This window comes from Bos grunniens, chromosome X (genome assembly GCF_055505025.1).
Source record: "Bos grunniens cultivar Pamir isolate PY7600 chromosome X, Bosgru_T2T1.0, whole genome shotgun sequence".
In the NCBI taxonomy this organism is placed as follows: domain Eukaryota; kingdom Metazoa; phylum Chordata; class Mammalia; order Artiodactyla; family Bovidae; genus Bos; species Bos grunniens.
The window spans coordinates 7,054,488-7,182,797 of record NC_141194.1 but is presented as its reverse complement, the minus strand read 5'-3'; the positions used below and the strand labels follow the sequence as shown (position 1 = coordinate 7,182,797).

The 128,310-nt window shown below is 46.6% G+C and overlaps 4 protein-coding genes, 1 long non-coding RNA gene and 2 pseudogenes across 6 annotated transcripts; 5 read left to right on the top strand and 2 right to left on the bottom strand.

The window, feature by feature from the left end:
• The first annotated feature begins 39,767 nt into the window (after nt 1–39,767).
• Nucleotides 39,768–44,020, top strand: LOC147339736 (testis-specific Y-encoded protein 1-like). Its single transcript, XM_086388850.1, is given in 6 exon segments — nt 39,768–39,861; nt 39,864–40,201; nt 43,354–43,422; nt 43,626–43,746; nt 43,843–43,884; nt 43,887–44,020. Coding segments are annotated over 6 exon segments (798 nt in total).
• Nucleotides 40,849–77,150, bottom strand: LOC147339735 (uncharacterized). Its single transcript, XM_086387931.1, has 4 exons — nt 76,663–77,150; nt 53,748–53,862; nt 48,119–49,165; nt 40,849–47,839 (listed from the first exon to the last, which is right to left on the bottom strand). Exons 1-3 carry the CDS (start codon nt 76,670–76,672, stop codon nt 48,922–48,924), a joined length of 369 nt encoding a protein of 122 aa, XP_086244057.1. The 5' UTR covers nt 76,673–77,150; the 3' UTR covers nt 40,849–47,839; nt 48,119–48,921.
• LOC147339734 (PI-PLC X domain-containing protein 1-like) lies at nt 68,275–83,246 on the top strand (annotated as a pseudogene). The gene is made up of 7 exons (XR_015159022.1): nt 68,275–68,393; nt 70,801–70,937; nt 73,481–73,611; nt 74,679–74,833; nt 75,267; nt 75,480–75,667; nt 76,563–83,246. The product of XR_015159022.1 is annotated as a PI-PLC X domain-containing protein 1-like (transcript).
• An 8,017-nt stretch (nt 83,247–91,263) lies between these two features.
• LOC147339730 (uncharacterized) lies at nt 91,264–127,011 on the bottom strand. The gene is made up of 4 exons (XR_015159023.1): nt 126,714–127,011; nt 98,461–98,640; nt 97,091–97,271; nt 91,264–91,624 (listed from the first exon to the last, which is right to left on the bottom strand). It is a non-coding gene; the product is annotated as an uncharacterized LOC147339730 (long non-coding RNA).
• On the top strand, nt 99,923–107,506 carry LOC147339733 (histone-lysine N-methyltransferase PRDM7-like). Its single transcript, XM_086388840.1, has 9 exons — nt 99,923–100,258; nt 100,663–100,786; nt 101,080–101,187; nt 102,166–102,215; nt 103,995–104,151; nt 104,980–105,081; nt 105,298–105,569; nt 106,043–106,110; nt 107,227–107,506. Exons 1-9 carry the CDS (start codon nt 100,184–100,186, stop codon nt 107,504–107,506), a joined length of 1,236 nt encoding a protein of 411 aa, XP_086244966.1. The 5' UTR covers nt 99,923–100,183.
• On the top strand, nt 109,180–110,746 carry LOC147339732 (uncharacterized). Its single transcript, XM_086387930.1, has one exon. The coding sequence runs from the start codon at nt 109,420–109,422 to the stop codon at nt 110,314–110,316; it is 897 nt and encodes a 298-aa protein (XP_086244056.1). The 5' UTR covers nt 109,180–109,419; the 3' UTR covers nt 110,317–110,746.
• On the top strand, nt 118,388–126,848 carry LOC147339731 (PI-PLC X domain-containing protein 1-like; annotated as a pseudogene).
• Nucleotides 127,012–128,310: the final 1,299 nt, after the last annotated feature.

Genomic DNA, 128,310 nt, shown 5'->3' with positions numbered 1-128,310 from the left:
GTCTTATATAAGGATTGCTACTCCAGCTTTCTTTTGCTTCCCATTTGCATGGAATATATTTTTCCTCTCACTTTCAGTCTATATGTGTCTTTAGGTGTGAAGTGGGTTTCTTGTAGACAACCTATGTATGGGTCTTGTTTTTGTATTCATTCAGCATGTCTGTGTCTTTTGGTTGGGGCATTTAATCCATTTATATTTAAGGTAATTATTGATATATATGTTCCTAGTATCATTTTCGTAATTGACTGGGGTTGATTTTGTAGATCTTTTTTCTTCTTTTGTATTTCTTGACTATATAAGTCTAACATTTGTTGTAATGCTGCTTTGGTGGTACTGAATTGTCTTAACTTTTGCTTGTCTGAACAGATTTTGATTTCTCCATCAATTTTGAATGAGATCCTTGCTGGGTACAGTAATCTCGGTTGTAGATTTTTCCCTTTCGGGACTTTGAATATATTCTGCCATTCCTTACTGGCCTTCAGAGTTTCTGCTGAAAGAACAACTCTTACGGGTATAGGCTTTAACTTGTATGTTACTTGTTGCTTCTCCCTTGCTGCTTTCAATATTATTTCTTTGTGTTTAGTCTTTGTTAGTTTGGTTAGTATGTGTCTTGCTGGGTTTCTCCTTTGGATTATCCTGTATGGGGCTCTTTGTGCCTATTGGACTTGATCGACTATTTCCTTTTCCATGTTGGGGAAATTATCAACTATAATGTCTTCAAAATATTTCTCATACCCTTTCTTTTTCTCTCTTCTTCTGGGACCCCTAATATTCGAATATTGGTGCATTTAATATTGTCCCAGAGGTCTCTGAGACTATCCATTATTCTTTTCATTGTTTTTACTTTATTTTGCCCTTACATGGTTTTATCCACCATTTTATCTTCCAGCTCACTGATTCGTTCTTCTGCTTCAGATATTCTATTGGTTCATATTAAAGTATTTTAAATTGGAGTAATTGTGTTGTTTGTCTCTGTATGTTCATTCTTTAATTTGTCTAGGTCTTTGTTCATTGATTCTTGCATTTTCCCCATTCTGTTTTCAAGGTTTTTGATTGACTTTATTATCATTATTCTGAATTCTTTTGCAGACAGATTGCCTATTTCCTCTTCATTTATTTGGACTTCTGTATTTCTAGCTTGTTCCTTCATTTGTGTAGTATTTCTCTGCCTTTTCACTCTTAAAAATTTATTAGGTTCAAGGTCTCCTTCTCCCAGGCTTCAAGGTTGAATTCTTTCTTCCTTTTGGTTTCTGCCCTCCTAAGAAAGTGAAGAGGAACTAAAAAGCCTCTTGATGAAAGTGAAAGAGGAGAGTGAAAAAGTTGGCTTAAAGCTCAACATTCAGAAAATGAAGATCATGGCATCTGGTCCCATCACTTCATGGGAAATAGATGGGGAAACAGTGGAAGCAGTGTCAGAATTTATTTTGGGGGGCTCCAAAATCACTGCAGATGGTGATTGCAGCCATGAAATTAAAAGACGCTTACTCCTTGGAAGAAAAGTTATGACCAACCTAGATGGCATATTCAAAAGCAGAGATATTACTTTGCCAACAAAGGTCCGGCTAGTCAAGGCTATGGTTTTTCCAGTAGTCATGTATGGATGGTGAGAGTTGGACTGTGAAGAAAGCTGAGCACCAAAGAATTGATGGTTTTGAACTGTGGTGTTGGAGAAGACTCTTGAGAGTCCCTTGGACTGCAAGGAGATCCAACCAGTTCATTCTAAAGGAGATCAGTCCTGGGTGTTCTTTGGAAGGAATGATGCTAAAGCTGAAACTCCAGCACTTTGGCCACCTCCTGTGAAGAGTTGACTCATTGGAAAAGACTCTGATGCTGGGAGGGATGGGGGGCAGGAGGAGAAGGGGACGACAGAGGATGAGATGGCTGGATGGCATCACCGACTCGATGGACATGAGTTTGAGTGAACTCCGGGAGTTGGTGATGGACAGGGAGGCCTGGTGTGCTGCAGTTCATGGGGTCACAAAGAATAGGACATGCCTGAGCGACTGAAGAGAACTGAACTGAACTGAAGGTTGGTCCAGGGGTTTGTGTATCGTTCCTACAGGGTGAGATTTGTGCTGAGTTTTGTTTCTTTGTTTGTTTTTCCTCTGATTGGCAAGGGTGAGTGAGATGATAATCCTGTCAGTTGATGATTGGGTTTTATTTTTGTTGTTTGTTTTTTTTTTTTGGATAAGGTATCCTGCACAGGGTGCTACTGTTGGTTGGGTGATGCAGGATCTTGTATTGAAGTGGTTACCTTTGTGTGAGTTCTCACTATTTGAGAGTCACTAGGGTCAGTTCTCTGGTAGTCTAAGATCTTTGAGTTCCAAGTGGAGCAAGAGCAAGTGTATTCAGTGCAGTCTCACAGCCTGAAGCAGGGGATTCAGACTGGAAACTAGAAAACTGAGGAGAGCTACATGGACACTGAGAAAAGGAGATAGGATGGAAAATATTTCTGGTAAGTGGCCCAGAAATAAATCATCTTCAAGGTGCATTAAGAGCACCTGTAGGAGGAAAGTGAAAGGAGTCTCATTTCCACAGCCTAATTATCATGGACGGATTTTAGGCAAGATATTAAAACTCCATAATTGTGAAACATGAGAGAGAACAGAATGAAATCCCAAATAATGTGGCTGTGAGGCAAGGTTGAAGGAGACACACTCTCCCTGCCATGTGGCCCATCTGAGTTAACTTAGAGTCTAGATGAGGATGGCAGGTGAGTTTGGAAGGCTATGTAGGGATATTAAAAATGCTCATTTCTCCCACCAAAACATCTGAGTTGCTCCCCATCCTCTGCTAGAGGTGTCAGGATGGGGTTTTGTGATGTCAAGGCTCACCCAGGGCCACCATTGACAGGAGAAGTGACTTGCTGACCTCATAAAGCATAAGGGTGTGGCCCCTGGGGAGGGGTATATATGGGGTGCTCAGGAGCTCTGGAGCAGACCACTGGAAGTCTTCAAAATGACTAAGGTACTGGGAAGTCACAAGGCTCTAGAGCTGTTAGGGAACAGATGATTCCAGATGCCCAGGAGGAAAATAGGAAGACCTCTTATCAACTGAGGTCCAAAAGAAGTGTCAAGGTGAGCTAAACCCACCCAAGCTCCTCTTGCATGTTGACACCACCCCATAAGACCCGCCTCCCCTGTCTTTGCCTGGCCCATACCTCTTCTCACCCAAACCTCTTCTCCTCAAGCCTTCAATTCCATCCATCACCACCCTCTTCCCCAAACCAGTGCTGTTCTTTGCTCCTTCTCTTATTTTCTCCAGTCGGCCAGGGTAATCGTGAGGATGAATAAGCAAATTCAACCAAAGCTGACTAAAAAAGCTTCTTAGAAAACTCCCACCTCAGAGAAACTTTAAAAAATCAGAGGCTCAAAGCTCTGTAGCCAGGGTTCCAAGGTGACTGAAGAGCTGAATTAGAATGAACTGGAGGAGGTCGCAGAGACTGTGGAGACCCCTGCCATTCCAGCTGGACCAGTGGGCAGCCAGTCACTTCAGAGCATGGCTAGAGAGCTCAGAAATCTTCAGGTGTCTCGCTGCTAAGAAATGACCAACAGTACAGATGTTGAATCTTATACCAACAGCACACATTAATAATGAAAATTCACTTCAGTTCATTCACTCAGTCTTGTCTGACTCTTTGCGACCCCATGAACCACAGCACGCCAGGCCTCCCTGTCCATCACCAACTCCTGGAGTCCACCCAAGCCCATGTCCACTGAGTTGGTGATGCCATCCAACCATCTCATCCTCTTTCATCCCCTTTTCCTCGGGCCCTCAATCTTTCCCAGCATCAGGGTCTTTTCCAATGAGTCAGCTCTTTGCATCAGGTGGCCAAAGTATTGGAGTTTCAGCTTCAATATCAATCCTTCCAATGAACACCCAAGACTGATCTCCTTTAGGATGGACTGGTTGGATCTCCATGCAGTCCAAGGGACTCTCAAGAGTCTTCTCCAACACCACAGTTCAAAACCATCAATTCTTCTGCACTCAGCTTTCTTTATAGTCCAACTCTCACATCCGTACATGACCACTGGAAAAACCATAGCCTTGACTAGACAGGCCGTTGTTGGCAAAGTAATGTCTCTGCTTTTTAATATGCTGTTTCGCTTGGTCATAACTTTCCTTCCCAGGAGCAAGTGTCTTAATTTCATGGCTGCAATCACCATCTGCAATGATTTTGGAGCCCCCCCAAAATAAAGTCATCCACTGGCTCTACTGTTCCCCCATCTCTTTGCCATGAAGTGATGGGACCGGATGCCATGATCTTAGTTTTTTGAATATTGAGCTTTAAACCAACTTTTTCACTCTTCTCTTTCACTTTCATCAGGAGGCTCTTTAGTTCCTCTTCACTATCTGCCATAAGGGTGGTGTCATCTGCATATCTGAGGTTATTGATATTTCTCCCAGCAATCTTTATTCCATCTTGTGTTTCCTCCAGCCCAGCGTTTCTCATGATGTACTCTGCATATAAGTTAAATAAGCAGAGTGACAATATACAGCCTTGGTGTACTCCTTTTCCTATTTGGAACCAGTCTGTTGTTCCATGTCCAGTTCTAACGATTGCTTCCTGACCTTCACACAGATTTCTCAAGAGGCAGATCAGGTGGTCTGTTATTCCCATCTCTTTCAGAATTTTCCACAGTTTATTGTGATCCACACAGTCAAAGGCTTTGGCATAGTCAATAAAGCAGAAATAGATGTTTTTCTGGAACTCTTTTGCTTTTTTGATGATCCAGCAGATGTTTTATTGAATTGTTTGGAATTATGTGTCTCTGAGCTCTCTGATAGATAGTGGGGGGCGGAGAGGGCAGGGAATGGATAAGTGTGTGAAGAGGGAACCAGATGTGTCCTGGGGAGTTGATGAGACCAGAAGGTTCAGGTAGCCAGAAAGTAGGGGGAAGATCTGGGTCCAGACTGAGCCCCAAAGATACACTTCCCATGGGAGATGAGGAAGAGGACTTGGTGTTTCTGTGTGTGACTGCAGAGGTGGGAACTTAGCTGGGGAGCCATGTCATGTGTGGGATGGCAGTGCCATTTGCTAAAAAGGCATACAAAGTAGTTGCCCCTAGGGCACCTACCTCAAAGTAGTGTTTATTACCCCTCAAAATAGGATGTCAGCAACTAACAGCATCAAAAACTCAATCTTCCTTTCTAAAAGGTAGTCTGTAGGAGTGAAATAATGGTGGTTTTCAGTATGGAGATTTCTCAAAAAGCTGAAAGTGGAACAACACATGACCTAGCAGTTTCATTACTGGATATATATTAAAACATATATATATACACACACACAATGTATATATACACATAAATGTGTATAACGTAATCACTTTGCTGTAAGGTAGAAATTAACACATTGTTAACCAACTGTACTTCACTTAAAAAGTATCATGACTGGGAAAAAAGATTGGTATATTTCATTGTATGTAAAGTTTATATCCAAAGAAAATTGCTGTAAACAAACACAGCTCACTACTTACTGGCAGGCTTGCTGAAATACTTAAGGAGATATATATGTACGTCTACAATTTACCTCAAAATGCACCAAGGAAAAAGATCAATTGATGATTGAATAGAGGGATGGACAAATGGATAGATAGGTGGCAAAGGAAGTATTGTAAAATGGTTTCAAAACCAGACCGCTATATATATACTGTCTACAAGAGACCCACCTCAAACTAAGGGGCACATACAGACTGAAAGTGAAGGGTTGGAAAAAGGTATTTCATGCAAATAGAGACAAGAAGAAAGCAGGAGTATTAATACTCATATGAGATAAAATAGACTTTGAAATAAAGGCTGTGAAAAGAGACAAAGAAGGACACTATATAATGATCAAAGGATCAATCCAAGAAGAAGATATAATATTTATAAATATATATGCACCCAACATAGGAGCACCTCAATACATAAGGCAAATGCTAACAAGTATGAAAGGGGAAATTAACAATAACACAATAATAGTGGGAGACTTTAATACCTCACTGACACCTAGGGATAGATCAACCAAACAGAAAATTAGCCAGGAAACACACACTTTAAATGATACAATGGATCAGGTAGATCTAATTGATATTCATAGGACATTTCACCCCAAAACAATGAATTTCACCTTTTTCTCAAGCGCACACGGAACTTTCTCCAGGATAGATAACATCCTGGGCCATAAATCTACCTTGAAAAGTGAAAGTGAAAGTGAAGTCGCTCAGTCGTGTCCGACTCTGTGACCCCATGGACTGTAGCCTACTATGCTCCTCTGTCCGTGGGATTCTCCAGGAAAGAATACTGGAGTGGGTTGCCATTTCCTTCTCCAGGAGATCTACCTTGGTAAATTCAAAAAATCGAAAACATTTCAAGCATCTTTTTTGATCACAGTGCGGTAAGATTTGATGTCAACTACAGGCAAAAAACTATTAAAAATGAAAACACATGGATGCTAAACAATACGCTTTGGAATAACCAACAAATCACAGAAGAAATCGAAAAAGAAATTAAAATATGCATAGAAACAAATGAAAATGAAAACACGACAACCCAAAACCTATGGGATTCAGTAAAAGCAGTGCTTAAGAAGGTTCATAGCAATACAAGCTTACCTCAAGAAAAAAGAGAAACATCAAATAAATGACCTAACTTTACACCTAAAGCAACTAGAAAAAGAAGAAATGGAGAACCCCTGGGTTAGTAGAAGGAAAGAATTCATAAAAATCAGGGCAGAAATATAAATGAAAAAGAAACAAAGAAGACTACAGCAAAAATCAACAAAACTAAAAGCTGGTTCTTTGAGAAGTTAAGTAAAATAGACAAACCATTAGCCAGACTCATCAAGAAAAAAAAAGTAGAAGAATCAAATCAACAAAATTAGAAACGAAAATGGAGAAATCACAACAGACAACACAGAAATACAAAGGATCATAGAGACTGCTATGAGCAGCTATATGACAACAAAATGGACAACTTGGAGGAAATGGACGAATTCTTAGAAAAGTATAAATTTCTAAAACTGAACCAGGAAGAAATTGAAAATCTTAACAGACCCATCACAAGCACGGTCATCGAAATTGTAATCAAAAATCTTCGAACAAACAAAAGCCCAGGACCTGATGGCTTCACAGGTGAATTCTATGAAAAATTTAGAGAAGAGCTAACACCTATCCTACTCAAACTCTTTTGGAAAATTGCAGAGGAAGATAAATTCCCAGAATCAATCTATGAGGCCACCATCACCCTAATACCAAAACCAGATAAAGATGTCACAAAAAGAGAAAAATACAGGTCAATATCACTGATAAACATAGATGAAACATCCTTAACAAAGTTATAGCAAACAGAATCCAAAAACATATTAAAAAGATCAGACATCATGATCAAGTGGGCTCTATCCCAGGGATGCAAGGATTCTTCAATATTTGCAAATCAATCAATGTGATACACCACATTAACAAACTGAAAGATAAAAACCATATGATTACCTCCATAGATGCAGAGAAAACCTTTGACAAAATTCAACATCCATTTATGATAAAAACCCTCCAGAAAGTAGGCATAGAAGGAATACACCTCAGCATAATAAATGCCATATATGATAAACCCACAGCAAACTTTATCCTCAATGGTGAAAAATTGAAAGCATTTCCCTTAAAGTCAGGAACAAGACAAGGGTGCCCACTCTCACCACTACTATTCAACATAGGTTTGGAAGTTTTAGCCACATCAATCAGAGAAGAAAAAGAAATTAAAGTGAATCCAGATTGGAAAAGAAGAAGTAAAATTCTCACTGTTTGCAGATAACATGAACCTCTACATTGAAAACCCTAAAGACACCACCAGAAAATTACTAGAGCTAATCAATGAATATAGTAAATTTTTAGGATATAAAGTTAAAATACAGAAATCCCTTGCATTCCTATACACTAATAATGAGAAACAGAGAAATCAAGGAAACAATCGCTTTCACCATTGCAATAAAAAGAATAAAATACTTAGGAATAAATCTACCTAAAGAAACAAAAGACCTATATATAGAAAACTTTAAAACACTGATGAAAGAAATCAAAGATAACACAACTAGATGGAGAAATATCCTATGTTCATGGATCAGAAGAATCAATATAGTGAGAATGAGTATACTACCCAAAGCAATCTATAGATTCAATGCAATCCCTATCAAGCTACGAATGGTATTTTTCACGGAACTAGAACAAATAATTTCACAATCTGTATGGAAATAGAAAAACCTTGAATAGCCAAAGCAATCTTGAGAAAAAAAAAAAAGGAACTGGAGGAATAAACCTGCCTGGCTTCAGACAACACTACAAAGCTACAGTGATGAAGACAGTATGGTACTGGCACAGAGACAGAAATATCAGTCAGTGGAACAAAATAGAAAGCCCAGAGATAAATCCACGCACCTATGGACACCTTATCTTTGACAAGGGAGGAAAGAATATACAATGGAGAAAAGACAATCTATTTAACAAGTGGTGCTGGGGAAACTGGTCAACCACTTGTAAAAGAAAGAAACTAGAATACTTTCTAACACCATACACAAAAAGAAACTCAAAATTGATTAAAGATCCAAATGGAAAACTACAAACCATAAAATTCCTAGAGGAAGGCATAGGCAAAACACTCTCTGACATAAATCACAGCAGGATCCTCTATGACCCACCTCTCAGAGTAATGGAAATAAAAGCCAAAATAAACAAACAGGACCTAATTAAAATTAAAAGCTTTTGCACAATGAAGGAAACTATAAGCAAGGTGAAAAGACAGCCTTCAGAATGGGAGAAAATAATAGCAAACGAAGCAACTGACAAAGAATTAATCTCAAAAATATACAAGCAGCTCAACACCAGAAAAATAAACGACCCAATCAAAAAATGGGCCAAAGAACTAAGCAGATATCTCTCCAAAGAAGACATACGATGGCTAACAAACACATGAAAAGATGCTCAACATCACTCATTATCAGAGAAATGCGAATAAAAAGCAGGATGAGGTACCATCTCACTTTGGTCATAATGGCTGCTATCCAAAAGTCTACAAACAATAAATGCTGGAGAGGCTGCAGAGAAAAGGGAACCCTCTGACACTGTTGGTGGGAATGCAAACTAGTATAGCCACTATGGATAACAGTGTGGAAATTCTTTAAAAAACTGGAAATAGAATTGCCATATGAGCCAGCAATCCCACTGCTGGGCATACACACCGAGGAAACCAGAATTGAAAAAGACATGTGTACCCCAATGTTCATCACAGCACTGTTTACAATAGCTAGGGCATGGAAGCAACCTAGATGTCTATCAGCAGATGAATGGATAAGAAAGCTGTGGTACATATAGACAATGGAATATTACTCATTTGAATCAGTTCTAATGAGGTGGATGAAACTGGAGCCTGTTATACAGAGTGGAATAAGTCAGAAAGAAAAACACCAATAGAGTATATTAACACATTTATATGAAATTTAGAAAGATGGTAACAATGATCCTATATGCAGGACAGCAAAAGAGACACAGAGATAAAGAATAAACTTTTGGACTCTGTGGGAGAAGGCCAGGGTGGGATGATTTGAGAGACTAGGATTCAAACGTGTATGTTACCATATGTGAAATAGACCACCAGTCCAACTTCGATGCATGAAATAGGGCACTCAAAGCCAGTACACTGGGAAAACCGTGACGGATGGCATGGGGAGGGCGGTGGGATGGGGGTTCAGGATGGGGAACACATGTACACCCATGGCTGTTTCAAGTCAATGTATTCATCAGTCAGTCAGTTCACTTGCTCAGTCATGTCCGACTCTTTGTGACCCCATGAATCGAAGCACGCCAGGCCTCCCTCTCCATTACCAACTCCTGGAGTTCACTCAGACTTACGTCCATCAAGTCAGTGATGCCATTCAGCCATCTCATCCTCTGTCGTCCCCTTCTCCTCCTGCCCCCAATCCCTCCCAGCATCAGAGTCTTTTCCAATGAGTCAACTCTTCGCAGGAGGTGGCCAAAGTGCTGGAGTTTCAGCTTTAGCATCATTCCTTCCAAAGAACACCCAGGACTGATCTCCTTTAGAACGGACTGGTTGGATCTCCTTGCAGTCCAAGGGAATCTCAAGAGTCTTCTCCAACACCACAGTTCAAAACCATCAATTCTTTGGTGCTCAGCTTTCTTCACAGTCCAACTCTCACCATCCATACATGACTACTGTTAAAACCATAACCTTGACTAGACGGACCTTTGTTGGCAAAGTAATGTTTCTGCTTTTTAATATGCTGTCTAGGTTGGTTGTAACTTTCCTTCCAAGGAGTAAACGTCTTTTAATTTCATGGCTGCAGTCACCATCTGCAGTGATTTTGGAGCCCAAAAAATAAAGTCTGAAACTGTTTCCACTGTTTCCCCATCTATTTCCCATGAAGTGATGGGACCAGATGCCATGATCTTCATTTTCTGAATGTTGAGCTTTAAGCCAACTTTTTCACTCTCCACTTTCACTTTCATCAAGAGGCTCTTTAGTTCCTCTTCATTTTCTGCCATAAGGGTGGTGTCATCTGCATATCTGAGGTTATTGATATTCCTCCCGGCAATCTTGATTCCAGCTTGTGCTTCTTCCAGCCCAGCGTTTCTCATGATGTACTCTGCATATAAGTTAAATAAGCAGGGTGACAATACACAGCCTTAACATACGCCTTTTCCTATTTGGAACCAGTCTCTTGTTCCATGTCCAGTTCTAACTGTTGCTTCCTGACCTGCATACAGGTTTCTCAAGAGGCAGGTCAGGTGGTCTGGTATTCCCATCTCTTTCAGAATTTTCTACAGTTTATTGTGATCCACAGAGTCAAAGGCTTTGGCATAGTCAATAAAGCAGAAATACCCAGTTTTTGTATTGTATGCATAAACCACCACAATATTGTAAAGCAATTAGCCTCCAATTAAAATAAATTAATTTAAAAGAAAAAGACCCATATATGTGCTGTCTACAAGAAACCCACTTCAGACCTAAAGACACATATAGACTGGAAGTGAGAGGATGGAAAAATACATTCCAATGCAAATGGGAAGCAAAAGAACGATGGAGTAGCAATCCTCATATCAGACAAAATAGATCTTAAACTAAAGAAGATTACAAGAGGTAAGGAAGGACACTACATAATGATCAAAGGATCAATCCAAGACGAAGACATAACAATTGTAAATACCTATGCATCCCACTTAGGAGCACCTCAATACATAAGCCAAACACCAAGAGACATAAAAAGAGAAATCGACAATAACATAATCATAGTAGAAGACTTTAACACCCCACCCACACCAATGGACAGATCATTAAAACAGAAAATTAATGAGGAAGCACAATTCTTAAATGATACATGAGATGAGATGGATCTCATTGATATCTTCAGGACACGCCATCCAAATGCAGAAGAATACACCTTCTTCTCAAGTGCACATGGAACATTCTCCAGGATAAACCACATCTTGGATCACAAATGAAACCTCAGTAAAATTAAGAAAACTGAAATCATATCAAGCATCTTCTCTGATCACAACACTATAAGACTAGATATCAATTACAAGAAAAAAAAACTGTAAGAAACACAAACACATGGAAATTAAAGAACATGTGTTTAAATAACCAACAGGTTACTGAAGAAATCAAAAATTTTCTAGCAACAAATGACAATGAAAATACAACAAATCAAAACCTATGGGATGCAGCAAAAGCAGTTCTAAGAGGGAAGTTTATAGCAATACAATCCTAACTCAAGAAACAAGAAAAGCATTGAACAGACAATGTCAATTTACACCTAAAACAACTTAAAAAAAAAAAAAGAACCAAAAACAAAACAAAACAAAACAAAACCCTCCAAACATTACTAGAAGGAAAGAAATCATAAAGATCCAAGCAAAAATAAATGAAAAAGAAATGAAAGAAACAATAGTAAAGATGAATAAAACTAAAAGCTGGTTCCTTCAGAAGATAAAATTGATAAACCTTTAGCCAGACTCATCAAGAAACAAAGAGAAGAATCAAATCAACAAACTTAGAAATGAAAAAGGAGAGGTTACCACAGCCAATGCAGAAATACAAAGGATTATAAGAGGCTATTATGAACAACTCTATGTCAATAAAATGGATAACCTGGAAGAAATAGACAGAAAAGTTCAATCTTCCAAGACTGAACCAGGAAGAAATAGAAATTTTGAACAACCCAATTACAAGCTGTAAATCGAAGCTGTGAACAAAAATTTCACAAAAGACAAAAGCCCAGGAGCAGATGGCTTCACAGGTGAATTCTATCAAACATTTAGAGATAAGCAAATGTGTATCCTCTAAAACACTTTCAAAATATTGTAGAGGAAGCAACACTTCCAAACTCATTCAATGAGGCTACTGTCATCCTGATACCAAAACCAGACAATGACAAGACCAAAAAAGAAAACTACAGGCCAATATCACTAAAGAAAATAGATGCAAATAATCTTCAACAACATTTTAGCAAACAGAATTCAACAACACATCAAAGAGCTCATACACCATGATCACGTTGGGTTTATTCCAGGGGTGCAAGGATTCTTCAGTATATGCAAAGCAATCAATGTGACAGACCATATGAACCAACTGAAAGATAAAAATCATATGATAACCTAAATAGATGCAGAAAAAGTCATTAAATTTAAAAATGTAAAATTATTAAATTAAAAATAAAATTTAAAAAGAAATGAGCTAAAAAATGGAAAAAAAAATTGAAATGACCCAAATGTCCATCAACTGGTGATCAAATAAATAAAACATGCAATGCAATATTATTCAGCCATCAAATGAAGAGAGTTCTTATACATGCTATAACACACTGTAGCTCTGAAATGACTACATTAATGAAAAGAAACCAGGAACAAAAGGCTGCCTATTGCATTATTCCATTCATGTGAATAAATAAGTCCCATATTAGGTAATTCTCTGAAGACAGAAATTAGAGGAATGGATGCCAGATGAAGAGGGAAATGGAAAATGTCTGCCAACTGGACAATATTTTCCATTGGAGTGGTGAAAATACTCTAGAATGAGGCAGTGGCTATGGTTATGCAACCTATGGATAAATTACAAATCAATGAATTATACAGTTTAACTGGTAAATTCATGGTACATGAACAACATGTCAATAAATAAACAGTTTTCCTAAAAATACTACTGAACTTAACTTCTGTGTCCAGGAATATTATCCTTCAAAAATAAAGGAGAAGTAGATATTCTCAAATAAACAAAAAAATTAAGGAATTTATTCTCAGCACATACCTAGTCTGTAAGAAATACCAAAAGAAGTTATTTACACAGGATGATATTGAAGAGAAACTATGAGTTAATAAAGAGTGTCATGTTGAAGTTTGACAGAAAACAACAAAATTCTGGAAAGCAATTATCCTTCAATGAGAAAATAAATAAAAAAATAAATGAAGGCAAAGTGAAATGAAGGGTTTTTCTTATTATTAATTGGTAAAAGACAAATGCTTGTTTGGGTTTCTCCATCTTTACTTTTCACTGATTATGAATCTTCATAACTAACGTGGATTTCATGTATACAAGATATATTTTGGCTCAGCGGTAAAGAATCTGCCTGCAATGCAGGAGCCGTAGCGGACGCGAATTCCATCTCTGGATCAGAAAGATCCCCTGCAGGAGAGCATGGCAACCCACTCCAGCATTCTTGCCTGGAGAATCGCCATGGACAGAGGAGACTGATGTGCTTACAGTCCATGAGGTGGCAAAGAGTTGGACACGAATGAGCAACTAAACAACAACAGACACACCTTCTTACTAGAAACTCTGAAGATACTAGAAATAGATGAGAAAACTCTCAGCCTAAACAAAACGAAACAAAATGCCTAGACATTAGATCTGAATTATAAAAAACCTAGACACTGGAGCTGAAGTATAAAAGATTTTAGGCAATAAAATGTCTCCCAACAGTAGTGTTAACAGTGTGTTCCACACAAGAAAGAGGAATAATTTTTAATACACACTCAATAGAACAACTTTCTAGTTACATTCATAAATTAAAGGAAATAAAAATGTCAAGAAAACATACATAGTATAAAATCTATTCTTCATTTTATATGTAATTAAGGCTGTAAAACTGTAAGGAAATTATTAAGGAAAAACATCTGCAAAAGATAGTTTTAGCAGCCCCAATGAACGTAATTTTATTTTGTTTTCTCCATAGTCTCAAAATAACTGACAAGTAAGAATGAATTTCACTTTAAAACAGTTTTCAAATTCAGCAGGATATTTTATGTTCAAATATAAGAAGATTTTGTAATTTTCAAGCTAAAAAAGTGTATACCTTGCAGTGAATACTTTGTTTCACTGATTTAGACATAAATAAAAGCACATTGTGTGTCTTTACATTGACAATTTTTGTGGTACAACTGTGTATTTAGAATCAACTGTTTGAATGTGGGATGTGTATTAGGACGTTCCCTCAGGGACTGCAGGCTGTGCAGGAAGTGATCTCAAGGCCTTGCAAACCATTAAGGATGCTCTGTGGAACGGAGCAGTGGTAAGCATGTCAAGGCTGTATATTGTCACCCTGCTTATTTAACTTCTATGCAGAGTACATCATGAGAAATGCTGGGCTGGAGGAAGCACAAGCTGGAATCAAGATTGCTGGGAGAAATATCAATAACCTCAGATATGCAGTTGACACCGCCCTTATGGCAGAAAGTGAAGAAGAACTAAAGAGCCTCCTGATGAAAGTGAAAGAGGAGAGTGAAAAAGTTGGCTTAAAGCTCAACATTCAGAAAACTAAGATCATGGCATCCGGTCCCATCACTTTATGGCAAATAGACGGGGAAACAGTGAAAACAGTGGCTGACTTTATTTTTGGGGGCTCCAAAATCAATGCAGCTGGTGTTTGCAGACATGAAATTAAAAGATGCTTACTCCTTGGAAGGAAAGTTATGACCAACCTAGACAGCATATTAAAAACCAGAGACATTACTTTGTCAACAAAGGTCCATCTAGTCAAGGCAATGTTTTTTCCAGTGGTCATGTGTGGATGTGAGAGTTGGACTGTAAAGAAAGCTGAGCACGGAAGAATTGATGGTTTTGAACTGTGGTGTAGGAGAAGACTCTTGAGAGTCCCTTGGACTGCAAGGAGATCCAACCAGTCCATACTAAAGATCAGTCCTGGGTGTTCATTGGTAGGACTGATGTTGAAGCTGAAACTCCAATATTCTGGCCAGCTGATGCAAAGAGCTGACTCATTGGAAAAGACCCTAATTCTGGGAAAGGTTGAGGGCAGGAGCATAAGGGGACGACAGAGGATGAGATGGTTGGATGGCTTCACCGACTCAATGGACATGGGTTTTGGTGGACTCCAGGAGTTGGTGATGGCCTGGCGTGTTGTGGTTCATGGGGTCACAGAGTCGGACACGACTAAGCAATTGAACTGAACTGAAGCATGGCACCCTGTGTTGGCGACAACTGTTTAACAGGGTCTTCTCTTAATTAACTCCCTCACAGAAGACAATTAATTTTTAAAGAGAAGTACTGAAACAGTAGCCAAATGAAATTAGTGTGTGTATTTATATACATATTTTAAAAGTTTGTACCTTGTGAATAATAAAAAAACTATTAAAAGCTAACATAAATGACAACAAACTTTTCAACTCAAGCCAACTAAATTTGGTTTTGCAGTGAAAAATATTTAATTACTGACATTATTTTAGAATACTGGAGTATGGAGATGGTAATCAAAACAGAACCAGCTTTCACTTGGTTTTATTCTTGTAATAAAACTCTTCATGGACAATGCCCCCCAGTATCGCCTGCACTGGATGTGGGACACTCCACTTGCCTCGCCTTTGGAAGGCCACTGCTCCATTTTAAATTCCTTAGCTAAAACGGGCCTAAAAAATTTTGGTTTTGTGACCTCCAAAAAACACCATTATTTTCCTTCCTTTCCTGCCTCCTATCTCTCGCTCTCTCTCTCTTATTTTCTTTCTTATTATACAATTGTTAAATTTTGCTTTCCTTTCATACTTATTACAGAGTACTGGCTCTATTCCCCATGTTGTACAATACATCCTTGAGCTCATCTTACACCTAACATGGTGTGCCTCCCACTCCCCCACCTCTGTATTGCCCCTCCATCTTCCCCTCCCCACTGGTAACCAGTAGCTTGTTCTCTATATATGTGAGCTTCCATTTCTGTAATATTCTCTACTTTGTGGTATTTTTAGATTCTATAAGTGATATCATACAGTATTTGTCTATCTCTGTCTGAGTTATTTTACTTAATAGTATACCTTGCATGTTGCTGCAAATGTCAATATTCCTTTATATTTATGGGGAAATTTCTTTCTATGCCTTTTAAGCAAATGGTACTGCCACCCCACACATGACACGGCTCCCAAGCTAAGTTTCCATCTCTGCACGCACGCAGAGGAACACCAAGTCCTCTTCCTCTTCTCCAAAAGGAAGTATATCTAAGAAGCTGAGTCTGGAACGAGTTCTACTCCCCCTACTTTCTGGCAAACTGGACCTTCTGGTCCCATCTCCAACCCCACAGGACCCATCTCCCTCCCTCTTCACAAATTTATCCCTGCCCTACCCTCTCTGCCCCCAACTCTCAGAGAACTCAGAGACAAACATAATTTCACATCAGGTTGATTTTATTTTCATTCTTAATGTATGCAGTTGGTATAATAGTCAATGTCTGTACTGTTGGCTAGTACTCAGCAGCAAGCCCCCCGAAGATTTCTGAGGTCTCTAGCCATGCCTTGAAGTCACTGGCTGCCAACCGGTTCCGCTGGAATGACAGGGGTATCCACAGTCTGGGACCTCCACTGGTCCGTTCTGATTCAGCTCTTCATTTACCTTGGAACACTGGCTACAGAGCTTTGAGCCTCTGATTTTTCTAAGGTTCCTTGTGGTGGGCGGTTTCTGAGAAGTTTTCTTGGTCATCTTTGCCTGAAGGTGATTATTCACTCTCACACTTACCCTGGCCACCTGGAGAAAACAAGAGAGGGGTAGAGAATGGCATTGGTTTGGGGAAGAGGGTGAAGGTGGACGGGAACGACAGCTTCAGGAGAAGGGGTGTGGGCAGAGAAGGGTTATGTGCCAGGCAAGGACAGGGGAGGGGGTCTTATGGGGGTGGGGTCAATGGGCAAGAGGAGTTTGGGTGGGCTCAGCTCACCTTGACATGTTTTTTAGACCTCAATTGAGAGGAGGTCTCCATCCTTTTGTCCTGGGTAACAGGAGGGAGGTGTTTCCTAACTACTCTGGAGCCTTGTGGCTTCCCAGTCACCTTAGTCATTTTGAGGCCTCCCAGTGGTCTGCTCCAGAGCCTCTTAGCACCCCTGTATATACCCCTCCCCAGGGAGACACACCCTCATGCTTTATGAGGTCAGCAAGTCTCTTCCCCAGCCAATGGTGGCCCTGGGTGAGCCTTGACATCACAAAGCCCCGTCCTGACACCTCTAGCTGAGGATGGGAACAATTCAGATGTTTTGGTGGGAGAAATGAGGCTTTTTTTTTTTTTTTTTTTTTTTGCTGTTTTTATTTATTTATTTATTTTTTAAATTTTATTTTTAAACTTTACATAATTGTATTAGTTTTGCCAAATATCAAAATGAATCCATCACAGGTATACATGTGCTCCCCATCCTGTACTAGGCATTTTTAATTCCCCTAAAGAAGGCTGCAAACCCATCTGCCATCCTCATCTCTCTAAGTCAACTCTGATGGCTCACAAGACAGGGAGAGTGTGTCTCCTCCAAACCTTGTCTATTTGTATCTATTTATGACTGTAAAAGTGTAAAGGAATTAAAACAAAAAATCTACAGAAGATACAGCTTAAGCAGCCCTAGTCACTGTAAGTTTATTATTTGTTCCATACTCTCAAAATAACTGACAATTAAGAATGAATTTCAAATAAAACATATTTTTTGAAATACAGCAAGATATCTTATGTTCAAATATAAGACGATTTTGTTCTTTTCAAGCTAAAAAAGTGTATACCTTGCAGTGAATACTTTGTTTCACTGATTTAGATGTAAATAAAAGCACATTGTGTGTCTTTACTTTGACAATCTTTTTGGTATCACTGTGTATTTAGAATCAACTGTTCGAATGTGGGGTGTGTATTAGTACATTCCCTCAGGGACTGCAGGCTGTGCAGGAAGGGATCTCAAGGCCTTGCAAACCATTAAGGATGCTCTGTAGAATGGAGCAGTGGTAACCGTGGCAGCCTGTGTTCGTGACAATTGTTGAACAGGGTCTTCTCTTAATGAACTCCCTCATAGAAGACAATGAATTTTTAAAGATAAGTATTAAAATTGTGGCCGTATGAAATTATATGTATGTATGAAGTGAAGTGAAATGAAGTGAAGGTGCTCAGTTGTTTCTGACTCTTTGCGACCCCATGGACAGTACCCTATCAGGCTTCACTGTCCACGGGATTTTCCAGGCAACTGGAAAATACTAGAGTGGATTGCCATTTCCTTCTGCAGGGGATCTTCCCAACCCGGTGATTGAACCCAGGTCTCCCGCATTGTAGACAGACTCTTTACCATCTGAGCCACCAGGAGAGTATATATATATATATATATGTGTGTGTGTGTGTGTGTGTGTGTGTGTGTGTATGCACACACATAAGTATGTGCGTCTGTATATATATACACACATATGTGTGTGTTTGTATATATGTACACTGAAACCTTGTACCTTGTGAATAATATATAAAATATTAAAACCTAACATATATGACAACAAACTTTTCAAATTTAAACCAATAAAATTTGGGTTTGCAGAGGAAAAGTATTTAATTACTGACATTATTTTAGAATACTGGAGTATGGAGATGGTAATCAAAACAGAACCAGCATTTACTTGCTTTGATTCTTGTAATAAAAGTCTTCGTGGGCAATGGCCCCCAGTATTGACTGCACAGGATGTGGGCTACTGCCTCTGCCCCACCTGTGGGAGCCCACGGCTCCATTCTAAATTCCTTTGCTCCGAAGAAGACATACGGATGGCTAACAAACACATGAAAAGATGCTGAACATCACTCATTATCAGACAAACGCAAATCAAAACCACAATGAAGTACCATCTCACGCCGGTCAGGATGGCTGCTATCCAAAAATCTACAAGCAATAAATGCTGGAGAGGGTGTGGAGAAAAGGGCACCCTCTCACACTGTTGGTGGGAAGGAAACTAGTACAGCCACTATGGAGAACAGTGTGGAGATTCTTTAAAAACCTGGAACTAGAACTGCCAAATGACCTAGCAATCCCACTGCTGGGCACACACACCAAAGAAACCAGAATTGAAAGAGACATGTGTACCAGAATGATTGTCACAGCACTGTTTACAATAGGCAGGACATGGAAGCAACCTAGATGTCCATCAGCAGACGAATGGATAAGAAAGCTGTGGTACATATACACAATGGAATATTACTCAGCCATGAAAAAGAATACACTTGAATCCGTTCTAATGAGGTGGATGAAACTGGAGCCAATTATACAGTGTGAAATAACTCAGAAAGAAAAACACCAATACAGTATAGTAAGGCATATAGATGGAATTTAGAAAGATGGTAATGAGACCCTGTATGCGAGGCCACAAAAGAGACACAGATGTACAGAACAGTCTTTAGGACCCTGTGGGAGAAGGCGAAGGCGGGATGATCTGAGAGAATAGCATTGAACCATGTATATTATCATATGTGAAACAGATGGCCAGACCAGGTTCGATGCATAAGACAAGGTGCTCGGGGCTGGTGCTCTCGGATGACCCAGAGGGATGGGATGCGGAGGGAAGTGGGAGGGGGTTTCAGGATGGGGAACACGTGTACACCCATGGCGGATTCATGTCAAGTATGGCAAAAACCACTACAGCATTGTAAAGTACTTAGCCTCTGATTCAAATACATAAATTTAAAAAAATAAACTAAATTCCTTTGATCAAAAGGGCCTGATCAATGTTGGCTTTTTGATCTCCAAAAACACCATTATTTTCCTTCCTTTCTTCCCGCCTCCTCCCCTACCTTTTTCTTTGCTTTTCTTTCTTATTATACAATTGTGAAAGTTTGCTTTCCATTTATAGTTATTACAGAGTACTGGCTCTATTTGCCATGTTGTACAATACATCCTTGGGCTCATCTTATTCCTAACAGGGTGAGCCTCCCACTCCCCCACCTGTATATTGCCCCTCCATCTTCCCCTCCCCGCTGGTAACCAGTAGATTGTTCTCTATATGTGTGAGCCTCCATTTTTATTATATTGTACTCTTTGTGGTGTTCTTCAGATTCTATGAGTCATATCATATAGTATTTGTCTATCTCTGTCTGAGTTATTTTACTTCATAGTATACCTTCCATGTTGCTGCAAATGTCAATATTCCATTCTTTATAAGGGGCAACTTCCTTCTATGCCTGTTTAGCAAATGGCACTGCCACCCCACACATGACATGGCTCCCGTGCTCAGTTTCCATCTCTGCACTCACACAGAGAACCTCCAAGTCCTCTTCCTCTTCTCCTATGGGAAGTATATCTTTGAAGCTGAGTCTGGAACCAGTTCTTCCCCCCACCCCCCGCCCCCTACTTTCTGGCAAACTGGACCTTCTGGTCCATCTCCAACCCCACGGACCCATCTCTCTCCTTTTTCACACATTTATCCCTGCCCTGCCCCCCACTCTCAGAGAACTCAGAGACAAACATACTTTCACATCAGGTTGATTTTATTTTCATTCTTAATGTATGCAGTTGGTATAATAGTCAATGTCTGTACTGTTGGCCAGTACTCAGCAGCAAGACCCCCAAAGATTTCTGAGGTCTCTAGACATGCCTTGAAGTCACTGGCTGCCCACTGGTTCCGCTGGAATGACAGGGGTCTCCACAGTCTGGGATCTCCTCTGGTCCGTTCTGATTCAGCTCTTCATTCACCTTGGAACACTGGCTACAGAGCTTTGAGCCTCTGATTTTTCTAAGGTTCCTCGTGGTGGGTGGTTTCTGAGAAGTTCTCTTTGGCAGGTTTGCCTGAAGGTGATTATTCACTGCACACTTACCCTGGACACCTGGAGAAAACAAGAGAGGGGTCGAGAATGGCATTTGTTTGGGGAAGAGGGTGAAGGTGGCCGGGAACGACAGCTTCAGGAGAAGGGGTGTGGGCATAGAAGGGTTATGTGCCAGGCAAGGACAGGGGAGGGGGGTCTTATGGGGGTGGGGTCAATGGGCAAGAGGAGATTGGATGGGTTCAGCTCACCTTGACATGTTTTTTGGACCTCAATTGAGAGGAGGTCTTCATCCTTTTGTCCTGGGTAACAGGAGGCAGGTGTTTCATAACTACTCTGGAGCCTTGTGGCTTCCCAGTCACCTTAGTCATTTTGAGGCCTCCCAGTGGTCTGCTCCAGAGCCCCTGAGCATCCCTGTATATACCTCTCCCCAGGGAGACATACTCTCTTGCTTTATGAGGTCAGCAAGTCTCTTCCCCAGCCAATGGTGGCCCTGGGTGAGCCTTGACATCACAAAGCCCCATCCTGACTCCTCTAGCGGAGGATAGGTAGCAATTCAAATGTTTTGGTGGGAGAATAAAGCATTTACAATTCCCCTAAAGAGGTCTCCCGGAGAAGGCGATGGCACCCCACTCCAGTACTCTTGCCTGGAAAATCCCATGGATGGAGGAGCCTGGTAGGCTGCAGTCCATGGGGTCCCTAAGAGTCGGACATGACTGAGCGACTTCACTTTCACTTTTCACTTTCATGCATTGGAGAAGGAAATGGCAACCCACTCCAGTGTTCTTGCCTGGAGAATCCCAGGGATGGGGAGCCTGGTGTCTGCCGTCTATGCGTTAGCACAGAGTCGGACACGACTGAAGTGACTTAGCTTAGCATAGCAAAGAGGCCTCCAAACTCACCTGCCATCTTCATCTCTCTAAGTCAACTCCGATGGGTCACATGGCAGGGAGAGTGTGTCTCCTCCAAACCTTGTCTATTATATCTATTTATAACTGTAAAAGTGTAAGGGAATTAAAAAAAAAATCTACAAATGATACAGCTTAAGCAAACCCCAGTTAACATAAGTTTATTTTCTATAATGTAAGACTATTTCCCATAGTCTCAAAATAACTGACAATCAAGAATGAATTTCATCTCAAACCTATGTTTCAAATTCAGCAAGATATTTTATGTTCAAATATAAGACATTTTGTCCTTTTCAAGCTAAAAGTTTGTACCTTGCAGTGAATACTTTGTTTCACTGATTGGGACATAAATAAAAACACATTGTGTGTCTTAACCTTGACAAATTTTGTGGTATCACTGTGTATTTAGAATCAACTGTTTGAATGTGGGGTGTGTATTAGTACATTCCCTCGGGGACTGCAGGCTGTGCAGGAAGGGATCTCAAGGCCTTGCAAACCATTTAGGATGCTCTGTGGAAAGGAGCAATGGTGACCATGGCTGTCTGTGTTGGTGACAATTATTCAACAGGGTCTTCTCTTAATGAACTCCCTCATAGAAGACAATGAATTTTTAAAGATAAGTACTAAGACTGTGTCCGTATGAATTTATGTACATATTTATAAATACACATACACACATATGTGTGTGCATTTGTATACACATATATACACACATATCTGTGTGTGCATTTGTATATATGTACACTGAAACTTTGTACCTTGTGAATAATACGTAAAATATTAAACCCTGACATATACGACAACAAACTTTTCAAACTTAAACCAACAAAATTTTGTTTTGCAGAGGAAAATTATTTAGTTCCTGACATTATTTTAGAATACTGGGGTATGGAGATGGTAATCAAAACAGAACCAGCATTTACTTGGGTTTATTCTTGTAATTAAAGTCTTTGTGGGCAATGCCCCCCAGGATTGCCTGCACGGGATGTGGGCTAGTCCCCCTGCCCCACCTGTGGGAGCCCACTGCTCCATTCTAAATTCCTTTACTCTGAAGAAGACATATGGATGGCTAACAAACACATGAAAAGATGCTGAACATCACTCATTATCAGAGAAATACAAATCAAAACCACAATGAGGTACCATCTCACGCCGGTCAGGATGGCTGCTATCCGAAAATCTACAAGCAGGGTGGAGGAGCTAAGATGGCGGAGGAATAGGATAGGGCGACCACTTTCTCCCCCACAAATTCATCAAAAGAACATTTAAACGCCAAGTAAATTCCACAAAACAACTTCTGAATGCCGGCAGAGGACATCAGGCACCCAGAAAAGCAACCCATTGTCTTCAAAAGGAGGTAGGAAAAAATATAAAGGACAAAAAAAGAGACAAAAGAGGGAGGGACAGAGCTCAGCCCCAGGAGGGGAGTCTTAAAAAGAGAGAAGTTTCCAAACACCAGGAAACACTCACACGGCTGAGTCTGTGCCGAGCCTTGGAAGCACAGAGGGCAACATAACAGGGAGGAAAAATAAATAAACAATTAAAACCCACAGACTATGAGCCCAACAGTAACTCCCCCGGTGGAGAAGCAGCGCAGATGCTGGCACCCGCCACTACCAAGTGGGGGCTGGGCAGGGAGGCGCGGGATGCATCACTTAAAGTAAGGATCTGGCCTGAATGCCCCAAGCGCTACCTGAGCAAACTAAATTGGGCTACCAAACCAGACTGTGGGATAACTACCACGCGAAAAGCCAGCCCTAACCTAAGACACTGCCAGGCCCGCACACAAAACAAAGGACTGAACAGAGATAGCCGGCTGCAGACCATCCCCCTCCGGTGACAGGCAGCCAGAGCCGGAAGGGGGCAATTGCAGCCCCAGAGAGACATTATCTACAAAACTGTAAGCAGGCTTCTTTGCTAACTAAGACTTCTTGGGGTTCCGGACGGTCAACATCCACCTGAGAAGATGCGCTGGTTGTACACCCAGAAAACAGAGCAGCGGGGAGGGGATAAGTCACAGCAACTGCGGTTGCCAAACACCTCATCACCTGAGCTGCTCGGACCTGGGAAGGGCACAAAACGCAGGCCCAACCGAGTCTGCACCTCTGAGGACTACCCGAGTGCCTGAACCTGAGCGGCTTAGACCTGGGAGGCGCAAGCAGCCCAGGGCTGGCCTCGGCTGGTTCCCGGCAGAGCAACCTAGAGCCTGAGCAGTGTGGGCAGGGAGGCTACACGCATCATGAGCGGGGGCAGGCCCAGTGTGGCTGAGGCACTGCGAGCACATGCCAGTGTTATTTGTTTGCAGCGTCCCTCCCTCCCCACAGCGCGACTGAACAAGTGAGCCTAAAAAAAAAAAAAAAAAAGTGTCCACCACCACCCCCTTTGTATCAGGGCAGAAATCAGACACTGAAGAGACCAGCAAACAGAAGAAGCTGTAACAGAGGGAACCGCCTTGGAAGCGACAGGCAATAGATTAAAACCCTGTCGTTAGTACCCACTACATAGGAAGGGGCCTATAGATCTTGAGAAATATAAGCTGGACCAAGGAACTAGCTGAAAATGAACTGACCCCACAATACCCACACCACCAGAGAAAGTCCTAGATATATTTTACTATTTTTACGATCATTCTTTCTTTCTTTTTTAATTTTTAAAAAAATTTTAAGTCCTCTATTACTCTTTTAATTTTCACTTTTATAACCTACTATTACTTTGCCAAAAAAAAAGACTGTATTTTTTTTAAAGCAAACTTCATATATATATTCTTTATAATTTTTGTAACCTTTTTTTTTCTTCTTCTTTTCTTTAACATTGTATTTCTGAAATTCCAAACTCCACTCTAGATTTTTAATTTATGCTTTTTGGTATTTGTTATCAATTTTGTACCTATATTTTCTTTATAATTTTTGTGACTTTGTTTTTGTTTGTTTGTTTTTTCTCTTTCTTTTTCTTCTTCTTTTATTTAACATTGTATTTTTGAAATTCCAAACTCTACTCTAGATTTTTAACTTTTGCTTTTTGGTATTTGTTATCAATTTTGTACCTTGTATATTTTCTTTATAATTTTTGTGACTTTGTTTTTTTTTTTTCTTTTCTTCTCCTCTCGTTCATTTCCTTCTTCCTTTCTTTAACATTGTATTTTTGAAATTCCTAACTATACTCTAGATTTTTAATTTTTGTTTTTAGGTATTTGTTATCAATTTTGTACCCTTAAGAATCCAATCTTCAGTATCCATTTTTTACTTGGGAGCGAGATTGCTGGCTTGACTGCTCTCTCCCCCTTTGGACTCTCCTTTTTCTCCACCAGCTCGCCTGTGTCTCCTCCCTAACCCCTCTCTACTCTACCCAACTCTGTGAATTTCTGTGTTCCAGATGGTGGAGAACACTTAGGGAACTGATTACTGGCTGGATCTGTCTCTCTCCTTTTCATTCCCCCCTTTTATCCTCCTGGCCACCTCTGTCTCCTTCCTTTCTCTTCTCTTCTCTGTATAACTCCGTGAACATCTCTGAGCGGTCCAGTTGTGGAGTGCACATAAGGAAGTGATTACTGGCTAGCCCACTTTCTCCTCTACTGATTCCACCTCATCTCATTCGGGTCACCTCTAACTCCCTCCTCCCTCTTCTCTTCTCCATGTAACACTGTGAACCTCTCTGGGTGATCCTCACGGTGGAGAAACTTTTCATCTTTAACCTAGATGTTTTATTGATGGTGCTGTATAGAAGGAGAAGTTTTGAGACTACTGTAAAAATAAGACCGATAAATGGAAGCAGGAGGCTTCCAAACCCTGAAGTCCAAACTCTGAAGGGAACTCCTGACTCCAGGGAACATTAACTTACAGGAGCTCATCAAATGCCTCCATACCTACACTGAAACCAAGCACCACACAAGGGCCAACAAGTTCCAGGGCAAGACATACCAAGCAAATTCTCCAGCAACACAGGGACACAGCCCGGAGCTCCAATACACAGGCTGCCCAAAGTTACTACAAAACCATAGACATCTCATAACTCATTACTGGACACTTCATTGCACTCCAGAGAGAAGAAATCCAGCTCTACCTACCAGAACACTGATACAAGCTTCCCTAACCAAGAAACCTTGACAAGCCACCTGTACAAACCCACACACAGCGAGGAAACTCTACAATAAAGAGAACTCCACAAACTGCCAGAATACAGAAAGGACACCCCAAACTCAGCAATATAAACAAGATGGAGAGACAGAGGAATACCCAGCAGGTAAAGGAACAGGATAAATGCCCACCAAACCAAAGAGGAAGAGATAGGGAATCTACCTGATAAAGAATTCTGAATAATGATAGTGAAATTGATCCAAAATCTTGAAATCAAAATGGAATCACAGATAAACAGCCTGGAGACAAGGATTGAGAAGATGCAAGAAAGGTTTAACAAGGACCTAGAAGAAATAAAAGAGTCAATATATAATGAATAATGCAATAAATGAGATCAAAAACACTCTGGAGGCAACAAATAGTAGAATAACAGAGGCAGAAGATAGGATTAGTGAATTAGAAGATAGAATGGTAGAAATAAATGAATCAGAGAGGAAAAAAGAAAAATGAATTAAAAGAAGTGAGGACAATCTCAGAGACCTCCAGGACAATATTAAAAGCTACAACATTCGAATCATAGGGGTCCCAGAAGAAGAAGACAAAAAGAAAGACCATGAGAAAATATTTGAGGAGATAATAGTTGAGAACTTCCCTAAAATGGGGAAGGAAATAATCACTCAAGTCCAAGAAACCCAGAGAGTCCCAAACAGGATAAACCCAAGGCGAAACACCCCAAGACACATATTAATCAAATTAACAAAGATCAAACACAAAGAACAAATATTAAAAGTAGCAAGAGAAAAACAACAAATAACACACAAGGGAATTCCCATAAGGATAACAGCTGATCTTTCAATAGAAACTCTTCAAGCCAGGAGGGAATGGCAAGACATACTTAAAGTGATGAAAGAAAATAACCTACAGCCCAGATTATTGTACCCAGCAAGGATCTCATTCAAATACGAAGGAGAAATCAAAAGCTTTACAGACAAGCAAAAGCTGAGAGAATTCAGCACCACCAAACCAGCTCTCCAACAAATACTAAAAGATATTCTCTAGACAGGAAACACAAAAAGGGTGTATAAATTTGAACCCAAAACAATAGAGTAAGTGGCAACGGGATCATACTTATCAATAATTACCTTAAACGTAAATGGGTTGAATGCCCCAACCAAAAGACAAAGACTGGCTGAATGGATACAAAAACAAGACCCCTACATATGTTGTCTACAAGAGACCCACCTCAAAACAGGGGACACATACAGACTGAAAGTGAAGGGCTGGAAAAAGACTTTCCATGCAAATAGAGACCAAAAGAAAGCAGGAGTAGCAATACTCATATCAGATAAAATAGACTTTAAAATAAAGGCTGTGAAAAGAGACAAAGAAGGTCACTACATAATGATCAAAGGATCAATCCAAGAAGAAGATATAACAATTATAAATATATATGCACCCAACATAGGAGCACCACAATATGTAAGACAAATGCTAACAAGTATGAAAGGAGAAATTAACAATAACACAATAATAGTGGGAGAATTTAATACCCCACTCACACCTATGGATAGATCAACTAAACAGAAAATTAACAAGGAAACACAAACTTTAAACGACACAATAGGCCAGTTAGACCTAATTGATATCTATAGGTCATTGCATCCCAAAACAATGAATTTCACCTTTTTCTCAAGTGCACATGGAACCTTCTCCAGGATAGATCACATCCTGGGCCATAAGTCTAGCTTTGGTAAATTCAAAAAAATAGAAATCATTCCAAGCATCTTTTCTGACCACAATGCAGTAAGATTAGATGTCAATTACAGGAGAAATACTATTAAAAATTTCAATATATGGAGGCTGAACAACATGCTGCTGAATAACTAACCAATCATAGAAGAAATCAAAAAAGAAATCAAAATTTGCATAGAAACGAATGAAAATGAAAACACAACAACCCAAAACCTGTGGGACACTGTAAAAGCAGTCCTAAGGGGAAAGTTCATAGCAATACAGGCATACCTCAAGAAACAAGAAAAAAGTCAAATAAATAACCTAACTCTACACCTAAAGCAACTAGAAAAGGAAGAAATGAAGAACTCCAGGGTTAGGAGAAGGAAAGAAATCTTAAAAATTAGGGCAGAAATAAATGCAAAAGAAACAAAAGAGACCATAGCAAAAATCAACAAAGCCAAAATCTGGTTCTTTGAAAGGATAAATAATATTGACAAACCATTAGCCAGACTCATCAAGAAACAAAGGGAGAAAAATCAAATCGATAAAATTAGAAATGAAAATGGAGAGATCACAACAGACAACACAGAAATACAAAGGATCATAAGAGACTACTATCAGCAATTATACACCAATAAAATGGACAACGTGGAAGAAATGGACAAATTCTTAGAAAAGTACAACTTTCCAAAACTGGACCAGGAAGAAATAGAAAATTTTAACAGACCCATTACAAGCACGGAAATTGAAGCTATAATCAGAAATCTTCCAGCAAACAAAATCCCAGGTCCAGACGGCTTCAAAGCTGAATTCTACCAAAAATTTAGAAAAGAGCTAACACCTATCCTACTCAAACTCTTCCAGAAAATTGCAGAGGAAGGTAAACTTCCAAACTCATTCTATGAGGCCACCATCACCCTAATACCAAAACCTGACAAAGATGCCACAAAAAAAGAAAACTACAGGTCAATATCACTGATGAACATAGATGCAAAAGTCCTTAACAAAATTCTAGCAATCAGAATCCAACAACACATTAAAAAGATCATAAACCATGACTAAGTGGGCTTTATCCCAGGGATGCAAGGATTCTTCAATATCCACAAATCAATCAATGTACTACACCACATTAACAAATTGAAAGATAAAAACCATATGATTATCTCAATAGGTGCAGAGAAAGCCTTTGACAAAATTGAACATCCATTTATGATAAAAACTCTCCAGAAAGCAGGAATAGAAGGAACATACCTCAACATAATAAAAGCTATATATGACAAACCCACAGCAAACATTATCCTCAATGGTGAAAAATTGAAAGCATTTCCCCTAAAGTCAGGAACAAGACAAGGGTGCCCCCTTTCACCATTACTATTCAACATAGTTTTGGAAGTTTTGGCCACAGCAATCAGAGGAGAAAAAGAAATAAAAGGAATCCAAATTGGAGAGAAGAAGTAAAACTCTCACTGTTTGCAGAAGACATGATCCTCTACATAGAAAACCCTAAAGACTCCACCAGAAAATTACTAGAACTAATCAATGAATATAGGAAAATTGCAGGATATAAAATCAACACACAGAAATCCCTTGCATTCCTATACACTAATAATGAGAAAATAGAAAGAGAAATTAAGGAAACAAGTCCATTCACCATTGCAATGAAAAGAATAAAATACTTAGGAATATATCTACCTAAAGAAATTAAAGACCTATATATAGAAAACTATAAAACACTGGTGAAAGAAATCAAAAAGGACACTAATAGATGGAGACATATACCATGTTCATGGATTGGAAGAATCAATATAGTGAAAATGAGTATACTACACAAAGCAATTTTTACATTCAATGCAATCCCTATCAAGCTACCAACGGTATTCTTCACAGAGCTACAACAAATAATTTCACAATTTGTATGGAAATACAAAAAACCTCGAATAGCCAAAGCTATCTTGAGAAAGAAAAATTGAACTGGAGGAATGAACCTGCCTGACTTCAGGCTCTACTACAAAGCCACAGTCATCAAGACAGTATGGTACTGGCACAAAGAGAAATATAGATCAATGGAACAAAATAGAAAGCCCAGAGATAAGTCCATGCACCTATGGACACCTTATCTTTGACAAAGGAGGCAAGAATATACAATGGATTAAAGACAATCTCTTTAACAAGTGGATCTGGGAAAACTGGTCAACCACTTGTAAAAGAATGAAATTAGAACACTTTCTAACACCATACACAAAAATAAACTCCAAATGGACTAAAGATCTAAACGTAAGACCAGAAACTATAAAACTCCTAGAGGAGAACATAGGCAAAACACTCTCCGACATACATCACAGCAGGATCCTCTATGACCCATCTCCCAGAATATTGGAAATAAAAGCAAAAATGAACAAATTGGACCTAATAAAACTTAAACGCTTCTTCACAAAAAAAGAAACTATAAGCAAGGTGAAAAGACAGCCTTCAGAATGGGAGAAAATAATAGCAAATGAAGCAACTGACAAACAACTAATTTCAAAAATATGCAAGCAACTCCTACAGCTCAATTCCAGAAAAATAAATGACCCAATCAAAAAATGGGCCAAAGAACTAAATAGACAATTCTCCAAAGAAGACATACAGATGGCTAACAAACACATGAAAAGATGCTCAACATCACTCATTATCAGAGAAATACAAATCAAAACCACTATGCGGTATGATTTCACGCCAGTCAGAGTGGCTGCTATCCAAAAGTCTACAAGCAATAAATGCTGGAGAGGGTGTGGAGAAAAGGGAACTCTCTTACACTGTTGGTGGGAATGCAAACTAGTACAGCCACTATGGAGAACAGTGTGGAGATTCCTTAAAAAACTGGAAATAGAACTGCCTTATGATCCAGCAATCCCACTGCTGGGCATACACACTGAGGAAACCAGAAGGGAAAAGAGACACGTGTACCCCAATGTTCATTGCAGCACTGTTTATAATAGCCAGGACATGAAATCAACCTAGATGTCCATCAGCAGATGAATGGATAAGAAAGCTGTGGTACATATACACAATGGAGTATTACTCAGCCATTAAAAAGAATACATTTGAATCAGTTCTAATGAGGTGGATGAAACTGGAACGTATTATACAGAGTGAAGTAAGCCAGAAAGAAAAACATCAATACAGTATACTAACGCATATATATGGAATTTAGAAAGATGGTAATAATAACCCTGTATACGAGACAGCAAAAGAGACACTGATGTATAGAACAGTCTTATGGACTCTGTGGGAGAGGGAGAGGGCGGGATGATTTGGGAAAATGGAATTTAAACATGCATAATATCATATATGAAACGAGTCACCAGTCCAGGTTCAAAGCACAATACTGGATGCTTGGGGCTGGTGCACTGGGACGACCCAGAGGGATGGCATGGGGAGGGAGGAGGGAGGAGGGTTCAGGATGGGGAACACATGTATACCTGTGGTGGATTCATTTTGATATATGGCAAAACCAATATGATATTGTAAAGTTAAAAAATAAAATACAAAAAAAATCTACAAGCAATAAATGCTGGAGAGGGTGTGGAGAAAAGGGCACCCTCTCACACTGTTGGTGGGAATGCAAACTAGTACAGCCACTATGGAGAACAGTGTGGAGATTCCTTAAAAACCTGGCACTAGAACTGCCAAATGAACCAGCAATCGAACTGCTGGGCATACACACCGAGGAAACCAGAATTGAAAGAGACATGTGTACCAGAATGATCATCACAGCACTGTTTACAATAGTCAGGTCATGGAAGCAACCTAGATGTCCATCAGCAGATGAATGGATAAGAAAGCAGTGGTACATATACACAGTGGAATATTACTTAGCCATGAAAAAGAATACACTTGAATGCATTCTAATGAGGTGGATGAAACTGGAGCCAATTATACACAGTGAAATAAGTCAGAAAGAAAAACACCAATAAAGTAAGGCATATATATGGAATTTAGAAAGATGGTAATGAGAACCCTGTATGTGAGACCGCAAAAGAGACACAGATGTACAGAACAGTCTTTAGGACTCTGTGGGAGAAGGCGAGGGTGGGATGATCTGAGAGAATAGCATTGAAACATGTGTATTATCATATGTGAAACATATTCCAGTCCAGGTTCGATGCATGAGACAGGGTGCTCAGGGCTGGTGCACTGGGACGACCCAGAGGAATGGGATGTGGAGGGAGGTGGGAGGGGGGTTCAGGATGGGGAACACGTGTACACCCATGGTGGATTCATGTTAAGTATGGCAAAAACCACTACAGCTTTGTAAAGTAATTAGCCTCCGATTCAAATACATAAATGTTAAAAAATAAACTAATTTCCTTTGCTAAATAGGGCCTGATCAATGTTGGCTTTGTGACCTCAAAAAACGCCATTATTTTCCTTCCTTTCTTCCCTCCTTCATGCCCCATATTTCTTTCCTTTTCTTTCTTATTATACAATTGTGAAAGTTTGCTTTCCATTTATAGTTATTACAGAGTACTGGCTCTATTCGCCATGTTGTACAATATATCCTGGGGCTCATCTTATTCCTAACACGGTGTGCCTCCCACTCCCTCACCTCTATATTGCCCCTCCATTTTCCGCTCCCCGCTGGTAACCAGTAGACTGTTCTCTATATCTGTGAGCCTCCATTTTTGTTATATTGTCTACTTTGTGGTGTTCTTCAGATTCTATGAGTCATATCATACAGTATTTGTCGATCCCTGTCTGAGTTATTTTACTTCATAGTATACCTTCCATGTTGCTGCAAATGTCAATATTCCATTCTTCATACGGGGCAACTTCCTTCTATGCCTTTTTAGCAAATGGCACTGCCACCCCACACATGACATGGCTCACCGGCTCAGTTTGCATCTCTGCACTCACACAGGGAACCACCAGGTCCTCTTCCTCTTCTCCCATGGGAAGTATATCTTTGAAGCTGAGTCTGAAACCAGTTCTTCCCCCTTGGCCCCTACTTTCTGGCAAACTGGACCTTCTGGTCCCATCTCCAACCCACAGGACCCATCTCCCTCCCTCTTAACACATTTATCCCTGCCCTGCCCTCCCTGCCCCCAACTCTCAGAGAACTCGGCGACAAACATAATTTCACATCAGGTTGATTTTATTTTCATTCTTAATGTATGCAGTTGGTATAATAGTCAACGTCTGTACTGTTGGCCAGTACTCAGCAGCAAGCTCCCCGAAGATTTCTGAGGTCTCTAGCCATGCCTTGAAGTCACTGGCTGCCCACTGGTCCCGCTGGAATGACAGGAGTCTCCACACTCTCTGGGACTTCCTCTGGTCCATTCTGATTCAGCTCTTCATTCACCTTGGAACACTGGCTACAGAGCTTTGAGCCTCTGATTTTTCTAAGGTTCCTTGTGGTGGGCGGTTTCTGAGAAGTTTTCTTGGTCATCTTTGCCTGAAGGTGATTATTCCCCCCCACACTGACCCTGGCCACCTGGAGAAAACAAGAGAGGGGTAGAGAATGGCATTTGTTTGGGGAAGAGGGTGAAGGTGGCCAGGAACGACAGCTTCAGGAGAAGGGATGTGGGCAGAGAAGGGTTATGTGCCAGGCAAGGACAGGGGAGGGGGTCTTATGGGGTGGGGTCAATCGGCAAGAGGAGTTTGGGTGGGTCCAGCTCACCTTGACATGTTTTTTGGACCTCAATTGAGAGGAGGTCTTCATCCTTTTGTCCTGAGTAACAGGATGCAGGGGTTTCATAACTTCCCTGGAGCCTTGTGGCTTCCCAATCACCTTAGTCATTTTGAGGCCTCCCAGTGGTCTGCTCCAGAGCCCCTGCGCACCCCTGTATATACCCCTCCCCAGGGAGACACACCCTCATGCTTTATGAGGTCAGCAAGTCTTTTCCCCAGCCAATGGTGGCCCTGGGTGAGACTTGACATCACAAAGCCCCATCCTGACACCTCTAGCGGAGGATGGGGAGCAATTCAGATGTTTTGGTGGGAGAAATGAGGCATTTACGACTCCCCTAAAGAGGCCTCCAAACTCACCTGCCATCCTCATCTCTCTAAGTCAACTCTGATGGGTCACATGGCAGGGAGAGTGTGTCTACTCCAAACCTTGTCTATTATATCTATTTATGACTGTAAAAGTGTAAGGGAATTTTAAAAAAATCTACAAAAGGTACACCTGAAGCAGCCCCCAGTTAACGTAAGTTTATTTTTTCTAACCTAAGACTATTTTCCATAGTCTCAAAATAACTGACAATCAAGAATGAATTTCACTTCAAATCTATTTTTCAAATTCAGCAAGATATCTTATGTTCAAATATAAGACGATTTTGTTCTTTTCAAGCTAAAAAAAGTTTGTACCTTGCAGTGAATACTTTGTTTCACTGATTTAGATGTAAATAAAAGCACATTATGTGTCTTTACCTTGACAATTTTTGTGGTATCACTGTGTATTTAGAATCAACTGTTTGAATGTGGGTTGCATATTAGTACATTCCCTCAGGGACTGCAGGCTGTGCAGGAAGTGATCTCAAGGCCTTGCAAACCATTTAGGATGCTCTGTGGAATGGAGCCGTGGTAAACACAGCTGCCTATGTTGGTGACAATTGTTGAACAGGGTCTTAATGAACTCCCTCATAGAAGACAATGAATTTTTAAAGATAAGTACTAAGACTGTGGCCATATGAATTTATATATATATTCATATAACACACACACATACACACATATGTGTGTGCTTTTTTATATACATATATATACATACACATGTGTGTGTCTGTATGAATGTACACTGAAACTTTGTACCTTGTGAGTAACACATAAAATATTAAAACCTGACATATATGACAACAAACTTTTCAAACTTAAACCAACAAAACTTGGTTTTGCAGAGGAAAAGTATTTAATTCCTGACATTATTTTAGAATACTAGAGTATGGAGATGGTAATCAAAACAGAACCAGCGTTTACTTGGGTTTATTCTTGTAATAAAAGTCTTAGTGGGCAATGGCCCCCAGTATGGCCTACATGGGACGTGGGCTAGTCCCTCTGCCCCACCTGTGGGAGCCCACTGCTCCATTCTAAATTTCTTTGCTCCGAAGAACACACACGGATGGCTAACAAACACATGAAATGATGCTGAACATCACTCATTATCAGAGAAATACAAATCAAAACCACAATGAGGCCATCTCATACCGGTCAGGATGGCTGCTTTCCAAAAATCTACAAGCAATAAATGCTGGAGAGGGTGTGGAGAAAAGGGTACCCTCTTACACTGTTGGTGGGAATGCAAACCAGTACAGCCACTATGGAGAACAGTGTGGAGATTCTTTAAAACACTGGAACTAGAACTGCCAAATGAAGCAGCAATCCCACTGCTGGGCATACACACTGAGGAAACCAGAATTGAAACAGACATGTGGACCCGAATGATCATCAGAGCACTGTTTACAATAGGCAGGACATGGAAGCAACCTAGATGTCCATCAGCAGATGAATGGGTAAGAAAGCAGTGGTACATATACACAGTGGAATATTACTCAGCCATGTAAATGAATACACTTGAATCAGTTCTAATGAGGTGGATGAAACTGGAGCTTGTTATACAGAGTGAAATAAGTCAGAAAGAAAAACACCAATATTGTATTGTAACGCATATATATGGAATTTATAAAGATGGCAATGATAACAATGTATGCGAGACAGCAAAAGTGACACAGATGTACAGAACAGTCTTTTGGACTCTATGGGAGAAGGCGAGGGTGGGATGATCTGATAGAATAGCATTGAAACATGTATATTGTCATATGTGAAACAGATGGCCAGTCCAGGTTCGACGCATGAGACAGGGTGCTCGGGGCTGGTTCACTGGGATGACCCAGAGGGATGGGATGGGCAGGGAGGTGGGAGGGGGGTCCAGTATGGGGAACACATGAACACCCATGGTGGATTCATGTCAAATATGGCAAAAACCACTACAGCATTGTAAAGTAATTAGCCTCCAATTAAAATAAATAACTTAAAAAAAATAAATTCCTTTGCAAAAAGGGCCTAATCAATGTTGTCTTTGTGACCACCCAAAACACCATTATTTTCCTTCCTTTGTTCCCGTCTTCCTCCCCCCTCTTTCTTTCCTCTTCTTTCTTATTATATAATTGTGAAAGTTTGCTTTCCATTTATAGTTATTACACACTACTGGTTCTATTTCCCATGTTGTACAATACATCCTTGGGCTCATCTTACACCTAACACAGTGTGCCTCCCACTCACCCACCTCTGTATTGTCCCTCCCTCTTCCCCTCCCCACTGGTAACCAGTAGCTTGTTATCTATATATGTGAGTCTCCATTTCTTTTATATTCTCTACTTTGTGGTATTTTTAGATTCTATAAGTGATATCATACAGTATTTTTCTATCTCTGAGTTATTTTGCTTCATAGTATACCTTCCATGTTGCTGCATATATCAATATTTCATTCTTTTTATGGGACATCTTCTTATTATGCCATTTGATCAAATGGCACTGCCACGCCACACATGACACGTCTGGACAGCTAAGCTTCCATCTCTGCACGCATGCAGAGAAACATCAAATCATCTTCCTCTTCTCCCATGGGAAGTATATCTTGAAGTTTTAGGCAGCTGACTTGCCACTCCCTAGGACATACATGACAGCCATACATCAGGAGTGGTCAGAAACAAATCCTCCCTTGTGGGATGAGACAAGGGTCCCAGAGGACCAAGGGGGACCAAGAGGGATGAGCGCATTGTCTTGTATGGCAGGGGCTGAGGATGCCAGTGTAGCTGCTGGGCAAGTGGGAGTGTCCAGATGCAGAGGCCAGTGATGCCAAAGGGGTGCATCTTAACGACCTCTCTGTGCCTGAGATGTCTTCTCCTTTACACTGCTTCTGTCAGGATGGATGCGACATTCCCAGCCTCAGGCCAGTCACCATGAGCCTGAACTTGCTCAACTGGTTGTTGGACCACAACTCTCTGGGACGGAACAGGATTGCTAAGGTGGGGTCCATTTGGGCCTCCCCAGAATGGGTGATTGATATTGGGTTTCTTTGCTGCCCAGGAAGGGCTCGGAGCCTAGTTAATCCCATGCTGACCTCCCCCATGTGGCTAGAGATCAGTAGGTCCTGCCATGAGAGGTAAGTGACAAGACACTGAAGTTGTGAGGGGATCAGGAGTTGTGGCCTGAAGGCAGATCCATGTAGAGGCCAGGACCCTCTCCTTTTCCCAGTGGGGAAGCTCAGACTCATTCAGCTGGGATGCACAGATTGAATACAGTTCAGTCGTGTAGCAGTGACAGGCTGAGACTGGATGCTTGGGGGTTTCAGGTGTCCTAGTCTCATTCAGAGCAGCTCTGCTTACAGCACATGAGACCCAGGTTATTCTCATGTAGGCAGGCTGAATTAAGCACCTTTGTCGGCATCATCCTTCCCTGGGTCTTCTGCTCAGAGAGACCCTGGGGCTTCTTCGGTGTGAGCCCGATGATTCAGGGTACTGGGGCCCTGAGACCTGCCAGTGAACTGGGGCCCTTGAGGATGTCGCTGGCACCAGGTGGCCCACCAGGCGAGGAGACTGCCTTCTTCAGCGGCCAGTCAGTGGAGGAAGGAGCGGCCCTGGAGGACAGAGAGGTAGTGTAGTCCGGCAAGTGTTCCTGCTGATGGTGGAAAACAACATTGAGAAGGTTGAAGTGGTGGCGGAAGAGGAGCAAGGGAAGCTGTCTTCGCCGGAGCAGGAGGAGAAGCCGAGGAGCAGGGCCAGGAACATCCAAGGACAGGAGCCTCGAGCGACCAGCCCCCACTGGAGGCGCTGGAGGCATTGGCGGTCCTGCAGGTGGAGCTGAGCTCCGCAAATGAGACAGACCCCAAAGCCTATCTTCAGCTCCAGAGGAAGGACCATCAGAGGAGAAAGCGTCCCTTGAGTCAGATAAGTGTCATCATCCAGGGCAACTTGGGCTTGTGGGCCAATGCCGTATCTTTCGTGCCACTTCTCAGAGGTCAGATGCTCAGGAGGACGAGAAGGAAAAGGAGCAGGAGGAGGGCTGGTGCTGAGAACCTGCCAGCCGAGGGGAGGCCAAGGGAACTGGGGGGCATGGGAATTGCGGTTCAGGGGCACTGTGATCTCCACAGGCACAGTGCAAGCAGAACCTGGGAACCTCTCTACCTGTAGGTGTCTGAGCAAATGACTGTGGGAGGCTCCATCCGGCTCGCATCTGAATAGGAGCCGTACACTTTGGCAGAGAATGGATGTCATCAGTGACTGGAGACAGTCTGACAGATGACTCCAGTACATCCATGCCACCTCTTGTCAAGATAGGGAGCAGGGAAGAGACCCAGGCCTCTCTTGCTAAACGCACAGACACAGGCACTTGCGCACGCAGAACGCATGCTGCAGAGACTGCAGATCCTGAACTTTCAGGCAACTGACATGCCGCTTCCCAGGACACACATGCCAGGCATACATCAAGAGCGGTCAGAAACAGATCCTCCCTTGGGGGATGCGGACAAGGGTCCCAGAAGACCACAGGGGACCCAGAGGGATGAGTGTGTCGCATGGTGTGGCAGGGCCTGGGGATGTCAGTGTGGCAGCTTGGCAAGCAGGAGTACCCAGATGCAGAGCACCAGCGATGCCAAAGTGGTACTCCTATATGACCTCTCTGTGCCTGAAGTACGGGTGGTCCCGAAAGGAAACAAGTACTCGCTCCCGAAAGGGAGTACTTACAGATGCCTGTTCCGGTGCCCTTGCTCTGCCTGAGACTGACCCTGTTCCTCGAGACTCTTCCTTCCCCAGCATGTGGCATGACTGGCTCCTTGACTTCGAGCAGATTATGAACCACCAGCAGAGGCCCGTCATGATCAGTGACCGAGATGAAGACTTGCTTAGCTCTATGATGGTTTTGAAGGGCAGGGAGGGAGCCTGAGGACAGGTGGGTGGGGGAGCTGGGCAGGCATGTTGGGGTCGGAGGATCCTATGACCTGGGTCCATGCATTCACCGTGAGCCTTTGGAAAGGAAAAAAGGAAGATGCACATGCCTGCCTGGCAGGGAAGCTGCGGACCCTAGAAGCTTCTGCACCTTCACCTTTTCCATCCTCCTGGTCCTGGCAGGTGCCAGAACGAGGCCATCCCCAGTCCCGCTGCAAACTGGAATTTTCCTTTCAGGACAAGCCGTCCTTCAGGAACAGAGAGATCGTTAAAGCGTACCACTTTGGCATCGCTGGTGCGAACTGGCTCCGAGGGCAGTGTGGGTGGGAGGGAGAGGGAGTCAGATGCACCACCTACCTGAATCTTTCCTGTCTCCCCCATCCTCCTTCAGGATATAGGGCATGTACGTCCTCTCCGGTCCACAGCTTCTGTGAGGATGGATGGGAGCTCCCAGCCTCAGGCAGGACCCCGCAGCGTGAACTTCCTCAACTGGTTGTTGGACTACAACTCTCCATGATGTAACAGGATTGCTGAGGTGGGGTCCATCTGGGCCTCCCCAGAATGGATGATTGGTGTTGGGGTTCTTGGCTGCCCATGGGAGGGCTCAGGGCTGCTCATCCATATGCTGACTTCTCCGTGTGGCCAGCAGATCATTGGCGAGGGCCTGAGAGTCAACCCCCTGCAGTATTACCCCCAGGAGGAAGGTCCTACCATGAGAGGGAAGTGACAAGACACAGAGGTTGTGAGGGGATCAGGAGGTGAGGCCTGAAGGCAGATCCGTGTAGAGGCCAGGACCCTCTCCTCTCCCTGGTGGGGAAGCTCAGGCTCATGCAGCCTGGATACAGAGCCTGGATTCAGGTCATGTGGGTAGTAGGTGACAGGCTGAGACTGGAGGCTTGGGGGCTTCAGGTGTCCTTGTCTCATTCAGAGCAGCTCTGCTTCCAGCACGCAAAACCCAGGTGATTCTCATGGAGGCAAGCTGAATTAAGCACCTTTGTCGGCATCATCCTTCCCTGGGTCCTGCTGCTCACCGAGACCCTGGGGCTTCTTCGGTGTGAGCCTGAGGATTCAGGGTACCGGGGCTCTGAGACCAGCCAGCACGGTGGGGCCATCAGGGATGTCGCAGGTGGCAGGTGGCCCAGGAGGCGAAGAGGCTGCCTTCTTCAGTGGGGAGGGAGTGGAGGAAGCAGCAGCCTTGGACGACGGAGACGTGGTGCGGTCCAGCAAGTGTTCCAGCTGCTGGTGGAAGCAATCATTGAGGAGGCTGAAGTGGTGGCGGAGGAGGAGCAGGGGAAGCTGCCCTCGCAAGAGCGGGAGGATAAGCTGGAGGAGCAGGGCCAGGAAGATCCAAGGACAGGAGCCTCGAGCGACCAGCCCCCACTGGAGGCGCTGGAGGCATTGGCGGCCCTGCAAGTGCAGCTGAGCTCCCCAAATGAGAAAGACCCCAGGGCCTATCTTCAGCTCCAGAGGAAGGACCATCAGAAGAGAAAGCGTCCCTTCAGTCAGAGAAGTGCCATCATCCAGGGCATCCCTGGCTTGTGGCCTAAAACCGTATCTTTAGTGTTGCTTCTCAGGGGTCAGATGCTCAGGAGGACGAGAAGGAACAGGAGCAGGAGGAGGGGTAGGTGTGAGGGAACCCGCCAGCTGGGGGGGGGGGTGGCAAGGAAATTAGGGGGCAAGGGAATTGGGCGCCGGGGGAGCTGTGATTTCCACAGCCTCAGTGCCAGCAGAGCCTGTGAATCTTTCTACCTGTACGTGTCTGAGCAAATGACTATGGGAGGCTCAATTTGGCTCACATCTGAAGAGAAGCCACACTCTTTGGCAGGGAATGAATGTCATCAGTGACCAGGGACAGTGTTCCAGATGACTCCAGTACATCCATGTGACCCCTTGTGAAGACAGGGTGCAAGAGAGAGAACCAGGCCTCTCTTGCTAAATGCACAGACACTGGCACTTGTGCACGGAGAATGCAGGCTGCATGGATGGCAGATCCTTAAGTGTGAGGCAACTGACATACCACTCCCCAGGACACACATGACAGCCATACATCAGGAGCAGTCAGACTAATCCTCCCTTGAGGGATGAGAACAAGGGTCCTGAAAGGTTGTTGTTGAATCACACGAATACACCGGGATTCTTGGCCCCCGGAGGAGAAGAATTCAATCTGGGGCCAGAGACGAGGCTTGATCGCTCAGAGCTTTTGTGTAATAAAGTTTTATTAAAGTATAAAGGAGATAGAGAAAGCTTCTGACATAGACATTAGAAGGGGGTAGAAAGACTACCCGCTTGCTAGTGTTAACAATGAAGTTATATACTCTCCAGCGAATCCAAAGAATGTCTGGAGGTTGTAAAGACCTCATCAGACCTACTCCCATAATTTACATTTTAAGATAACAGAATTAGCCAGAAGGTTTAATCCAAAGACTGTCCTTAATCCAGAGACTGTCCTCAGGCAGGATACATTATTGTTATATAATCCTAAGGAATGTGGAGAAAGAAAAAAAGTTTGTCCTTTCTTCCTCCTTGAGAATTCCAGACCCCTCTCTCCTTGGGGACCCCTAGATTTCCTATCAACCTGCCTAGGAAATGACTCTCTCAGTCCCAGAGGACCATGGGAGATCCAGAGGGATGAGCACATTGTCTTGTATGGCAGGGGCTGGGGATGTCAGTGTAGCTGCTAGACAAGCGGGAGTACCTAGATGCAGAGGCCAGTGATGCCAAAGTCGTACTCCTTAATGACCTCTCTGTGCCTGAGACGTCTTCTCTGGTACACTGCTTCTGTGGGGATGGATGCGGCGCTACCAGTTTCAGGCCGGTCACCATGAGCCTGAATTTGCTCAACGGGTTGTTAGACCACAACTCTCTGGGATGGAACGGGATTGCGAAGGTGGGGTCCATTTGGGCCTCCTCATAATGGGCGATTGTTATTGGGTTTCTTGTCTCCCCACAAAGTTATCGGGGCCTGGTTAGTCCCATGCTGACATCCTGCGTGTGCCCAGCAGAGTAGCAGGTCCTGCCATGAGAGGTAAGTGACAAGACACAGAATTTGTGAGGGGATCAGGAGGTGAGGCCTGAAGGCAGAAACATGGAGAGGCCAGGAACCTTTGCTTTCCCTGGTGGGGAAGCTCAGGCTCATTCAGCGTGGAGGCATAGCCTGGATGCAGGTCATGTGAGTAGCAGGTGACAGGCTGAGACTGGAGCCTTAGGGACTTCATGTGTCCTAGTCTTATTCAGAGCAGCTCTGCTTACAGCATGCGAGACCCAGGTGATTCTCACGGAGGCAGCTGAATTAAGCACCTTTGTCGGCATCATCCTTCCCTGGGTCCTCTGTTCGCCGAACCCAGGGGCTTCCTCAGTGTGAGCCCGGCGATTCAGAATGCCAGGGCTGTGAGACCTGCCGGTGCACTGGGGCCGTCTGTGATGTCGCTGGCAGCAGGTGGCACACAAGGCGAGGAGGCTGCCTTCTTCAGCAGGCAGGCAGTGGAGGAAGGAGCGGCCCTGGAGGACGGAGAGGTGGTGCAGTCTGGCAAGTGTTCCTGCTGCTGGTGGAAGACATTATTGAGGAGGTTCAAGTGGTGGTGGAAGAGAAGCAAGGGAAGCTGTCCTCGCAGGAGCAGGAGGAGAAGCCATAGGAGAAGGGCCAGGAACATCCAAGAACAGGAGCCTCAAGCAACCAGCCTGCACTGGAGGCGCTGGAGGCATTGGCGGTCCTGCAGGTGGAGCTGAGCCCCAGAAACGAGACAGACACCAAAGCCTACCTTTGGCTCCAGAGGAAGGATCATTAGAGGAGAAAGGTCCCTTGAGTCAGAGAAGTGCTATCATCCAGGGCAACCCGGGCTTGTGGGCCAATGCCGTATCCTTCGAGCCACTTCTCAGAGGTCAAGAGGACCTCAGGAGGACAAGAAGGAACAAGAGCAGGAGGAAGGGAGGGGTCAGGGAACCCGCCAGCCGAGGGGAGGTCAAGGGAATTTGGGGCAAGGGAATTGCAGTTCGGGGGCGCTGTGATCTTCACAGGTACACTGCCAGCAGAACCTGGGAACCTCTCTACCTGTACGTGTCTGAGCAAATGACTGTGGGAGGCTCCATCCAGCTCGCATCTGAATAGGAGCCGCACACTTTGGCAGGGAATGGATGTCATCAGTGACTGGAGACAGTCTGACAGATGACTCCAGTACATCCATGCCACCTCTTGTCAAGATAGGGAGCAGGGAAGAGACCCAGGCCTCTCTTGCTAAACGCACAGACACATGCACTTGCGCACGCAGAATGCATGCTGCAGAGACTGCAGATCCTGAGCTTTCAGGCAACTGACATGCCGCTTCCCAGGACACACATGCCAGGCATACATCAAGAGCGGTCAGAAACAGATCCTCCCTTGGGGGATGCGGACAAGGGTCCCAGAAGACCACAGGGGACCCAGAGGGATGAGCGTGTTGCATGGTGTGGCAGGGGCCGGGGTTGTCGGTGTGGCAGCTGGGCAAGCGGGAGTACCCAGATGCAGAGCACCAGCGATGCCAAAGTGGTACTCCCATACGACCTCTCTGCCTGAAGTATGGGTGGTCCCGAAAGGAAACAAGTACTCCCGAAAGGGGGAACTTATAGATGCCTGTTCTGGTGCCCTTGCTCTGCCTGAGACTGACCCTGTTCCTCGAGACTCTTCCTTCCCCGGCATGTGGCATGACTGGCTCCTTGACTTTGAGCAGATTATGAACCACCGCCAGATGCCCGTCAGGATCAGCGACTGTGATGAAGACTTGCTTAGCTCATTGATGGCTTTGAAGGGCAGGGAGGGAACCTGAGGACAGGTGGGTCGGGGAGCTGGGCAGGCACGTGGGGGTCGGGGGATCCTATGACCCGGGTGCATGCGTTCGCCGTGACCCTTTGGAAATGAAAAACGGAAGATGCAGATGCCTGCCTGGCAGGGAAGCTGCGGACCCTAGAAGCTTGTGCACCTTCACCTTTTCCATCCTCCCAGTCCTGGCAGGTGCCAGAACGAGGCCATCCCCAGTCCCGTTGCAAGCTGGTATTTTCCTTTCGGGACAACCCGTCCTTCAGGAACAGAGAGATCATTAAGGGGTACCACTTTGGCATTGCTGGTGCAACCTGGCATCCAGGGCGGTGTGGGTGGGTGGGAGAGGGAGTCAGACGCACCACCTACCTGAATCATTCCTGTCTCCCCCATCCTCCTTCAGGATATAGGGCATGTATGTCCTCTCCGGTCCACTGCTTCTGTGAGGATGGACTGGAGCTCCCAGCCTCAGGCCGGACACCTGCAGCGTGAACTTCCTCAACTGGTTGTTGGACCACAACTCTCCAGGATGTAACAGGATTGCTGAGGTGGGTCCATCTGGGCCTCCCCAGAATGGATGATTGGTGTTGGGGTTCTTGGCTGCCCACGGGAGGACCCTGGGGTGCTTGTCCATATGCTGACTTCCCCGTGTGGCCAGCAGATCATTGGCGAGGGCCTGTGAGTCAATCCCCTGCAGTATTAGCCCCAGGAGGAAGGTCCTGCCATGAGAGGGAAGTGGCAAGACACAGAAGTTGTGACGAGGTCAAGAGCTGAGGCCTAAAGGCAGATCGGTATAGAGGCCAGGACCCTCTCCTCTCCCCGGTGGGGAAGCTCAGGCTCATGCAGCCTGGATGTACAGCCTGGATTCAGGTCATGTCGGTAGTAGGTGACAGGCTGAGACTGGAGGTTTGGGGGCTTCAGGTGTCCTTGTCTCATTCAGAGCAGCTCTGCTTCCAGCACGCAAAACCCAGGTGATTCTCACGGAGGCAGGCTGAATTAAGCACCTTTGTCGGCATCATCCTTCCCTGGGTCCTGCTGCTCATGGAGACCCTGGGGCTTCTTCAGTGCAAGACCAAGAATTCAGGGTGCTGGGGCCCTGAGATGTGCTGGCGCACTGGGGCCGTCAGGGATGTCGCAGGCAGCAGGTGGACCACCAGGCGAGGAGGCTGCCTTCTTCAGCGAGCAGGCAGTGGAGGAAGCAGCGGCCCTGGAGGACGGAGAGGTGTTGCGGTCCGGAAAGTATTCCAGCTGCTGGTGGAAGACATCATTGAGGAGGTTGAAGTGGTGGTGGAGGAGGAGCAAGGGAAGCTGCCCTTGCAGGACCAGGAGCAGCTGGAGGAGCAGGGCCAGGAAAATCCAAGGACAGGAGCCTCGAGCGACCAGCCCCCACTGGAGGCGCTAGAGGCATTGGCTGCCCTGCAGGTGCACCTGAGCTCCCCGAATGAGAAGGACCCCACAGCCTATCTTTGGCTCCAGAGGAATGATCATCAGAGGAGAAAGCGTCCCTTGAGTCAGAGAAGTACCATCAGCCAGGGCATCCCTGGCTTGTGGCCCAAAGCCGTATCCTTAGTGTTGCTTCTCAGGGGTCAGATGCTCAGGAGGACAAGAAGGAACAGGAGCAGGAGGAGGGGTGGGTGTGAGGGAACCCGCCAGCTGAGGTAGGGAGCGGGGGCCAAGGGAATTAGGGGGCAAGGGAATTGGGCGCCAGGGGAGCTGTGATTTCCACAGCCTCAGTGCCAGCAGAGCCTATGAATCTTTCTGCCTGTACGGGTCTGAGCAAATGACTGTGAGAGGCTCAGTTTGGCTCGCATCTGAATAGAAGCCACACACTTTGGCAGGGAATGAATGTCATCAGTGACGGGGACAGTATGCCCAGTGACTCCAGTACATCCATGCGACCCCTTGTGAAAACAGGGCTCAAGAGAGAGAACCAGGCCTCTCTTGCTAAATGTACAGACACTGGCACTTGTGCACGGAGAATGCATGCTGCATGGACTGCAGATCATGAAGTTGGAGGCAACTGACATGCCACTCCCAGGACACACATGACAGCCATACATCAGGAGTGGTCAGAAACAAATCCTCCCTGTGGGATGAAAACAAGGGTTCCAGAGGACCATGGGAGACCCAGAGGGTTGAGCACATTGTCTTGTATGGCAGGGGCTGGGGATGTGAGTGTGGCGGCTGGGCAAGCGGGAGTACCCAGATGCAGAGGCCAGCGATGCCAAAGTCGTACTCCTTAACGACCTCTCTGTTCATGAGACATCTTCTCCGGTACACTGCTTCTGTGGGGATGGATGCGGAGCTCCCAGCCTCAGGCCAGTCACCATGAGTCTGAACTTGCTCAACTGGTTGTTGGACCAAAACTCTCCGGGATGGAACAGCATTACTAAGGTGGGGTCCATTTGGTCCTCCCCAGAATGGGTGATTGATATTGGGTTTCTTTGCTGCCCAGGAAGGGCTCGGGGCCTGGTTAGTCCCATGCTGATCTCCCCTGTGTGGCCAACATATCAGTAGGTCCTGCCATGAGGGGTAAGTGACAAGACACAGAGGTTGTGAGGGGATCAGGAGGTGAGGCCTGAAGGCAGATCCTTGTAGAGGCCAGGACCCTCTCCTTTCCCCTGTGGGGAAGCTCAGGCTCATGCAGCCTGGATGCACAGCCTGGATTCATGTCATGCAAGTAGCAGGTGACAGGCTGAGAGTGGAGGCTTAGGGGCTTCATGTGTCCTAGTCTCATTCAGAGCAGTTCTGCTTACAGCACATGAGACCCGAGACCCAGGTGATTCTCATGGAGGCAGGCTGAATTAAGCACCTTTGTCAGCATCATCCTTCCCTGGGTCCTCTGCTCATGGAGACCCCGGGGCTTCTTCGATGTGAGCCCACCAATTCAGGGTGCCAGGGCCCTGAGACTTGCCGGTGAGCCAGGGCCATCGGGGATGTTGCTGGCAGCAGGTGGCCCACCAGGCAAGGAGGCTGCCTTCTTCAGCAGGCAGGCAGTGGAGGAAGGAGCGGCCCTGGAGGATGGAGAGGTGGTGCAGTCCAACAAGTGTTCCTGCTGCTGGTGGCAGACATTATTGAGGAGGCTGAAGTGGTGGCAGAAGAGGAGCAAGGGAAGCTGTCCTCGCAGGAGCGGGAGAAGAAGCCGGAGGAGCAGGGCCAGGAATATCCAAGAACAGGAGCCTCGAGCAACCAGCCCCCACTAGAGGCACTGTAGGCGTTGGTGGTCCGGCAGGTGGAGCTGAGCCCCGCAAATGAGACAGACCCCCAAAGCCTATCTTCGGCTCCAGAGGAAGGACCATCAGAGGAGAAAGCTTCCCTTGAGTCAGACAAGTTGTGTCATCCAGGGCAACTCCGGCTTGTGGGCCAATGCCATATCCTTTGTGCCACTTCTCAGAGGTCAGATGCTCAGGAGGACGAGAAGCAAGGACAGGAGCAGGAGGAGGGGTGGGGCTGAGGGGACCCGCCAGCCGAGGGGAGGCCAAGGGAACTGGGGGGCATGGGAATTATGGTTCGGGGGCGCTGTGATCTCCACAGGCACAGTGCCAGCAGAACCTGGGAACCTCTCTACCTGTACATGTCTGAGCAAATGACGGTGGGAGGCTCCATCCGGCTCACATCTGAATAGGAGCCATACACTTTGGCAGGGAATGGGTGTCATCAGTGACTGGAGACAGTCTGACAGATGACTCCAGTACATCCATGCCACCTCTTGTCAAGACAGGGAGCAGGGAAGAGACCCAGGCCTCTCTTGCTAAACGCACAGACACAGGCACTTGCGCACGCAGAATGCATGCTGCAGAGACTGCAGATCCTGAACTTTCAGGCAACTGACATGCCGCTTCCCAGGACACACATGCCAGGCATACATCAAGAGCGGTCAGAAACAGATCCTCCCTTGGGGGATGTGAACAAGGGTCCCAGAAGACCACAGGGGACCCAGAGGGATGAGCGTGTCGCATGGTGTGGCAGGGGCCGGGGTTGTCAGTGTGGCAGCTGGGCAAGCGGGAGTACCCAGATGCAGAGCACCAGCGATGCCAAAGTGGTACTCCCATACGACCTCTCTGTGCCTGAAGAGCGGGTGGTCCCAATAGGAAACAAGTACTCCTGAAAGGGAGTACTCACAGAGGCCTGTTCCGGTGCCCTTGCTCTGCCCAAGACTAACCCTGTTCCTCGAGACTCTTCCTTCCCCAGCATGTGGCATGACTGGCTCCTTGACTTTGAGCAGATTACGAACCACCGCCAGATGCCTGTCATGATCAGCGACTGAGATGAAACTTGTTTAGCTCCATGATGGCTTTGAAGTGCAGGGAGGGAGCCTGAGGACAGGTGGGTGGGGGAGCTGGGCAGGCATGTTGGGGTCGGAGGATCCTATGACCTGGGTCCATGCATTCACCGTGAGCCTTTGGAAAGGAAAAAAGGAAGATGCAGATGCCTGCCTGGCAGGGAAGCTGCGGACCCTAGAAGCTTGTGCACCTTCACCTTTTCCATCCTCCCAGGCCCTGGGGGTGCCGGAATGAGGCCATCCCCTGTCCCGCTGCAAGCTGGTATTTTCCTTTCAGGACAAGCCGTCCTTCAGGAACAGAGAGATTGTTAAGGAGTACTACTTTGGCATTGCTGGTGCCACCTGGCTCCCAGGGCGGTGTGGGTGGGTGGGAGAGGGAGTCAGATGCGCCACCTACCTGAATCTTTCCTGTCTCCCCCATCCTCCTTCAGGATATAGGGCATGTACGTCCTCTCCGGTCCACAGCTTCTGTGAGGATGGATGGGAGCTCCCAGCCTCAGGCAGGACACCCGCAGCGTGAACTTCCTCAACTGGTTGTTGGACCACAACTCTTCATGATGTAACAGGATTGCTGAGGTGGGGTCCATCTGGGCCTCCCCAGAATGGATGATTGGTGCTGGGGTTCTTGGCTGCCCATGGGAGGGCTCAGGGCTGCTCATCCATATGCTGACTCCCCTGTGTGGCCAGCAGATCATTGGCGAGGGCCTGAGAGTCAACCCCCTGCAGTATTACCCCCAGGAGGAAGGTCCTGCCATGAGAGGGAAGTGACAAGACACAGAGGTTGTGAGGGGATCAGGAGGTGAGGCCTGAAGGCAGATCCGTGTAGAGGCCAGGACCCTCTCCTCCCCGGTGGGGAAGCTCAGGCTCATGCAGCCTGGATGCACAGCCTGGATTCAGGTCATGCAGGTAGCAGGTGATAGGCTGAGACTGGAGGCTTAGGGGCTTCATGTATCCTAGTCTCATTCAGAGCAGCTCTGCTTCCAGCACGTGAGACCCAGGTGATTCTCACGGAGGCAGGCTGAATTAAGCACCTTTGTCAGCATCATCCTTCCCTGGGTCCTCTGCTCATGGAGACCCTGGGGCTTCTTTGGTGCGAACCAAGGATTCAGGGTGCCAGGGCCCTGAGACGTGCCGGTGCATTGGGGCTGTTAGGGATGTTGCAGGCAGCAGGTGGCCCAGCAGGCGAGGTGGCTGCCTTCTTCAGTGGGGAGGCAGTGGAGGAAGCAGCAGCCCTGGAGGACAGAGAGGTGGTGTGGTCCAGAACGTGTTCCAGCTGCTGGTGGAAGACATCATTGAGGAGGCTGAAGTGATGGCGGAAGAGGAGCAAGGGAAGCTGTCCTCGCAGGAGCAGGAGGAGAAGCCGGAGGAGCAGGGCCAGGAATATCCAAGAACGGGAGCCTCGAGTGACCAGCCCCCACTGGAGGCGCTGGAGGCATTGGCGGCCCTGCAGGTGGAGATAAGCTCCGCACATGAGAAAACCACAAAGCCACATCCAAAACTTGGCCACTAAGCACCACCACACAAGCAGAGGTAGAAAAGGCTTCAGAGTCTTCAGGCTCAGGTGCTGGGAACAGAGTTGGAGCTGCTTTTTAAGTCATGCAGTGCAGGTCACCCAAGTGAGTAAAGTCCAGAGGGAGCTTTCTGTTAAAAACAGATTGTCTGGGGAACAGACGGGCTGGGGGGAGCTGAGCCCAAGCGGGCTCAGAGTCCATACTCAGAAACCCTGTATGCCTCTCTCTTGTCTCTGCCTCCTCATCTGCTTAACTCCCAGTCTGCTGCCTGACACCACCTTTCCTGTGCACCTTCACACTCAGACTGTCCATTCAGTGACAGGTATTTGTTTAGCACCTGCCTCTGGGACAGCCATGAGGAGACAGACAATAACTCCAGTCCTTCTGGAGCAGAAGTTCTACCAGAGGCCAAACCCTCCTACCTCACCCCAATTCCCAGCCCTAGGCTGCAGGGCCACTCCTCTTTCACCCGTCCCAGTCCTGATGCTCTCTACTATCCTGAGGAGCCTCTGTGGACCTACAGGTCTGCACACCACAATCGCTCTGCTGACCCCCTAACCACCACCCAGAACCCTGCTGGGACCCCCTGGGTGGGCACCTTCCATTCTTCCTGGGGATTGGCAGGACACATGGCTCCTGGCCCTTGCCAGGGCAGGGTAGTATGGTTAGAACAACCCAGTTTATTTAAGTTTGTAAATAAGTACACTTACTCATAGAGAAAATCTGTTCATGTCAGACATGAAGTGATAACTGCTTGTGGGTGGACGGGGAGCTTCTTTGCCTTCTCTGGGATTCCCTGAGGACAGTGAGGCAGTGTAGCCTTGGTTCCTGGGTGCTGCCCTACTCCACAGCCATCCAGGCCCTGCTCACCCTGGTCCAAGTCAGGCCACTGAGCACACAGACCCAGGAGACCAGGCGGGGGCCCCTCTGCACCGCCCCCTCCCCTCCCCAGTTGCACAGACCTGGACGACCGCTGTCCTGGGCTCCTGCCACCAGGCCAGATGAAGGTGCTCATTGGCAAGCTGTCCTTTGTCACTGAGGGCTACTGGCAGAAGAGGGGCCAGGAGAGCTTCTACCCATACATGGGCATGAGGGCCAGATGGGTGGAGCCCTGAGATGCACTTTGACCTGCAGGCTGGTCCTGCCCCCCCCCCAATCCGAATGGGCACCTGCTCTGAGCCCCCAGCCTTGACTACTGCATGCCCACACCACCCAACCCCAAGGTCAGGCTGACTCACCCCATGCAGACAGAGGCTCACCCGAGCCCCTCCAGTTCCCTGTCCCCTTCTCATAACCTGTTCAGGGTGTCCTAACCCTTGGGAACCTCCAGGCCCAGGGGCCCCTCAAACTGAGTGCTTCCTCTGGGGGGCCCCAGACCCACCCACAATGCACCAGCTGGCCTTGGGGCTCCTGTCCCCCGACTCCAGCCCTGGGATGCTGGGCCCCAGGTAGCACTGGGCCAGGCTGTGAGCACTCCCAGCGCCCCGTCTGCCTGCAGGTCATTTTCACCATCACAGACGAGACCCACAGGTTCCATGGGCTACCGCTGATGAGCCCGTGGTCTTACACCACATACCGAAGGAGCTAGTGGCTGACTGGCAGCCAGCCTGTGACCCTAGACATGGTGCTACGGCAGACCGAGCCACCCCAAGCAGCAGGGCGGGTGTGTTCCTCATGGGCACCAGGGTCACACTTTCCCTGGGACATTCTGGCCACATGTCGCAGGGGCAGGTGTCACTCAGGCTTCAATAAGTTGCTGCTGGCGCCTGCAAGGTGGCTACGGTCACAAGGCAAGATCGACAGGAGCTGCCCCAGGGGGATGGGGGCAAGGCGTGAGCACAGGGGTGTGCTAGGGGAACCATTGGGGGTACCAGGGGCACTTCTCCACACAGCCACACAAGGACACACAGCTCACGTGAAAAAAATAAAGTCTTCCACTATTTCCCCATGAATTTGCCATGAAGTGATGGGACCAGATGCCATGATCCTAGTTTTCAATGTTGAGCTTTAAGCCAACTTTTCACTCTCCTCTTTCATTTTCATCAAGAGCCTCTTTAGTTCTGTTTCACTTTCTGCCATAAGGGTGGTGTCATATGTATATCTGAGGTTATTGATATTTCTCCCCACAATCTTGATTCCAGCTTGTGCTTCATCCAGGCCAGTGTTCCTCATGATGTACTCTGCATATAAGTTAAATAAGCTGGGTGCTGATATACAGCCTTGATGGACTCCTTTTCTATTTGGAACCAGTCTGTTGTTCCATGATGAGTTCTATCTGTTGCTTCCTGATCTGCATATAGATATCTCAAGAGGTAGGTCAGGTGGTCTGGTATTCCCATCTCTTTCAGAATTTCCCACAGTTTATTGTGATTCACACGGTCTAAGCCTTTGGCCTAGTCAATAAAGCAGAAATAGAGATTTTTGTGAAATTCTTGCTTTTTTGATGATCCAGGGGATGCTGGCAATTTGATCGCTGGTTCCTCTGCCTTTTGTAAAATCAGCTTGAACATCTGGAAGTTCACGGTTCACGTATTGTTGAAGCTTGGCCTGGAGAATTTTGAGCATTACTTTGCTACCGTGTGCAATGAGTGTAATTGTGTAATACTTTGAGCATTCGTTGACAGTGCCTTTCTTTGAGATTGAAATGAAAACTGACCTTTTCCCGTCCTGTGGCCACTGCTGAGCTTTCCAAATTTGCTCGCATATTGAGTGCAGTACTTTCACGGCATCATCGTTTAGGATTTGAAATAACTCAACTGGATTTCCATCACCCCCACTAGCTTTGTTCATAGTTGTGCTTCCTAAGGCCCACTTGGCTTCACATTCCAGGATATCTGGCTCTAGGTGAGTGATCACACCATCATCTCTATCTGGGTCATGAAGATCTTTTTTGTACAGTTTTTCTGTGTATCCTTGCCACCTACTCTTAATATCTTTTGCTTCTTTTAGGTCCATACCATTTCTGTCCTTTATTGAGCCCATCATTGCATGAAACGTTCCCTTCATATCTCTGATTTTCTTGAAGAGATCTCTACACTTTCCCATTCTATTGTTTTCCTCTTTCTTTGCACTGATCACTGAGGAAGGCTTTCTCTCTTCTTGCTATTCTTTGGAACTCTGCATTCAAATGGGTATATCTTTCCTTTTCTCCTTTGCTTTTCACTTCTGTTCTTTTCACAGCTATCTGTAGGGCCTCCTCAGACAACCATTTTGCCTTTCTACATTTCTTCTTCCTAGGGATGGTCTTGGTCATTGCCTCCTGTACAATGTCACAAACCTCCGTCCAAAGTTCACCAGGCACTCTGTCAGATCTAGTCCCTTAAATCTATTTCTCACTTCCACTGTATAATCATAAGGGATTTAATTTAGGTCATACCTGAATGATCTAGTGGTTTTCCCTACTTTCTTCAATTTACGTCTGAATTTGACAATAATGAGGTCATGATCTGAGCCACAGTCAGCTCCTGGTCTTGTTTTGCTGACTGTATAGAGCTTCTCCATCTTTGGCTGCAAGAATATAATGGATTTGATTTTGGTGTTGATCATCTGGTGATGTCCATGTGTAGAGTCTTCTCTTGTGTTGCTGGAAGAGGGTGTTTGTTTTGACCAGTGTGTTCTCTTGGCAAAACTCTATTTGCCTATGCCCTGCTTCATTCTGTACTCTGATGCCAAAGTTGCCTGTTACTCCAGATGTTTCTTCACTTCCTACTTTTGCATTCTAGTCCCCTATAATGAAAAGGACATCTTTTTTGTGTGTCAGCTCTAAAAGGTCTTGTAGGTCTTCACAGAACAATTCAACATTAGCTTCTTCAGTATTACTGGTCGGGGCACAGATTTTCATTACCATGATACTGAATGGTTTGCCTTGGAAACGAACAGACATCATTCTGTCATTTTTGAGATTGCATCCAAGCACTGCATTTTGAACTCTTTTTTTAACTATGATGTCTATTCCATTTCTTCCAAGGGAATCTTGCCCACAGTAGTAGATATAATGGTCATCTACTATAATGAGTTAAATCCACCCATTCCAGTCCATTTTAGTTGCTGATTGCTAAAATGTCGACGTTCACTCTTGCCATCTCCTGTTTCACCACTTCCAATTTGCCTTGATTCACGCACCTAACGTTCCAGGTTCCTATGCAGTATTGCTCTTTACAGTATTCGACCATGCTTTCATCACCAGCCACATCCACAACTGGGTGTTGTTTTTGCTTTGGCTCTGTCTCTTCATTCTTTCTGGAGTTATTTCTCCACTGATCTCCAGTAGCATATTGGGCACCTACCGACCTGAGGAGCTCATCTTTCAGTGTCCTATCTTTTTGCCTTTCATACTGTTCATGGGGTTCTCAAGACAAGAATACTGAAGTGGCTTGCCATTCCCTTCTCCTGTGGCCCACGTTTTGTCAGAACTCTCCACCATGACCCATCCCTCTTGGGCAGCCCTACACGGCATGGCTGATAGTTTCATTGAGTTAGGCAAGCTGTGGTCCATGTGATTAGACCACTCCTTACCTTGAACATGGGTTATCTATCGCCTCACAAGTGCCACTCCTGACCTTCTGCGTGGGGTATCTCCTCTCAGCTGCTCGCTGCTCCAGTGCTGCAGAGCCACCACCCACTACTGATGCTGTGTGGTGGAAATAAAACTGAAAGTTCTGGGATAAACGTGCTGATTATAGAACACATTTAATCTAGCTTTCTTCAAAACACCAGTGACAACAATACTTCACATTTGTTTCACACTTTAGTTCATATCAGGTTTTTGTTTGTAATCTTTTCAGTGCTGCTTTCTAATAACCAATTTCACTGGCTTTTCAATAAACCCTCTGGGCTCCTTCTTTAGCAGCTCTGGTCTGACCTCTGGCTCTGGGACTGACATAGGGCCCTCAGCTCCTTGGAGCCAGATTAACCCCAGCCCCTCGGTCCCACTTTCCGGAGTTGTAACAAGTCGTTAAGAGCACTCCATCCCTCCCACACACCTGCAAGCAGACAGCTGTGTTCAGAGCTCAGCAAGTACGACAGTCTAGACTCCGGGGCTCCTGGCAAATGTGGGGCAGGACAGACAGAGGGCAAGCAGGTGGGTGTTGGGCAGTGTCCACGGCCAGGCCTGGGAGCCATGATTCCTGCCCAGACCTCGTGTAAACCCAAAGTTTTCTGACCCTCATCCCCTCCTGGCCAGCCTTTCCATCCCTGTGTCCTCAGAGGTCTCTGCCCATGTACTCTTTCCCCAAACCTGGCTTTTCTTTTTTTTTTTGGCCTGGGAAATCCCATGGACAGAGGAGCCTGGTGGACCACAGTCCATAGGTTCACAAAGAGTCTAAAAAGAATTAGCCAGTAAACAACAACAACAAATAGATGAGAAAGCTAAGGAAGGTTTAAAATAAAAAAAAAAGAACACAAAGCAATGAAATCCTGTCACTGTCTTTAGAAGGTAATTGAGGACCTGCCATCACCCCAAGAAACTTTCCGATGAACACACAGTTGGAAACTGTACTGTGTTCCTATATCCTACCATACCTATTCCTGCTATAATCTGACAGCAAAGACTTGCCAAATAACAATAATTATCATGATAATCAGTCTCTGCTATTCATCACTATACTCTGCATTTTCAACACATATTTGTTTAATATTTAATCAGTGCCAGCAGGCATTTTCTAAGGGCTTCCCTGGGGGCTCAGACAGCAAGGAATCTGCCTGCAATGCAAGGGACCTAGCTTTGATCCTTTGGTGGGGAAAATCCCCTGGGGAAGGAAGTGGCTGACAGCTTATGACCTGAAGACTTTTGATCACTAGAGAACTCCTGGCCCCACAGAACATTAATAGGTGAGTGCCCTCCCAAAAGCCTCCATCTCAACACTAAGACTAAGCCACACCCCAAAGCCAGCAGGCTGTAGTGCCAAACACCCCTCGCCTATCCTTCAGCCAGATAGGGGCGCAGCCTTGCACATCAGCAGACAGTCTGCTCAAAGCCATACTGAACCCATACATTCCAAACCACACTAGTGGACACAGCCACTGCCTTTCAGAAAGACATGATCTAGCTCCACCTACCAGAACACACACACAAATCCCCCCAACCAGGAAACCATCACAAGGCGTTGGTTCAATCCCACTCAGGAGAGGCAGACTCCATAGTTAAGAGGAACTACAGCCTTTCAACCAAGAAACGGATCACAAACACAGTAAATTAAACAAAAGGAAATGACAGAGAAACATCTAGCAGATGAAGGAACATGGCTAAAACCCAAAGGACTGAACAACAAAAATAAACAAAGCAGACCTAGGTAACTTAAAAGCTCCAGGAATATGCCTCCTCCCTGCCTGATCATAAACAAGCTCTCCCACCCACCAGTCAACCACGGCTTAACTCTTGTTGCTTAGGAACACATAGATTGGCCCCGCCCCAAATCCATCCATGCCAGGTCAGCACACAGACCACCCCAGCTCCATCCATGTCAGGTCAGCACACAGACCACCCCAGCTCCATCCATGCCAGGTCAGCACACAGACCACCCCAGCTCCATCAATGCCATGTCAGCACACAGACCACCCCAGCTCCATCCATGTCAGGTCAGCACACAGACCACCCCAGCTCCATCCATGCCAGGTCAGCACACAGACCACCCCAGCTCCATCCCTGCCAGGTCAGCACACAGACCACCCCAGCTCCATCCATGCCAAGTCAGCACACAGACCACCCCAGCTCCATCCATGTCAGGTCAGCACACAGACCACCCCAGCTCCATCAATGCCAGGTCAGCACACAGATACCCCAGCTCCATCCATGCCAGGTCAGCACACGGACCACCCCTCCTCCATCCATGTCAGGTCAGCACACAGACCACCCCAGCTCCATCCATGTCAGGTCAGCACACGGACCACCACAGCTCCATCCCTGCCAGGTCAGCACACACACCACCCCAGCTCCATCAATGCCAGGTCAGCACACAGACCACCCCAGCTCCATCAATGCCAGGTCAGCACACAGACCACCCCTCCTCCATCCATGTCAGGTCAGCACACAGACCACCCCAGCTCCATCCATGCCAGGTCAGCACACGGACCACCCCTCCTCTATCCATGCGAGGTCAGCACACAGACCACCCCAGCTCCATCCATGCCAAGTCAGCACACGGACCACCCCTCCTCCATCCATGTCAGGTCAGCACACAGACCACCCCAGCTCCATCCATGTCAGGTCAGCACACGGACCACCCCTCCTCCATCCATGTGAGGTCAGCACACAGACCACCCCAGCTCCATCCATGCCAGGTCAACACATGGACCACCCCTCCTCCATCCATGCCAGGTCAGCACAGAGACCACCCCAGCTCCATCCATACCTGGTCAGCACACAGACCACCCCAGCTCCATCAATGCCAGGTCAGTGCAGAGACACCCCAGATCCATCCCTGCCAGGTCAGCACTCAGACCACCCCAGCTCCATCCATGCCATGTCAGTGCAGAGACCACCCCACCTCCATCCATGCCAGGTCAGCATACAGACCACCCCAGCTCCATCCATTCCAGGTCGGTACCCAGATCACCCCACCTCCAGATTTCCTAACCTGGGGATCTGGCAAAGGGACTGAGAATCCCAAGGAGTTAAACTTTGGAGGACATTGGGATTTGATTATAGAACTTCCACAGGACTAGGGAAACAGACTCGTGGAGGGCACAAACAAAACCTTGTGTGCACCAGGACCCAGGAGAAAGGAGCAGTGACCCCAAAAGAGACTGACCCAGACTTGCTCGTGAGTGCCCAGGGGCCTCCAGATGAGGCACGGGTCAGTCGTGGCCTCCTGCAGTGTCGGGGGCACTGGCACCTTTTGAAGGAGGTCGCCCTTGTCTTCATTACCTCCACCATAGTTTGGTCTCAGGTAAAACAACAGGGAGGGCCACAGTCCCGCCCATGAACAGAAAGCTGTGTTGATAGGCGTTTAATATTCATAAAGTCCACGCATTTCTAAGTAAACAACAACTGATCTCCTGGAGTCTCCTAGGGGTGATCATCAAAAAAGAATTCATAACTGGGTAGACTGTCACAAAGCCAATTTTAACAGGTACCTTTAACTCACACTTTAAAAACATCTCATGAAAAGATGTCAAAATTGCTAAATATTAGGAAAGGGTGTTCGGTATCACCTCACACCAATCAGAATGGTGATTGTCAAGCACTCTACAAAGGTTAAATCTGCCAGATGCCATGAAGAAAAGGGAACCATCCACCTCCATTGCTAAAATGAAAATAGGAGAAAGCCACTATGGAGGAGAGCATGGATGTGCATCAATAATGAAAACGAGAATGAAATTAGAATATCCCTCAAACCATACACAAATATAAACTTCAAAGAAGATAAAGATCTAAATGTCAGATGGATACTATGAAATTTTGAGGACAATATAGGGGGGACATGCTGCAACATCAATTCCACCAAGTGTGCCCAGAATAATGAAAAATGAACCAAAACTAAGAAAACAGGACTGATTAACCTTAAAAGTGTTTGCACAGCAAAGGAACCCTAAATGAAAGAGAAAGACAGTCCTCAGAATGGGAAAAAATATTTGCAAACAAAGACGTCCATAAGGAATAAAGACGATGGGGTACATAGATGATGAACCGTCACTCAGCCATAACAGGCAGGAAAGAATGCCATGGGAGGCCTCAGGGAATAAAGCAGAGATATCATAGCAAGTGAGGTGAGGGAGACAGGGAGCGGTATTAGTGTAAGATATCACTTGTAGCTGGGATCTAAAAGTGGATACAGATGAACTTCTTTACCAAAGAGGAACAGTCTCACAGACTCAGAAAACAGTCAATGGACCCCAGAAAGAAAAAAAACAAAAAACAAAACTGTGGGACAGGGAGTAATGAACTGATTCAATCTAACACAGGGAGGCTTATATTATTAAAAACAACAACAACAACAATCCCCCAGGAACCACTGTGTAAACAGGAATCCTATTCAACACTGTAACATCCTATATCGGAAAAGAACCTGGAAGAGAAGATATACACATCTATGTATAAGTGAATCAAATTGCTGTCGATCCAAATAAAAATAAAAAACACCCACAACCTTGTCTTTCAACTACATCCGCCAATTCAAATTAGGGAATAAAAGTATAAAAAAGGAATCAGAAAGGCTGACTCTACTGCCCTCAGGACATGGTGACCTGGATGGTGTCACATCCCTGAAGCCTGAGCTGGTTTTGGTCCCATGACCGGAGGGCCTCAGTGCAGATGGAGCTGGGAGCATGTGCCAGGAAATGTGACCCCACAATGGACCTGGGGTGCCTCCTTCCCTCTGCATGAGCACCCAATCTCCAGATGCAGGTGGAACTTCCTGCAGAGAAACCAAGCCTACATCACCTAAGAATTGGTGGAGCCTCCAGGCTGGAACAGGTTTGCAAGGTCCCCTGGCCACTCTATGTCCCCTAGGCTGGGGTTCCTACCTCCAGCCTCCGTCCTTAGGGTCACTCCACCTACAGATGACAGCACCCTCTGCAGAGCGGTGTCCACAAACTGGGATGTGTCCTGGGCACCCTGGGTAAGGGCGAAGGAGAAATGAGGCTCAAGCCTTGGCACATTCCACTCTAGCTGACAATCAATGAACAGAGTTTTCCATGAGACTCAATGACTGAGGACCAGAGTGGGGCAGGAAGCAAATGCTGTTTCCTTAGAACCGTCTTCCAGAAACACAATGTTAAACCTAGTGCTGTTGGGCTCTTCATATTCACAAGGCCTGTGGGACTGTAAATGACCCCTCCCTTCCAGTCATGTCCCAGGGTAGATCATCAGACAGGAATTCAAAACAGGGCCACCTTTCAAGAAAACAATGTCAAGAGATAAACTGTAGTCACTCTGTACAGTATCGAAAAGCACCTGGAAAGTTCGTCCAGCTCACTATGTACTCAGTTCAGTTGCTCAGTTGTGTCCTACTCTTTGCAATCCCATGGACTGCAGCATGCCACTATGTATTAAATCCACGCAAATCACAACTCCCATGAAAAATCCCCTCCCACAGGTCAGAGTGGCCACTGTCTAAAAATCTACAGAGAATACAGGCTGAGAGGATGGAGGCAAAAGGGAATTCTCCTACACACTCAGTGGGGGTGTAAATGGGTGCAGGAACTATCAAAACCAGCAAGGAGGTTCTTTTTCAACTAAACACCCAGAAATCATGTGGCCCAGCAATCCCTTGTCCGGGCTCAGACCCAGAGAAAATCAGAATTCACAGTGACCCATGCACCTTGTTTTCAGGGCAGCTCGATTGGCAATGGCCAAGAACTAGAATTGTTGTTGGCCAAAATCTTGGCTTTCTCCGCCCAGTGAAGCCAAATAAAAAATACAGAGACAGAGTTTGAAGGAGATACAAAGGTGGCTTTTATTCTCAAGCCAGCAGAGAGGGGAACACAGTAGGGTCATGCCTCAAGGACTGTGTCCCCCATCCCCCGCCGATGAAGAGTCTAGGGGCTTATATAAGGGAATGGCTCACAGTCAGGTGTCAGTGATGAGGAACAAAGTGGGTAGGATCTAGATCTCTTCCTCATGCAATTTTTCAAAGACAGTCTTAGACTGAAGTCAATAACACAGTAACTGACTCTGGCAGTTGGGGTGGCTCCGCGGCCTTCTTTCTGATATGTAAGTACAAGGGGAAGGGTGTTGTAAGGGTAACCACCAGATAGGTGATGTATTTAGCATAGAGTCCAAGGAAAAAATGTTACTCATAGCTCCTGCAGAGTTAGGGGGCAGAAAAGCAAACAGTCACAGACATTCAGAGTTATGAGCAGTTAAAGTAAAAAAAACTAGGAATGTTCAGGCCTGCTCACTGTTTTCTTGATCTCCTTTGTTCTAAAAAATGGGAAAGAATAAAATACTCATTTCTCTCTTTTTTTTTTCCTTTCCATATATTCTCAGTCGCTTCAGTCATGTCCAACACTTTGTGACCCCATGGACTGTAGCCCACCAGGCTCCTCTGTCCATGGGATTCTCCAGGCAAGAATACTGGAGTGGGTTGTCATGCCCTTCTCCAGGGGATCTTCTCCACTCAGGGACTGAACCCATGTCTCCTGCACTGGCAGGTGGATTCTCTACTGGCTCGGCCACCAGGGAAGCCCTCCCTGCAACAAATTCAACAAAGTTATTCATCGACAGGAAAATGAAGTCAGAGTGGTGCACCTTTGCACTGGAATGCTACCCAGCCCTGAATCACAACGGAATAATGCCAGTGACAACAGCGTGGACGGATAGAGTGAATACCATACTAAGTAAAGGAAGGCCGATAGAGAAAGACAAATATCAGAAGGTATCACTGACAGGTATCTTCTTGAAATTAATGTAAATGTAGGCTATTACACAGTAGAAAGAGACTCACAAACTTAGAAAACCAACTTATGATTATTAAAATAAGTTAGGGGTGTGGGATAAATGAAGAGTTTGCAAGGAACAAACAGGCATTAATATACATCAAACAGATAATCAGGAAAAACAGTGTTGAATAGCAAAGGCAGCCTACTGGAGACACTGTACTCCTCTCTCTGGGGAAAATGAACTCAAGAAAGAATTGAAAAATGTCTGTGTATCACTGAATCCAGCTCCTGTACACCTGAAACCAACACAGTATCGGAAATCAACCCTTCTTCAAAATAAAACAGCAATGAATGCACAAAAAATTAATTTACAGCAGGATCCTCTATGACCCACCCCCCAGAGTCATAGAAATAAAAGCAAAAATAAAAAATGGGACCTAATTAAACTTAAAAGCTTTTGCACAACGAAGGAAAGTATAAGCAAGGTGAAAAGACAGCCTTCACAATGGGAGAAAAAAACAGCAAATGAAGCAACTGACAAAGAATTAATCTCAAAAATATACAAGCAGCTCCTACAGCTCAATTCCAGAAAAATAAACGACCCAATCAAAAAATGGGCCAAAGATCTAAACAGACATTTCTCCAAAGAAGACATAGATGGCAAACAAACACATGAAAAGATGCTCAATATCACTCATTATCAGAGAAATGCAAATCAAAACCACAATGAGCTACCATCTCACTCCGCTCAGGATAGCTGCTATCAAAAAGTTTACAAGCAATAAATGCTGGAGAGGGTGCGGAGAAAATGGAACCCTCTTACACTGTTGGTGAGAATGCAAACTAGTAAGGCCACTATGGAGAACAGGGTGGAGATTCCTTAAAAAACTGGAAATAGAATTGCCATATGACCCAGCAATCCCACTGGGCATACACACCGAGGAAACCAGAATTGAAAGAGACATGAGCACCCCAATGTTCATTGCAGCACTGCTTACAATCGCCAGGACATGGAAGCAACCAAGATGTCCATCAGCAGATGAATGGATAAGAAAGCTCTGGTAGATATACACAATGGAATATTACTCAGCTATTAAAAAGAATGCATTTGAATCAGTTCTAATGAGGTGGATGAAACTGGAGCCCATTATACAGAGTGAAGTAAGTCAGAGAGAAAAACACCAATACAGCACACTAACACATATATATGGAATTTTGAAAGATGGTAACAATGACCCTGTATGTGAGACAGCAAAAGAGACACAGACTAAAGTAAAGAACAGTCTTCTGTAAAGAACAGACTTTTGGACTCTGTGGGAGGAGGTGAGAGTGGGATGATTAGAGAGAATAGCATTGAAACATGTACATTACCATATATGAAATAGATCGCCAGTCCAGGTTTGATGCATGAGACAGGGTGCTCAGGGCTAGTGTACTAGGATGACCCTTAGGGATGGGATGGGGAGGGAGGTGGGTGGGAGGTTCAGGATGGGGAACACATGAATACCAATGGTTGACTCATGTCAATGTATGGCAAAAAACACTACAATATTGTAAAGTAATCAGCCTCCCATTAAAATTAATTAATTAATTTAAAAAAAAGAAATTTAGAAGTGGAGTGTGACGCAAAAGCAATGCTGACTCCTTGTGGCCATTTTTTGTAACAGCAACTCTAAAAGCTGTATTCAGTTCAGTCCAGTTGCTCAGTCGTGTCTGACTCTTCACGACCCCATGGACTGCAGCAGTCCAGGCCTCCCTGTCTATCACCGACTCCTGGAGTTTACCCAAACTCATGTCCATGGAGTCGGTGATGCAATCCAACCATCTCATCCTCTGTCACCCACCCCTTGTCCTCCTGACCTCAATCTTTCCCAGCATCATATATGTATGCGTGTGTGTGTTTGTGCACAGGAGGGGCTGGAGGGCCGGGACCACCTGGGGGAAGGGAGGTGGCCACTCAGCATCTCCACGTGGAAGTTGAGTCCCTCTGGGTCAGAGCATGGAGCCCAAGGGAGCCCCTGGACTGCGGCTCACCGGGCACAGTGACAAGCCCCTCATGAGTCCTGAGCTGGTGCTGACCCTGTACTGGCCAGTGCCACTGGGGGAAGACACCTCTGATGACCCAGGCCTTGTGTCCTGCCCTTACATTGAGGGGGTAGGACCATGGGCTTGTCAGAGTGGATGGACATTTTGGGAGCCCGGAAGGTGCTTGGGGGACCCAGTGAGTGTTTCAGGGGGCTGGCGAGTTTGGGGGACCTAGTGAGTGCTTCAGGGGGCTGGTGAGTGTCTGGGGGACCCAGTAAGTGTTTCAGGGGCTAATGAGTATGTGGGGGACCCAGTGAGCATTTCAGAGAGCCGGCGAGTTTGGGGGACCCAGTGAGCGTTTCAGGGGGCTGGTGAGTTTGGGGGCCTGAGCAAAGGTCTTGGAGCCTGGTGTTCGTGAAGTGGCCCTGCATGGCTCCATCCATTCGTTCACCTGAGAACGATTCCCTGAGTGCCTCTGTGCCCATCTCCACCCACAGATGTGTGAGGTGACACGGAACCTCCTCCAGTGTCTCACTGTGGGCCCACGGGGGCAGAACCTGACCTCACTGGCACGCGCCCCACCTGCTCACCTGAGTGCACTGAGAACGCAGAGGGCGCGGCAGACCCACAGGAGGAAGTGCCCCACGGAGTGGAAGCCACCGGGGTGTTCAGGTGCACCCGGCTTGCTCCCTGGGGTGCTGTCCGAGGCCCCAAGGCTGGGTGGCACTACTGCCGAGCACTCCTGAATCTGCACTTGGAAACCAGGCAGCTGGGGTTCACAGACAAGGAAAAGAGGGTGGGTGACCCACACCTATGTACCTGGGGGAAGGGAGAGTGTCTTGCAAGTCCAGGACTGGTGTCCACAGGTGATGGGACATTATTCCTCCCATCACAGTGAACCCACCACCATCTCAGGCCAGCGCAAATGGGAGGTTGAAGGGCTTGTGACACACTGACCTGGATTCTGATGGAACAGAGGTCCAGGGATGTGGAGACAAGAGGGCTCAGGAATGGGCAGGTGACCTGTGTTATGGGGAGAGTTGTGGACAGGACACCCAGTGGGCAGGTGACCTGTATTATGGGGAGGTCTCCTCTGTGAGGGGAAGACAGACACACACCCACAGGTGTCCCCAGGATGGTGACACAGACGCACCAAAGGAGCCCTACATGACGGGGCACACACACCCACAGGTTCTCCCCACGGTGCCATGCTCAGGGTTCTGACATACTGTTTTGCTGTGTGTTCTACTTGCATCTCATTGAATATTTGGATTAGAAAGAGACTTTTATTCTGAAGGGTTATTGTGAAGAGGAAAGGGGACTATTACAGGAGGATAAGAGTCCTTCAGGGAGGACTACTACTCTAGAGAGGGCATGCTTACATAAAGGTAGGGGCAATATGACTGTAGAGAGGTGACTAATATGATAGAGGGGAGATACAACAATAAATGGGGCTATGACCATGTAGGGGGGGATGTTACTGTGGAGAAAGTGAAAGTCATTCATTCATATCTGACTCTATACAGGCCATGGAATTCTCCAGGCCAGAATACTGGAGTGGGTAGCCTTTCCCTTCTCCAGGGGATCTTCCTAACCCAGGGAGCGAACCCAGGTCTCCTGCAATGCAGGTGGATTCTTTACCAGCTGAGCCACCAGGGAAGCCCTACTATGGAGAGGGGACTCATAATAAAGGAGGACCCTTACTGTAGTGGGAGACTATTACTGTGGAGGGGGAAAATTTACAATACAGGGACTCTGATACCATGGGGGCTGTTACACAGGGGAGGGGCTATGACAATACAGAGAACTATCATAATAAAGGGAACTATTACAATAGAGGGGGACCATTCTGTAGAGGGGGACTATTACAGAAGTTCAGTTCAGTTCAGTCGCTCAGTCATGTCTGACTCTTTGCCACCCCATGAACCGCAGCACGCCAGGCCTCCCTGTCCATTACCAACTCCCAGAGCCCACTCAAACCCATGTTCATTGAGTTGGTGATGCCATCCAACCATCTCATCCTCTGTCGTCCCCTTCTCCTCCTGACCTCAATCTTTCCCTACATCAGGGTCTTTTCAAATGAGTCAGCTCTTCGCATCAGGTGGCCAAAGTATTGGAGTTTCAGCTTTAACATCAGTCCTTCCAATGAACACCCCGGACTGATCTCCTTTAGAATGGACTGGTTGGATCTCCTTGCACTCCAAGGGACTCTCAAGAGTCTTCTCCAACACCACAGTTCAAAAGCATCAATTCTTCAGCACTCAGCTTTCTTTATAGTACAACTCTTACATCCATACATGACCACTGGAAAAACCATAGCCTTGACTAGACAGACCTTTGTTGACAAAGTAATGTCTCTGCTTTGCTGTATTACAGAAGAGGTAAAACTATTTATGAAGGGAAGACTCTTACCATAGAGGGAGGCTATTACAATAGAGGAGGACTCTCACTGTTGAGAGAGGACTATTATAGCATATATGAGACTATTACAGTAAAGAGTGGTCTATCATTGTAGATGGGGGGGCTATTACTGAACAGAGGGGACTATGACCAAGAGAGAGGGACTATTATAACAGAAAGAGGACTATTACCTTAGGGGGGACTATTATAATAAATGGGCGTCTATTGCTGCAGACAGGGACTATAACAATAGAAAGGGACTACTGAAATTGAGGAAGACTGTTACTATAGAGTGGGGACTACTAAGATAGAAAAGGGACTATTAATATAGACTAGGGACAGCAGAAGGGGACTATTAGTGGAGAGGGGAAACTATGCCAATAGAGGCAGGACTGTTACAGTAGAAGGGGGACTTGACTGTGGAAGGGGAATACTGACAACAGAGGGAGATTACTAGATGGAGGGAGATTACTAGAATAGATTACTCTATTACCACAGAGACAGACTTATTACAATAGGGAGTGGACTATGACAGTAGAGGGGGACGTTTACTGTAGAGGCAGATTATAGCAATGTGAGAGGGTAACAGGCAGGAAGGCCAGGGGTCTCCAAATAGAGGAAATAGCTTACAAGTGTCAGACATTTTTATCTCTCTTAAGCGGCAGGAGGAAACAAACTAGCAATATTTTTTCCTTCTCTATACAAATTTAAAGGGAGGTTTCTCTTAAAATATTGTGTTGCCATAATGACACCCGGCTTCGCCTGAAGTTCGCTATTCTTGAGCCTAGAGATAACCAATGCCTTTTTCTTATGGAAATATTTGTCTTAAGCTATGCTAATGTACTATGCCTTTACCCCAAACTCTGTCTCCAAGTCAGTTCCGCCTCTTGGCCCAGAACCTACTTGACAAACCAGTATGGATATTGTTCCCCTAATCTATGTAAATGAAACTATTTGTATGGTGGTCTGCCCTTCTTCAAGATTCAAGTTAATCATTTTATGGCCCAGGATAAACCATTTGGTGCCAAGATTATCCCAAAATGCATCTTATGGGTGAGGGGCCTGGTGCCATTCTGAATTTTAAGACATTCCTTTCTTTCATTAACAGACTGCTAGTGACTATATAACATCCAGCTAAAGACTAGCAGGGGGGTACTCTTTCTGCCCCCTCCTGATGCCTATGTCAGAAGCTTTCTCTATCTCCTTTATACTTTAATAAAACTTTATTACACAAAAGCTCTGAGCGATCAAGCCTCGTCTCTGGCTCCGGATTGAATTCTTCTCCTCCGGGGGCCAAGAATCCTGGTGTATTCCCGTGATTCAACAACAACCTTTCAAATGGAGGACTTTTACTCTAGAAGGGGGATATTAGAGGCAGACTATTATAATTTAAGGGGACTACCACAATCAAGGAGGACTATTATTCCAGAGAGGGGACTATGACAGTACTAGAAGGGGAACTTTGACAATAGAGGGGGGACTATCACTGTATAGTAGGACTATGACATTAGAGGGGGGGCTATTTCAGTAGAGGAGAGACTTTTACTGCAGAGGGGGGACTATTACAACAGAAAGTGAAGTATGACAATAGAGACAGGACTATTAGTGTATGGGGTGGAGGACTATGACAGTAAGGAGAACTATTACTCTATTACTCTATTACTCTTGCCTTCCCTGGTGGCTCAGGCAGTAAAAGCATCTGCCTACAATGCGGGAGACCCGGGTTTGATCCCTGGGTCGGGAAGATCCCCTGGAGAAGGAAATGGCAACCCACTCCAGTACTCTTGCCTGGAGAATCCCGTGGATGGAAGAGCCTGCTGCTACTGCTAAGTCGCTTCAGTCGTGTCCGACTCTGTGCGACCTCATAGACGGCGGCCCACCAGGCTCCCCCGTCCCTGGGATTCTCCAGGCAAGAACACTGGAGTGGGTTGCCATAGAGCCTGGTAGGTTACAATCCATGGGGTCGCAAAGAGTCAGACATGACTGAGCAACTTCTCTTTCACTTTCATTACTCCATTAGATCTCTAATAGAGAACTGTTACCCTATAGGGGAAACTGCTACTATGACAATAGAGAGGAGCTAACACTGTAGAAGAGGAACCATTACTGTAGAGGGGCTATGACAATAGAAAAGGAGTAATACAATGAAGGGGGACTATTATTACAGAGGGGAGACTATGACAGTAGCGGAGCACAGTTACTGTAGAAGTGAAGTTTTGAGAATAGAGGGCTATTACTCTAAACCCTATGACATTAGTGTTGGTCGTTCAGTCGTGTCCGACTCTTTGTGACTCCATGGACTGACCGCATGGAGCCTGCCAAGCTCCTCTGTCCATGGGATTCTCCAGCTAAGAAGACTGGAGTGGGTTGCCATGCCTTTCTCCAACTATGATATTAGAGGGGGCTGTTACTATAGAAGGGGAACTATCACTGTACAGGGGAGAGTATGACAATAGAAGGGGAATATTACTGTAGAGGGGGAACCATGACAACAGAAGGGGACTATTACTATAGACAGGGGACCCTAAGAATAGAGACAACCCCTGTCCATGGAGAGCAGTAAACACAAAAATAAAGGTCCAGGCATGTGTTTGCCATGAAAGGAGTCCTGATGGCATGCAGACCACCAGGACACCCACCCATAACAGGAGAGAGGGGACACTCAGACCCTGACTGGAGGCATTCCCAGCTTCTTAGCTGCTCAGGTGGGTGCTTCATCCTGGGAGCCTATCCAGTCACTTTTACTGCAACAACACCCACCAGATGGAGAGACCGCCTCTGGGGAGTGAAGGGCGTGTGACCTTGTGCCTGGGCTCCATCGCCCCTAGGATGGAAGCCCCCATACCTGGAGCCCACAGGCTCAACTGGGCCCCTCTCAGGCCCAAGAGGAGGGGGCTGGTGCACAGTGCGAGGAAGGGGGACCCTCTGGAGGAGGTCGCCAGCTCGAGCCTCAGGGAGAGCAGACTTGAGCTGCTGGGGTCTGTCTGTTGGTCCCTGTCTCCCTGCTCCCTTGCTCCTCCTCAAACCCCCACTTAAACTTCTGTGTCTCTCTGCCTCCTCGCCCTACTGTCTGTCTCTCTTCATGTCTCTGTCCATTTCTCTCTGTGTCTGTTTCTCTGTCTCTAGAGCACTTCTCCCCTCTCCACCACCCCATCCTCCTTTCTCTTGGAGAGAAGTCCACAGGTACCAGTTCCTTAGAGCCACGCCTCCACGCCGCCAGCACCGGGTCTTCTGTATGTCCTGTTTTCATTATGCAACACCCCATTTCCTCCCCCAGATTGCCCAGGCTGGGCCTCCAATGGGCTGGCAGGTGAGCTTGCCCGGATCCTTCCTGAGCCACCAAGGTGAACGCCAACTGGATGTCGGTGCTGAGTTCTCAGCTCTGAGACATGCCCCTGCACCACCTCTCCAACCCAGGTGAGGCCCCGCAGGCACGGCTCAGCGGGGATGCAGCTGCAAGACAGGTCCAAGTGTGGGAAGCCTCAGAGCCAAACATGCACACATGTAGGCACACACAGGCACACTGAACACACACACGCATGCACACACACACACCAAACACATATGCACACACACACACCAAACACAAATGCACACATACTGCACACACACACATACACATACCAGCACCTTCCCTTGTCTGTCCACTTTATCCCATTCAACCCGGAAGGTACGAGAATCCTCGAGAGCCTGCCTTCAGGACACATGCCGGCCTCCCTGGGGGGCGGGGTTGTGTTTTCTCAGCCACTCTGTCCTACTCCTGGGGACCCCTCACCTTTCCACCCACGTTTTCCATCAGAGCTTGTGCAGCACCTTCTGCACGTGAGCCTGGAGGGCCCAAAGTTTAAGGGGTCCACCCGCCCCCAAAACAACTCGATAAGTGGTACCAGAACTATCTAATTAAAATGAGGAACCTCTGACTCCAGCCAGTTTGGTTGCAAAAAGTGCTGCAAAACTCAGCTATGGGCAGGCATCTGGATTTGGGGATGGCCAGTGGTGACCAGGCAGGCGGGCACTTCCAGGGTGACACTGCTGTGCTCAGGCCATCTGAGGGGTGGCCACCAGACACCGTGGCCTGGGAGGGGAGGGTCCCTGCCAGACAGCACTCTGCTCACCTCCTCAAGGTGCAGACGTGCCCCATTCTCCACTGGCACTCCTCTGGCCGTGCAGATACTGGGCCCTGCCCTGGCTCTGTGACCCTGGGCACTGCCCGCTGGCAGCACACATGGACAGTTGGACAAACAGGAAGTGCTGTTTTCTATGGAAGGCAGCTTTAGACTCTTTCTCACCCTCTCCACAGCTGTGGGGTTCTATGCTGGCCACCCCACCCTGCCTGGGAGGAGGAGCCTCCATACGGCTCTTCCCTTGAGAGTGTGGAGCAGACAGGGAACCGTGGACCCAGTCTCTCGGCCCTTCCAGGTGCTTCCCGTGGGGAAAGCTGTGGGGGCCCCACAAGGAGGAGGCTTCCGAGTCTTCAGGACCACAGAGGGGCCCCTGGCCACTCTCCTTCCTGTACCCCTTACAGAATAACTCATGATGCCTCTCCCCCAAGCCCGGGCACCACTCATCTGCTTCTGTCTTTGTAAATTTGCCTGTTCTGGACATCTCTTATAAATGGACACGTAAAATGTGTCCTTCTGTGTCTGCTTCTCTCACTGACCACCGTGTGTTCAAGGTCCATCCACGATGTAGCCTGTGTCAGAACTTCACTCCTTTTCATGGTGACTCATACACCGTGTGCATGGACCACATGCTGCTGACCCACCCATCCATCCATCCACCCACACACACACCCATCCACTCACCTATCTGTCCATCCACCCACTCACCTATCCATCCACTCATCCATCCATCTAACCACACACCCATCCACCCACCCATCCATCCATAAATCCACCCATCCAGCATCCATCCATCCATCCATCCATCCACCGACCAATCCATCATCCACCCATCCACTGATTGATCCATCCACCCACTCACCATCCATTCATCCATCCATCCACTTATCTATCCACCCATCCATCTACTCTTCCATAACATCATCAAATCAAATTATATTATGAACTTGTAAATCCTCCTTCCCATCCCTTGACCCTGAGAATAAATAAGAAAAGAAAAACAGAGAAAGAAATAAATCTAGTCCAAACCTATGTTCAGAGACAGAAGCGAAGGATTTCTGGATTGTCCCCAGGTGACTGCTAAAGTGTGAACCTCTCCACACTGTCTCTGAAACAGATCACACAGGTTTAAAAGGGAAAAGAATAAGTGAAACCACACATCAGTGACCACAACATTGGCGTCATAAAGAGCCTGAAAATACTATGAATAACTTCAAAGTACTTGTAACTAGAGAGGGTCTGTCTGTGCTCAGTTGTCTGACTCTTTGCAGCCCCATGGACTGTACCCGCCAGGCCCCCCTGTCCATGGGATTCTCCAGGCAAGAATAATGAGTAGGTTCTCATTCCCTTCCCAGGGGATCTTCCCAACCCAGGGATCACCCCTGCATCTTTTACGCCTCCTGCTTTGGCAAGCGGGCTCTTTGCCACGAGCACCACCTGGGAAACAACAAACCATAAAATCAAAAGCCATTTTAAGCCTTTCCTGTCCGAAAACGGGATTCCTTAAATAAACTGACTTTCACTTTCTCACTTCTGCAGAGACCCCCATTTCGAGACAAGATTCAGTTCCCAGGACTCAGTGGATATGACTTTCGGGACTCCGCCATACCCCGCGGCGCTATAGCTGTGCATCCTTAGGGCAGCTTGGGGGCACAGAGGACAGGCTCAGGGGGTGATGTGTCCCCCACCTGGTTTGCCTGCAGGGAGCCACAGCATGATGACCTACTGCCTGAACAAGAAGTCACCCATCTCTCACAAGGAGTCGAGGCTGCTGCAGACTCTGGGCAAAGTGCTGCCATGTGTCACCCTGCCCGTGGTGCTCAAGAGGTCCACCACCCAGGTGAGGGTCTGCGGGCACGCCCGGGCCCTGGACCCAGCTCCAGCCGCTAGTGTCACCCACAGGGGGCGGTTTCCTTATTCCTCTTGGGGAAACGGGATTGAGAACAAACCTGCTGTAAAGCAGAATTGCTGTTTAGTCGCTCAGTCATGTCTGACTCATTGCGACCCCATGGAATGTAGTCTGCCAGGTTCCTCTGTCCATGGGATTCTGCAGGCGAGAATACTGGAGTGTGTTTCCATGCCCTCCTCCAGGAGATCTTCCCCACCCAGAGAGCCTCCCAGAAAGGTAGGAAAGGACACAGCTTTACTGTAGAACCAGCCTGAAGCCAGAACAGGGACCCATGGACTAACAGCATCACCGTCTGGGAGGGGAAGGGGGAGGCTGGGTCCCACCTTTTGTGCAGCTGAGCTGACACTAGAGCTCCTTCCTGGTCCCAGATAAGCAACAGCTGAGTTCCCATGTCCTCTGAGGTGGGTTTACGTTTGCACCCCAGCACCCCCTCCAGGGAGACTTTCTTGGTGGTGCAGATGGTAAAGAATCAGCCTGCAATGCATGGGACCCGGGCTAGATCCCTGGATCGGGAAGATCCCATGGAGGAGAAAATGGCACCCCATTGTAGTATTCTCACATGGGAAGTCCCATGGACAGAGGAGCCTGGAAGGCTAGAGTCCATGGGGTCACAGAGAGTCGAGACGACTGAAGTGACTGAGAACACACGCACGCACTCACACCCCTCCCCTGTAGTGCTTCTCCAGGGTGGATTGGGGGTTTTATGGGGTGCAGAGAAGCCGGGGTGGGATGCAGTCATTGTGGAGGATGGAGAGGAGTCAATGGTGGGGGCCCTGTCTGTGGGGAGGGGGCACCCAATTGACAGTGGTCCTGTCACTGGCACACACATTACCCAGGGGGTGGATGCAGGATGGGGTAGAAAACCCATCTGGGCTCAGGTGCCCGCAGGAGCAGGGGCCCACCTGGGCGGGACAGATGGCCCCTGCCTTCCTGTACCCGCACTTGAGGGGCACTCATATTCCTGGTTTTTCTGCTCCTGGGCTGGTCCTCCCAAGAGGACAAGAGGCTGTCAAGCACAGCTCTTACCTGTGTGATTGCTTCCTCCTGGGAGGTCCCTGGTTGCTGGAATCCTTCTCAGGGGATCTGATTGGCAGAGAGCCAGGGCTGGAATGGGAACAACTACATTCTTGCTTGCATCAGGTGCCTAAGCCTGGCCTTAAGAGCTCACACCCAGAGGAGGGAGTGAGCAGCAGGGGGTCCACCAGAGCCCGGGAGTCCTGCAGGACTGGGGTCCCTCTGCTCGGAGGGTCCCTTGGTGCTGGGTCCCTCTCTTCTGTGTCCCTCCAGGGAAGAGTCCCCTCCATACTGGGGGACCTCGGTGCCATGGTCTCAAGTGGTATGGCTCCCAAAGAGACCTGGGTGTGTGCGGGTTGGGGGGCACAAGTGGTGGTCTTTCAGGGGGTGTTTAAGATCAGCGGCTGCAGCAGCACTTCATTTAATCCTTGTAGAGGTGGATGGCAAGTGCCTGACAATAGCTGACAATACTCATATGAATCTTTGTTTTTTCTTTTAATTTGGATTGCAGGGAGGAGGGGGGCTGTGACATCCTTTCCCATTTTTTTATCCTTATATCTTTTTCTTTTTCCATTATGACTCTGTATAGAGAACACAGTACCATTTTCTGCTACTAGTTTATGTTAATATTAGTTTTCTGCTTTTTCTTTTATTTTGGATAGAGAGAATCTATTATTTTCTTCCCCACTGTTTTATTCTTATGTTTTTTTCTTTTTCCATTATGACTCCTTGTAGAGAACACAGTACATTTTCTGCTACGAATTTATATTAGGGCTTCCCTGGTGGCTAGTTGGTAAAGAATGTGCTTGCAATGAGGGTGATGTGGGTTCGATCCTGGGTTGGGAAGATGTGGAGAAGGGAAAGGCAACCCACTCCGGTAATCTTGCCTGGAGAATTCCATGGACAGAGGGGTCTGGTGGGCTATAGTCCACCGGATCAAAATGAGTTGGAAACAACTGAACAACTTTCACTTTTCAATGTACGTTAAAGTTATTTTTTGCTTTCTCCTGTCTTCTTTGTGTCATGGACAGATGTTTCGTCCTTTTGTTCTCTTCCCTTGATTCCTTCTTGCCTTTCCTAGTGCTGTTTGTGGGCGTGGGCACAGACCTCTGTGGGTCTAGTGTGTTCTCATGTCCAAGGGTCCAGCTTGGGTGTCATGGAGCCTTGGCATTGAACCCACAGGGAGCTTCCACCCAGGGACTGCCTGAAGGAGCGTGAGGCTGGACTCTGCAGGAACACCCCCCCAAGACCACAATCTCGACCTGGGCTCTGTGCTCCACATGACCAGTGACCCTGGGGACCCTGTTCCCAGAAGCAGTGCCTCAACCCCAGCAGCACCAACACGGTTGATTTCACAGTGGCCGACGTGGCCCTCAGTTGGGCGTCCTCAGTGCTTGCCCAGCCCCTGAGTGGGGGGCTGCCCTCTGTGCCCAGCACAGATGACCGACCTCTGTGTGCAGGTGCTGAGCATCGTGAAGCACCTGCACACAGAGGATGCTGGCGTGAGGACCTGCAGATGGTGCACATGGAAGAGGGCACTGAGAGGAATCTGCACTCTGGCCACATGGTGTACATGACAGCCCTCATGGAGGTGGGGGTGGGGGCAGGGGTACGGACGGGGGGGTCCGCCAGCCAGGGACACCCACGTCTGGTCCAGGCAGGAGGGGGAGGGCCTCTGAGGGGATGGGCACACGTCCACTCAGGTGGACGTGTGGTCACTCCAGGCAGGAGAGGCTGACCTCTAAGGGGACAACACAGGTCTACTCCAGTAAGAAGACACTGACCTCTAAGGGGACAACACAGGTCCACTCCAGTTAGAAGATGCTGACCTCTAAGGGGACGGACACACATCCACTCAGACGGACACACATCCACTCAGATGGACACACAGTCACTCCAGGCAGGAGAGGCTGACCTCTAAGGGGACAACACAGGTCCACTCCCATTAGAAGACACTGACCTCTAATGGGACAGACACACGTCCACTCTAGGCATGAGAGGGCTGACCTCTGGCATCAGTCACTCAGAATTCCCGACCAACGTGCATTTCTAAACTCACAACTGCACCCCTGGCCTCTGGGGTGTCTCCCAGAATTTGGCTATACCAGGTCCCTGACACGTCTTTTCCTGTGTCTAGTTTTGGGGTGTCCAGTCCATTCTCTCGGCTGCTGGCCAAGTCACTCAATGTCTCACTCTGGCCTCGGTCCCCAGTGCCCCCACCACAGAACCTAAAGACCCTTGGGGTCTGGAGGTTCTGTCCTGGGCCTCAGTGTGCATGTACCCTGCTGGCTTCATACGCTCCCTGGAGTACAGACTTCACACAATATTATAAGCAATGCTCTCTGCTGCTGTGCATGCACACACACATGCATATCCGTGCACACACAGACCCTGAACACATGCACACCTGTGTGTGCACCTGTACCTACCGGAGTGCGTACACACACACACACACACACACACCAGCACACCAGAGCAATGCCACGGCTCCCCACTGCCACTCAAGAGAGGCTGGGTCCCTTGGGAGCAGGCATCATGCTTTATGTCTTTGTGTGTCAGGACACCCCAACCTGTCTGTAGAGTGGCTGTGCTGGGGGAATTCCCCACCCATGACCCTCTGTTTCTCACTACAAGGCCCTTCACCCCACCCCCACCCAGGACATGCTCACAGAGATCTCAGAGTGGCTGGAGAACCACCCCCAGGAGGTGGTTATCCTGGCACGCAGGAACTTCAAGGGCGTGATGGAGGACCTGCACGAGTACCTGATGGGCTGCATCAAGAACATCTTTGGGGACATGCTGTGTCCCATGGGGTGTGAGCAGGGGCCACAGGCTCCCCATGCTCTTGGCAGCGGGGGTGGTGGGAGCACTAGGCCTCACTGTAATCAGACTATCCGCTCACTGCGTGAGGCTGATTCAGGCACCAGGTGATGCTGCTCATGGAACCCCAGTAATCCACCCACCACTGTCTCCACTCAAACACCCCAATGACCAGCCCATCACTGGTCACAGGCACCCCCAATAATCCACCCTGCCTGGTCTCTATTCAGACACCCCCAAAATCCATCAATCATGCCTCACGATGCCCCAGTAATCCACCTGCCATTTTCTATCAAAAACCCCAATAATCCATCCACCTCTGTTTCCACTCAGGCACCCCAATAATCGACCCATCACTGCTCAAGACACCCCAATAACCCACCCATTACTGTCTCCACTCAGACACCCTAGTAATCGACCCACTAGTGTCTCTACTCAGACATGCCAATAACCCACCCATGACTGTCTCTTCTCACAGAGAACCCAATAACCAGCCCATCACTGCTCATAGACACCCTAATAATTCACACATCACTGTAGCTTCTCGGACACCCCCAATAACTGACACATTGTGTCACAAGGCACCCCAATAACCCCTGTGCACATGTCTCACAGGCACCCGGGTAATTCTCCCCCTAGGAGATGCTGACTCTGCACCAGCTGTGGTCCCAGGGCCATCAGGTCATCCTGTCGTACAAGGACGAGGCATCCGTGAGTCAGCATGCAGAACTGTGGCCCGGTATCCCCTACTGGTGGGGGAACCAGGTGAAGCCCAGAGACCTCGTCCACCACCTGGAGCTCATGAAGAGCTGCAGCCACCCAGGGGAGTGCTGCCTTCAAACCAGGACACCTGGCCACATGCATGTCCTAGTGCATGGGGCTGGCTTTGGGTTCAAGTGGAGAAATGGGACAGGATGTATTAGGGGACGTTATTCTGTTCAGCACATGGGGACCAGAGCATGGACATCCTTGGGGACGTTACCGTGTCCACCACAGGGGGTCAGGATGTAGACAGGATGTGGACATCCATGTGGACATTATTGTGTCCACCACACAGGGCCAGGACATGGACATCTTTGGGGTCACTGTCCAGCCCGCCTGCCCTCTGTAACAGGAGAAATTCATGAATCAACACCCCTGTGAGCCCCTGCTGTCTGAACTTTGGTCTCTGTCGGATATCTGAATCTCTGACCTCTGCGGAGGCCAGAGTCTGGGTGAGTGATGGCACAGCTTGGTGACTGCATGGGCAGGTGACCCCATGGGTTAGGGGTCACATGGGTGGGTGACTACATGGGTGGGTGACCCCATGGGTTACTGGTCACATGGGCGGGAGACCGTGTTGGTTGGAGATCGCATGGGTGGGTGACTGTGTGGGTGGGTGACCAGTTTGAGTTGCTGAGTGCAGGGTGGGTGACCATGTGAGTTGCTGACCCGGTGAGTGGGTGACCCCTTGGGCGGGTGACGGTGTGAGTCGGTCATCATGTGGACAGGTGAGCGCATGACCTCACAGGTTAGTGACCCCATGGGTGGGTGCCCACGGGGGTTGGTGGCCAGTGAAGGGATCACTGCATGGGGTAGTGACCCCATGGGTGGGGGACCATGTGAGTCGGTGACCACACGGTTTGGTTGGCCACATGACTCCGTGGGTTAGTGGCCGCACACGTGGGCGGCTGACCCCACAGCCGGCACCATGAACAGCAGCCCCTCTCTTGTCCCAGGCAGGCTGATGGTGGCCGGCATCAACCTCTCAGAGAACCTGGAGTTTGTCCGCGTCCACCTGGCCTGGTCCCTGGAGAAGCTGACCCAGTGGGGGCTCCCCTACCTTTGTGCATGGGTGCGGGGCCAGTGCCCGGGGTCGGCCACCCGCCGTACCAACACCGTCGCAGGCGAATTCATCTGGGCTGACGGGTTTGTTGGCGACGTCATCGGGTTGAACTGGAAGCTGCTTGGGGTTGAAGGACGCCGCATGTGAGGAGCTGGGCATCACAGAGGCTGCGTCTCAGTCACGTCCTGCGACGATACCTGCCTGAACCGGAAGCCGCCTCGGGGCTGAGGGAAGGCGCACTGAGGAGCTGGGCCTTGCGAAGGCAGCTTCTCGTTCGCATCCTGTGACGTCACCGGCCTGAACCGGAAGCGCCTCGGGGCTGTCCGTTGGCACGTTGAGGAGCTGGGCGTTGCGGAGGCTATTCTCAGCCCTGTCCTTTGGGGCTTGTCATCCGTCCACGCGTCCACTGAATGTGGGTGACTGCCGAGTTGGGGCCAGGTGGCAGGGTCCATGGTCTCCTCGGTCCTCCGTGTGTCTCTCGGTGACTGCAGGGTGTGAGGGGATAATTAAAGGTGAGTGCACTCAGAGAACCTGGAGTTTGTCCGCGTCCACCTGGCCTGGTCCCTGGAGAAGCTGACCCAGTGGGGGCTCCCCTGCTTTTGGGCATGGGTGCGGGGCCAGTGCCCAGGGTCGGCCACCGGCCATACCAACATTGTCGCAGGCGAATTCATCTGGGCCGACGGGTTTGTTGGTTCTCAGGTTTGTGGTTTCCCCATGGGAGAGGCTGGGGTGCCCCCTCTCCCCAGGCACTGAGACTAGCAGACGGTGACCCCCAGCTGGGGAGGGGAGGAGGCACTATGACATAGTGTCCATAGGCGGGGACTGAGCGCATAGCGATCCCACTGAGAAATCCCTTTTACTAGATAAGGGGCTTCCCTGGTGGCTCACTTAAGAAGGCCTTCTTATCTCTCCTTGCTAGTCTTTGGGACTCTGCCTTCAGGTGGCTATATCTTTGTGTGTCTCCTTTGCCTTTCTCTTCTCTTCTCATCTATTTGTGAGGCCTCCTCAGACACCCACTTTGCCTTTTTGCATTTCTTTTTCTCGTGGATGGTTTTGATCACCACCTCCTGTACAATGTTAGGAACCTCCATCCACAGGTCTTCTGGTACTCTGTGTGCCAGATCTAACCCTTGAATCTATTTGTCACTTCCAGTGTATACTCACAAGGGATTTGAAAAAAAGCAAAGAAACAGAGGAAAACAATACAGTGGGAAAGACTGGAGATCTCTTTAAGAAAATGAGAAATGCCAAGGGAACATTTCATGCAAAGACAGGCACAATAAAGGACAGAAACGTTATGGGCCTAACTAAAGCAGAAGAGATTAAGAAGAGGTAGCAAGAATACACAGAAGAACTGTTTAAAAAAATCTTAATAACCTGGATAACCACGATGGTGTGATCACTCACCTAGAGCCAGACATCCTGTAGTGCAGACACATGGGCCTTAGGAAGCAGCAGTACGAGCAAAGCTAGTGGAGGTGATTAAATTGTAGCTGAATGCTTTCAAATCCTAAACGGTAGTGCTGTTAAAGTGCTGCACTCAATATGCCAGCCAATTTGGAAAACTTGGCAGTGGCCACAGGACTGGAAAAGGTCAGTTTTCATTTCAATCCCAAAGAAGGGCAATGCCAGGCAATGTTCAAACTACCGGACAACTGCACTCATTTCACATGCTAGGAAGGTAATGCTCAAAATCCTTCAAGCTAGGCTTCAAGAGTATATGACCCGAGAACTTCACAGTCCACACATTCATTTTTTTTAATTTAATTTAATTTTTTAACTTTACAATATTGTATTGGTTTTGCCATATATCAAAATAAGCAACCTAGATGTCCATCAGCAGATGAATGGATAAGAAAGCTGTGGTACATATATACAGTGGAGTATTCCTCAGCCATTAAAAAGAATACATTTGAATCAGTTCTAATGAGGTGGATGAAACCGGAGCCTATTATACAGAGTGAAGTAAGCCAGAAAGAAAAACACCAATACAGTATACTAATGCATATATATGGAATTTAGAAAGATGGTAACAATAACCCTGCGTACGAGACACACATTCAAACAGTTGATTCTAAATGCACAGTGATGCCACAAAGATGGTCAAGGCAAAGACACACAATGTGATTTTATTTATGTCTAAATCAGTGAAACGAAATATTCACTGCAAGGTACAAACTTTTTTATTATGAAAAATCTTATATCTGAATATGAAATATCCTGCTGAAATTGAAAAATATGTTTTAATGTGAGATTCTTTAATTGTCAATTATTTTGAGACTATGGGAAAAAAGAAAATAAAGTTACGTTCATTGGGGCTGCTTCAGTTCAGTTCAGTCGCTTAGTCGTGTCCAACTCTTTTCATTGGGGGCTGCTTAAACTTTCACAGATATTTTTTCTTAAAAATTCCCTTACAGTTTTACAGTCTTAATTAGACATAAAACAATCAGTAGATTTTATACTATGTTTGTTTTCTGAACATTTTCATTTCCTTTAATTTATGAATGTAACTGGAATATTTTTCTATTAAGTGAGTATTAAAAATTACTCCTCTCTCCTGTGTGGAACACACTGTTTACACTACTGTTGGGAGACATTTTACTGCCTAAAACCTTTCATAATTCAGCTCTATGATCTAGGTTTTTTTGTTTGTTTGTTTTCCTTTGTTTAGGCTGAGAATTTTCTCATCTATTTTTAGTATCTTCAGAGTCTCTGTTAGGCATACGTCTGCTGTTGTTGCCTTGCACAGTCGTGTCCCAACTCTTTGCCACCCCATGGACTGTAAGCCCACCAGTCTCTTCTGTTCACGGGGATTCTCCAGGCAAGAATACTGGAGTGGGTTGCCATGCTGTCCTTCAGGGGATCTTCCTGACCCAGAGATGTAATTCACACCTGCTACGGCTCCTGCATTGCAGGTGGATTTTTTACCACTGAGTGAAAATAGATCATGTATACATGAAACCCACTTTAATTATGAAGACTCATAATTGGCGAAAAGCAAAGATGGAGAAGCCCAAACAAGCATTTATCTTTTACCAATTAATAATAAGAAAACCCCCTTCATTTCAATTTGTCTTCCTTTATTTTTTCAATTAACTTTTCATTGAAGGATGATTGCTTTCCAGAATTTTGGTGTTTTCTGTCAAACTTCAACATAACAGTCTTTCTTAACTCATAGTTTCTCTTCAATATCATCTTATCCTGTGTCAATAACTTCTTTTAACATTTCTTAGACAAGTTATCTGCTGAGCATGAATTCCCCAATTTTTGTTGATATGAGAATATCTCCTCCTTTGCTTTTGAAGGATAATATTCCTGGACATAGAAGTTAATTTCAGTAGTTTTTTTTTTTTTAAAGCATTTTATTTATTGACATGTTGTACCTGTACCATGGATTTACTAGTTAAGCTGTATAATTCATTGATTTGTAACTTATTCATAGGTTGAATAACCATAACCACAGCCTCATTCTAGAATATTTTCATCATTCCAATGGGAAACACTCTCCAGTTGGCAGACATTTTCCATTTGCCCTTTCATCTGGGCCCTTTCATTCACTCCTCTGTTTTCGGTCTTTAGAGCATTACCTAATCTGGGACATATGCATTCACATGAACAGTATAATGCAATACACAGCCTTTTGTTCCTGGCTTCTTTTAATTAAAATAATCATTTCAGAGCGCTAGCATTGAATAGCTTGTATAAGAACTCCATTCATTTGATGGCCAAATAATTTTGCATTGCATGTTTTATTTATTTGATCACCAGTTGATGGACATTTGAGTTATTTCAACTTTTTAAACTTTTTTTAGTTTATTTCTTTTTAAACTTTATTTTTAATTTAATAATTTAAAAATTTAAATTTAATGGCTTTTTCTGCATCTATTTAGGTTATCATATGATTTTTAGCTTTCCTCTGGTTAATATGGTCTGTCACATTGATTGATTTGCAAATATTGAAGAATCCTTGCATCCCTGGAATAAACCCAACTTGATCGTGGTTTTTGATGTGTTGTGGAATTCTGTTTGCTAAAATTTTGATGAGGATTTTTTTGCATCCATGTTCATCAGTGATATTGGTCTGTAGTTTTCTTATTTGGTCTTGTCTTTGTCTGGTTTTCATATCAGGGTGATGGTAGCCTTGCAGAATGAGTTTGGAAGTGTTCCTTCCTCTGCAGTTTTTTGAAAGAGTTTTAGAAGGATAGGCATTTGTTCATCTCTGAATGTTTGATAGAATTCACCTGTGAAGCCACCTGGTCCTGGGCTTTTGGCTTTGGGGAATTTTTCGATCACAGCTTCGATTTGGAGCTTGTAATTGGGTTGTTCATAATTTCTATTTCTTCCTGGTTCAGTCTTGGAAGATTGAGTTTTTCTAAACATCTGTCCATTTCTTCCAGGTTATCCATTTTATTGCCATAGAGTTGTTCATAATAGTCTCTTATAATCCTTTGTATTTCTGCATTTTCTGTTGTAACCTCTCCTTTTTCATTCCTAAGTTTGTTGATTTGATTCATCTCTCTATTGTTCTTGATGAGTCTGGCTAAAGGTTTATCAATTTTGTTTATCTTCTCAAAGAACCAGCTTTTAGTTTATTAATCTTTGCTATTGTTTCTTTCATTTATTTTTCATTTATTTCTGTTCAGATCTTTATGATTTCTTTCCACATACTAATTTTGGCTATTTTTTTGTTGTTCTTCTTTATCGGTTGTTTTAGGAGTCAATTGAGGTTGTCTATTCGATGCTTTTCTTGTTTGTTGAGTTAGGGTCGTATTGCTACAAACTTCCCTCTTAGAACTGCTTTTCCTGCATCCCATAGGTTTTGAGTTGTCGTGTTTTCATTGTCATTTTTTCCTAGAAAGTTTTCGATTTACATTTTTATTTCTTCAGTAACCTGTTGGTTATTTAGAAACATGTTGTTTAATCTCCACGTGTTTGTGTGTCTTACAGTTTTTTTTTTCTACTACTTGATATCTAGTCTCATAGTGTTGTGGTCAGAGAAGATGCTTGATACAAGTTCAATTTTGTTAATTTTACTGAGGTTTGATTTGGGACCCAAGATGTGGTCTATCCTGGAGAATGTTCCATGTGCACTTGAGAAGAAGGTGTATTCTTCTCCATTTGGATGGCATGTCCTCAAGATACCAATGAGATTCATCTCATCTCATGTGTCATTTAAGAGATGTGTTTCTGTATTAATTTTCTGTTTTGATGACCTGTCCATTGGTGTGAGTGGGGTGTTAAAGTCGACTATGATTGTTTTACTGTCACTTTCTCTTTTAATGTCTGTTAGTGTTTGTCTTATGTATTGAGGTGCTCGTGTGTTGGGGGCATAGATGTTTACAACTGCTATGTCTTCATCTTGTATTGATCCCTTCATCACTATGTAGTGTCCTTTAACTATTGTAATCGTCTTTAGTTTAAGGTATGATAAGAGGATTGCTATTCCATCTTTCTTTTGATTCCTATATGCATGGCATGTATTTTTCCATCCTGTCACTTTCAGTCTATATGTGTCTTTAGGTCTGAAGTGGGTTTCTTGTAGACAGCATGTACATGGGTCTTTTTCTTTTAAATTAATGTATTTATTTTAATTGGAGGCTACTCACTTTGCAGCATTGTGGTGGGTTTTGCCATATATTGAGTTGAATCAGCCATGGGTGTTCATATCTTCTCCATCCTGAAACCCCGACCATTTCTCTCCCCATCCCATCCCTCAGGGTTTTCCCAGTGCACCGGCTTTGAGTGCCCTATGTCATGCATCAAAGTTGGATGGGTGATCTATTTCACATATCGCAATATGCATGTTTCAGTGCTAGTCTCTCAAGTCATCTCACCCTGGCCTTCTCCCACAGAGTCCAAAAGTCTGTTTCTATGTGTCCGTTTTGCTGTCTCGCATATATAGTCATCGTTACCATCTTTCCCATATATATGCATTAATATACTCTATTGGTGTTTTTCTTTCTGACTTACTTCACTGTGTAAAATAGGCTCCAGTTTCATCCACCTCATTAGAACTAATTCAAATGCATTCTTTTTATTTGCTGAGTAATATTTTATTGTGTATATTTACCTCAGCTTTCTTATCCATTTGTCTGCCAAAGGACATCTAGGTTGCTTCCATGTCCTGACTATTGTAAACAGTGCTTCGATTAACAATGAGGTACACATGTCTGTTTCAATTCTAGTTTCCTCGGTGTTTATGTCGTATGGCAATTCTATTTCCAGTTTTTTTTTAAAGGAATCTCCACACCGTTCTCTGGAGTGGCTGCACTAGTTTGCATTCAGTCAAAGAACTAGTCAGTTCTTTGCATCAGGTGGCCAAAGCATTGGATTTTCAGCTTCAGCATCAATCCTTCCAGTGTATATTCAGGACTGATTTCCCTTAGGATCGACTGGTTTGATTTCCTTGCAGATCAAGGGACTCTGCAGAGTATATATGTGTATGAATCAATATTTGTTGTGCTTATGCTGCCCTCTCATGGAGAAATAGAAGAATGTTAATGAATGTAACTTATAAAATCCAGATGTATTCTCTCATATGTATATGTGTGTATGAATAAATATTTACGGTGTTTATGCTGCCCTTTCGTGAAGAATGCTTATGAATGTAATTTAAAAATCCAGATGTGTTCTCTCATATGTATATGTCAGTTCATATGTATATGTTAGTTGCTCAGTCATGTCTGTCTCTTTGTGACCCCATGGACTGCAGCACACCAGGCTTCGCTGTCCATCACCCACTCCCGGAGCTTACTCAAACTCATGTTCATCGAGTCCATGATGGCACCCAACCACCTCATCATCTGTCATCCCCTTCTCCTCCGGTGTTCAATCTTTCCCAGCATCAGGGACTTTTCCAATGAGTCAGTTCTTCACATCAGGTGGGGAAAGTGTGTGGGTATGAATAAATATTTACTGTACTTTAGCTGCCCTCTCATTGAGAAATAGAAGGCTGCTTATGAATTTACTTCATAAAATCTGAATGTATTCTCCCATATGTATCAGTTCAGTTCAGTTGCTTAGTCATGTTTGACTCTGTGACGCCATGAATTGCAGCACGCCAGGCCTCCCTGTCCATCACCAACTCCCAGAGTTCACTCAGACTCACGTGCATCCACTCACGTCAGTGATGCCATCCAGCCATCTCATCCTCTGTCGTCCCCTTCTCCTCCTGCCCCCAATCCCTCCCAGCATCAGTCTTTTCCAATGAGTCAACTCTTCGCATGAGGTGGCAAAAGTACTGGAGTTTCAGCTTTAGAAGTATTCCTTCCAAAGAAATCCCAGGGCTGATCTCCTTCAGAATGGACTGGTTGGATCTCCTTGCAGTCCAAGGGACTCTCAAGAGTCTTCTCCAACACCACAGTTCAAAAGCATCAATTCTTCGGTGCTCAGCCTTCTTCACAGTCCAACTCTCACATCCATACATGACCACAGGAAAAACCATAGCCTTGACTAGACGGACCTTTGTTGGCAACGTAATGTCTCTGCTTTTGAATATGCTATCTAGGTTGGTCACAACTTTCCTTCCAAGGAGTAAGTGTCTTTTAAATTCATGGCTGCAGTCACCATCTGCAGTGATTTTGGAGCCCCCAAAAATTAAGTCTGACACTGTTTACACTGTTTCCCCATCTATTTCCCATGAAGTGATGAGCCTGGATGGCATGATCTTCATTTTCTGAATGTTGAGCTTTAAGCCAACTTTTTCACTCTCAACTTTCACTTTCATCAAGAGGCTTTTTAGTTCCTCTTCACTTTCTGCCATAAGGGTTGTGTCATCTACGTATCTGAGGTTATTGATATTTCTCCCGGCAATATTGATTCCAGCTTGTGCTTCTTCCAGCCCAGCGTTTCTCATGATGTACTCTGCATATAAGTTAAATAAGCAGGGTGACAATATACAGCCTTGACATACTCCTTTTCCTGTTTAGAACCAGTCTGTTGTTCCATGTCCAGTTCTAACTGTTGCTTCCTGACCTGCATACAGATTTCTGAAGAGGCAGGTCAGGTGGTCTGGTATTCCCATCTCTTTCAGAATTTCCCACAGTTTATTGTGATCCACACAGTCAAAGGCTTTGGCATAGTCAATAAAGCAGAAATAGATGTTTTTCTGGAACTCTCTTGTTTTTTACATGATCCAGCGGATGTTAGCAATTTGATCTCTGGTTCCTCTGCCTTTTCTAAAACCAGCTTGAACATCAGGAAGTTCATGGTTCATGTATTGCTGAAATCTGGCTTGGAGAATTTTGAGCATAACTTTACTAGCATGTGAGATGAGTGCAATTGTGTGGTAGTTTGAGCATTCTTTGGCATTGCCTTTCTTTGGGATTGGAATGAAAACTGACCTTTTCCAGTCCTGTGGCCACTGTTGAGTTTTCCAAATTTGCTGGCATATTGAGTGCAGCACTTTCATGGCATCATCTTTCAGGATTTGAAATAGCTCATATGTATGCTGCTGCTAAGTCACTTCAGTCATGTCTGACTCTGTGCGACCCCATAGATGGCAGCCCACCAGGCTCCCCCGTCCCTGGGATTCTCCAGGCAAGAACACTGGAGTGGGTTGCCATTTCCTTCTCCAATGCAGGAAAGTGAAAAGTGAAAGTGAAGTCGCTCAGTTGTGTCCGACTCTTCTCGACCCCATGGACTGCAGCCCACCAGGCTCCTCCGTCCGTGGGGTTTTCCAGGCAAGAGCACTGGAGTGGGGTGCCATCGCCTTCTCCGATGTATATGTGGGTATAAATAAATATTTACTGTGCATATGATGACCTCTTGAGGAGAAACAGAAATATGCTAATGAATGTACTTTATAAAATCCAAATGTATTCACTCATATGTATATGTGTGTATGCTGCTGCTGCTGCTGTGTCACTTCAGTCGTGTCCGACTCTGTGTGACTCTGTAGACCGCAGCCCACCAGGCTCCCCCGCCCCTGGGATTCTCCAGGCAAGAACACTGGAGTGGGCTGCCATTTCCTTCTCCAATGCATGAAAGTGAAGTCGCTCAGCCATGTCCGACTCTTCGCGACCCCATGGACTGCAGCCTACCCGGCTCCTCCGTCCATGGGATTTTCCAGGCAAGAGTACTGGAATGAGTTGCCATTGCCTTCTCTGTGTATGAATAAATATTTATTGTGCTTATGCTGCCATCTCGTGGAGAAATAGAAGAATGATTGTGAATGTATAAAATCCAGATGTATTCTTTACATGTTGAAAATGATACTGTATAACTTTGTTAAAAATTAATATATGCTCATAACAGAAAATATAAAGTTGGTAGAAAAGTACAAAGAAAGAACAAAATCACCCATGATCTCATTTAACATTGGCTCAGAATTCTGAGTTCCTGGGACAGGGAGATAAAAAGATGAGGGTGTGCTAGTTCTTTTATTATAAAATCATCTTTTCTGCTATTAACATAGCTGTTAACATAGAACTTGGTTTTGATACGTGATTCTTGCTTTGTTTATTATCTTTAAGCCTCTGCTTTTACAAAGACCTAGCAATTTGACTCCCTGTTTAGAGACTGTTTGCTTCAAGGTTGTTTTGTTTTTCCCATTTTTGCTATAATTTAAAAAAATGTTGCATGTCATGGCTATGGTAAATAGTGATGCAGTGAACATTGGGGTGCATGCATCTTTTTGAATTAAGGTTTTCTCCAGGAAAATGCCCAGGAGTAGGCCATATGGTCATCGTATTTTTTGTTTTCTAAGGAGCTGCCATAGAGTTCACCATATCGGTGGTACCAATTTAGATGCCTTCTGACAATGCAAGAGGGTTCCCTGTTCTCAACGCTCTCTCCAAATTATTGTTTGTAGAGTTTTTGATGAGGGCTATTTGGACTGGTGTGAAGTAATACCCCATTGTAGTTTTGATTTGCATTTCTCTGGTAACTAGTGATGTTGAGCATCTTTTCAAGTGTTTGTTGGCCATCTGTATGTCTTCTTTGGAAAAATGTCTATTTACATCTGCCCATCTATTGAGTGTTTTTTTTTTTAATCCTGGGCTACATGTGCTGTTTGTATATTTTGGAGAGTAATGCCATGATAACTAATGAGAACTATCTGTATAGCACAGGTAACTGTCCTCAGTGCTATGTGGTGACCTAAATGGGAAGGAAACTGAAAAAGGACGATGCATACACATATATACAAATACACACATACATGCAACTGGTTTACTTTGCTGTACAGCAGTAAGTAACACAACACTGTAAAGCAACTACATGTGTACATACAGTAGGCTCCATTTACAGAAAGTTCTAGATGAGGCAAAGCTAATGTTTACTGATAGAACTGAGAACAGGGGTTGCATCGGGGAAGGGGAGTGTGGGGAAGGGACCCAAGAGTTTTTCTAGGATGGTGGGAAAAAATATTGCAGTGAACATCATATATATAATCTTCGTGAAATTGCATAAATACTTCTGCAATGTAAATTCCAAACAACGTCTTGCTAATTGGCTCCATGCATTGATAAATTTACTGCTGCTGCTGCTGCTGCTTAGTCGCTTCAATCGTGTCCGACTGTGTGACCCCATAGACGGCAGCCCACCAGGCTTCCTCGTCCCTGGGATTCTCCAGGCAAGAACACTGGAGTGGGTTGCCATTTCCTTCTCCAATGCATGAAAGTGAAAAGTGAAAGTGAAGTCGCTCAGTCATGTGTGACTCTAGCGACTCCATGAACTGCAGCCTACCAGGCTTCTCCGTCCATGGGATTTTCTAGGCAAAAGTACTGGAGTGGGGTGCCATTGCCTTCTCTGGATAAATTTACTAGATACTGTCAAATTGTCCTTCAGAAAGTTGCATCACTTTATGCTTTCACAACAACACATGAGCACTCATTTTCCAACCTCTCATCCTCAATTTAGAGGAAACATTTGTTATTACTCAATGCTTTCATTCAACTTCTGTCCGTTTTCATGGTGAGAAGTCGTATTCCATTATTGTTTTGGTTTGCATTTCTTTTATTACCAATTAGGTTCAACATTTTCTCCTGTTTTCTGGTAATCTTTATTTTTCTTCTGAGTAATTTGCATTTCTTTCTTCCCTTTGTTTACTTCGTGTTTGTCTTCTATTGGGTTTTTCACTATGTATTTAGAATCAACTGTTTGAACTTGGGGTGTATATTAGTACATTCCTTCAGGGACTGCAGGCTGTGCAGGAAGTGGTCCCAAGGCGTTGCAAACCATTAAGCATGCTCTGTGGAATGGAGAAATGGTAACATGGCAGCCTGTGTTGGCGACAAATGTTTCACAGAGTCTTCTCTTAATTAACCCCCTCATAGAAGACAGTGAATTTTTAAAGAGAAGTACTAAAACTGTGGCCGTATGAAATTACATATATATGTACACACCTATCTACACATATGTGTGTGCATATGTGTATATATATGTGTATATATACAGACTAAAATTTTGTATCTTGTGAATAATAAATAAAATACTAAAACCTGACATATATGACAACAAACTTTTACAACTTAAACCAACAAAATTTGGTTTTGCAGGGGAAAAATATTTAATTACTGACACTATTTAAAAATCCTGAAGTATGGAGATGGTAATAAAAATAGAACCAGCTTTTACTTGGTTTTATTCTTGTAATAAAACTCTTCATGGGCAATGCCCCCCAGTATTGCCTGCACTGGATGTGGGCCACTCCCTCTGCCCCGCCTGTGGAAGGCCACTGTTACATTCTAAATTCCTTAGCTAAAAAGGTCCTAATCATTATTGGCTTTGTGACCTCCAAAAACCACCATTATTTCCCTTGCTTTCCTCCCTCCTTCCTCCCCGCTCTTTCTTTCCTTTTCTTTCTTATACAATTGTTAAAGATTGCTTTCCATTTATAGTTATTACAAAGTATTGGCTATATTCCCCATGTTGCGCAATACATCCTTGAGCTCATCTTACACCTGAGACATTGTACCTCCAACTCCTCCAACTCTGTATTGCCCCTTCCCCTCTCCACTCCTCGCTGGTAACCAGTAGATTGTTCTATCTGTGAGCCCCTATTTTTGTTATATTCTCTACTTTGTGGTATTTTAAGGTTCTATAAGTGATATCATACAGTATTTTTCTTCTTATTTTATTAAGTATTATACCTTACATGTTACAGCAAATGGCATTATTTCATTCCTTTTATGGCTGAGCAGCATTCCATAGGTCTTCCTTGGTGGCTCCAGGGCGAAGAATCCGCCTGTCAAGAAGGACATATGGGTTCAATCCCTAGGTAAGGAAGATCCCTTGGAAAAGGAAATGGCAACCCACTGGAGTGTTCTTGCCTGGAAAATTCCATGGACAGAGGAGCCTGGAAGGGTAGGGTCCATAGGGTCGCAAAGAGTGGGACATGACTTAGTGACTGAACAATGAGTGTCCCATAGTATATACATAGGGATTCCGGGATGGCTCAGACGGTAAAGTGTCTGCCCAAAATGTGGGAGACCCTGGTTCGATCCCTGGGTTGGGAAGATCCCCTGGAGAAGGAAATGGCAACCCACTCCAGTACTCTTGCCTAGAAAATTCCATGGGTGGAGGAGCCCGGTGGGGTACAGTCCATGGGGTCGCAAAGAGTCGGACACGAGTGAGTGACTTCCCTTAATGATTTCCCTTAGTGACTGAACAACAACGACTGTCCCATAGTATATATATACCACATCTTTATCCATTCATCTGTCTATCATCTGATGGACATTTAAGTTGCTTCCATGTCTTGGTGAATGGTGTGCTTCAAGGAACATTGGGGTACATGTGTCTTTTTAATTAACATTGTGCTTTTTTTTTTTTTTTAATATATAAGAATGACACTGCTAGGTCATGTGTTGTTACATTTTTCATTTTTTGAGAAATCTCCTGCTGGGGTCCAGCCCCGGCTGATCCAGGGAGTTCGAAGTGGGGACGGCATTGGCGAGGATCAGGATACAATAGCTTCAGTTAGATATTAATTAGAGATATAAAGAGTAATAGAATGAGGATAGCTCAGTAGGAAAATTCAGTGGAGAAAAGAGGCTGAGTAGCTTGGTTTATTCGGGAGACCAATAAAATTTCAAGACAAGAAGTTTGCACCACTTATGTAGGCCACAGGCATCCTTCCGTTCTCTCGAAGGAGAGGAGACACTGAGGCCTCCCCCGTCGGATCTTAGAAGCCCAGGCATAATTAGTAAGCATGGCGGGTTCCGCACTCCTGATGGAGACTCAGCCAGAGTTTGAGAGAGAGAGAGAGAGAGACATGGGGAGACCAGTTTTTTGAGGAACTTATCCCAATCCTTTATTTTCCATGGTCTACTTTTATACACTGAGATGTTATGCAAAAGTCACACGGGGTCAGCAGTCCTGACTTTTATCAAAGTCAAGTGCTTCATACAAATGTATACAGAGGTCTTAGGGATGTTACATCATCTTCTGGCCAGAGGGCCTGCTGACAATTTATGACCCTCTCCTTGTGACAGTGGTCAGTCAACCAGGACACTCATTTCTCCAGGGGTGATTATTCTTAAAACAGACGCCACCCAAATAGTTACATTCCTATAGGGTGAGGGTGTAGTGGGTTTTAGTTAAGGAAAGAATTTACTTAGCCTAATGTCTAACGTGATTAATATCAAAGGTTAATACTTATTTCTATATATTCATTAATGTGTGTAAGGGCAGGGGATGTAGAGACTTAGCAACAAACATTGGCTCAACAAATGAAAAACACTTCACCAATACAATTTCTAATCAGCCCACTATACTTATACTAATAATTTTCTAACTTCTCTAAAGAACCTGTTTTTAGAAGGTTTAAAGCATCTCGTGTCTCTCACGGTTGGGAGGCTGTGAGCAATCACATGTGGCCAGACAAGCCTGTCAGGCAGGCTAGAGAACCTTCAGAGGAGTTTGTAGGTTGAAACACTCCTATCACACCCAGGAATTTTTATTAACTGGAGCTCTAAGTTAACTCCTTCTCCGAAAGAGGTGGTGGGGGACAGCCCCCCGTAAAGTCAGAGGTGTAGGTGAGAGCACAAAGTAGTAAAGTAGGCAGGCTCTGGTTATGGGGGTAGATGCTCGAGGATCTCCAGGGGGACTCCTCAGGCTTGATCCCGCCCTTGCGTATGTCGAGCCTCCTTCCTCATGACCTTTGCCACGGGTGGAGTGCCTCACGCTGGCCCCCAACAATCTCCATACTGAAAACCACAAATATTTTACTCCTAAGAACTACCTTTTAGCAAGCAAGTTTGAGTTTTTGAGGCTGCTAGTTGCTGACATCATAACTTGAGGTGTAATAAACACTACTGTGAGGTAGGTGCCAAAGGGGCAACTACTTTGTACGCCTTTTTTAGCAAATAGCACTGCCACCCCTCGCATGACACAGCTCCCCAGCTAAGCTCCCAACTCTGCAGTCACACACAGAAACACAAAGTCCTCTTCCTCTTCTCCCATGGGAAGTGTATCTTTCGGGCTCAGTCTGGACCCAGTCCTTCCTCCTGTTTTCTGGCTAACTGGACCTTCTGGTCCCATCTCCAACTCCACAGGATGCATCTCCGTCCCTCTTCACACATTTATCCCTTCCCTGTCCTCTCTGCCCCACACCCCCCCCCTCCACTGCTTACCAGAGAGCTCAGAGACAGATAATTCCACATTAGGTTGATTTTATTTAAAGTTCATTATTAATGTGTGCTGTTGGTATAAGATTCAACGTCTGTACTGTTGGCCATTTCTCAGCGGCAAGACCCTTGAAGATTTCTGAGGTCTCTAGCCATACTCTGAAGTCACTGGCTGCCCACTGGTCTAGCTGTCCCCCTGGCAGGGGTCCTCACGATCCCTGGGATCTCCTCCAGTTATTCTGATTCAGCTCTTCATTCACCTTGGAACACTGGCTACAGATTTTTGAGCCTTTGATTTTCTTCAGTTTCTTTAGGTGGGTGTTTCTGAGAAGATTCCTTGGTCAGCTTTGGTTGAATTGCTTATTTACCCTCACGGTTACCCAGGCCACCTGGAGAAAACAAGAGAGTGAGTACAGAATGGCATTGGTTTGAGGAAGAGGGTGAAGATGGATGGGAATGATGGCTTCAGGAGAAGGGGTGTGGGCAGAGAAGAGGTATATGCCAGGCAAAGACAGGGGAGGGGCTCTTATGGGGAGGTGTCAATGGGCAAGAGGAGCTTGGGTGGGTTCAGGTCACCTTGACACATCTTTTGGACCTTAGCTGATAGGACGTTTTCATCTTTTCCTCCTGGGTATCTGGAGTCCACTGTTCCATAACTGCTCTAGAGCCTTGTGGCTTCCCAGTCAGCTTAGTCATTTTGAAGACTCCCAGTGGTCTGCTCCAGAGCCCCCAAGCACCCTTATACATACCCCTACCCAGGGGGGCATATCCTTATGCTTTATGAGGTCAGCATGTCACTTCCCCAGGCAATGGTGGTCCTGGGTGAAACTTGACATCACAAAGCCCCATCCTGACATTAGGAAAGGATGCGGAGCAACTCAGATGATTTTGTGGGAGAAATGAGGCATTTTTAATGCCCCTTAAGAGCCCTTCAAACTCACCTCATCCTCATCTCTCTCAGACAACTCTCATGGGTTATAGGACAGGGAGCATGCATCCCCTCCAAAACTTGCCTCACAGCCACAGTATTCAGGCTTTCATTCTGTTCTCTCTCACCTTTCACCATTATCTAGTTTTTAGTATCTCGCTTAAAATCCCTCCATGATAATTAGGCTGTATCGAAGTGTTTGCAGAAATCAGAATCATTCCACTTTCCTCCTACAAGGTTGTCTTAAAGCACCTTGAAGACCATTTAATTCTGGGCCATCTTCCAGAAACCTTTTCCATCCCACCTCCTTTTCTCAGTGTTCACACAGCTCTCCTCAGTTTTCTAGTTTCCAGTCTGAAAACCTAGTCTTCACGCCGTGAGACTGCACTGAATACACTTGCCCTTCCTCCACTTGGAGCTGCCTTGTTTCAAGACTAGGATTCATGGTCATCTCACTAGGTGTAGCTACCCAGGCTTTGGTTTTAAGAGGGTTATGGGGATGAAGCAGATAAATGCATACTTCAGGTTGGGCTGGATGATCCCAAGATGGAAATGACCACCTGCGACTGACTAGTATTCCCAGGAAAGGGGTGGAGCTTTCCCAGAGGTGTGTGAGCCTGGTGTGCAAAGGTCTTATCAACATGTGCCCTCACACATCTCTTTTCTCATCTTGTTTTCCTGCTGGCATCTCCATTGGAGCTAACCTCACAGTCGAGACCACTATGGAATTCATTTCCGTGAAGAGCTACCACAAGTTTCCAGCTTCTTGGAGGAAACACTGAGTAATCACGTCCTGTCCATCCAGTTCCCACGGTCTCTCATTGAGGTGGTTGGTACTGGAGGAAAGAGGAACGAGTTGTGTGCTTCACCGCAGTCCTTGTGTTATGAATTGACAAGCAGGGTCATCCAGCCTAAGGTGTGCCCCTGGGGACACAGGAAGCTTCATGGGGCTTCCTGTGTTTCCTGTGAAGTGCTTACTTTATGGTGTCCACGGGTTGCTTATTCACCCAGGATGCATCACACTGCTTAAAATTTTACGAGGTAGAACAAACCCAAAAGAGCTCTTAAAAAATTTTTAGAAGAACCTAAAACATGATAGGAAAATGTGAAACAGACACGAGCAAACATTTATAAGAAAGATGTAGCACTGGCCATTCACTTTATTAAGAGATGTTTAAAAGATATGAGCAGCCAATTGACAAGAAAAATATGGGACTAGACCCTAACCACATTAAAAATATATTTAATCTCACTACGGTAAGAACAATCATATTAAAATTCCCATGACAAACCAAACTGACCCAGAAGTGGCATAGATTTTAGAGACTGCAGACAGAGACATTAAAATACTTGGAATAGTTGTGTTTTGTATATTATAAAATTAAGTAGAGATATGGAAATGATAAAATAGATGCATTTTCATCTTATAGACATGAAATCTATAGAATCAGATGACAAACACAGTAGATAGAATAAATGACTGATTAGACAGGGCAGCTGGAGAAAATTGTGCACTTGAAGAGGTAGCAATAGAAAGTGTCCAGAACGAAGCACAGACTACACTAATACATACAAAGTACGACACAGCATAATCTATTGATTTTTGTCCCCCTATGAGTTCAGCATTGGTTAAACATTTGAAAATCAATCAATGTAATTCAACTTACTAAAGAACTAAAAATGAAACACAGTAGGGTCATTTCGATAGATGCTGAAAAACAATTTGATAAAATCAAACATCTATCCCTGGGTTGGGAAATCCCCTGGAGAAGAAATAGGCTACCCACTCCACTATTCTTGGGCTTCCCTGGTGTCTCAGCTGGTAAAGGATCTGCCTGGCAGGCAGGACACCTGGGTTCCATCCCTGGGTTTGGAAGATCCCCTGGAGGAAGGCATTCCAACCCACTACAGTATTCTTGCCTGGAGAATCCCTAAGGCCAGAGGAGCCTGTTTGGCTTACACTACATGGGGTTGCAAAGAGCTGGACACAACTGAGCGACTGAGCACATACTGTGAAAAAACTCTTAGCAAACTAAAATTAGAAAACTCCCTTATCCTGATGAAGGTAATAAACTGTATAACTACCATCACCCTTTATGTTAGAACACTGAGTGTTTTACTTCTAAGATCAGAATCAGCAAAAGTTGTCCCCTCTCATTATATTGAACTTCTGTCCATGAAGTCCTATAAGACAATGATAATGAAGTTATTCAGTTTGGAAAAGAAGAATTAAACTTTTTATTTGTCAGTGACATTTACGTAGAATACCCAATGAAATCTACAGCAACAACAGAATAAATAAAACTAAGAATTAATTTAAGCAATCTTGCAAGATATACAGATGATATATAAAATTTAATTAATTGCTTTTTTATATGGTAGGATGGATAATTGAAAATTAAATTTAAAACATAACAGTAACATTGGAGTATGAGAAACTTAAGAAACTGACAAAATATATGAAAGGCACAATGCCAAATAATGGACAAAAAATTTGAACATGAAATTCACTAAACGATATACAGATGGCAATTAAGCATGCAGGCCACACCAAAAGGATGGTTCTAATGAGAGAACAGATAACAAGTGTGATAAGGATGTGAAAAAAATTGAACTTTCATGTACTGCTTCTGGGAATACAAAATGGGACAGCCCTGGTGGAAAACACTTTGAAAGTTGCTTAAAAAGTTAAACATTGGGTTACCATATGACCCAGCAATCCCACTCCTACATTTACACCAACAAGAATGGGGAAAAAAAGGACGTGTACATGAATGTTCATAGCAATCTTATTTCTGATAGTCAAAAAGTCGAGATGAACAAGATGGCAGAGGGGTAGGTGGATGTGGAATACATCTTGTTCCACACACATCAGGAATACACCTTCAGACACAGAAGTGTTTGCAGAACACCAGCTGAGTGTGGACAGGAGTACCTGATCAGTGGAAAAGAATATATAAAACCACAAATCTCAGTAGGATGAAGGAACTAGGTGGGGAAACAGGAGTGTTATTAGGACTGGACCTGCCCTCGGTGGGTGGGAGAACTGAAGTAGATGTCCGATCCCGACATGGGAGCAACTGTCTGGATCAGAGGAGAAACATTTAAGGCTGAGAGTGAAACAGCTGATCTGTGGCAGCTTAAATTGAATGAGAATAAGACAGTCCTCACCACAGCCAAACACACCACAGACACAGGGACACAGGTCCCCTAGAAGGCACAGCAGCTTGGAGCTGGTGTTTGGGGAAGGTGGAACAATCCCAGGGCGAGGGCTGCTTTTGACTGTGGAGAGACAGATTAATGGGATGTGAGGGAAGAGATCATGGTGGGAAATGCCTGTGGAGGATTACCAGGCAGAATGGAAGCAAGGCGATACTGCTGAGTCGGTCTAGGGGGTGCAGCCATCATCATAGCCTCTTTCTCCCTACATGTCAGCATTGGCAGCTAAACAGTAGAGAGGCTGGCCATCAAGCACCTGACTCACAGGACTACAGAGTAGGACCCCAGCCAGGTGGCCCCTCTATGTGCCTGGTGCCCTAATAACAGAGAATGACTCCAGGCAAGGGAGCCCTCTAAATGCCTGAAAGAGCAGAACTATGGAGAAAGTCTGGCCAAAGAGTCCTCCTGAGCACCAGCTACAAGACGCTGGAAAAAAAGACTGTGATAAGGTCATAACTCCTGCGGCAGAGGCAGTCCGTGTCGCTGAACATTTGGCGCCTCCAGAGTACCCACAATCCAAGAAGCTGTGCCACCTTCATGCTCAACTCTCACTAGGGCAGAGCTGCCACAGGCAAAAAAGTCTTGCGTCTATGCGGGCAGGGTCGCTTCAGTAGTGCCTGACACTTTGCGACCCTGTAGACTGTGGCCTGCCTGGCTTCTCTGTCAGGGAAGGGGCTTCTACAGGCAAGAATACTGGTGCATATTGGCCAATACTGGTTGACATACCCTTCTAGAGCACTGTATTTCCTGCTGCCCTATCTGCCAACTCCCCTGAGTATCTTGTGCTACCAGAACCCCTGTGACCCAAGCAACTGCACCTCCACATCTGGCCTCACAGGGGCAAATCCAAGTCCTGCAGGGTAGCCTCAGGAGAAAAAACCCAGGGGATAATCCACATGCAGAGCTGCAACTAAAACCACAATTGAAACCCAGGGGCAGTGTTGCTAAGGAAGAAGACCCTGTAAAAGCTGCAGATTAAGTCTACACCATCAACTAGGCAGACTCTGTGTCTATGGAATATATAAAAGGACATTGAAAGCTCCCAAAAAAGAAAATGCACTAGTTCTGATAGCTGTGAACATTGGAGGCAAGAACACATAGGAATCGGACCAGATTAGAATCTGAGCTGCCCCCAAATCAAGTCCAGAGATCAGCACAGTTTTGGAGGGCATCCAAGAGAGATGAGGTGGACTGTGACACCCAGCAAGGGAAAAGACTCTGATAGAAGTGATGGAAGAAAAACAGGTTTTATTTTTATGGTTTGACTTCCTCTATAGATATATCAATAACCTCAGATATGCAGATGACACCACCCTTATGGCACAAAGTGAAGAGGAACTAAAAAGCCTCTTGATGAAAGTGAACGTGGAGAGTGAAAAAGTTGGCTTAAAGATCAACATGCAGAAAACGAAGATCATGGCATCTGGTCCCATCACTTCATGGGAAATAGATGGGGAAACAATGGAAACTAACAGATTTTATTTTCTTGGGCTCCAAAATCACTGCAGATGGTGATTGTAGCCATGAAATTCAAAGATGCTTGCTCCTTGGAAGAAAAGCTCTGACCAACCTAGATAGCATATTAAAAAGCAGAATCATTACTTTGTCAACAAAGGTCCGTCTAGTCAAAGCTATGGGTTTTCCCAGTAGTCATGTATGGATGTGAGAGTTGGACTATAAAGAAAGCCGAGTGCCGAAGAATTGATACCTTTGAACTGTGGTCTTGGAGAAGACTCTTGAGAGTCCCTTGGAGAGCAAGGAGATCCAACCAGTCCATTCTAAAGGAAATCAGTCCTGAAGATTCATTGGAAGAACTGATGCTGAAGCTGAAGCTCCAATACTTTGGCCACCTGATGCGAAGAACTGACTCACTGGAAAAGATCCTGATGCTGGGAAAGATTGAAGGTGGGAGGAGAAGGGATGACAGAGGATGAGATGGTTGGATGGCATCACCGACTCGATGGACATGAGTTGAGCAAACTCTAGCAGTTATTAATGGACAGGGAAGCCTGCCATACTGTGGTACATGGCATCACAAAGAGTCACACACACTGAGCGACTGAACTGAACTGATAAGGGGAAAGAATATGAAGAAGAATAGATATCTATATCTGTACCAGACCAGCTGAAATGTAAAGGATGCTGATGGAGGCTGGTTCTGACCCTCAAGACTTCAATAAGCTGAAGCTTGGAGTCTGCTACAGCCCAAGACCCTTAATGAACATGTCTGTAAATTTACAGTGTTAGTCACTCACTCATGTCTGACTCTTTGCAACCTCATGGACCACCAGGCTCCTCTGTCTATGGGATTCTCCAGTCAAGAATACTGGAGTGCATTGCCATGCCCTCCTCTGGGGATCGTCCCCACCTAGGGATTGAACCCAGATCTTCTGCTGTGGGCAGATTGCTTACCATCTGAGCTACCATGGAAGCTTGAACATGCCTGTTCCCATAGATTAAAGCTTCCCCACCTTTGTGGTTTAGAGAGACACTGCTCTGGAAAGCTGCATGGTGTTCTCCATAGTTCTGCAAGTAATACACTTTTCCTTCCCATGAGCTTTGGCTGGGTTGTATCTTCTGGCTCAACACCCACCAAGATGTAAACTCACTTTTCTGGTAACATTTCTCCATCCAGAGTCCCAACCACCACTAGATACTAATTCTACAGTCAGTCGTCTGGCTTCCAATACATGGAAATCACCTTATTTTTCTGTGAGCAAATCTACCTAACGGCCAGAAACAGTGTCCCTATTTTATCTTGTGAAGCTAGTAGGTGTCAAGCAAACTCAGCTCTGTGGATCCATTGTCCTCCAGTTCGATGCCTCGTTGTACAGAAAACACTTGCAAGACTTTGAGGTTTTATTTATATCTCATTTCTGAACGCTTTTGATACCTACATTAAATACACAGATTACTCATCAGTGCCACTTCTACTTTGAGGTTAAAAATCCTCCAAGTTTTTTCTAACATACCTATTCCATGTGTTGCATTTAAATCTTTGACCATACATTGTTTATCTTGTGTCTCATCAGAATTTAGTTAATTACACCGTTTTCCCCTGAATAATGCGGTACTCACCCCATAGGAGATCTTGTCAAAACTGGATTTGACAAGGTAGGGCACAGGTGGGCCTAGGAGAAAGTCCGGGAGCACTACTGCCATCTGGTGGAGCTGTGATTCTAGTTGAGGGCACTGGAAGGAAACATCCCGCCTGAGGACATCCCGCCCACTTGAGGATACAGGCCTAAGAGGCAGTGCCTGAAAACAAGCAAAGAAAATGGCCAAAATGCGCCTGCGCGCTGGCGGCTTCTTGACAGAAATGCCCCCTGAGCAGCCAATCCCTGAGCGGTTGGGTGGGGCCTCCTCCTCTCTCCACACCCTTCCAGCGCCTATTGGCAGGGCTGCCTCCATCACAACGCCGATTGGTCGCTTGTGCCTGACATGGTACAGACCGGCTGCTTGCCCTTCACTTCGCCTCAACGAGGGAGGACTCCATGCCATCGAGCTCTGAACGAGCCTAGGACTGGGGTCGGCAGCGCCGCAGAACAGCTGGGAGACTTACCGGAACATACCCTGCACAACCCTCACAAACCCTTACCCTGACGGCTTCAAATTCCAGGGTGAGAGGCCCCAAATCCCGTCAGCTTTGAAGAACCTGGGTCCTAACTTGAAGGGAGCTCGCATCTCGTCAGCTTCAGGGACTACAAGTCCCTTCACCCCCAGAAACCCCAAATCCCCTGGTGCTGTGACCCTCAAATACCTAGAGTAATCCCAGTTCCCCTCAGGCTGCTGCCGCGTCACCTCAGTCGTGTCCGACTGTGTGTGACCCCAGAGACGGCAGCCCACCAGGCTCCCCCGTCCCTAGGACTCTCTAGGCAAGAACACTGTAGTGGGTTGCCATTTCCTCTTCCAATGCATGAAAGTGAAAAGTCAAAGTGAAGTCACTCAGTTGTGTCTGACTCTTAGCGACCCCATGGACTGCAGCCCACCAGGCTCCTCTGTCCATGGGATTTTCCAGGCAAGAGTACTGGAGTGGGGTGCCATTGCCTTCTCCACCCCTCAGGCTGAGGCACCCTCAAAATAGCACCCGCAAAGAGACCAAATTTCCTTAACCTCGCAGACCCTGAATACCTCAGCCTGGGAGCCCTTAAAACTCTTTGTCCTCAAGACTCCCACTGTCCTGCCTGTCAGAGACCTAAAGCCCCTTAATAAGAAACCTCCAATTTCCTCAGCCTCAAAGATCACAAGTTCTCTCACCCTGCACATTCTACATCAGCCAAAACATCCCCAGTCTCCTCTGTCTGAGGATCCCAGTTCCTTCAGCCCCCGTGTCGCAGATGTCCTCAAGCAGAGTGACTTGTCTCTTAAACGTAGAACCCATGTTATGCCCAGATTTTTCCGAGTTCCCAGGCAGAGATCCTCAAAACACTTCTTGGAGAAATATTCCCTCTCGTGCACTGGAACAGAGCCCTGATTTCAGCCTGACCCCAGTCCAGCAGTTATGGGCTCCTAGGTCTCCTCAGGACTCCCTCTGTCACCCACAGACACGTCCCTCCCAGTGCCTTTCCTCAGAGGGGCGGAATTGTAGGGGAACCATAGAAACCAAATCTAGTTCACATTAGGCTGGCCTGTCATAGCTGGTCAGGATCCGTCCCTCTCACCAACACCCTCACTCCGACTTTCCCCACACCTTCCTGCCCTGGACACTCCACCCAAGGAAGACAGACCAGGCTCTGGACAGTGGTCTGGGCTATCTCAGCATCTTCTTCTTCCACAGGCACCTTGACATTGAGGCAGTCCCATGGCCATGAGCCCAAACAGGTCTCCAGAGAACAGCACTGAGGGAGATGCTGGGAGAACAGAGTGGAAGCCCAAGGTGAGAGGCGGAGGTGGCAAAGCTGGGCTCTAAGCCAGCTCTATAGGAAGGACATGGCGCTGGTCCCTGAAGGACCACAAACTGCTTGCCTGGGCAGCTGAGTGAACTTCTCTGTGAATGTACACAGGATGGAAATGCCTGGTCCTGTCTGAGATGGTGGGGAGGAGTGGGACAAAACAGGACACTAGCATCATCAACTGCTCTGTGTCCAGGGAGAGTTAGGAAAATGCTCAGTGTCTGTTCAGTTAAGCAGGACACAGGCAGGAAGGAAAGTCTTCATCCCTGTCTCACAGAGACCATCCAGTAGCTTCAGGCTACTCCCTGCACAAAAGGTGGAGGAGAAGTCAGCTCTAAGGTCTGACATATATTAGTAAGTCACTGATGGAATCTACTATTTTCCTTAGGCCAAAGATGCTTTCAAAGACATTTCCATATACTTCACCAAGGAAGAATGGGCAGAGATGGGAGAATGGGAAAAAATCCGATATAGGAATGTGAAAAGGAACTACGAAGCGCTGATTGCTATAGGTAACACGTGTGAGCCTGGGAAACATGAAACAGGTCTTCACCCCTAGTGTTTACTTGGCCCTCTCTTAGGTGGCTTCTTCTGCTCACAGTCCCTTTCGTGTGCAGACTAACCTGGAGGGAATTTTTATTGTTTTGTTCCAAAGTGGGGTTGACCCTGGCAGTGCAGAGCTCACAGCTTGCCTTGTTCTACATTCTTCCAGCCCATCCTACTGATTTCCCTGACTTTGTGACACTTTCCATTGCTTCTGTGCTTTGTGCCTCCTTCTTAGAACATATATTTTGCTTCTTTCCAGGTTTCAGAGCCACTCAACCAGGTTTCATGCATCACCGCAGGCAGGTCCTCAAACCCCAGGCAGATGACACTGAGGATTCTGATGAAGAATGGACACCAAGGCAACAAGGTGAGGGGCCAGAAGGATTTAGAGGTGTCTTCAAGAAACCAGCCTGGGCTTAGGTCTCAACTGTGTCTCAGCCATTAGCAAAGAAAACATAATTTTCAGCATTCTAAAGTGGTTGTGGCTGAGTATTGACATGAGCCTGAATGAAGGTGAAGGTATAGGTTTTCTAGTGTTTTCTGTTTAAAATTTATCATTCTTTGTAAAAAGAATTATTTTTGCTAAACATCCTTAATGAAAGGCAATTAAATATACCCTAGACTATAAATTCACTTAGCTCTTGACTATAGGTTAAAAAAATAAAACACAAATAGGATTGTTTTCTTATTTTCCTTTTTGGAATGGCTGTTGTTCATGCATGGGAAGATATTTGAATGTTGATTTTGTACCATGCAACTTTCTGTGCAGGTTTTGTGTGTGTGTGTAATTTAAAAATTTTCTGCACATAAAATCATGTCCTCTGTGAACAGACATAATTTTACTTCTTTCTTTCCAACTGGAAGCCTTTTGTTTCCTTTTCTAATCTAATGCCCTGGCTAGGACTTCTAATATTATATTTAATAGAAGTATTGAGAATGGGCATCCTTGCCTTTTTCTCTTGATCTTAGAAGTTTTCAGCTTTTCATTGATGACTATGATGTTAGAGATAGACTTTTCATATATGACCTTTACTTTATTGCAGTCACTTCCTTCTATTTTTACTTTCTTAAGTATTTTTGTCATGAAAGTCTAGTAAATTTATTAGATACTTTACAGGCATCAGATGAAGCACAGATGAAGTTTCATATTTTTTAAATTTTAATAAAATTATGTTATGCTCCCAGTGGAAGCATAGGAGTTGATGATACAGAAATCACTTTCCATTCCTCCTTTGGTAATCCTTGTCCTTGTCACTCTCTGGCTCAGAATTTTGTGTCCTTAATTAGAATGCCCAGAGTTTGGAAACATTTACCAACCAAAACTCTGATTCTCATCATTTTTTAGGTAAACCTTCTGGGATGGCCTTCAGAGGGGAGCGCAGTAAACACCAGAAGGTGAGTGTCTCCCAAATCCTGTTGACAAAAGAATCCTCCTCACAGATCCAGTCACAGGTGAGAATAGGAGGAAACACAGAGATCCTGGAGACTGCTGCCTTCCTGTCCTGAATCTTTAGCACAATGTCTGATATCATTACCATCTTTATAGTTAGTAAGAACAGCAAATATAGTAGGCTGTTCTATTGTTACATTGTTTTCACAATATTTCAGACTTTAAGCATTTTATGTGAATAAACTTACTTAAACCTTAAAACAATCCTACAGTACCTATAAGTAGGTATATAGCTATCACCATTATAGATCAAGAAACTGAGGTAAAAAAGTTTGATTATATTCGTGGGAACACAGTATCACTGGTGGTACAATCTAATGCAAAGCACCTTCCCTAAACCCCTTACAAAGCGGTTAGAACTTCCATAGTTCTATAAAGTTTCTTCTTACATCTTTATATCATTCATCTGAGAGATGTTTTCAACCTCAGTTCTTTTGTGCTGTGCTAGTGAGGGATATCTGACTAAGGGAAGCTTAAGGACATGTTGGGCAGTTTGTAGAGTGGACGGTCCAAGATGAAGAAGCTGAAGGACATATAGTTTGTAGAGTGGACAGTCCAGGATGAAGAAGGTGACATGATCCCTACCTCAGAGACTCCTACTCCAATAAGATTAAGTAACTTGCAGCTCTGACAAGCTTCAGGTTTATGACTCAAAAACAACAAATAAGAAAATAACTGAAGGACTTCACGTAGGTTACCAGCTTTTGAGTAGAAACTCATCATCTGGACATGATTTCAAATGCTCATTCTTGTAGGAGGAAGTAACAAGTCCTTCCTCTGAGCTCTGATTAGACAACTCTCCTGTTTGGAATCGTTTGTTTAGCCTGCCCCTGTTTTGTGAGCTTTGAGAGCGTAGCCCATACCGTTAATTCTCAGATGTCCAGGCCCAGCTCAAAGCCCCTAAGGGCCCTCTGAATGTTTTGTGAATGAGTGACTCCACATTTAAACATTCATCTAGGAATAAGAAGGTCAAGGAATACTGAGGATAGTATTTGTGAGCTAGACTTCAAATATAGAAGCAGTCAAGGGGATATATTGATGGCAGGGATGTATGCTCACATTCATTCTGTATTAAAGAGCTCACACAACGATTTGTTGAATGTTATTAAACTTCATGTCCACTATCACAATAAGAATCAGCATGTATACCAATTTATAGATCAGGAAACTGAGGAGAACCCACTAGTCGTACAGTCTTCTTCAAGGAGAATTGATGAGGCCAGCTACTTTAATTCCAAACATTGTCTCTAGGACATGGCAACCTGCAACTTCCAGCTCATTTTCTTTATTGTCTGAATGTGTTTCTGTAGATCATCTTTTCTCTTCTCAATCTCACTACTTTGTCACCTTATTTTCCAGATGTGTTTTGTCCCCTCTGTAATTTTCCATACTTCCTCGTCCATCAAAGGTCCCCTAATTAGTAGAAAACCTCACGGATTTCTCTATGAGCCCTTACCCTCTTCTTTCCCTGACCTCAAGCTATTCTCCCTGCGTTGCTCTCACTTTTATGCAGAAAGTTGAAGGGAAAGAATCTTAAGATATGAATTCTAGTTTTGATTCACTACCCACTTAGGTCCTTTTTTTACACTCCAGTGTTCAGAGCCCCCCTCCACCAGGTATTTCCAAGAATTGTCAAAGTATTAACTAAAGTCATGCATGTAAAAATACTTCATATAGTCCTAAAGAACTAAAGAAATACATGTTGTCTTTTACTCACATGGAAGAGATTGTCCAGAGGACCACTAAATAAGGTATCCAGTTTGAAGAAATTGCCGGGAGCAGCAAAATTGCTGAAGAAAAGTGGCTCCAAACAGGCTCAGAAACCAGTGCCCCCTCCCAGAGAAGCGAGGACCCCTGGAAAGCACCCCAGACACAAAGTCGGTAAGATAAAGTTTGGGGAGTTCCTCTAATTAGTCCCTCTAATCCCTGTAGAAAAGCTAATAAGTATGGCCTAGGTGTGGGGTGTGGACTTTGGGTAGGCGTGGGTTTAAGCTGGACTGATCTGAGGCATAAAGTTAGCACTGGGGCCTTGGGAAAATCTTATACATTTTCTGAGGTCCTGATTGCTCATCTGTAAAGTGCAGATACAGACACATAACTCATACGGTGTTTGGAAGCATTACATGAAATGCAAAAGTGCTGACACCTACAAGTAGTTCAATAAATCCAGCTGTGATGATAGAGACCACACTTTGTTAGTATTTATACACAGACCTCTGCTCAATGCTTTACGTGTCATGCCCTTAACATATATTTTCTGAGTAGATGTGTCAGTGAACTATTTCCTAAGTAAGAAGGTTGGGAAGTTAAACCCACTAACGGGAAGTGCAGGAAGCTAACACTGAACTGGGCATCTGTGGTCAGTGTGGAGCCTCAGTGTCCTGAACCAGTAGTTAAAGGGAGAAGAAACAAAGTATAGAGAAGGGACTTCCCGGTGGTTAAGTGGTTATGACTCCACACTTCCCCTGCAGGAGGTGTGGGTTCCATTCCTGGTCAGGGAACTAAGATCCCACAAACCATGCAGCATGGCCAATAGATAATGTATCATTAAAACATAAAAATACACAAGTAAAAGTTTGAAAAATAAATGTGAAAAAGTTTTAACAAACTGTATAGATGGACAAGTAGGAGATCTCACCCTTTCTGATAAAACAGGGACTAATTCTCCAGACCCCACCAGCCTTGCTTAGCTTCTGTTCTCCATGTTAGAACTCAGAAGAAAGGAGACCGAAGTGAAGAGGTACAGTGTACGAGAAAGAAAGGGCCATGTGTACCAAGAGGTCAGCGAGCCCCAGGATGACGACTACCTGTGTGAGTGACCCTGCTGGCCCACTCATGGAGAAGGGGTTATGAGACCTTGGTACAATAACCTCACCTCACCATTTGGTCCCCCAATCATCCCCTTCCTCTATGACTTGGGGTACAAGATCAAGGCCAAAGGCCGCGAGTGCCCCAGCTCTTTCTGAAGGTCTTTGCGACCAGCAACATCCCTATACCTCCCCTCATCCCTGTTGCTCTCACCTCCAGATTGTGAGGAGTGTCAGAACTTCTTCATCGACAGCTGTGCTGCCCATGGGCCCCCAACCTTTGTAAAGGACTCTGCAGTGGAAAAGGGGCATGCCAACCGCTCAGCCCTCACTCTGCCCCCTGGGTTAAGTATCAGGCCATCGGGCATCCCTGAGGCTGGGCTTGGAGTGTGGAATGAGGCATCCGATCTGCCACTGGGCCTGCATTTTGGCCCCTACGAGGGTCAGATCATATACAATGAAGAGGACTCCCACAGTGGATACTGCTGGCTGGTGAGAAATAGCCCTCTTTCCCTGTCCTCTGGCTCTAATCGTTTGTGTGTTGTGGGGGTGTACTTCATGTCTACATGCAAGGACACGGATGGTGATGACATGTCGGCAATGACACAGTCAGCCCTGTGTACTGTGTGCACTGGGCATGAACACAGGACTTCTATCCAAAGGTCAGAGGAAGGTGGGGGGCAGTGGTACAGGCACACAAGACTTCTATCTAAAGATCAGAGGAAGGTGGGAGACAGTGGTACAGGCATACAGAAGTGACCCTTCACTTGTGGAGCCCTTGCCTTCAATGTGCCAGTAGACTCAGACTTGAAATGATGAGCTTACTGTGTGGTCCGACTGGCAGTTGAATCCATGCAGGCTGAAGAGCACCAATGCCAGCAGGGGGAAAGTTCTCCTATTACTTACTACCAAAAAAAATAAAATAAAAGAGAGAAGAAAGCTTGTATCTCTTTTCTGACACTCAGGTCACCAAAGGGAGAAACAGCTACGAGTATGTGGATGGAAAAGACACGTCTTTGGCCAACTGGATGAGGTGGGTGCAGTGAGCCTGCAGTTTGTAGATGTCGCTCCTCCCTCAAGCCCACACCCCTTTCCTTCTCAGCCCATCTCCCTCGGTAGCTTTCACATCTTCTTTCCTCTTTTCCCTCCATATCATGCTCTTTCATTTCAAAAGACATTAGAAAGAAAGAAAGAAAAATATAGCATGTGCCCTCAAAATATAAGTCTATATGCTCAACAAAACTGAGGTACTTGAAAACAACTTGAGGAGTCTAGATTCACCAGGGACACTTTACCTCACTTAACTGACACTTACCAAACACTCTATGTCCCAGTTTAGACAGTGAACTTCATTACTGAAGCAGATCACACAACCCATGTCCTTTTGCAGAACATACTGAAGACAGACATTAACCAATTGATTTTAGGAATAGTAACCTTGCTTTTTCTATTTTTGAATAATTGCACAGCACCAGGATAACCTAACATGGGAGACCTTGAGTCCGTGTGGGCAACAACCTCCCCAGGCTCGGTTCCAGTGAGAAGTGGGCCCTGAGGCCTGAGAAGGAATGGGGAGCAGGATGGCCGTGAGCATGGCCACTCTCTGAGGGCCTCTACTTTCATCAGGGCAGGCAGAAAGTGAATAAACTATTACTGTTCTCTGTCTCAAGCTATGTCAGAGCACTCTCCATGTTTCCATGGGAGAGGGTGGGCAAGTGAATAGGACCCTGGGTACATGTCGGGAGATTGGAGAAAAGCCTCTGGAGAGAAGGCAGGCTGGGGTGAGTGCTGAGGGGTGCATGCTAGCCTAGGAGTACCAAGTCCTGCGGAATGAAAGAGAACTTAATTTAGAGTTTAGAGGAGCTGGAGGTCACCAGTCTTACGGACAGTCCAGGTGGAGACAAGTCTGGAACTGGGCTCTGGACAATGGCTAATTAGGTAAGGAGAGAAAAGCATTCCAGCCCGGAAGAGGACCGGAAACAGGATCTGGAAATAGGAATTCACACAGCCAGGTCTAATGTATGAACAGAAGGTCCCCATGGGGGGCAGTGGGAACCATGGCGGCCTCAGAGCCTGAAGGCTCTGGTGTCCAGTAGTGGAAGGGTCTCCTCACCTGTGGTTTCTTTCCCTTTCCCGGCCTTGACCCCAGGTATGTGAACTGTGCCCGGGATGATGAGGAGCAGAACCTGGTGGCCTTGCAGTATCACGGGCAGATCTTCTACCGAACCTGCCGGGTGGTCAGGCCGGGCTGTGAGCTGCTGGTCTGGTATGGGGACGAGTATGGCGAGGAACTCGGCATCAAGCAGGACAAAAGAGGGAAGAGCAAGCTCTCGGCCCAGAGAGGTGAGCGCCAGCCCTCTTCCAGCACTCCACCCCATCCTGGGGAGCTTCCCTGGTCCTATTCTGAAGCACAGTCCAATCCAGTCTAAAGTCAGTCAAGTTGCAATTAAAATGCCTCAGAATTTGATTCATTTCATAAGACTGTTAGGAAAAATATTTATATTAAAAATATTAGTTCTAATTTTCAATATTTCATGCAAAAAATATGTAACATCACCTTCTTCTGAAAGGCTTAGAAGCAAAAAGCAAGTTTTTTAGCACCTACCAGCTCTCTCACCTTTACCAGTTTCTTCCTCATTTCCTCCACATTTCTAAGTGACATGCACACAGTGATTTGCATTCAGTTACTGTTTCAGTTTGTTGTCATGTGAATTCATACTTTGTGCCAGACAGGGCTACACACACTGAAGCAGACAGAACCACTGCCTTGGGGCAGCGTGGGCTTCATACCAGACAGGGGCTGGTGCTCTGAGGAAAACCAGTACAGTAAAGTGCCTCGGATCAGCATGCACAGAGTGGGGTGTGGCAGAGGATGGTGGGGCAGGGTCTCTGCAGAGATAACACCTGTGGATTCCAGGATTCCAGGCAGGGGAGCAGCCAGTGCTGCAGCCTCAGGGCCGGGAAGAGAGGCCATGTCAGTGGTCGCAGGAGGAAGCACAGAGGGAGAGGAAGGAGGCTGGATGGAACACAGAAGCCTCAGCGCCCATGTCCATGTGCAGGCCTTAGGGGTCTTCCTGGGTGACACAGAACAACCATGTGGCTATCAGCTCCAAGTGGCATGTTCTCTGTGCTAACATGATGCTTCGGTTCATTTTTGGGAAGAGACAGCAGTGGGGAGTCCCCTCAGAGGTCAGTTCATTGCCAGACATGAGGGGAGAGTGGCCTGGGTAAAGATGCTTGGGAGTGAGGGTGTGAAGTCTGGCTGGAGATGTATTTTTAAGCAGGACTTCCTAGTGCATGTTAAATGGACTAAGACTGTGTGAAATAAGAGGTATGAGTATTGATGAGGCTTGAGAAAGGACATGTCTTTATTGTATGATGTATAGAAAACAGAGAGGAGCAATTTATGAACCAACCAGGGCAGCAGGAGCCAGAGACCTGTAGTCAGTAGGACCTGGGCCTCTTGGTCTCGTCCAGTCTCAAACCCACTTCCTGCAGAGTGGTTTCTTTGAAAGGCTGCTCTTTGAACAAGAAGCCTCAAATTCAGCTTTACTCACACCTGCTCTAACCACCCCCTGTGCTGCCTCCCATATGCAGAGAGCTCCAGGCCAGGTGCCCCTAACTTAATAGACCCTTTCCCCTCACAGGGAGCCATTCAGGAAGATTCCACCTAAGTCATCAAGAGTCTTATCTCTCAGTAGGGTAAAATACCTGTGGCCACTGTGACACGACTTTTCAGATACTTACACTCAGGGAAAGGTCCCTGCAGATCCACCTCTATCAGGAGAGACGCTGCCTCTGATGCTACTGAAAGGTCCCTAGGCTGGGTGGTATGTAGAAAAGGCCCTTGATGCAAGCTTCCTGGATTTCTGTAGATGTAGAGAATAAGAATGGAATGGATAAGTGGACTGTAAAGACCCACTTGATGGGAGACAAATCGTGCACCGTCAACACTAAGATGGTTACTGGGGCAGGCTTTACCATGGCACACCAGCTACCTGACTAAAAGCTTCTTCTTTCAGCAGAACCAAAGCCCAAGATCTACCCATGTGCCTCCTGCTGTCTGTCCTTCTCCAGTCAGAAATTCCTCAGCCAACATGTCCAACGCAATCACCCTTCTCAGATCCTCCTGAGGCCATCTATAGGAGACCACCTCCAACCAGAGGATCCCTGTCCAGGCAGTCAAAATCAGCAGCAGCAATATTCTGATCCACACAGCCTGAGTGACAAACCAGAGGGTCGAGAGCCCAAGGAAAGGCCCCATCCTTTGCTGAAAGGCCCCAAACTTTGCATAAGGCTGAAGAGGATTTCAACGGCCTCTTCCTACCCACCCAAAGGACAAATGGGGGGTTCTGAGGTGCATGAGAGAATGACCGAAGAGCCCAGCACAAGCCAGAAACTGAATCCAGAGGACACAGGCAAATTATTCATGGAGGCAGGGGTCTCAGGGATTGTAAGAGTCAATTACGGAGAGCATGAGCAAGACTCCAAGGATAGGTCAAGTCTAATCACACATGAGAAGATACACACGGGGGAGAAGCCCTATGTTTGCACGGAGTGTGGGAAAAGCTTCAATTGGAAGTCAGATCTCACCAAACATAAGAGGACACACACAGAGGAGAAGCCCTATGCTTGTGGGGAGTGTGGGCGAAGCTTCAGTTTTAAGAAAAATCTCACCATACATAAGAGGACACACACAGGGGAGAAGCCCTATGTTTGTGGGGAGTGTGGGCGAAGCTTTAGTGAGAAGTCAAATCTCACCAAACATAAGAGGACACACACAGGGGAGAAGCCCTATGCTTGTGGGGAGTGTGGGCAAAGCTTCAGTTTTAAGAAAAATCTCATCACACACCAGAGGACACACACAGGGGAGAAGCCCTATGTTTGCGGGGAGTGTGGGCGAAGCTTCAGTGAGAAGTCACGTCTCACCATACATAAGAGGACACACACAGGGGAGAAGCCCTATGTTTGTGGTGATTGTGGGCAAAGCTTCAGTTTGAAGTCAGTTCTCATCACACACCAGAGGACACACACAGGGGAGAAGCCCTATGTTTGCAGGGAGTGTGGGCGAAGCTTCAGTGTGATATCCAATCTCATCAGACACCAAAGGACACACACAGGGGAGAAGCCCTATGTTTGCAGGGAGTGTGAGCAAAGCTTCAGGGTGAAGTCCAATCTTGTCAGACACCAAAGGACACACACAGGGGAGAAGCCCTATGTTTGCATGGAGTGTGAGTGAGTCATGACCAATAAACCACATCCTAGCCACAGGAGGATTACTGCAGCCACCCCATGCCTCAGCTCTAAGGGGGCCTCAGAGCAGGTTTATGATCCGTTACTGTCGCCAAGAGTATGAGGAGAGACTTCCCAGATGGTCCAGTGGCTACTACTCCAATGCGTAGAGCCATGTTGAATACCTGATTTGGGAACTACCTCCCACATGCAGCAACTAAGACACAGTGCAGCCATGTAAATAAACACATAAGCAAATATTTTACAGAAGCAGTGTGATGAACACAGAATTAATTGATTAAACAGACCTTCCACTTTCATGACAGGAGAGGAGGTAGATAAACAGCAGATGGTTTCTTAAGTGTTCTGTAGATATTCATGCCAATTGCCTTCACGGTTTTCTGTACTTCTTCTAATAAATTTTGTCTCCAAACAAATCTGAAGCCCAGACTACGTACTCACTCCCCCCTTATTACCGACAGCAGTGAGGTCCAGTGACAGTGAACCCCTGGGAAGGCATTATTCTGGAGCCAACTCAGTTAGGTCACTGGACAGTCACTTCCAGGGTCCAGGGAGAGGAATCTAGGATTTGAGACAGACTCATCAGGGAAGAGAAAACTCTGGCTTCCTGCGAGGTGTGGCCTCTCCTCCTTATAGACCTAGACTCTACTTTGGCCTCTCCTGGTTGCCCTCTGTCTTCCTCTGACTTCTGTAGCCTCAAAAGTGAAGGCCACGTGCATGTGTATGTGTGCATGTGCATGTGCCTCGCTCAGCCTGGGCCATCTGGTCTCCCTCACTCTGTCTTTGCCACTTCATCAGGGTCATCACAGCATCTGGACTCCAGACTCGACCACAGGGGTCCAGTTCTCAGCTCTGCCCTCAGCATCTGTGTGACATGGGGCAAGATGCTCAACCTCTCTGTGTCTCTACTCTCATCTGTGATACAGGGTGGGAGCACCAGCGTTTTGGTCTGTTGCATAAGCACAGGCAGAATCTGGCAGAGGCTGGCTGAGAATACAAGCCCCGCCATTGCTGTTATTTGTGTTTTTTCTTTAATCTTTTTAAATTTTTTAATTGAAGGATATTTGCATTATAGAATGGTGTTTTCTGCATGTCCTTCAGCCCCCACATCTTCCAGGTCTTCAGAGCTAGACGAGGAAGGGGCTGTTTAGGCACTTAGCTGCCCTGATGAGGACATGTGAGGTCAGGGATGCTAAGGGAACACGACCTCCCTTCCCACCACTGCCATTCTTACTGAGCTGGGCAGCCCCAGAGCCCCTCCACACAGACAGGCAGTGCCGACAGTCGTCCACCCTGCGGACAACAGAGCCTGGAGCCGCGTGTGCAGGAAACTCCTGTCCAGACCCCATCCCACCCCCCACCCGGAGGGTCCTTGAAGCCCACACAGTGGCTTCTCTAATGCACGGGTCTTGTACCTGTGCCCACGTGCTTTGGTCAATGCTGTTGTGACCTTGAAATTCTTAACTATGGAATAGTTCATCCTACACTTCCCTTTTATGAGTGAAGTCTGATGGACCATAGGGTGCGCTGTGAGCAGAGCAGATGCACACAGCACAGCCCCCAGGGGTGACCAGGCTGCACGTGGGGACAAGGTGGACACAAAGTCCATCCCCCCAGGTGAGTGAAGGTGGTGACTGCACCAGGAAGCCACGCTTGCTTAGACCCAGAACTGAGTTCCAACACAGAGTGGAGGCAATGGTGTTCTTAGGAGTTGACCACACCCTTCCCTCTATGAATGAACTCTGCTCTGTCCTGATCCTTCCAGAATGGGTTCAGGAGGCTGAAGTCCACTCGGTCACCAAAAGACACCAAGGGGTGAGTGGGCTATGGGGCGGGGGGGTGGGAGGTGGTAGCTCCAGGACTGGGGGCAATGGCCCTCAGTTCCCTCCCTGTTCCAGGCTTGTGAAGTGTCTCTACATGAACCATGTCAGTAATAACCACCCACTGTTATTTTCTCGTTTCTTTCATGCTTTCCTAAAGGAACACGTTTGTCTGCTTGGTTTCCCTACAGGAAGGGAAGCCACATAAACTCTCCATCTTCCATGGCTTGTGGCTGGGGTCACAGGAGTGAGAGAGAATTAGGGGTGATGCAGGCAGAGGGGTTTCAACTGAAATACAGTGGAGACCCAGAAACTTGCAGGGGCTTCTCACCTGCACCTCCCACCAGAGCAGGGCCTGGAATCCCCTGAAAGCCTGAGCAGGTCAAAGCTTCTCCCTCCCCTCCCCTCCCCTCTCCTCCCCTCAAAAAGCTGGATCCTGGGCCAGCCCACAACACCCCCAAACCCCCCATCACCCACAGGCCTTCACAGGCCCTCCCTCACAGAAGTGGGAAGACCTGCATGGCGGCAGCAATGGTGTGTGACCCCAGAGCTTGGGGTCTCAGCTGACCTTGAGCAAGGGGGCTGGTGCTTTACACACCCTCCCAGCCCAGAGAGATGCCAGCAGCCACAAGCCACGAAGTGAAGCAGAGGTGAGGAAGGGGGCTGTTGATGTGAGCTGTCTGAGGTCCCATCCTGTCCCCATGACAGTGGCCAGGCCTCACCTGACACCATGACTGCCCTGCACGTGCAAACAAGACAGCAGCAGTCACAGTGACAGGACAGCCAGCTGCCTCCACCGCATGCTCCACTCGGACCTCAGAGGCCCCATAGCTGTACCTGACCCACCTGGCGCTGCTCTGCTTGGCTGCCAGGGCTTGGGGACCCTGGGTGAGTAAGTGAGGGCAGAGCACCAGAGGCCAAGCCTGTTTTCAGCTGCCAGACCTGCCCTGGTCGCCAGACCCATGAGCCCAACCAGTATCTGAAGCCAAGATGCCTTTGGGAGAATGACACCACAGACGCTGACCTCAGAGCTCAGACTCCTGAAAATTTACTAAACAGGTTGTTTTTAGTCTTTTTTTTTTTTAAGTAGGAGGTTGGCAGGAATAGGGAGGGGAATGACTTCCTTGGTGGTGCAGTGGTTAAAAATCTGCCTGCCAATGCAGGAAACATGGGTTCATCCCCGATCTCGGAAGATCCCACATGCTGTGGAGCAACTAAGCCTCTGCACAACTACTGCAGCCCAAGTGCCTAGTGCCCATGCTTCCCAACAAGAGAAGCCACCACAGTGAGAAGTTCAAGCACAGAAACTAGAGAGTAGCCCCCACTCCCTACAACCAGGGAAAAGCCCATATAGCAACAAAGACCCAGCATAGCCAAAAATAAATAACTTTTTTTTTTTTTTAAGTAGGATGCTGCAGCATTCCCTGCTGGTCCAGAGGCTAAGACTCTGAGCTCCCAACACAGGGGGGCCGGGTTCAATCCCTGGTCAGGGCACTAGATCCCACATGCCTCAACTGAATACCCTGTGTACCACAACTAAGACCCAGCGCAGCTGATTAAATAAATATTTAAAAGTAAGAGGTGGAGCGGTCCTAAGATGGTGGAGGAATAGAAAGAGGAGACCACTTTCTTCCCCACAAATTCATCAAAATATCATTTGAATGCTGAGCAACTTCCACAAAACAACTTCTGAACGCTGGCGGAGGACACCAGGCACCCAGAAAGGCAGCCCATTCTCTTCAAAAGGAGGTAGGACAAAATGTAACAGACAAAAAGAGAGACAGAAGAGTTAGGGAAGGAGAGCCATCCTGGGGAGGGAGTCGTGAAGGAGGAGAAGTTTCCAATCACCAGGAAACCCTCTTACCAGATCTGTGGGGAGTTTTGGAATTGCAGAGGGAAGCATAAGTGGGAGGGGAAAAAAATTCCACAGAATATGTGCCTTAACCACAACTCCCAGTGGAGAAATAGCCTAGACACTCACATCTGCCACAGCAAGCAGGAGAGGCGTGGGTTGCATGCTTAGGGTAAGGACTGGGCCTGAATGCCCTGAGGACAATCTGAGGGAGCTAAGGTGAGATAGCAACCCAAACTGTGGGATAGCCAGAGAGAGAGAGAATTTTCCTGTGAAAGCTCTAACCTAAGGCACAGTCTGGCCACTTCACAGAACAAAGGACTGAGTGAACACCAAAGGAGAGCTAGCTAGCTGTGGACTGTCCCCTCACCCTGCCGGAGGCAGAGAGGCAGGTGGGCAACAGCCAGAGATGGAAGACGAGGGGCAATCTCGGCCCCAGAGATGGCATCCTCCACCAAACTGTGAGCAGGCTCCTACTTCCTAACCACATCTTCCTGGGATCCTGGACGGTTGACATCTGCCAGGAGGATCGCAGCCTGAGATCAGCCCCCCAGAGGAGACATACAGCACACCTGAGACAGCGCTCTTTTGGCACACATGGGACACCGAGCAGCCGGGACCAGGCAGGTGATTAAGACACATGGCCCACCTGGGGCAGTGTGCTTGCCAAGCACCTGGTCACCTGAGCTGCTTGGACCTGGGAAGGGCACAAAATGCAGGTCCAGCTGAGTCTGTGCCTTTGTGGAGTACCTGAGAACCTGAACCTGAGCAGCTCAGACCAGGGAAGTGCATGAAATGCAGGGCCAACTTTGGACAGTTCCCCTGCAGAGCAACCTGGAGCCTGAGCAGTGTAGACTGGGAAAGCACAGGCCATCATGAGCTGGGGCAAGCCCCATGTGGTCCATACACCATGAGTACTCCCCACACATGCCAATGATATTTGTTTGCAGTGCTCCTCCCTCTCCACAACACAACTGAACAAGTGAGCCGAAATAAGTGACCACCTTCACTCCCTTGTGTCAGGGTGGAAATTAGACACTGAAAGGACTTGCAAACAGAGGAAGGTAAAATAAATAAAGAAGAGGGAGCCGCTCTGGAAGTGACAGGTGCAGCAGATTAAAACCCTGTAGTTAGCATTGACTATGCATTGGAAGGGGCCTATAGACCTTGAGAAGAAGTATAAGCTGGAACAGGGAACTATCCGAAACTGAACTGACCCCACCCTGCCGGCAGCAGCTCCAGAGAAATTCCTAGATATATTTTTACAATTATCATTTTTTAATTATTTTATTTTTAAGTTCTTTATTACTCCTTTAATTTTCATTTTTAAAACCTACTATTACTTTGCAAAAAACCTATTTTTTAAAGCAAACCATATATATATATATATTATAATTTTTGTGATTTTTTTTCTTTAATATTGTGTTTTTGAGAATCCAACCTCTACTCTAGATTTTTAATCTTTGCTTTTTGGTATTTGTTACCAATTTTGTACCTTTAAGAATCTAATCTTCAGTACCCATTTTTACTTAGGGGTGTGAATACTGGCTTGATTTCTTTCTCCCCTTTTGACTCTCCCCTTTCTCCCCCATGTCACCTCTATCTCCTCCCTCCCCCTTCTCTTCTCTACTTAACTCTGTGAAGTGTGTTCTCAGCTGTGGAGAACACTTAGGGAACTGATTACTGGCTAGATTGCTCTCTCCCCTTTTAACTGACCCTCTTCTCCTCCTGGTCACCTCTGTCTCCCTCCTCCCTCTTCTCTTCTCCATATAACTCTGTGAACCTCTCTGGGTGTCCCTCACTGTGGAGAATCTTTTCACCATTAAGCTAGATGTTTTATCATCATTGCTGTATGGATGGAGAAGTCTTGAGGCTACTGTAAGAATAAGACTGAAAGCCAAGGGCAGGAGGCTTAAATACAAAACTTGAGAAAACCAGAGAACTCCTGACTCCATACCTGCACTGAAACAAAGCTCCACCCAAGAGCCAACAAGTTCCAGAGCAAGACACACCATGCTAATTCTCCAGCAATGCAGGAATATAGCCCTGAGCATTAAAATACAGGCTGCCCAAAGTCACACCAAACCCATAGACACCTCAAAACTCACTACTGGACACTTCATTGCACTCCAGAGAGAAGAGATCCAGCTCCACCCATCAGAACACTGACAAAAGCTTCCTTAACCAGTAAATCTTGACAAGCCACTAGTCCAACCCCACCCACAGGGAGGAACGTCCACAATAAAGAGGAACCAAAAACTTCCAGCATACAGAAAGGCCATCCCAAACACAGCAATCTAAACAAAATGAAAAGGCAGAGAAATATTCAGCAGGTAAAGGAACATGGTAAACGCCCACCAAACCAAACAAAAGAGGAGGAGATAGGGAGTCTACCTGAGAAAGAATTCAGAATAATGATAGGAAAGATGATCCAAAATCTTGAAAACAAAATGGAGTTAAAGATAAAGAGACTGAAGGCAAGGATTGAGAAGATGCAAGAAATGTTTAACAAGGACCTAGAAGAAATAAAAAAGTGTCAATCAATAATGAATAATGCAATAACTGAGATCAAAAGCACTCTGGAGGGAACCAACAGTAGAGTAACTGAGGCAGAAAATAGGATAAGTGAGGTGCAAGATAGAATGGTGGAAATATATGAAGCATACAGGAAAAAAGAAAAACGAATGAAAAGAAATGAGGACAACCTCAGAGACTTTTGGGACAATGTTAAATACCCCAACATTCGAATCATAGAAGTCCCAGAAGAAGAAGACAAAAAGAAAGGCCATGAGAAAATACTTGAGGAGATAATAGTTGAAAACTTCCTTAAAATGGGGAAGGAAATAACCACCCAATTCCAAGAAACCCAGAGGATCCCAAACAGGATAAATCCAAAGAAAAACACCCCAAGGCACATATTAATCAAATTAATGAAGTTCAAACACAAAAAACAAATACTAAAAGCAGCAAGGGAAAGCAACAAGTAACACACAAGGGGATTCCCAAAAGGATAACAGCTGATCTTTCAATGGAAAGTTTTCATGCCAGAAGGGAATGGCAGGACATAGTTAAAGTCATGAAAGAGAAAAACATACAACCCAGATTACTATACCCAGCAAGGATCTCATTCAAATATGAAGGAGAAATCAAAAGCTTTACAGACAAGCAAAAGCTGAGAGAATTCAGCACTACCAAACCAGCTCTTGAGCAAATGCTAAAGGATCTTCTCTACACAGGAAACACAGAAAAGGTTTATAAACTTGAACTCAAAACACACAGTTACTGTAGAAGTGAAGTTTTGAGAATAGAGGGCTACTACTCTAAACCCTATGACATTAGTGTTGGTCGTTCAGTCGTGTCCGACTCTTTGTGACTCCATGGACTGACCGCGTGGAGCCCGCCAAGCTCCTCTGTCCATGGGATTCTCCAGCTAAGAAGACTGGAGTGGGTTGCCATGCCTTTCTCCAACTATGATATTAGAGGGGGCTGCTACTATAGAAGGGGAACTATCACTGTACAGGGGAGAGTATGACAATAGAAGGGGAGTATTACTGTAGAGGGGGAACCATGACAACAGAAGGGGACTATTACTATAGAGAGGGGACCTTAAGAATAGAGACAACCCCTGTCCATGGAGAGCAGTAAACACAAAAATAAAGGTCCAGGCGTGTGTTTGCCATGAAAGGAGTCCTGATGGCATGCAGACCACCAGGACACCCACCCATAACAGGAGAGAGGGGACACTCAGACCCTGACTGGAGGCATTCCCAGCTTCTTTAGCTGCTCAGGTGGGTGCTTCATCCTGGGAGCCTGTCCAGTCACTTTTACTGCAGCAACACCACCAGATCGAGAGACCGCCTCTGGGGAGTGAAGGGCATGTGACCTTGTGCCTGGGCTCCATCGCCCCTAGGATGGAAGCCCCCATACCTGGAGCCCACAGGCTCAACTGGGCCCCTCTCAGGCCCAAGAGGAGGGGGCTGGTGCACAGTGCGAGGAAGGGGGACCCTCTGGAGGAGGTCGCCAGCTCGAGCCTCAGGGAGAGCAGACTTGAGCTGCTGGGGTCTGTCTGTTGGTCCCTGTCTCCCAGCTCCCTTGCTCCTCCTCAAACCCCCACTTAACCTCCTGTCTCTCCCTCCCCCCTCTCCCTACTTCTGTCTGTCTCTCTTCATGTCTCTGTCCATTTCTTTCTGTGTCTCAGTTTCTCTGTCTCTAGAGCACTTCTCCCCTCTCCACCATCCCATCCTCCTTTCTCTTGGAGAGAAGGCCACAGGTACCAGTTCCTTAGAGCCACGCCTCCACGCCGCCAGCACCGGGTCTTCTGTATGTCCTGTTTTCATTATGCAACACTCCATTTCCTCCCCCAGATTGCCCAGGCTGGGCCTCCGATGGGCTGGCAGGTGAGCTTGCCCGGCTCCTTCCTGTGCCACCAAGGTGAACGCCAACTGGATGTCGGTGCTGAGTTCTCAGCTCTGGGACATGCCCTCGCACCACCTCTCCATCCCAGGTGAGGCCCCGCAGGCTTGGCTCAGCGGGGATGCGGCTGCGAGACGGGTCCAAGTGTGGGAAGCCTCAGAGCCAAACATGCACACATGCAGGCACACACAGGCACACTGAACACACACACGCATGCACACACACACACCAAACACACATGCACACATACTGCACACACACACACATACACAAACCAGCACCTTCCCTTGTCTGTCCACTTTATCCCATTCAACCTGGAAGGTACATGAACCCCCGAGAGCCTACCTTCAGGACACATGCCAGCCTCCCTGGGGGGCGGGGTTGTGTTTTCTCAGCCACTCTGTCCTACTCCTGGCGACCCCTCACCTTTCCACCCACGTTTTCCATCAGAGCTTGTGCAGCACCTTCTGCACTTGAGCCTGGAGGGCCCAAAGTTTAAGGGGTCCACCCGCCCCAAAAACAACTCGATAAGTGATACCAGAACTATCTAATTAAAATGAGGAACCTCTGACTCCAGCCAGTTTGCTTGCAAAAAGTGCTGCAAAGCTCAGCTATGGGCAGGCATCTGGATTTGGGGATGGCCAGTGGTGACCAGGCAGGCGGGCACTTCCAGGGTGACACTGCTGTGCTCAGGCCATCTGAGGGGTGGCCACCAGACACCGTGGCCTGGGAGGGGAGGGTCCCTGCCAGACAGCACCCTGCTCACCTCCTCAAGGTGCAGACGTGCCCCATTCTCCACCGGCACTCCTCTGGCTGTGCAGACACTGGGCCCTGCCCTGGCTCTGTGACCCTGGGCACTGCCCGCTGGGAGCGCACATTGACAGTTGGACAAACAGGAAGTGCTGTTTTCTATGGAAGGCAGCTTTAGACTCTTTCTCACCCTCTCCACAGCTGTGGGGTTCTATGCCGGCCACCCCACCCTGCCTGGGAGGAGGGGCCCCCACACGGCTCTTCCCTTGAGAGTGTGGAGCAGACAGGGAACCGTGGACCCAGTCTCTCGGCCCTTCCGGGTGCTTCCCGTGGGGAAAGCTGTGGCGGCCCCACAAGGAGGAGGCTTCCGAGTCTTCAGGACCACAGAGGGGCCCCTGGCCGCTCTCCTTCCTGTACCCCTTACAAAATAACTCGTGATGCCTCTCCCCCAAGCCCGGGCACCACTCATCTGCTTCTGTCTTTGTAAATTTGCCTGTTCTGGACATCTCTTATAAATGGACACGTAAAATGTGTCCTTCTGTGTCTGCTTCCCTCACTGACCATCGTGTGTTCAAGGTCCATCCACGATGTAGCCTGTGTCAGAACTTCACTCCTTTCATGGTGACTCATACACCACTGTGTGCATGGACCACATGCTGCTAACCCACCCATCCATCCATCCACACACACACCCACCCATCCACTCACCTATCTGTCCATCCACCCACTCACCTATCCATCCACTCATCCATCCAACCAACCCACATCCATCCATAAATCCACCCATCCATCATCCATCCATCCATCCATCCACTGACCAATCCATCATCCACCCATCCACTGATTGATCCATCCACCCACTCACCATCCATTCATCCATCCATCCACTTATCTATCCACCCATCCATCTACTCTTCCATAACATCATCAAATCAAATTATATTATGAACTTGTAAATCCTCCTTCCCATCCCTTGACCCTGAGAATAAATAAGAAAAGAAAAAAAGAGAACAAAATAAAGCTAGTCCAAACCTATGTTAGAGACAGAAGGGAAGATTTCTGGATTGTCCCCAGGTGACTGCTAAAGTGTGAACCTCTCCACACTGTCTCTGAAACAGATCACACAGATTTAAAAGGGAAAAGAATAAGTGAAACCACACATCAGTGACCACAACATTGGCGTCATAAAGAGCCTGAAAATACTATGAATAACTTCAAAGTACTTGTAACTAGAGAGGGTCTGTCTGTGCTCAGTTGTCTGACTCTTTGCAGCCCCATGGACTGTACCCGCCAGGCCCCTCTGTCCATGGGATTCTCCAGGCAAGAATAATGAGTAGGTTCTCATTCCCTTCCCAGGGGATCTTCCCAACCCAGGGATCACCCCTGCATCTTTTACGCCTCCTGCTTTGGCAAGCGGGCTCTTTGCCACGAGCACCACCTGGGAAACAACAAACCATAAAATCAAAAGCCATCTTAAGCCTTTCCTGTCCCAAAATGGGATTCCTTAAATAAATTGACTTTCACTTTCTCACTTCTGCAGAGACCCCATTTCGAGACAAGATTCAGTCCCCAGGACTCAGTGGATATGACTTTCAGGACTCCGCCATACCCCGCGGCGCTTTAGCTGTGCATCGTTAGGGCAGCTTGGGGGCACAGAGGACAGGCTCAGGGGGTGACGTGTGCCCCGCCTGGTTTGCCTGCAGGGAGCCACAGCACTATGACCTACTGCCTGAACAAGAAGTCACCCATCTCTCACAAGGAGTCGAGGCTGCTGCAGACTCTGGGCAAAGTGCTGCCATGTGTCACCCTGCCCGTGGTGCTCAAGAGGTCCACCACCCAGGTGAGGGTCTGCGGGCACGCCCGGGCCCTGGACCCAGCTCCAGCCGCTAGTGTCACCCACAGGGGGCGGTGTCCTTATCCCTCTTGGGGAAACGGGATTGAGAATAAACCTGCCGTAAAGCAGAATTGCTGTTTAGTCGCTCAGTCATGTCTGACTCATTGCGACCCCATGGAATGTAGTCTGCCAGGTTCCTCTGTCCATGGGATTCTGCAGGCGAGAATACTGGAGTGTGTTTCCATGCCCTCCTCCAGGAGATCTTCCCCACCCAGAGAGCCTCCCAGAAAGGTAGGAAAGGACACAGCTTTACTGTAGAACCAGCCTGAAGCCAGAACAGGGACCCATGGACTAACAGCATCACCGTCTGGGAGGGGAAGGGGGAGGCTGGGTCCCACCTTTTGTGCAGCTGAGCTGACACTAGAGCTCCTTCCTGGTCCCAGATAAGCAACAGCTGAGTTCCCATGTCCTCTGAGGTGGGTTTACGTTTGCACCCCAGCACCCCCTCCAGGGAGACTTTCTTGGTGGTGCAGATGGTAAAGAATCAGCCTGCAATGCATGGGACCCGGGCTAGATCCCTGGATCGGGAAGATCCCATGGAGGAGAAAATGGCACCCCACTGTAGTATTCTCACATGGGAAGTCCCATGGACAGAGGAGCCTGGAAGGCTAGAGTCCATGGGGTCACAGAGAGTCGAGACGACTGAAGTGACTGAGAACACACGCACGCACTCACACCCCTCCCCTGTAGTGCTTCTCCAGGGTGGATTGGGGGTTTTATGGGGTGCAGAGAAGCCGGGGTGGGATGCAGTCATTGTGGAGGATGGAGAGGAGTCAATGGTGGGGGCCCTGTCTGTGGGGAGGGGGCACCCAATTGACAGTGGTCCTGTCACTGGCACACACATTACCCAGGGGGTGGATGCAGGATGGGGTAGAAAACCCATCTGGGCTCAGGTGCCCGCAGGAGCAGGGGCCCACCTGGGCGGGACAGATGGCCCCTGCCTTCCTGTACCCGCACTTGAGGGGCACTCATATTCCCGGTTTTTCTGCTCCTGGGCTGGTCCTCCCAAGAGGACAAGAGGCTGTCAAGCACAGCTCTTACCTGTGTGATTGCTTCCTCCTGGGAGGTCCCTGGTTGCTGGAATCCTCCTCAGGGGATCTGATTGGCAGAGAGCCAGGGCTGGAATGGGAACAACTACATTCTTGCTTGCATCAGGTGCCTAAGCCTGGCCTTAAGAGCTCACACCCAGAGGAGGGAGTGAGCAGCAGGGGGTCCACCAGAGCCCGGGAGTCCTGCAGGACTGGGGTCCCTCTGCTCGGAGGGTCCCTTGGTGCTGGGTCCCTCTCTTCTGTGTCCCTCCAAGGCAGGGTCCCCTCCATACTGGGGGACCTCGGTGCCATGGTCTCAAGTGGCATGGCTGCCAAAGAGACCTGGGTGTGTGCGGGGTGGGGGGCACAGATGGCGGTCTTTCAGGGGGTGTTTAAGATCAGCGGCTGCAGTAGCACTTCATTTAATCCTTGTAGAGGTGGATAGCAAGTGCCTGACAATAGCTGACAATGTTCATATGAGTCTTTGTTTTTTATTTTAACTTGGATTGGTGGGGGTGTGACACCCTTTCCCATTTTTTATCCTTACATCTTTTTCTTTTTCCATTGTGATTCTGTGTAGAAAACACAGTACCATTTTCTGCTACTAGTTTATGTTAATATTAGTTTTTGCTTTTTCTTTTATTTTGGATAGAGAGAATCTATTATTTTCTTCCCCATTTTTTTATCCTCATGTTTTTTTCTTTTTCCATTATGATTCCTTGTAGAGAACACAGTACATTTTCTGCTACAAATTTATATTAGGGCTTCCCTGGTGGCTAGTTGGTAAAGAATCTGCTTGCAATGAGGGTGATATGGGTTCGATCCTGGGTTGGGAAGATCTGGAGAAGGGAAAGGCAACACACTCCAGTAATCTTGCCTGGATAATTCCATGGACAGAGGAGTCTGGTGGGCTACAGTCCACCAGATCAAAATGAGTTGGAAACAACTGAGCAACTTTCACTTTTCAATGTACGTTAAAGTTATTTTTTGCTTTCTCCTGTCTTAATTGTGTCGTGGACAGATGTTTCGTCCTTTTGTTCTCTTCCCTTGATTCCTTCTTGCCTTTCCTAGTGCTGTTTGTGGGGGTGGGCACAGACCTCTGTGGGTCTAGTGTGTCCTCACGTCCAAGGGTCCAGCTTGGGTGTCATGGAGCCTTGGCATTGAACCCACAGGGAGCTTCCACCCAGGGACTGCCTGAAGGAGCGTGAGGCTGGACTCTGCAGGAATATCCCCCCAAGACCACAGTCTCGACCCGGGCTCTGTGCTCCACATGACCAGTGACCCTGGGGACCCTGTTCCCAGAAGCAGTGCCTCAACCCCAGCAGCACCAACACGGTTGATTTCACAGTGGCCGACGCGGCCCTCAGTTGGGCATCCTCAGTGCATGCCCAGCCCCTGAGTGGGGGGCCGCCCTCTGTGCCCAGCACAGATACCGACCTCTGTGTGCAGGTGCTGAGCATCATGAAGCACCTGGATGCTGGCGTGAGGACCTGCAGATGGCGCACATGGAAGAGGACACCGAGAGGAACCTGCACTCTGGCCACATGGTGTACATGACGGCCCTCACGGAGGTGGGGGTGGGGGCAGGGGTACGGACAGGGGGTCCGCCAGCCAGGGACACCACGTCTGGTCCAGGCAGGAGGGGGAGTGCCTCTGAGGGGATGGGCACACGTCCACTCAGGTGGACATGTGGTCACTCCAGGCAGGAGAGGCTGACCTCTAAGGGGACAACACAGGTTCACTCCCATTAGAAGACACTGACTTCTAATGGGACAGACACACGTCCACTCAGATGGACACACATCCACTCAGATGGACACACAGTCACTCCAGGCAGGAGAGGCTGACCTCTAAGGGGACAACACAGGTCCACTCCCATTAGAGGACACTGACCTCTAATGGGACGGACACACGTCCACTCCAGGCATGAGAGGGCTGACCTCTGGCGTCAGTCACTCAGAATTCCTGACCAACGTGCGTTTCTGAACTCACACCTGCACCCCTGGCCTCTGGGGTGTCTCCTAGAGTTTGGCTATACCAGGTCCCTGACACGTCTTTTCCTGTGTCTAGTTTTGGGGTGTCCAGTCCATTCTCTCGGCTGCTGGCCAAGTCACTTAAAGTCTCACACTGGCCTCGGCCCCCAGTGCCCCCACCACAGAACCTAAAGACCCTTGGGGTCTGGAGGTTCTGTCCTGGGCCTCAGTGTGCATGTACCCTGCTGGCCTCGTACGCTCCCTGGAGTACAGACTTCACACAATATTATAAGCAATGCTCTCTGCTGCTGTGCATGCACACACACATGCATATCTGTGCACACACAGACCCTGAACACATGCACACCTGTGTGTGCACCTGTACCTACTGGAGTGTGTACACACACACACACACACCAGCACACCAGAGCAATGCCACGGCTCCCCACTGCCACTCAAGAGAGGCTGGGTCCCTTGGGAGCAGGCGCCATGCTTTATGTCTTTGTGTGTCAGGACACCCCAACCTGTCTGTAGAGTGGCTGTGCTGGGGGAATTCCCCACCCATGACCCTCTGTTTCTCACTACAAGGCCCTTCACCCCACCCCCACCCAGGACATGCTCACAGAGATCTCAGAGTGGCTGGAGAACCACCCCCAGGAGGTGGTTATCCTGGCATGCAGGAACTTCGAGGGCGTGATGGAGGACCTGCACGAGTACCTGATGGGCTGCATCAAGAACATCTTTGGGGACGTGCTGTGTCCCCATGGGGTGTGAGCAGGGGCCACAGGCTCCCCATGCTCTTGGCAGTGGGGGTAGTGGGAGCACTAGGCTCACTGTAATCAGACTATCCACTCACTGCGTGAGGCTGATTCAGGCACCAGGTGATGCTGCTCATGGAACCCCAGTAATCCACCCACCACTGTCTCCACTCAAACACCCCAATGACCAGCCCATCACTGGTCACAGGCACCCCCAATAATCCACCCTGCCTGGTCTCTATTCAGACACCCCCAAAATCCATCAATCATGCCTCACGATGCCCCAGTAATCCACCTGCCATTTTCTATCAAAAACCCCAATAATCCATCCACCTCTGTTTCCACTCAGGCACCCCAATAATCGACCCATCACTGTTCAAGACACCCAAATAATCTACCCACCACTGTCTCCACTCAAACACCCCCAAAATCTACCAATCACTGCTCAAGACACCCCAATAACCCACCCATCACCATCTCCACTCAGACACCCTAGTAATCGACCCACTAGTGTCTCTCCTCAGACATGCCAATAACCCACCCATGACTGTCTCTTCTCACAGAGAACCAAAAAACCAGCCCATCACTGCTCACAGACACCCTAATATCCACACATCGCTGTAGCTTCTCGGACACCCCCAATTACTGACACATTGTGTCACATGGCACCCTGTGCACATGTCTCACGGGCACCCAGATGATTCTCCCCCTAGGAGGTGCTGACTCTGCACCAGCTGTAGTCCCAGGGCCAGCAGGTCATCCTGTCGTACAAGGACGAGGCATCCATGAGTCCACATGCAGAACTGTGGCCCAGTATCCCCTACTGGTGGGGGAACCAGGTGAAGCCCAGAGACCTCGTCCACTACCTGGAGCTCATGAAGAGCTGCAGCCACCCAGGGGAGTGCTGCCTTCAAACCGGGACACCTGGTCGCACACATGTCCTAACGCATGGGGCTGGCTTTGGGTTCAAGTAGAGAAATGGAACAGGATGTATTAGGGGACGTTATTCTGTTCAGCACATGGGGACCAGGGCGTGGACATCCTTGGGGACGTTACTGTGTCCACCACAGGGGGTCAGGATGTAGACAGGATGTGGACACCATGTGGACATTATTGTGTCCACCACACGGGGCCAGGACATGGACATCTTTGGGGTCACTGTCCAGCCCGCCTGCCCTCTGTAACAGGAGAAATTCACGAATCAACACCTCTGTGAGCCCCTGCTGTCTGAACTTTGGTCTCTGTTGGATATCTGAATCTCTGACCTCTGCGGAGGCCAGAGTCTGGGTGAGTGATGGCACAGCTTGGTGACTGCATGGGTGGGTGACCCCATGGGTTAGGGGTCGCATGGGTGGGTGACTACGTGGGTGGGTGACCCCATGGGTTACTGGTCACATAGGCGGGAGACCGTGTTGGTTGGAGACCGCATGGGTGGGTGACTGTGTGGGTGGGTGACCAGTTTGAGTTGCTGAGTGCAGGGTGGGTTACCATGTGAGTTGCTGACCCGGGGAGTGGGTGACCCCATGGGTGGGTGACTGTGTGAGTCGGTCATCATGTGGACAGGTGAGCACATGCCCTCACAGGTTAGTAACCTCATGGGTGGGTGCCCACGGGGGTTAGTGGCCAGTGGAGGGATCACTGCATGGGGTAGTGACCCCGTGGGTGGGTGACCACGTGAGTCGGTGCCCACACGGTTTGGTTGGCCACATGACTCTGTGGGTTAGTGGCCGCATGCCCGGGCAGCTGACCCCACAGCCTGCACCATGAACAGCAGCCCCTCTCTTGTCCCAGGCAGGCTGTGGGTGGCCAGCATCAACCTCACAGAGAACCTGGAGTTTGTCCGCGTCCACCCGGCCTGGTCCCTGGAGAAGCTGACCCAGTGGGGGCTCCCCTACCTTTGTGCATGGGTGCGGGGCCAGTGCCCGGGGTCGGCCACCGGCCGTACCAACACCGTCGCAGGCAACTTCATCTGGGCCCAGAGGTTTGTTGGTGACGTCATAGGGTTGAACTGGAAGCTGCTTCGGGGCTGACGGACGGCGCGTGTGTGGAGCTGGGCATCACGGAGGCTGCGTCTCAGTCACGTCCTGCGACGTTACCGGCCTGAACCAGAAGCCGCCTCGGGGCTGAGGCACGGCGCACTGAGGAGCTGGGTGTTGCGGAGGCCGCTCCTCGTTTGCATCCTGTGACGTCACTGGGCTGAACCGGAAGCTGCTTCGGGGCTGAGGGATGACGCATAGGTGGAGCTGGGTATCACGGAGGCTGCGTCTCAGTCACGTACTGTGATGTCACCGGCCTGAACCGGAAGCCGCCTCGGGGCTGCCGGTGGGCACGTTGAGGAGCTGAGCATTGCGGAGGCTATTCTCAGCCCTCTCTTATGGGGCTTGTCATCCGTCCGCGCGTCCACTGAATGTGGGTGACTGCCGAGGTGGGGCCAGGTGGCAGGGTCCATGGTCTCCTCGGCCCTCCGTGTGTCTCTCGGTGACCGCAGGGTGTGAGGTGATGATTAAAGGTGAGTGCATGATTTGTACAATCACATCCTCAGGGGGACACACCTGGTTCTCGGGTCTGTGGCTTCCCCATGGGAGAGGCTGGGGTGCCCCCTCTCCCCAGGCACTGAGACTAGCAGACGGTGACCCCCAGCTGGGGAGGGGAGGAGGCACTATGACATAGTGTCCATAGGCGGGGACTGAGCGCATAGCGATCCCACTGAGAAATCCCTTTTATTAGATAAGGGGCTTCCCTGGTGGCTCACTTAAGAAGGCCTTCTTATCTCTCCTTGCTAGTCTTTGGGACTCTGCCTTCAGGTGGCTATATCTTTGTGTGTCTCCTTTGCCTTTCTCTTCTCTTCTCATCTATTTGTGAGGCCTCCTCAGACACCCACTTTGCCTTTTTGCATTTCTTTTTCTCGTGGATGGTTTTGATCACCACCTCCTGTACAATGTTAGGAACCTCCATCCATAGGTCTTCTGGTACTCTGTGTGCCAGATCTAACCCTTGAATCTATTTGTCACTTCCAGTGTATACTCACAAGGGATTTGAAAAAAGCAAAGAAACAGAGGAAAACAATACAGTGAGAAAGACTAGAGATCTCTTCAAGAAAATGAGAAATGCCAGGGGAACACTTCATGCAAAGACAGGCACAATAAAAGACAGAAACGTTATGGGCCTAACTAAAGCAGAAGAGATTAAGAAGAGGTAGCAAGAATACACAGAAGAACTGTTTAAAAAATCTTAATAACCTGGATAACCACGATGGTGTGATCACTCACCTAGAGCCAGATATCCTGTAGTGCAGACACATGGGCCTTAGGAAGCAGCAGTAGGAGCAAAGCTAGTGGAGGTGATTAAATTGTAGTTGAACGCTTTCAAATCCCAAACGGTGGTACTGTTAAAGTGCTGCACTCAATACGCCAGCCAGTCTGGAAAACTTGGCAGTGGCCACAGGACTGGAAAAGGTCAGTTTTCATTTCAATCGCAAAGAAGGACAATGCC

Bases quoted from the DNA above. Each gene is read 5' to 3' on its own strand.
- LOC147339735 (XM_086387931.1), bottom strand. The intron at 49,166-53,747 runs GTAAGGAGTGGT...CTCCACCTGCAG, and splicing joins ATAGATAACCCATGTTCAAG to GGCCGCCAATGCCTCCAGCG.
- LOC147339733 (XM_086388840.1), top strand. From the start codon at position 100,184: ATGGCCATGAGCCCAAACAGGTCTCCAGAGAACAGCACTGAGGGAGAT. The intron at 101,188-102,165 runs GTGAGGGGCCAG...ATCATTTTTTAG, and splicing joins ATGGACACCAAGGCAACAAG to GTAAACCTTCTGGGATGGCC. The intron at 105,082-105,297 runs GTGAGTGACCCT...TCTCACCTCCAG, and splicing joins CCAGGATGACGACTACCTGT to ATTGTGAGGAGTGTCAGAAC.
- LOC147339732 (XM_086387930.1), top strand. From the start codon at position 109,420: ATGGGGGGTTCTGAGGTGCATGAGAGAATGACCGAAGAGCCCAGCACA.